The sequence below is a fragment of the Camellia sinensis genome, chromosome 14, assembly GCF_055761805.1.
Source record: "Camellia sinensis isolate YWXY chromosome 14, ASM5576180v1, whole genome shotgun sequence".
Classification (NCBI taxonomy): domain Eukaryota; kingdom Viridiplantae; phylum Streptophyta; class Magnoliopsida; order Ericales; family Theaceae; genus Camellia; species Camellia sinensis.
This window is the reverse complement of record NC_138974.1, coordinates 28694255-28838433: the sequence shown is the minus strand read 5'-3', so window position 1 is coordinate 28838433 and position 144179 is coordinate 28694255. Positions and strand designations below refer to the sequence as shown.

Below are 144179 nucleotides of genomic sequence, written 5' to 3'. Positions count from 1 at the left end.
AGGGCGCTGTCGGGGAAGTGGCAAACATGAAAGAATAGACATCAAAAACTTCTCTGCAAGGCACAATTCGGGTTGGATTCGCATCTAAAACTCATAGCCTCACTGAAATAAAAGATCGAATACAATTACAACTGAAAGGAGCTTTGTCAAACAAGATTGCGAAGAATAAAAACCTAACAAAAAGTTTATATGGCTTCTATCTATTTATTTGATTCACAAACATCTTGTGTTTATAATATTGCAAAATAAAGACATCTGTTAATTAAAGAAACAGACAATATTTAGGTATATGTTATTGTTCATATAATAGAGATTGAAGACCACCTACCATTGTAACTTTGACATTTATTGTTAGACCATATGCCTTATTGCATACCATTTAATTTATCTGAGATTGTACTAATGGATGCAGTATAATACTATCTGATAATATTATTGAAAAGATACTCCTGATGTTATATTTTTGCATACATCTGTTCATGACAGGGACACAGAGCTGAGCTATATAATGCCCGTATTGCCAAATGCTTAGTTGCTTTAAAAGGACGTGAAAAAGGCAGTGTGGATGACCTGAAGAAAGCAGTTAAGTTATTCTTTCTTCGTTCTTGTAAATAAATTTTGGTTATGTTAGGTTTTTATTCTTGGAAATCCTGTTTGACAAAACTCTTTTTAGTTGTAATTGTATTCGATCTTTTATTTCAGTGAGGCTATGAGTTTTAGATGCGAATCAAACCCGAATTGTGCCTTGCAGAGAAGTTTGTGATGTCTATTCTTTCATGTTTGCCACTTTTTTTTCCGCTCGAGCGGCCATTCCTGCGGTCGAGCATAAATCCGCTCGAGCGTCCATTCTTGCGCTCGAGCGGAGATCGCAACCTTTCAGAAATTTCACTCGCTTGCAAAAGTACCGGGAGTTATTTTTTTCCGCTCGAGCGAGGTTGAGGGGCAGCGCCCCCGAAGTAAAAAAGAAAATTACAGTCGAAGTTGTTTGTCCGCTCGAGCGACCATTCTTGTGCTCGAACGGAGATTGCGACCTTTCAGAAATTTCACTCGCCTGCAAAAGCACTAGGAGTTGTTTTTTTCCGCTCGAGCGGCCATTCTTGCGCTTGAGTGTAGATCTGCTCGAGCATCCATTCTTGCGCTCGAGTGAAGATCGAGACCTTTTAGAAATTTCACTCGCTTGCAAAAGTACTGGGATCTTTTCTTTTTTTCCGCTCGAGTAGCCATTCCTGCGCTCGAGCATAGATCCACTCGAGCGTCCATTCTTGCGCTCGAGCGAAGATTGCAACCTTTTAGAAATTTCACTCACCTACAAAAGTACTGGGAGTTATTTTTTTCCGTTCAAGCAGTCATTCCTGTGCTTGAGCAGGGTCAAGGGGCAGCGCCCCTGAAGTAAAAAGCAAAAATGCAGTTGAAGTTGCTTGTCCGCTCGAATGGCCGTTTGTGCGCTCGAGCGAAGAATGTTTGGTTCAAGAAATTTGACCTGGCTGCAAAAGTATTGGGAGTTGGGATTTTATGCTCGAGTGAAATTTCCTGCGCTTGAGTGAGGTTTGCTCCAGCGGTCATTCATGCACTCGAGCGAAGAACGCGATTTAGTTTTCTATAAATATGTGTTTCAGTCAAATTTTAGGGTACAGCTTCTAGATCTTCTTTGAAGGTTCTAGGGTTTTCCTCTGGGGCTATTTTGCTAGTTTTTTTTGATGTTTAATTGAGTATTTAACTCATGGTTTAAGAAGTATACATCAAAGGATTATTTGTTTATTCTATACAAAAGAGAGAGTTGTTCCTCGGTGGATTCCGTGGAATTTGGGCCTGAAGCTTTGGTGGATTCTAGAGTGGCTCATCGTCGTGGATTTGACATTGGTGTTGTGGATTCAACGTTGGGTAAGACGATTATGAGATGAAGACCGTGGTGGAAGAGGCATATAAGGGTCGGTTCAATTCAAGCGTAGATTCGCTAGGTACTTGAGAGTGAACTTGTGTAATTCCTTTTGTCTTCTTAGTGGATTGTTTTGTGGCTTTTGCCCGTGGTTTTTTTATCACAATTGGAGGTGCTCCAATTGTGGTTTTTCACGTTAAAATCATTGTGTCGATTTGTCTTGATTGTTTAATTGGGATTGTTATTTACTTCTTAAAATTGATACATAATCACAAATTAATATCTAGGGGATTTCTAGATTTTTTTCACTTTTAACATAAACTAAGGAAGGGTTCCATAAATAAGAACCTGGCAACCACCTCGAAGTGTTTCCCAAACAAGATACTTCACTTGCTCCCTGCTGATAGTAACATCATTCAAATACTCTCTTGCCAATATAATCTAAAAGGTATGAAGAAATAAAATCAGTAATTAAATGACTCAAAGAGGCTGATTTCTGTGACTTGAACCCACACCACAGCCTGGGAAATATAAAAAGAATGAAAAAGATGTTTTGGCTTACCTATGAATAAGGTAGAGCTACGTATGTATAATGAAACAATATTACAAAATAGGAAACGAAACTATAAAGGCACTAAATTTGTGATTTACACAATCGTGGATTTTATACACATTACTATAATTACAATATTGTTATTTCCTAAATTCAACGCTCCCCCTCAAGCTAGTGTGAAGATATTCAACAAACGTAACTTGCCAATGGATGACTGGAGTAATGATGGCCCTACAGACATGGCGAACATGTCTGCTAACTACTGAGAAGATTATTCACCCAAAAAAAAAACTACTGAGAAGAAGAGACAAAGAATGAACTCACAATACAGTCTGAACCTTTTCTCGAATGAAATGTATATCAACCTCTATATGCGTAGTACGCTCATATAGGACATAATCATAAGACAACATAATAGCAGACTTGTTGTCACAAACAAAGAGGCAGAAGTTGTCTCCTCAAATCCCAACTCTGTCAGAATAGAACGAAATCATAGAATCTCACATGTTCTCTGTGCCATAACCCGATACTCAGCTTTTGCAGAAGACCTAAAAATAACTGTCTGCTTCTTACTTTTCCATGATATAAGATGATCACCATAGAAAATACAAAAGCCATAAATAGAAACGATAGGTGCCCAAGATGCTGATGCCACACCCATAGGTCTTCCTTGGTGGTTGAAAACTTGAAGGAATGAAGTGCCAGCTTATCCACCTGATCCAGAATATAGAGACTATGTTCCACTTTACCACTGTCAATAGTCTTCCTTGTGATAAGGTCATGAAACAAACAATGATCAAGAAAGAAAGTCACACTAATTTAGGTCATGACTAAGATGACTCAATGATAAAAGATCAGAGAAATTAGGAACATGCAAAACAGAAGATAATGGTAGAGAAGGAGTGGCGTGGATTAAACATTTCCTAGAAACAGAAGAAACAGTACCATCAGCAATCCTAACTTTGTCCTGACCTGAAGATGGCTTATATTTTGAGAACAGATCAGAAGACCCAGACATATGATTTGAGGCACCAAAATCAATAATCCAAGGTAAATACATCTGAGATAGAAAAGCATTTGGAGAAGCAGCTAAGTTACTTGAGTGGGCAAAAGACGAGGAGGATGTACCGGATGGAGTAGTAGAAAAGCAACGATCCAATAGGTAGAGCAAAGCATCCTCTAACTCAAAAATATCACCACTAGGAGGAGCAACTGAAGAGGCGTCAGGAGTATCCACTGTATTGGTATGATATGGACGTGGATTAAACCCGCGTCCTCGAGACCGTCTAGAGCGACCCCCACGATTACCAGAACGGTCACCACGACCACCAGAAGGAACCCCATGAAGCTTTCAAAAAGTCTCGGGGGTATGTCTCGACTGGCTACAATAATCACATAACAGTGTATCTTTCTCTGAAGGACTAGGGAAAGTACGAGGCAGACTAGTACCATCCCTAGGAAAAGCAGAAAGTAAGGCTAAGCGCTCTGTAGAGGTAGGTGGCAGCATAGCAGAATGATGACTCTCCTCATTCTGTACATAAGCAAAGGCCTCCTGAAGGGAGAGAAGAACATCCATACTAAGGGCATGACTCCTAACAAGGTCAAACTCTAAGTTGAGACCTTCTAAAAATTTGAAGACCCTTTCCTGTTCAATAAATTCCGGTAACCTACTGAATTAGCTGTGCAAATAGGCTTATAATCCTGTAGATGATCAGGGTGTTTCCAGCCATTGTTAGGAAAAGTGAAGTACTGAAGGATAGTCATCTCCCCTTGTATTGAGTGCTCAATCGAACAGCATAAATCAAAAGTCTATGAGAAATTCCCCTTCGGAGAATAAGTAGTAATCACAGCATCCCAAATATTCTGGGCGGTATCCATAGACAAGTAGTCTTCCCCTATATTAGGTACCATGGAATGAATGAGCCATCTCATAATTAAAGAATTGGTAATCTCCCATTGGTCATAACTAGGATCAGTGATGCCTGGTGCCTTGATCCTCCCATCAACGTAACCCATCTTCCCTCTACTCTTCAAGAAAAGTGTCAGACACTGTGACCAAGCAAGATAATTTTGACCATTAAACAAAGAGGTGGTGATTTTTAGGCTAGGGTTTAGGTTTTCGGATGTAGTATTCATAATGGAACTCTCCCCTCTAGATGGCAGAGAAGTAGTGGGGGATTCACTAGTAAGGTCGGCCATTTATACTCTACAAACCAAATAACAACCTGTACTATCACAAGTACTGGAAGAGGAAATAAAATCAACTGGACCAAGCAATATCAATTATAAACCATTATAGAAGCATACCAATTAGTCAAAGTTAGGTAATGGGACCATATAATGACCCAAAAAATAAATAAACTAAATGAAAAAAAAAACCTCCAATCAAAACAAGGGCTAAACTATTCTCAAATAAGGCAAAACCTTGCTAGACTTAGGAATAGTGGTGCAGATGAACCAATCAAAACATGTAGTGGGTTAAAGAAGCTTCAGAGTGGCCGTTGGCTGAAGTCGAAACAGGCTTGGAACTTTTGGCTTGGGCTGAAAGAGGCCAAGGAGCTTTTGGCTTAAGCTAAACAACAAACATTGATTGTTGACTGGTCTTGGGTGCTCACCAGTGACTATTGCAGGCCCTAGACAAAGCATAGAGTGTCGAAACACAGTGGGCAACAGTTAGGTGGTGATAGGTGAAGTTGAAGAATGAGATGGTAACCCTAAAGCTCTGATACCATGTTTGTTTGAGAGAGAAAAACTTAGGGAATAATTAGACAATCATCCCCTTTTATATTGATAATAGGTAGCTTACAATGGAAGCCTTGGAGGCACAAATAAGGAAATACCAGCTAATAGAATAATAAAGATTCAATAACCAAAGATATTATTCTAACAAGATATTATTCTAACAGTTTCGGAGGGTCTAGGCTGGTTGGGTGGGGCTATCGAGTGAAATAGAGCGTTATACCTACCATGATTTCAAGAACTATGTGAGAGTATTGTGTTAGTTCTAACAACAAAGGTTCAACAAAGAGAGTATACAAATTTCTAGTAGGCATGTAAACATTCAAAAGCTTGAAACATTTATGAGCATTCTGCTCTTATCATAAATATCTCCAGTCAAAGAAAAAAATAATGTAAAAAACTACATAAGAAAGTGATTCATCAAAAATATTTTTTATTAGTGGAAAACAAGACTTCAACTCAAGACATTCATTTCCCTCTTGGAATTTTGATTCTCTTGAAGAATAAAGAAGTTATTAATGAGCACTTGAACAAGTACTACTTCAAAGAAAATGAAAATATGCAATAAAGCCACATAACCTCTTCTTGAAGTAAATTAATAAAGACGTTCATTAAAAAAAATCCAGCACATAATACTTATAGATTAAAGATGATATATGAAAAATAATTTTTTTTATTAACAATGAGAGAACATGAATTTACCTTTGAAACACAAGTAAATCACAGCCTATAGATGCCTCCTGAAAATTTACTTGGATCTACTCCTCTAGTATTTGGATCAAACTTGCTCTTTCTTCAGCTATCATTCAATAAAATAGAACAATCAATAAAATCAAAAAAAATAAAGTACTTAGAACGCAACCTAACAATGCAATCTAAATTATTTATAAGCAACATAAAAATCATGCTATAGATTTCTCATGAAATTTAAGACAATTTTGTGACATTCAGGCTAGGGCTGAGCAAAGGAACTGTAAAATCCACAAACCGAACCAATCCAGTCCAATTCGGTAAATTTGGTTTAGTTTTTTGAATCTGTGGTTCAGTTCTGGTTTGAAAATTTGAGAAACTATCCTCCGCAGATCTGTTTCGGATTGAAGCTCACAGATCTAGGTTGGAATCGATCCGAACTGTATTTTACTTAAATTGTATACATACTGTTAGGTTTTTGAAATTGGCAATGCCATTTACAAAACTCCTTTCAGTTGTAATTTTATTCGATCTTTTATTTTAGTAAGGCCTTGAGTATTTGGATGCAAATCCAATTCGAATTGTGCCTATGCAGAGGAGTTTGTGATCTTAATTCTTTCATGTTTGCCACTTCGCTGACTATGTCAGGGATCGAGCTGCCCGATCAGCTCCCGGGGGCCTAGGGGGCAGCGCCCCATGGCAGGTTCGAGGCAGCATTTGTAACGCCCCCAAAATATTGTTCCAAGGAAAGCTCATAAATACCTAACATTAAGATCATATTCAAATTCAATAACTCTCATTACCATAGTTGTACATAGAGTGTATATGAAATCTCATTTCTAAGAACATCATTAAATCTCTAAGTTTCGTATTCAATACATTCCGGAGATTTACATAGTATTTCCACGTGCAATAATACATTCAACAATCTTAGGATATGAATCTATAGCATGTGGTATAGAATGAAATAAAATGTAATTCTCTCATGGGCTACAAGTTCCAAGGCTTATGCCTGATTACCCAAAAATGATTATCAAACCAATACAAGTAAAACCCTTGGCTTGTCAAAAGAACAATAAAAAAAAAGGAGCCATATGCCCTCAAACATTTCCACGCCTTAAACTTGGCGGAAACACTACATCATTTCCTGCACAAAACCCAGTAGAGCCATCTTAACAAAGTCTATATGTTTTATACAATTTCTTGAGATGAATGCATATGCCATGTCATGCTCATAATGCATTTCTCAATCTTTTGGAAAAACTTGTGCATATTGCAATTTGAAAACACAATAATCCAACAACTTACCAATATATTTTCAAAGGGTGGTAAATACGACTCAGGTAATTCCCCAGGGCTAGTGTCTGCAAATAGACGTATCAAGCACTATCAAATCCTACCTCACTGGCTACTAACCAGAGGGCTTAAGCACCCACATGTGCAAGTTTCTGGTCTTACACCAAGAACACTCAGGCCAACTTAACCAATATCAATCTACACCCTCTATCGGGACTTACCAACGTATTTACCCCAAAACAATTCAAAATATTATTGCTTCACAAAACAATTTACTTTCTCAAAGCAATAGTTTTCAAATTTGCAATTCTAAATCATGATAACCAAATGAAATGGAATGCCAATGCCTCATGTATCACATGCATTAGAATAATTCCAATTTCAATTCTTCCAAACAATCTTCCATTGTGATCAAAATTTACATACCTCTTCACTAGGTAGTTTCATAATAAATCTCTTGAGAGGTAAGTGACAAGACCTTATTACATGCATTTCTCACATGTTAATCAACATTTTGAGTTTTAATCTTTCCAAGACAAATCAATAAAATACTATAAGTAAACTTAAAAAATTCAAACATTTCTTATCCTTCCAAGAAGTTCCTCATAAAATACAAACATGGTAATTCTCCACAAATTATTTACCATAACATTTTATCAAGCTTGGATTTCATAATATCTCAACATTTTTCCAAAATCCCCAATTTCTAGGGTTTTCCAACAAAACTAGGCTTTTTTCATTTTTAAATGATTTTTCAAAGAAAATAACATTCTCTCATAACAATATAGATCATATTCTCAATAGTTTGAAAAGAAAGAGAGTTATTCTTTCAAATATAACATCTAGAGTTCAAGAAACTCAAATTCATGGTTCAAAACTGCAAGATAGGTTCCAAAAAATACATAAACTTGCAATATATATATATACACATAACTGAAAGAAAATCCCTACTTCAAGTTTTGGAGAAAAAGAGAGAAGAAACCCCAAAAATCATTGGTGTTGAAACCTGATCTCCACCACACAAAACGTAGCCCTCGAAGAGTTCTCCAACTTTGATGAAGGGACTAGGATCAAAGCTTTAATGGATTTAAAGAAATCAACGGTTTAATGTAATTGGTAAGAGTAATTGTAGAGAGAAAGAAGAGAAAAGTGTTTTAGAGGGAGAGAGAGATGAGGAAAAAGTGAAGTGGGTGCTTAACCTAATGAAAGAAAAGGACCAGATTTTCGTACCCAGAGCTTTCCTGCATGCGCGCCTTCTTTCGCAGGTGCGGCGCGTACCTGTTCGCACGTGTAGCCCCTTCCCCTACACGTGTGCCTTGTTTCTTGCATGTGCCTCCGCACATGTAATTAAAGCAGTAGCCAAACAATGATGGCAATCCCTCACCGTAAGTGTGGCATTGCCTCCCGCATGTACGGGACCACTTATGCACGTGAAGCACCAGCCTCCGCACGTGTGGTTTTTTCTTTCACACAAAAAAAGCACTAGCAAGACCGCAACACTTCGATTCCAATTTACGCTTTCTGAAATTAGCAAAAATTTTACTCTGGAACAAAATAAGAATGAGAATCTAAGAAAGGTTTTCAAGGACGTGAACCCAAATGGTCGACGAGACCTTAGGTTAATACCTGACACCCCTAACACAAATAAGATAAAGACATTAAAAGAAAACAAGACAGGTTACCTACTTGGGCATCACAGCGCCACGGCGGGGTCGAGGGGCAACGCCTCTAAAGCAAAAAGCAAAAATACAGTCGAAGTTGTTTGACCTTCTCGAGTAGTTATTTGTGCGCTCGAGCTAAGAAAAAGATCATCCAGTATTTTTGCAGAGCGTCTGAACTTCTGAGAAGAAATTTTTACTGCTTGAGCGGTGACAGTTGCGCTCGAGCGGTCAGCCTATATGTTTCACACTGTTTTTAGTTACATTGCTTGAGCGGTCTGCGCTATCCGGTTTTCTATAAAGTGTGTTGTTCGTTGTTTCTAGGCCGTTTATATTTTCAAAGAGGAACAAGATACAAAATTTTTTATATTGGAGGGTGCTTTCTGTGTGTTTCCTTGATGATTTAAGAGTAATTAATGGATCTGTGAACTTTATATTAACATCATCAAGGGTTTGTTTGTTTTGTTTGTTCACAAAAGAGAGTTTTTCTTTGGTGGATTTGTCTTTGATTATTTGATTGAGATTGTTATTTACTGGTTATAATTGATACATAATCACAAATTAATATCTCGGGGATTTTTAGATTTTTCAATTTGTATCAAAGTGGGTTGCTTTATTTTTATTTTTTCAAAACTATTGGAGTGAGATCTTATTTGATTTGTGATAATGGATTCAATTCGTGAGGGGAATTCTATGGTTCGACCACCCCTACTTGAAGGATCTAATTATTCTTTTTGGAAAGCTTGGACAAGAGCATTTTTAAAATCTATTGATGAAAAAGTTTTGGCAATCCATCATGTGTGGGTGAACCGAATAGACTATTACCATTGATGAAGTAACTTTCCCCAAACCAATTGATAAGTGGGACAATTGATTACCAAAATAGTGTCTGGAATAGTAAAGCTATCAATTCTCTCTTTTGCGCCATCACACTAGAAGAGTTTAGTCGTATTTGCAATTGTGAAGTAGCAAAAGAGACTTAGGATATCTTACAAACTATTCATGAGGGCACTCTTTCGATTAAACGCTCAAAACTTCAAAAGCTCAAGTCTAGTTTCGAAAACTTTTCAATGAAAAATGATGAGACCTTTGATGAATTTTATGCGAAGTTGAGTGTCATTATAAATTTCAACTTCAATTTAGGTGAAAAAACACCGGAATCCAAGATCTTGGGAAAATTTTTGAGGTCCTTGCCCAATCAGTTCCAACCAAAAGTTATAGCTATTGAGGAGGCTCAAGATGTTGACAACCTTAAGTTGGATCATTTGGTTGAAAATCTACAAACCTATGAGGCCCATATGACTTTCAAAAACAAACAAAAAGATGATATTGCTTTTAGTAGTGCTCATAGAGTTGGAAAGGATTCTGATGAGAATTATGAGATTGATTCCAAGATTACGGATGCTTTGTAAAGCAATTTAAAAAGTCTTTTCTGAAAAAAATCCTAATCTTTTGGAATCAACTCATAAATCCAAAGGCAAAGATAAGCTCAAAATTGATTCTACAACCAAGAAGAAGAAAGGAAAAATAGAAGGGAACTCTGAAAGAGTCTAGTGCTATAAATGCCAAGGATTTGGTCACTTTGCTCAAGAATGCCCTAATCGTTTGCGGTAAAAGAAAGCATTTGCTATCACTTGGAATGATGAAATAGAGTCGGATATGGATGAAAGTGATGACGAGACTCAAGGCTAATAGGGGAGTCAACAATTTTTTTGCTTTCATGGCGGCTTCCGAAATTGAAGGACAAATAGAGTATTCGAAGAGGTCGGTTAAGAATGTCACTGATGATGAATTCTCAGGGAGTGATGATGAAGAGCTTCAGCAAACTTATGAAAAGTTGTCTAAGGAATCCCTTAACTTATCTAAATTGAATGACAAACTCACTATCAAACTCAAAGCCTATGAAAGTGAGAATGTCAAATTAAAGAAGGAGATTTCCGAGGCTAGGAATGATGCCATCAAGATTTCTAGTGATCGACAAGCTCTTTGTGCAAAACTCTTGACTTGTGAGAGAGAGAGAAATAAGCTATAGCAAATCTATGCAACATATGAAGAAAAGATTAAAACTCTCGAGATATCTCAAGTTGCCTTGGAAGAGCTAGTAATCAAGAAACAGGAAGAGCTCAAGTGTGCTATGGCTACCATTAGACTTTGGAACAAAGGATCAAAGACTTTGGCCAATATCATTGGGTCTCAACAAATGTGTTGTGACAAGAGTGGCATTGGCTTTTGTGGTGTCAAAGAGCAAAAATGGAGTGCATCTACATCTCATGATACTAGAACTCAAGGAAAGGGGGAATAAAAAATTCAACATAAGGATGGACTTCTCAATCTTCCTAGAGTTGGTAAGGACAAAGAAAAGAAGGTACACTATATTTTTATTTGTCATCATTGTGGTATGTATGGTCATATTCGCCCTTATTGTTATGAGTTGCATGGGAGAGTGTCTCATAGAGATGGAAGAAATTTTAATATCTCGTGGGGTAGGAGACACTTCATTGGTTGTAATGAGGTTAAGGGTCATATTAGACCTTGCTATTTTGATTTGCTTGAGATCAAACATGAACAGAGGTTGTGTTTGCCTAGACATATGAATAGGAAGTTGAAAACCAAGTCGAGACGGTCTCCCATTGAAGGGGAAGGGAACCACAACGTCAAGACACCACCCAAGAACCGCAATTCTCACAACTTTGTTCATACTAAAGCGGTTTGAGTAAGAAAACTTGACTTGTGTTAATTTGTTTATTCATTTTAGTTTTTTTCTCCTTTTGTTTTTGGGTTTTTATTTGTTTTTTCTTTTTGAGTCGTTTTGTGTGTGCTTGTTCGTTTTCTGTCTTGCTTTGTTTATATCTATAAAATAAAATAAAAAATAATAAAAAGATTTTCTTAGTATGGTTTTGTAAGCTTGACATTTTTGAGAAGTTCTTGGTACATATTGGAATTGACAAGAATATCCATTATGTGTTAATATATGTGTGCTTTCTGTGGTCATTACTCATTTCGGAGTGTGTGTACTTTGATTAGTATGTCTCATTCTCTACATACTCTTGGATTAGCAAATATCGGACTCTTCTGCATAAGTGATCAGATTTCTCTATGGACTTCTAGCATTGTGACTTTTGCATTTCTAGAGGAATTGACCTATACTAGCATATCATGGGTGATGTTGAATCTCTTAACCACCTTCTATCTTTTTGCATCTCCATGAGGAAAAGGCTACCTCAAAGTCACCAACCAGGCTATCCTTATTGTATCCATGCTTCTCTGGTTCGATTTCCATATTCTTGAGCATGAAAGCCGCCAATGAGTACGCAAAAGAAAGAAAGAAAGAAAACTTAAAAAAAAAAAAAAAATTGATTCATCGATTGAGGGGGAGCCTCCGCATTTTCTCAACAAATACTCCTTGATTCCTATTGGTTTGACTTTCCTAAGTTGTGGTTAGATTCTCTTGTCGGAGGTCCAACTATCAGATTACTACTAGGATTTGAATTTAGTGTTTGTCGAACTCCAAGAGTCACACATACATTTTTATCATGGGATCTATGCTTTTCACATGCTGTATTATATTCTTTCACGAGGAATCTTCTAGAGCTTGTGCACATTGCATTTTCAAGTAATTGTGTTTCTTGGATAATCTTATGTGTTTTAAGGTACAAATCTGAAATTCCTTTCTTGCTCCACCATATTATTTTTGTCTTTTTCTTCTTGTTCATTGTTTTCAGTGCTTGTGGTTCCTTTTAGTGAAGGGGAGTTTGGTTAATCATTGTAAGGTTTTTTGTTTAGCATGAACTTACATTGATTGGTTTGGTAAGAGAGATTGGCATTAGTTGGTTTGCATGTTGTTATCCACTGCTTATTTATTGCTTACTTCTCATAGACTATTAATTTTTACATCATCTTGTCCCTGCTTGTGTGGTTTATGCTCTTGCTTTAGTTGATTGAGCTTCCTTTGACAATTCTTGACAAAAGGGGGGGGGGGGAGAATTTTGAAGGAGAAATTTTGAGTGTCTTTGCATTTTTATCTAGTCATATTTCTATCTCATGCCTCAAGATAATCTTCTCATATGTCTATTGCTTTTTCATATACTCTTGTTACACTAATAGTTGTTTTGCAGATCATGACCTTGAGAAAAAAAGTTTGTTTTTGTTAGCTATAATGGGTTAGGGTGATTAGGATTTCATTTGTTAGGTGTGTTTTGTCACAGAATTGACAAAGGGGAGATTGTTAGGTTTTTGTAATTGGCAATCTCGTTTGAAAAAACTCCTTTCAGTTGTAATTTATTCTATCTTTTATTTCAGTGAGGCCTTAAGTATTGGATGTGAATCCAACACAAATTGTGCCTATGCAGAGGAGTTTGTGATCTTAATTCTTTCATATTTGCCACTTCACTGACTACGTTAAGGATCGAGTTACCCGGTTAGCTCGCAGGGGTCCAGGGGGCAGCGCCCCATAGCGAGTCCGAGGCAGCGTCCTTTGACCCTGTCGTGGCAAAAAAAAGGATCATCTAGTATTTTTGCAGAGCGCCTGAACTTCTGGGAAGAAAGTTTTACCACTCAAGCGGTGAAACTCAAGTGGTCAATTTATATGTTTCGCGCCGCCTTTAGTTACACCGCTTGAGTGGCGAAAAGTGCGCTCGAGTAGTCTGTGCAATCCTGTTTTCTATAGAGTGTGTTGTTCGATGTTTCCAGTGTTTGGGCCATCCAGATTTTCAGAGAGGAACAAGATACAAAGTGTTTTATATTAGAGGGTGCTTTTTGTGTGTTTCCTTGATGATTTAAGAGTGATCAATGGGTTTGTGAACATCATATCAACATCATCAAGGGTTTGTTTGATTTTATTTATTCACAAAAGAGAGAGTTGTTCTTCGGTGGATTCTGGAAAACTTGGGCCTGAACTTTGGTGGATTCCGGTGTGGCTCATCGTCATGGATTCGACATCACCGTTGTGGATTCAACGTTGGGCAAGACAATTCCAAGGTGAAGACGGTGGTGGAAGAGGCACATTGGGGTTGGTTCAATTTGAGTGGGGATTTACTAGGTAATTAAGAGTACACTTGTGTAATTTCTTTTTGCCTTCTTAGTGGATTGTTTTGTGGCTTTGGCTCGTGATTTTTTTTATCACAATTAGAGGCGCTCCAATTGTGGTTTTTGCACATTAAATCGTTGTGTCGATTTATCTTTGATTGTTTGATTGAGCTTGTTATTTACTGGTTATAATTGATACATAATCACAAATCAATATCTCGGAGATTTTTAGATTTTTCACATACCATACACCCTGTGAAACAGTGTTGTTAGTGTTACTATTATTGTTGCTTTTTTTAATTATAGTTTTGTAATTGTTGTTGTCACAAACAAAATGTTTGTTTGATGAGAGTTTTATACATATTGATATGTTTATTTACTAGATATTATCTTTGTTTAAGTTAATGGTGGAACAATATGCATGTTTATGTTATAAAAAATCATGAGCAGATTAATATTGAAATAAAAATGTTATGTGATTTTTCTTTGTGAACATATTATGTGAAACCGTGGTTCCAAACTGAGCTGAACCATGTTTAAATGGATTGGCTCAAATTGATTCCATAATTTAAATGGATGAGTTTGACTTCGATTTTTATGCAACCGTAGGCAACAAATTGGTCTTGGTTTTACCCCAAATCGAACCATGCTCTCCCCTAATTCAGGCCATTTAAAATAGACCAGCATAATTTTTTCACACAAGTCTACCAATCATGACTTGTGATGGAAGAGGAAATCAAGTAATTCAAAAAGAAAAAGAAAACAAAGCACAAACAAAAAGCAAATCTTCCACAAGCATGATCAAATTCAACATCGATTCACTCCACCTAACCACCGTACACCTTAGTTGGCCCAAAACACAACTGAAAATCAGCACAAAGGAAGCAAAAAAATGACGATCTAAATAGAAAAAAACTATTGGAACATTTTCATAATATATGTATATATTAAATACATAATTTAGTTATATAAATTATTATAGAGATGTGACTTTTAGGTTAACCACTAGATTTAAACCAAGAGGGTGTGATATTTTGTAGCACTTTGAGTTTTTCCACTTTTCTCAAGCGAAGGTTGTTCACTCGAGCGGTCTTTTGAATCGTCTAATACTTTGTCTGTAGTCCAAGATTCTTAGAGGTGGTGATGTTCGCTCAAGCGCAAGTTGGTCCTCTCGAGCGGTCTGTTTCTTGTATGGTCCCAGATTCTGGGAGTTTGAGTTCTACGCTCGAGTGGTCTTGTGTCTCTAATGTTCGAGCGCTTGTTTCACCAGTTGAGTTGTCTATTCAGGATGTGATCTTTAAAAAATCACTTTTGGTCAAATCTTTTACACTTTTCTCTCTATCTTCTCTCTCTTTTTTCCATTTTCGAAAATCCTAAACTTTCAAGCTTAGATTTCATCTACATTCACTAAGAATCTCACCCTAGTTTCATATACCAAAATGTAGAGCACTGCAAGAGCTTTCTTTTAATCCAAGTAGAGTGTGTTTTCATCAAAGTTGGATTTTCCGCCTTTCTTCTCTTCTTGCTCGATGGAGGGATTTCTTTGTTTTTCTTCAATAATTTCGTATAGATAGATGGGTCGTATTTTCCTATTGCATAAAACATCACATTAGAAGAGATTTTCTTGAAAAGCATACAGAGGAAAGTTAGGGTTTTGAAATAAAGAAGTTAAACTTATGGTTTGTAGTAGATCATGGAAGTTTTGAGCCATTGGAACATGTTTATGTACTTTAAGGTAAAAAGCCCTAATTTTTATCCAAACCATAGTCTTGAACCTTACTCTAAAGATGAAGTTTGTTTCAATGGGGCCTTAAATCATGAAATTGGGTTGATACTTAAAAGAAATGGGTATGAATATTGGTTGCTAGCTATTGCGGGAAGAACTGTGGTGAAATTAGTTCATATCATGGAAATTGTTAATTACAATTGGCATCATAAACTATAAGAAGTGCATGATATTAGATGTGTTGATGTAATTTGAACAAAGGGAGTTGATATTGAAGCATGCAAATATTGTGAATAATCATATTCATTTATTGAGATGAATTTATATTATTATTATTATTAAATTTTTAAAGGTTTTGTCCTTGGCCATCAGTGGAGGATGGTATTGGTTGATTGTAGAATGAGTAATATGTGTAATGTGTTGTTGGTAATTCCGTAAATTGAAATGATGAATGATGTGAGATATTGATGGATTAAAATGTTGGAAAGAGGGTTCGTTTCCCTCCGACTTGTGACTGTAAACCGTAGTGCTTGATAGAGGTTCTGCCTTCCTTCCGGAGTAGCTCTCGGTAAAGCGTCTGGATTGTTGGGCTATATAGAGGTTTCTTTTTCCTTCCAGCCACTGGTAAAGCGTGGCCCTTGAGATAGGTTCCACATTTCGTTCTGGAGTAGCGCCCGGTAAACTGTGTTGGAATGGCTTGATGAAGTTGATAGTTGGTATGTTGGTGCTCGTTGTTAGTCATGTGATTGTATAGTTTTATGTGAACGTTATGATTTGTAGTTAGAGATTCGAAGTGTGTAATTGGAATACGTCTATCTAGATTTTCCAAAATATTTAGGTGGCCTTTGGCACGAGTCATGGGTTTCCTAGATTTTCTAAAATATTTAGGTGACGACTCTGTATTTGGCAAAGCAGTCCATTTTTGACAATTTGATTCAAAATCGATTTTCCAAAAGATTTGCCGAATTTGGACTCTTTGGTGTTTATCAATTTCATATTACACTTGTGAGATTAGATTCAAAACCGCGGGAGTCCTAACTGTAGGGCTTCTTTTCGAGTTTCTGAAAGGGGGCGCGAAAAAAGGGGAGCTACACCTGCATATAAGTAACTTAAGTGTGTGAACTACATATATTTTTGTCACTTGCTTGGAAGGAAAAGTGCATTTTAATCCCCTGTGCTTTATTTCATATGTGATTTACCCCTTGAAATTTGAAAATGAGCATGTAACCTCCTCATGTCTACCACGTATTTCACACTTGCTGCTTTTTTTATTTATTATTATTTCACACTTGCTGTTAAGTTGGATGGAATGTTTAACGGTGCATTTCAGTTCACAAACTACGTGGGAGTTATGTGGTCATTTCTAAATGTTAGGGGAGTAAACTACACATGGCCCAAACCATAAGGCGTTAAAGTGAAGTTTGTCCTTATTTTAATTTTCATCTTTAAAAGTTCTTTAGTTTTTCATAAAAATTAAGTGGCGACTCTATTGATATGGGATAATGAATTGGTATAACATAGTGTGAAAACGTGCCTTAAACATCAAAAAGGGCATGACGTCCACAATGACTAAAGCTGAATGTGAAAAGATGACACTTTAGTCGTCATGATGATAAAGCAATGTTATATGAACAGCATTGTCACTGAGATAAGATGTCATTGAGATAAGCAATGTCTAATAACCTCGATGTGTGAAAACACACAGTAACAAGTCACTGTAATAGATGACAGGTAACCAGGACCGGCCCTAATATCTTCAGGACCCAAGTAACTAGGGTCAGTCCTAAAATCTGTAGGGCCCAAGCAGTGGTGGTGTTTGGGAAGAATTTTAGTTGGGTTTTTTCTTATTTTTTCCACTAAAAGACAAAAAATTTTGCAAAACCAAAAAAAACACATCCAAACAAAATATCACATCCAACCCCATAATCATTTCACTTTTTCTCTCACAAACATCACATCCAACCACAAAAAAAACCAACTATCTTCCCAAACACAAAATTTTTTCTTCAATAATATTCTACATCTCAAAAAGCCTACATAAAAATCCACTTCCCAAACACCATCAGTGTCTAACAATCCCTTTTATATGTAAACTTGATTTCTGACTAGATATAACTAGAAAAGTGGAGGACATAGTAGCTAATTTGCTTAGAGATTGTAGTGCTCATTTTTATACTTTTCGTTATTCGTTATTCGTTATTCGTTATTCGTTATTCCTTACTCCTTATTCATTCACATCAAAAAAAAAAAAAATTTGTTCATTCTCATCAAGAAAATAAAAAAATTAATCAAGATTGTCTAATATAAACAAACAATATGTACAAAAAAAATTCAAAATTTATATTTAGACAACAATAAAATCATAAATATATATGTATATATATTTACATTTATATTGAAGAGCAACAAAGCAATTTTATTGAAATAAAAGATGAAAACAAGTGGAGGATAAGAAGTCCTCATACAAAAGCAAGAAAACAAAACTAAGAATCGGAGAAGCGACTACTAAACCATATTACAATACACTATTAGGTGACAAACAGCTACCCAATCCTGAATAATCAAAGAAAGGGATATATCCTTGAGGGAGGAGGGGACATACTATTAGATTTTATGGGAACAATCCAATCACATTCCGATCATCAACAAATCTTTCTAAAAGATCTCATCGTCGTTGATTGATAAGGACCTATATTTCCCCTTCAATAGGAACTTGTACTTGACCTTCAATAGTTAGTTTTTCCATAATTGGCAATCTTAGGCACCATCATCTCTTCAACTTGCCTAATGTTGTCACCCTTTGCACATTATACAATTTCCTTTCTCTTCAATGTCATGGGACACGTTCTTGGGGATCCCGCATAATATTTCCCCCAATAAAACACAACATTCATAGCTATCATTAATGCTGTGTTTGGTTGGGAGATTTGAGGAGGGATTTAGAAAGAAAAATGAAAAAGGTAGGTGAAATGAGAATAAAATATGCCTAAATTTCACATAATTTCACATACTTTTTTCCTTTCCCTTTCCAAATCCCCCCCCAAATCCTCTAACCAAACACATGTTTAAAAATCCGAATCACTTGAAGATCCTACCCAAACCTGACTAACCCCACTATAATATGGGCGGTTTTATCAATCAAGCGGTCAGCTGCATTTCAATTTTATAAAAAAAAAAAAATTCAACTTTTAGTCGAATATCGAGCTAAATTGTTAATCATATTATTTAATTTTGATGATGTCTAAAATATTATTTGTAACAATTTGAATTTTTTAATATACATATGTATTTGACCCAAAATATTATCTTTTTAAAAAAATATATATATATATATATATTTGTTAAATATTAGTTAAATAAAAATATTTTTGAAAACTTTACTATTCACTTTTTGAAAATTGAGGCTGATCACTATTCACTTTTTGACCAAATTAAAAATTGATTAATTATATTATTTTGACAAATTTGATATTGATGGGTTGTCTTGTGTTGACAAAATTAATATGGAGTGGTAGAATATATTTAGTTTAAAATCTCTACAACATATACAATATTTTAAAGATGACATACATTTTCAGATCCATCATAAATATCATTTAAAGATATTTTTCTGTATACAAATATTTGATTAGAACATTATATATATATTGCATATAATATAAATAGAATACATCACGTGCGCTATTAAATTTTTTATATTACATTGATTATATCATATTATAATCAAACAAGAAGAAAAAGATGGAGTGATATATATATATATATATATTATAAACTAGATGGAGAAAATTATTTGTTTGTTTGAAAGTTGTGAACTTTGTATTAAATTGTCTACAAAAATGGTGGCTCCATGTTTGAAAAAATAAAAAGAAAAAATCAGTCTTATTTTTTATCTTTTGCTGACTATTCAAAATCAAGGAGTGTGCTTATGTAAGCCATGACATCAAGAGTGTGCTTATGTAAGCCATAACATCAGGAGCGTGCTTATGTAAGCCATGACGTCAGGAGCGTGCTTATGTAAGCCATGACGTCAGCAAGGAGCGTCCAACGAGTATATTTTTGTGTATAAATAGAAGCGTTGGATGTGGAGAAAAATCAAGAACTTGAAGAGAAAATATTTCTGTGAGCTCCAAAATTCTGAGTATTCTGCTCTTTCACTTTCAGATCTAAGTCTAGCTTTTGATCTTACACTTTCATATCTACTCTTTGTGAGAGAATTATTGTAAAGAGGGTTTAAGTACTACTTATTCTTATTCCTTATTTTTGTGAGAGATTTCTGTAAGAGTAAGGCATTTATTGTTGAGTGAGGCTCAATAGATAAGAGTAAGTCCTGTGCCAAATCCACAAGATTGGTGGTGTATTTATTCAATTGATAGTAAAGAAATTCTTAAGGAGGTTCCTTGGGGAGTGGACGTAGGCCTGACGTGCCGAACCACTATAAATCGCAGTGTTTGATTTTCTCTCCCTATCTCTCTTACTTTTATATTGATAATTATTATTCTGTTTGTTTTATTAACTAAAATTCTGAATATTGTGTTAATTTTAATATTGTGAAATTTTTAATAACCCAATTCACCCCTCTCTTGGGTTGCCTATCTGGGATAACAATTGGTATCAGAGCCTAGACTCTAGTTCTTGTGACTTAACCGTCTTAGAGTAGATCATGGCAACCCCTAGTTATTCCTTACCCGAGGGACAAGCATCTAATAGGCCACCTCTATTTAGCGGCACAAATTTTAGCTATTGGAAAACTAGGATGACCATACATATTCAATCTAATGATTATGAATGTTGGAAAATTATTTGTAATGGTCCAAAAATTCCTACCAAAACTATAGATGGACTTAGGGTACCAAAACCTGAAGATGAGTGGGATGAATCAGATACTAGAATGACCCAAATTAATGTCAAAGCTACAAACATGCTGTACTGCGCCTTAGATGCCAACGAGTTCAATAGAATTTCCACATGTAAAACCACTAAAGAAATTTGGGACAAGCTTATAGTGACTCATGAGGGAACCGAACAAGTTAAAGAATCTAGAGTCAGTTTGCTAGTCCATAATTATGAACTTTTTAAAATGAAGCCTGATGAAACTATTCCTCAAATGTTTACTCGTTTTACTGATATTATTAATGGTTTAACTTCTCTTGGCAAAATATATACTAATGCTGAAATTGTAAGAAAAGTGCTTAGGTTATTGCCAAAAAGTTGGGAGACAAAAGTCATTGCCATTACCGAAGCTAAGGATTTATCAAAGCTAAGTCTAGATGAGTTAATGGGATCTCTCTTAACTCATGAGCTCATAATGCAAGAAGGAAAGGAAGAGGAGGACAACAACAAGAAGAAAGGAATATATAGCGATCCCGGGTTTACCCTTGTCGAACAGTGATCGGGACATGTGTCCGTGGATGTTGGTAGTTGTTTATTATCTTGTTTACATCCTTTTTACTTTGTATATTTGAGTTATAGGATGTGTTGGGCAGGTTTGTTACAGGTTGGTTGTGTTTGGGAGCCTAGTGCTGCTGCCCAGATTTTTGGACCTTCGCTCGAGCGAGGAGTTGGTCGCTCGAGCGAGAGTTGAGTTCGTGTCTGGTGGATCGAGCCAGAGTGGCTTCGCTCGAGCGAGCTTTCTTCGCTTGAGCGGTCTGGTTTGTTCTTCGCTCGAGCGAGAGGTCTGTCGCTCGAGTGTGCTTCTGGTTGCAGACCTGAGGGTTTGAGTTGTTAGCTCGAGCGAGCATTCTTTCGCTCGAGCGCACTTCTGAGTTTTTGGCTCGAGCGAGATTTTTCTGTGTCTGGTCGCTCGAGTGACAAAGTCTTCGCTCGAGCGAGCGTGTTTTATATCAGCGAACAGTAGCTTTTTTGAACATCACTTTTTCACTTTCTTTTTTGATCAAACCCTAGATCCGAGACTCTCTCTCTCTAAACTTACACTCTCTCTAAGATTTGATCTCCCTAGAGTGTGAACCTAGCCTAGGGCCTTTGTTAAAAAGATAGAGGGCGTTGAGAGCTTCAACTTAATCTGAAAAAGTTTGGATTTGGAGTACGTTGATCTTCGAGTCTTCATCTCCTTTTTGGCTCAAACTTCGAGGTAGGGATATCTTACTCCTCTCTATGGATTTTGTCTTTAAATTTTAGTATTTTGAGATGTTGGGGTTGGTTTGGTAATTTTGTGAAAGTTTGGGGCTTTTGTGTTATTTTACAAAAGTTGGGATTTTATTCATAATAAACCTAGATGCATGTTTGGCATAGAGAAATGGAATAAATGTTGAATCATTGGTGAAAATGGAACCTAAGGGTTGAAATGTTAATTATGGATAATGACCTAATTACATTGTTTGATTAATTGGGATAATTAATTATGAGAAATGAGGAAATGAAATGTTGATTGAATATCCATTGTGCATTTATTTTTTGTTTAGAAATAACTGCTTTGGGCTATCGGTGGAGGATAGTCGTGATTGTTGTAGACAATGCATGATGATTAGGCAAACGGAAACTAATCAATGGAATGTGTCATGGAACTTGACGGTTGATAGAATACATTAACTGTATGTATTGAGTGATTGTATATAGAACCAATGTGTTTGTATACGTTATGTGTAGAGGAGGAGATGGGGGATGTACTCCGCGGTTTAGGGGAAGATGGGGGATGTACCTCTAAACCGGATAGTGTTGGGAGAAGATAGGGGATGAACTCCGTAGATACAGCTCATATACTTGTCTAGAGAAGTGAAGATAGAGCTCTTATGCTTATCTTTGTGAAGTGTGGATATAGCTTATATGCTTATCTGTGAATGTAGATATTGTTGTTATACATATCTGTTGAGAATGTGGATAGAGTTTATATGCCTATCTATTGAAAAAGGAAAAATGAAAAGTAACTTGGACTCATAAGTCGTATGAGATAAATATGTGATTTATGTGAATGTATCAGTGTTGGTCATCTATCAATTGCTAATCTTTTAGTCATTGTTCATGGTTGGTTTAGTATATTTCTGCTGGGCTGTGGCTCACCCTATATGGGAATATTATTTTCAGGTACAGGTAGCATGCCACCTCCAAGGACATAGCTTGGGAGGCTAGAGGCGGACATACTTTTGTCGTTTTACTTTTTGATGTATTACATGTAAATTCAAGCCAGGGGCTTAATGTGTATGAGTTAGTACTCTTTTGTTGTAACCAAGTGTTAACTTGGAAAGCTGTAAGCCCTTAGGGCATTTGCTTTGTTGTTAACATGTAATACTTATGTAATGGAATTTTGATAAATGGAAGAATGTGGAACTTTTACATATCAATGCATGTCTTATTTGTTGGGTTTAATGTTGTTATTTTGAGGGCGTTACAGAATAGCCTTCAAATCCACCTCGAAATATCAAGAGAATAAGGAAGATGATTCAGATGAGGATGAGGAAATGGCATTCATCACTAGAAAGTTCCAAAGGTTTGTGAGAAAGAAACAAGGCGTACGAAATTTTTCTAGAAAAGACTTCAACAACAGGGATTTTCAAAAAGGAGAAAATTACAAAAAATCTGAAGTAACCTGCTATGAATGCAACAAACCTGGACACTACAAATCAGAATGTCCAGAACTTAAGAAAAAATTCAAGAAGGACAAGAAGAAAGCTATGATTGCAGCATGGGGAGAAGATAGTGATGAAAGCGACACAGAAACCGAAGTTTGCAAAAACGAGGTTGCTAACCTATGTTTAATGGCACTTGGAAATGAAAATGAGGTAAATGACGAATCCTTTACATTTGATGAATTACAATTAGCTTTTGATGAATTACATGCTGAATTTAAGAAACTTAGTTTGAAAAATAATTGTCAAAAGAAAGTAATTTCAAGTTTATCAAAAGAAAATGAATCATTGACTTCCAAGATAAATGTTTTAGAAAATGAAGCCATGAAAATGAAAAAGGAAAATGAGATTTTAACTCAAAAAGAGTCTTCAATTTCTGAAAAACATTTAGTTGTATTGCAAAAAGAAAACGAGTCTTTAAAAAATGAGCAAATTATTTTGAAAGAAAATATTGAAGACTTAAAAACTACTCTTTCAAAGTTCACTCAAGGTAGAGAGACTTTAGATAAAATTCTTAAAAATCAAAACCGTACTTTTGGTAGAGCCGGAATTGGATATAAACCTTTTTCAAAAGTAAAAACTGCCAAAAATGGTTTTGTATATGCATCTTCTAATCACTCTCATCTCACATGTCATTTTTGTGGAACAAAAGGTCATATTTCACCTTCATGTCCTATTAAAAGAAATCCTTTTGCTAAAATAAAAAAGATGTGGGTTCCTAAGGATATCTCAAGGGTGTCAAATTCTAACTTTTATGGACCCAAGAAAAAATGGGTACCAATAGAGAAATCAAATTTTTGTAGGTATGTTTCAAGACAAAATCTAGTAACGATAGATGGTATCTCGACAGTGCATGTTCGAGGCACATGACTGGAAATAAAGCTATGTTCGCCACACTCCAACCAAAGGATGGCGGATATGTGACTTTTGGCGACAATAGCAAGGGTAAAATCATTGGTGTAGGAAGTATTGGTAAAAATCCCTCTCCTATTATTGAAAATGTTTTATTTGTTGAAGGTTTAAAACATAACTTGCTTAGTATTAGTCAATTATGTGATAAAGGTTATAGAGTTATTTTTGAGAAAACTCATTGCACTATTGAAAATACCTTAGAAAATAAAACTTTATTTGTAGGTTATAGACATGAGAATGTATATGTGTTTGATTTACATGATTTATCTTCTCATTTTAACATTAAATGTTTATCTGCTATAAATGATAATGGTTGGCTTTGGCATAGAAGATTAGGAAATGCTCATTTTGATTTAATTTCCAAGCTTTCAAAAAATGAGTTAGCCATAGGTTTACCAAAAATTGTTTTTGAAAAAGATAAACTTTATGATGCATGTCAATTTGGAAAACAAACTAGAATTTCTTTTAAATCCAAAAATATCGTTTCAACTACTAGACCGCTTCAACTCTTGCATATTGATCTATTCGGACCATCTAGAACATTAAGTTTAGGAGGAAAATCTTATGCCCTTGTTTGTGTTGATGATTATACTAAATATACATGGGTATTATTTTTAGCACACAAAAATGAAGCTTTTTATAATTTCTCAAAACTTTGTAAAAGAATTCAAAATGAGAAAAATCTTAATATTTGTAGTAATAGAAGTGACCATGGTAGAGAATTTGAAAATGATGATTTTATTAAGTTTTGTGATGATTTAGGAATAGATCATAATTTCTCAGCCCCTAGGACTCCTCAACAAAATGGTGTGGTTAAAAGAAAAAATAGAATTCTTGAAGAAATGGCTCGTACTATGCTTTGTGAAAATAATTTACCTAAATATTTTTGGGCGGAAGCTGTGAACACTGCATGCTATGTTATAAACCGTGCCATGATTAGACCTATTCTTAAGAAAACTCCTTACGAACTTTGGAAAGGTAGAAAACCTAATATTAGTCACTTGCGTGCTTTTGGTTGTAAATGCTTTGTATTAAATAACAATAAAGATAATTTAGGAAAATTTGATGCTAAATCGGATGAAGCTATATTTCTTGGTTATTCTATGTCTAGTAAAGCTTATAGAGTATTCAATAAAAGAACTCTACTTGTTGAAGAATCTGTGCATGTTGTTTTTGATGAATCTAACGATATTATTTCCAAGAATCTTTTAAGTAATGATATTGTAGAAAATCAACCAAGCATGGAGAGCATTTACAAAAAGGAAAATGAAGAAAATCCATTATGCGAACATGACGAAGAAATGACAATGGAGAAACTTCAAGAAATATATGTTCTTCCAGAAAATGACTCAAATCTACCAAAAGAATGGAAGTATGCTCATGGCCACCCCAAGGACCTCATCATAGGTGATGCGGCGGAAGGTATAAAAACTCGTTCCTCTGTTAGAAATATTTGTGGTAACTTAGCATTTGTTTCACAAATTGAACCAAAATCATTTTTAGAAGCTGAAAATGATGAAAACTGGATTTTAGCAATGCAAGAAGAATTAAATAAATTTGAAAGAAATGAAGTTTGGTTTTTGACCCCTCGACCTAAGGATCATCCCGTTATTGGTACAAAATGGGTTTTTCAAAATAAAATGGACGAATCTGGAGTTGTTACTAGAAATAAAGCTAGATTAGTAGCTCGAGGCTATAATCAAGAAGAGGGAATTGATTTTGATGAAACTTTTGCACCAGTTGCTAGACTTGAAGCTATTAGAATGTTACTTGCTTTTGCATGTTTTAAAGATTTTAAATTATATCAAATGGATGTTAAAAGTGATTTTTTAAATGGGTACATTTCGGAGGAAGTCTATGTTGAACAACCTCCCGGTTTTGAAAATCATAAATACCCGGATCATGTTTTCAAACTTTCAAAAGCCTTATATGGCTTGAAACAAGCTCCTAGAGCATGGTATGAAAGATTGAATAATTTTCTACTTGACAAAGGTTTTTGTAGAGGAAAAATTGATACAACACTTTTTATAAAAATCAAAAAGGAAGATATGCTAATTGTTCAAATTTATGTTGATGATATCATTTTTGGTGCTACTAATGAAAATCTGTGCAAAGAGTTTGCTAAAGACATGCAGGGTGAGTTTGAAATGAGTATGATGGGGGAATTAAATTACTTCCTTGGTCTACAAATTAAACAAACTAATGATGGAATCCATTTAAATCAAACGAAATATATCAAAGATCTACTCAAAAGGTTTGAAATGGAATCATCAAAGCCTGCAACAACTCCAATGAGCACATCGATAAAAATCGACAAAGATGAGCAAGGTAAACCTGTAGATGAAAAGAAATATCGAGGTATGATTGGTTCTTTACTTTATCTTACTGCAAGTAGGCCCGACATAATGTTTAGTGTTTGTATGTGTGCACGTTTTCAATCCGCACCGAAAGAGTCACACATCACCGCAGTCAAACGCATTTTCAGATATCTTGTCGGCACTCAAAATTTGGGATTATGGTATCCTAAGGGAACCACCTTTGAACTTTTTGGTTACTCAGATGCCGACTTTGCGGGATGTAGACTTGACCGAAAAAGCACTAGTGGCACTTGTCATTTTCTTGGACACTCACTCATTTCTTGGTTTTGCAAAAAACAAAACTCAGTGGCTCTGTCAACTGCTGAAGCAGAATACATTGCAGCCGCTGGGTGTTGTGCACAATTGCTTTGGATGAAACAACAACTTCAAGATTTTGGACTTCACTATGATTATATTCCAATAAAATGTGACAACACAAGTGCCATTAACCTTTCAAAAAATCCTATTCAGCACTCACGCACTAAACACATTGAGATAAGGCATCATTTTCTAAGAGATCATATACTCAAAGGTGACATTGAACTCGAATTTGTGCCTACAAATTGTCAATTAACTGACATATTTACCAAGCCTCTAAATGAAGAACAATTTTGTTATATTAGAACAGAACTTGGTATGATGAATACTCCAATATAATGTTTATATTAAAAAATGATTTTTTAATAATTAAATAAAATAAATATTGTAATAATAATTATTATTATAAAAAATAATAACCATAATAATAATATACATATATTTATATATATAATTTCTCTCTCTCTCTCTCTCTCTCTCTCTCTCTCGTTCCGTCTCTATCTCTCACCCACTCTCTCCCTTACTCTCTCTTTTTCTCTTTCTCTTGGTCTCTCGCTTTCCCCTTCTTCCTCATATCCTCAACCGACTCCATCTCCACCCTCACCATAGCCTACAACCAACTCCACCATCCATCATCCACAAAATCATTCATCACTTTCATCACTATCACCATCCACCCAAATCCCTCACCAATCTTCCAAACTCCATCACTTCTCCACCCGAAATCTGCATCACCATCTTCACCGATTCATCAAGTTCCATCATCGATCCATCAAGATCCGTGACTGATCCATCAAGATCCATTGCCGATCTACACAAATTCGCCACCGATCTACCCAATCTTCTCCATTTCTTCCGATCATCAAGGTCATCACCGATCAACATGTTAAAATTCTTGTTGTACTGTGTTATATTTTTTTACTTGTTATATGTGTTCCAAATTCTCTTGGATTTAATAATGGTTGCTTCTACCTTGTCTGAAGAAATTATTTTTATTTTTATTTTCTCCTTTTATGCTAGTGTACTTGGTGTAATTGTTTATGGCCGGATCTTAATGGCTCTTGGTATTATAGATTGGTAATTTGTTTCTTCAAATTTATGTAATTTTTAGTGCATTAATTCAGGGGGAGACTCATATATTTTGAGATTAACAATCATTATAAAAATATATATTTATAAAAAAAAGGGGCGTGTGTATATTCTGTGCATAATTTTAGGGGGAGTATATATACATATATTTTTTTTTACTCCTTATCTGCCATACTCCTTATCTGCACCAACAAACAATTTTTTTTTTTGTGCAAAGACATAATTAATAATAAAAATAAATAAATAAATAAGAAAGAAATGCTCGAAATTTTATTTCAGAAAAAAAAATATTACTCGATTACATATAAATTTTCAGAAGACTTCACAGATTTTTTCTTTTTCACTTCTCTCAACAACTTTTCATGAGCCTCTTTTATATGTCTCTCTTTATTTTCGATTTCTGTGAGTCTTGGCATTATCACCGTTGCATAATAATGCACTGCATTCTCCAACTATGCATTTTTCCTTTTTAGCTCTTTCTTCTCCTTACACATATTCACTGCTTGTTGTTTTAACAAGCACACCTCATCTCTCCATTGCTGATTTTCTTGTACTCTTGCTTGTAATCGTCGCGCCATATTGGAAACTGCAATCATGGCCTGTGTACTAAGAGCCATAGTGTTATTAATAGCATCGAAATCATTTCGATTACCAATAACACTAGAACCCTCGTTTACAGGCATAGCATATGCCTGCGTCACTGGTACTCTCTCATTTGCTTGCATTACAGGTACCTCATGCAGATCCGACTCATTGATAGCCAAGGTAAGGAATGACATGATTACAAAAGAAGCTAAAACAATTTTTTTTTTCTCAAACACTTGATGATTTTGTATCTGATCTGTATCACTTTTTATACACTCCATTGATCCATTACTCGATGCATATCTGCTATATCTGCTCAAATCTTTTGTTTGTTAATATTTCCTGCGCTCGAGATGCTCCAAAATCCCCACAATGATTCCGACAAGACAGACGGCCCATTATTTTATTTTTGGCCATTCAGATTATTGTATCAAATGTGTTTGTTTTTTATCTTCATTTTTATTTTGATGATGTCAAAGGGGGAGAAAAAATATGATTTTGAAAATTCTATGTTGCGGGGTTATCAAAGAAAATTATATGTTGCAGGGTTATCAAATATTTTGTCAATTTTTTTTGTGTCAAATCCATACAAATATTGCCATCATCAAAAAAGGGGAGATTGTTAATCATATTATTTAATTTTGATGATGTCTAAAATATTATTTGTAACAATTTGAATTTTTTAATATACATATGTATTTGACCCAAAATATTATATTTTTAAAAAATATATATATATATATATATATATATATATTTGTTAAATATTAGTTAAATAAAAATATTTTTGAAAACTTTACTATTCACTTTTTGAAAATTGAGGCTGATCACTATTTACTTTTTGACCAAATTAAAAATTGATTAATTATATTATTTTGACAAATTTGATATTGATGGATTGTCTTGTGTTAACAAAATTAATATGGAGTGGTAGAATATATTTAGTTTAAAATCTCTATAACATATACAATATTTTAAAGATGACATACATTTTCAGATCCATCATAAATATCATTTAAAGAGATTTTTCTGTATACAAATATTTGATTAGAACATTATATATATATTGCATATAATATAAATAGAATACATCATGTGCGCTATTAATTTTTTTACATTACATTGATTATATCATATTATAATCAAACAAGAAGAAAAAGATGGAGTTATATATGTATATATATATATATATATTATAAACTAGATGGAGAAAATTATTTATTTGTTTGAAAGTTGTGAACTTTGTATTAAATTGTCTACAAAAATGGTGGCTCCATGTTTGAAAAAATAAAAAGAAAAAACCAGTCTTATTTTTTATCTTTTGCTGACTATTCAAAATCAAGGAGTGTGCTTATGTAAGCGATGACATCAAGAGTGTGCTTATGTAAGCCATGACATCAGGAGCGTGCTTATGTAAGCCATGACGTCAGCAAGGAGCGTCTAACGAGTATATTTTTGTGTATAAATAGAAGTGTTGGATGTGGAGAAAAATCAAGAACTTGAAGAGAAAATATTTCTGTGAGCTCCAAAATTTTGAGTATTCTGCTCTTTCACTTTCAGATCTAAGTCTAGCTTTTGATCTTACACTTTCATATCTACTCTTTGTGAGAGAATTATTGTAAAGAGGGTTTAAGTACTACTTATTCTTATTCCTTATTTTTGTGAGAGATTTTTGTAAGAGTAAGGCATTTATTATTGAGTGAGGCTCAATAGATAAGAGTAAGTCCTGTGCCAAATCCACAAGATTGGTAGTGTATTTATTCAATTGATAGTAAAGAAATTCTCAAGGAGGTTCCTTGGGGAGTGGACGTAGGCCTGACGTGCCAAACCACTATAAATCGCAGTGTTTGATTTTCTCTCCCTATCTCTCTTACTTTTATATTGATAATTATTATTCTGTTTGTTTTTATTAACTAAAATTCTGAATATTGTGTTAATTTTAATATTGTGAAATTTTTAATAACCCAATTCACCCCTCTCTTGGGTTGCCTATCTGGGATAACATAAGTTTTAATGTTTTATAATAAACGAAAATCTAATTTGATCATATAGCTATCGATATCCAATCAACGTGATTTTTTACAGGCAGATAGTACTCGACGAATTCTACATATAAACGATTCAGATTATTGAAACGAAACCAGTGATAGACCCACATAGGCCCAATAGGAGGGAAGCCTCATTCTTAGTGAACTTACCCATAAAAGTTAGAAAAGCATTTTCTAAGGCCTCGTTTGGGAACCTTCCCTTTTAGCTAAAAAGTCAAAGATTCTCTTCTCTCTCTACTTTTTGCACATCTTTTCGTAAAAAGCCAAAAAATTATCCCAAACATACTAGTTTTTTTAACTCATATTTTAGCCAAATAGCCAAAAAATTACTAAATTAGCCTGTTCCCAAACGAGGCCTAAATGTGAACTAACTAAAAGGAGCCTAAAATTCTTTTATCATCCTATAGGTAAATGCCTCAAATGAAATATATTTCTTGAATGGCATTTACAAGTATTCCTTCCCATTGAGCAAAACTTTGACTGAAATTTCTCACTTTACAAGCATTCCTTAACATTGAGCAAACCTTGAATAACAATTTCTCTCTCACACACACTATCACTTTTTATGATTTCTTAAAATATAGCTCACCTATTCTTCTATTTTCAAACCCTAAAATCAATATGTCTAAGATTTGACACACACACACACATAAAAAATCATCAAAGAAGAAGTAGAAGTCAATAATTGGTTTGGTTGTGACATTTTATTGAACTTTGCAAGTATACATAGCAAATGTGTACGATTACACTATCCTAAACATATACGAGCTAAAAAAAAAAAGAAAAGAAAAAGAAAAAAAAAGGAAAGCATCTTAATGAAATTAAATAATTCAAATATTTGAAAACTAGTGTTCCAAAAATAAAGAGAGAGATGGACTTACTTGGTGGTGGTGGGGACATTGACAATGCAAGTCTCTAAGAAGAGAGAAGGGAGTGATGGTTGAGGCCGGAGTGTCAAAAATGGAGGAACATTGATTACGGAGTGAAGAGAATAAAAGGAAAAAAAAACAAAGGGGAGTGTGGGATATATAAAATATGTTATTAAGAAGGTTTTTCATATAAATGACTTGGATAAAACTTTTTTTTTTATTAAAAAGGAACTTTTTAGTAAGGACATTTTTTTATATAAATGAATAAAATTTTATTTTTAAATACGCTTTTAGTCAGGAAAACAAATTAGTAACCACTGATAATTAAATAAAAAAATGTGTTTTTTTAATAATAAAATAATATTATTTTAATACTACAAAAAGGTTAAAAGACTTTGGTAGAAATCACGTTTTTCATTTTTTCTTTTTTTTTTTTTTGAAAAACTTAGTTAAGAATCGCATTTTACCCTAATACTGAAATAAATTAAAAATCTACCCTATTTAAAAAATTAATGACTGATTTATCTTGTACAGGAAAATGCGCCTTCAACACCACACAACCAGCACAGTGCATAGCCCCTCCACCAACATACACTCCCACCCCTTTCCCTATTCTCTACAAATTGAACTTTGATAATTTTTTCTTTTTTTCTTTTTTTTTTTCCGGCTCAAAACTGTTATGAGTGATTGCATTTGCTTGCACATATTTGTTGATATTTCCAACTTAAATAAAGTATTAAGTGATCCTATTTGCACACCACTTTGTCTCAAAACATTCTATTTGTGCCGTTTGAATATTAACTTTTGAATAAAATAAAAATATTCGGATATCAACTATTGAACAAGATTTTTGTTCGAACAATTGAATTTTATTTAGAATTTGAAATTCGAGCATTTTGTTTCTATTTGAAAATTGATATCTAAATGGTGTAAACAATGTGTATTGAAACAAAATATGGTCTAAAATATGAAATGCTGACAGACAGGTCCAAAATTAGTAACTGCAATTTCCATATTTTTAACAAACTGACTGGGAAAAAAAATCGAAGGAAAAATGTTGACACAAAAGATAAGATCCAAGTTCAATTTAAACCTTAATTTTTTTTTTTTGGGTACAACTACTTAAAGCTTTAGTTCACAAAATCAAAACAGAAACACAACCAAATGCTTCAACCCACAAATTGTTGGACAACACAATGTAATACAAATTTTGTCATCTTGTCTTTGTTAATTTTCTAGACTTCCAGACAAACAACACAAACAGTGACCGTATACTAACAACATTTCATACTCTCCGAGAAACCAAAGAAGAAAAGAGGAAAAAAAAAGAAAAAGAAATTATGCCAAGAAAAAGAGACAAAACACAAGTTCTGTTTGGACAAAGTGCTTCCAGGCAGGCCTCTCTGGGAAAAATGCATTCTTTTGTCATTAGGAACGTCCCAACTGAAATTAGTCAAACAGTCAAGGCCACCAATCTTTCTCAATGCGATGAATTCATGTACACATTGCTGGTACATATAACATACTCTTGTCAGTTGCATCCACACATTCATTGTTTCTCTGTACACATTGCCAATCCATACACAGAGCTCCTCCTCTCCCTCTCTCATGTGAATCTATTTTACATTGACCTCTCTTCTTTTTTTCTTTTTTTCTTTCTTTTTTCATTTTTTTTTAAACGTTTCAAAAATGATGTTTTTTCAGTCACTAGAATCCTCACTCTCAAACCTCCATCTATGTGCACACGATCTATTCTTGAAGAGCGGCATGAAGTCCTTGTCCATAAGCTGAACCTCTCACAGAAGCTAAACATGAAATGTAGCTTATTGGCCAAAATAATCATCCAACTAGGCATCAATCAGATGGTTATGATCTGAAATCGCCAAGATTTTTCTGGGAGACCTAGCCAACAGTTATCATGAGAATCTGCTCCGTCGAGTTGTTTTTGAGCCTCTAGGTTGGGTTGGGAATGTCCATGTGATCTCCAGACCTCTCACCATTGCTGCCTATTGCTGCTGCTTTTCTCAAATGGATAATTCTGGGCATCTGTATGCATTTTTGATGAGCTGCCTCCACTGCCTCTCTTTGAGCATTACACATCTCCTCTTCTAGATCATACCGTGACTGCTACAAACAGACAGCAATTGACCAAATTAAAAACACAGTTAAGGACATATATGTATATATTAAGAGGATAGTAATTTGCATATATATAAATATATATCAGCATTAAGAGGATAGCAACTGGTGAAGAATGTGCATGGAAAGGAGTGATCCAAAAGAGTCTAAATATAAACGGATTTTGCTAACATATGCCACATGTTAAGATGCTTAGAAAGATTATACATTATGCATGAAGAATGTGCATGGAAAGGAGTGATCCAAAAGAGTCTAAATATAAACGGATTTTGCTAACATATGCCACATGTTAAGATGCTTAGAAAGATTATACATTATGCATAAAGTGGGTGCGACAAAGAATGTATAATATTTTTCTTTCTTAACATGTGCCCTAAGGACACACGTTAACATGACCCAAGTGGGGTCGGCTACGTAAGTCTTTTTTTGCCATTTTATTCTGCTAAAATTGGGTGGAGTTAGGAGGGTGGATTGGATACAAATCTTATTACTAGTTTTATTTACACAAAACAGCTCCCCAAAATTTAAGTGAATCACAGAAATAGCAAAAACTATAATCTCTGAACACCTGGAGTAAAAATACCGACATGGTGAGTAAGATTATAGGATTCACATAGCTGATAGCAGGCTACCAGCAAGTTTCCCGGCCAATTAAATGAGGGCTTCACCGACATTTCTCTACATGGCAGAAAAGATGTAGAGGATTGTTAATATGTTAGCCACAAAACAAGGTTCTCTTTCCCGCCTCCCCCGCTTCTAAGTTTGTGTGCAACGCATTACTTGAAATGAAATGACTTCATAAACTAAAGGGCATAATTGGCAGTTTGAGACTGCTTCAAGGGGTGTCTATTTACACACCACCTTTCATCTCAAGGCACACCTTTAGTAATTTGATAAATAAGAAATTTGCTCAATACATACCACAATTTTCCATCTTTACCCTTACTCACTCCACACACCACCCACAATCTTCAACCTTCCATATTCCACACCTCCACATCAAAAACACACACAATGTCCCCCTCCATTCTCTGTTTCATTGTCATCCTAGAGGTTTGGAAACCAGTCTAAACCGGTCTCCATTTGTGCTGAAGACGACTTCACTCCATTCTCCTCTGATTCACGACCCCCTCCATTACTTGTATCATCAAAGAAGTCGATGATGATCGTTGTTATCATCACAGTTGGAAACAACTCCACATTGGAGATACAGTACGTGAAAATTCTCATTTGTCTTAGATTTTAGGGTTTTATGTACGTTTTTCCGTTGCCATGCGCATTGTATTTGAAAATTTCATTTTGCAAACCGTTCGACACTAGTCTTTTGAACGTTGACCTTTTGTCCAGTGTGTTTATGTCGAACACTTTTAATATGTTCGACACTAGAAAATCGAACAATTAGAACTTGTTCGATTGTAGATAGTCGAACATGAGTATATTGTTCGAATCTGGATATCCGAACGAATACAAACAGTTTACCACACAACAAGTACACCAAAAAAAAAATATATATATATATATATATTTGAAAAACTAACATTTTCCTTGCTCTATTGTTCCAAATCAATATTGCCAGATGCATCCATCATTCAGTCCAATCAAAATCTTCAATAATACGTATATTTTTGGTTGTTTGTTTAAGGGTTTTTGGTTTTTGTTTCAGGATTTTTTGGTTTTTGAGAGAGAAGATGCGTAAGTAACGTTTGGTGTGTATTGTATTCATTATTGTCTTTTATGGTAATTTTACGTAAAGTGTGTATCATAGCCTTTTGTCCTTTGTGGTCATTTTACATTAGGTTACTATTGTAATAAAAAATAAGCTAATTAATGCCTTGAGATGAAAGGGGGTATGTAAATAGAGGCACCTTGCTTCAAGAGAGCTAAATTTTTGGTACATGAAAGTCAAAAGTGGTAAGCTTTTTTCCTTTCATTCACCTCTTAAGAATAGATGCAAGCAATTGCAACGCTAAGAAGTCAACATACCTCTCATTGTATACATACAGAAAAGTCGCCAAAATATCTAGCAGTATCATGACACAGGTTACGAGACCCGAGAAATTCAGAGAGCTAGGATGGTTAGTGTTGGTCCTACTGGGCAAGCATAGGACACAATCACTGCAGGTGACCTCCATCCTAGAAGAAGAAGACAATCGTTCTCAAGGCAATCTGCAGTATATGTCAATGGCATTAAAACAAATTTAGTAACCAAAATTTTTGTGGAACAATTTCATCAATTTGCAGTATTTGTGGAGACTAAAAAATTATATAAAATTTAAGAAATATATGTACATAGCTAAAATAATTCAACACATTAACGGGATGGCACAACCATCAATCTAATCTTCCTACTTTTTATCTTCTACTTTCAATTCACTCACCTTCCTAAGAGCATCTCCAATGGCGTGCCATTGGAGTTGCTATTGCCAAATTATGGCAACAGTTGATAGAAAGGCACCTCCAATGGTAAGTTTTAGCAGTTGTTATCTTTGGCAAATGCCAAAGCTGCGAAGTCAACTTCAACCAACTATTTCCTCCCTCCCTCCCTCCTCCCCTTTTTCATCATCCTTTCCAAACACAAAAGCAATATTCACCCAAAAATCATACAAATTTCAAACATATCAAATTTCAAAACACAGAATCAAGCTAGAAAATAAACAATTTAAAAATTTAAAACACAGAATCATCAAGTACCAAATTTCCAAACACAGAATCAACAATCAATTTCCTTTCAAAACACAATGATTTAAAAACACAGAATCAATTTAGAAAATCAACAATCACCATCCTTTCAAAACACAAAATCAATTTCCAAATTTCAATTTCAGCAATTTGAAGCAAAAAAAAATTTAAAAAATTAGAAAATCAACAAAGTGAAATCAAAAAACATACTTGACAGAAATAGGTTGATCTTCTTTGTGTTCATTAGGGTTTCAATCTTCTTCGTGATCTTGTCTAACATCGCCGATCCATTCTAGGAGTGAGAGAGAGAGAGAGAGAGAGAGAGAGAGAGAGAAATGAGAGAAAGGGGTGGGGGTAGATGGCGGCGCTTGGGGGAGAGGGAGACTGAGAGTGAGAGGGAGAGGCATAGAGTGAGAGTGAGGGAGAGAGAGAGGAAAGGTTGTCTTTGGCAATTGGGGGTAGACACCGTCACCGATCGAAGAGAGAGAGAGAGGAGAGAGTGAGAGGGATAGAGTGAGAGTGAGAGGGAGATAGAGGTTGCTGTTGGTCTTCGGCGATTGAGGGTCGACACCATCGCCACTCGAACAGAGAGAGGAGAGATGATATCTGAGAATGAGAGAAAGCGGGAGACTGAGAGGGTGAGGGAGGACGAAAAGGTTAGAGAGAGAGTGAGAGGAAGAGGAAAAAGGTTGGATGATTCTACACAAATCATCTCAACCGTTGATGGTTTGTACGTGGACAGTGGTGACGAAAGAAATAGAGCTGTTGTGCTGTGTTTGGTTAATAAAAACCAAAAAAAAAAAAAATGGAAGGTATGAAGCCGTTGTGCTCTGTAGTTAAAAAAAAAAATTTTTTTTTTTGTAATGGTATGAATTTTGGTACAGTGAATTATATTTAATTTTTTTTTTCCTTCAATTTTTTTTCATTTTTTATATTTGTCTAGTCGGGAATAATGTAAATATATAGTTTTTTTTAGAAACAGTTAAAAAAATGTCACTAAAGACAAAAAAGAAATCACTAAAAAAAATCACTAAAAAACCTATATCCAAACAACACCTATAAACTTGGAGGAAAAATTAGTTGAGGTTTGCCAAAATAGTATGTGACCATTGGAGGTGCTCCAATTTGGCAAAATAACACTATTCATTGACAAATTATAGCAATGGCAATGTTATTTTAGCAAACACCATTGGAGATGCTCTAACCAATTGTTCAATTTGTTCATGGCTCAAACTACCTCCCTTATCAATAATGCATGAAAACTTCTCGCAATTACGAGTAGATTTGCCTACTTTCATCAATATTAAAAAGTCATTATCAACAAATTCAACATAGAACTCCATCCCCCTTACATTGCTAATAAACAATACCCTGTCCATCTTTTCGACCTCTACCTCATCGTTGACTGTCATTGAACAAAAGACCCCCATCCTCAAAAGATTAAACATAGCCAGAGAAAGACATGAATCTGTAGACATCGTCGCCTTCTCTTCACACCTCTCAGAAATAGAGCTATCCAAATCTGCTATTTACATCCCAACTACAAGATTCATCTTACCCTTACCATCATTTCCCCCTCAACTTGACTTCATCCCCTCCCTCCTTTAAACAATCAGTCGCACATCTGGACCAGAGCTATGAAGAGAAAGCCCCATACCCTTGTTTGAATCCATTTAATTCCCATACTACACCCACCTAGTTTGTTTCAAAATTGATGTTGATGAAGTAATTTTGGCAATAACCTCATAATCCTATTATTCAAGTGATAACACCACCATAGAGAAAGAGAAAGATTACCAAGTAATTGACATTCTAAAAGAAACATGTGTGATGACGACTATACTGACATGGGGAAGGGTCAATCCTTAGTTGCACGAAGCGGGAGTGGGGGCGGGAGCGGGGGCAGGAGCGGGAGCGGGGAAGCGTGAACCGATAGAAGTTTCTTAGATTGGGAGCGCCTCGGGGAGCGGTAATATATATATATATATATATATATATATTTTTAATAGTTATTTTAAGAATATATTTATTATATAACGGTGAGTTAATAGTTATTTTTAAATATATTTATTATTTTTATCTTAGGTATGATTTTTATTTTTAATTGATATATATTATAAATAAAAAATATAACAAATAAGGAATAATAAAATATGTTAAATAAATAAAAAATAAAATTTGAGTGATTTATTTTATAGATTTTATTTGATTTTTTTTATTATATTTGATTTAATTAGATTTATATTTGTTTTTAGATTTATTATTATATAACAAATTATATTATTTATTATATTTATTATATGTTAAAAATGGGAGGGGACAGAACAGAACACAAATCGACGAGAAACATGTGTGATGACGACTATACTGACATGGGGAAGGGTCAATCCTTAGTTGCATGAAGCGGGAGTGGGGGCGGGAGCGGGGGCAGGAGCGGGAGCGGGGAAGCGTGAACCGATAGAAGTTTCTTAGATTGGGAGCGCCTCGGGGAGCGGTAATATATATATATATATATTTTTTTAATAGTTATTTTAAGAATATATTTATTATATAACGGTGAGTTAATAGTTATTTTTAAATATATTTATTATTTTTATCTTAGGTATGATTTTTATTTTTAATTGATATATATTATAAATAAAAAATATAACAAATAAGGAATAATAAAATATGTTAAATAAATAAAAAATAAAATTTGAGTGATTTATTTTATAGATTTTATTTGATTTTTTTTATTATATTTGATTTAATTAGATTTATATTTGTTTTTAGATTTATTATTATATAACAAATTATATTATTTATTATATTTATTATATGTTAAAAATGGGAGGGGACAGAACAGAACACAAATCGACGAGAGAGAGAGAGAGAAGAAGAAGAAGAAGGTGAGCAGGTCAAAGGCGCAATGGCGAAGGTGATGTCGAGAAGATCAAAGGCGAGAGCAATCAGCAGATCGCGAGAGCAGATCGAAGGCAAAGTCGACGTCGATGTCGAAGGAGAAGGCGACAGCGAGACCAGGTTTCTCTCTCTCTCTCTCTCTCCCTTTTACGATCCCATCTTGGATTGAATCATGTTTCTCTCCACAGAAACGCGATTCTTATACGTTTCTTTCTAGGAAACGCGGAATGGCGATTCTTACTCAGAATTGCCACCTGGTTGCACGATTCCTGCAACTAAGGGTCAATCTACTCCCGAGCACGCTTCACAGCCACTCATTCGTCCTGACCAAATAGTAGAATATATCTCTCAGCAATTCTTTTCTCTGCGAATCAACCCTTCCCAACCAGCCCGCTCAATCGATCTTGTAAAATCGACTAATTCAAAGGGATTAGTCTGGTCCGAAGTTGTCAAAACGAATCGTTTGCTTTATCGAACAAAGTGTTATTAGGGGTCTTGGATTTTCAACCATTACAGTTGGCATCAACCAGCTTTGTGATGCGGACGGATCAATAGATCCCAAAGAAAAGCTTTTGATAATTAGAGGACTGAAAAGGAAATACTTTATTTCAACGTGACATGCTATAATATTTGTAATTGGAGTGGTTTCACGTAGGGGTGTTCACGGGTCGATTCGGGTCGGGTGTACCCTTAGCCCACGAATATATTGATTTAGAAAATTTGCCTCTCTACCGACTGAGAATACATTCAAAATCGACTACAACCCACCATTCGGATTGGCGGTCAGTGAAATACATATGCAACTCAAATCTACTCCCCATTTTCTCTCATGTTGTGATTCAAACATATATAAATAGAAGAGATAGATCTAAGAATATTGAATATGAAAACAGATTAGAGAGTAAAGACTGAACTTCGCCTTAGATCTCAACATCATCATCATTGTTAATTAACACCATTGCCACCAGCAGAGACCAGCAGAGAGAGATTAAGAAAAGAAAAAAGGTTTCAAATGAGAGAAACTATAAATGGTGAGAGATGAATTGAAAAGGCGGGAAGAGATAATGTTTTTTGCAAAGATAAATGCAAGGTTAAGAGGAAGGGAGATAAAAGGGTGAGAGAGAACGAGACTAGAGGGAGGGAGGGAGGGAAATGAGATAAGATGAGATGAGAAGGTTGAAAGACAGGGGGGAGACTAGAGGGTTAGAGAAAGGAATGAAGCTAAAAAAGTAAAAATAAAAGTCTATCTTGGGAAGGGGAAGGGGATAAGACTGTCATTAAAAGCATAGTTGTCAAATCGTGAATTGAATCGTTAATCGAAATGACCTTGTACTGAATCGCGAATAAAAAATGTTATTTCAAATGATGATAATGCGGTCTAATAGGTACAAAGTTAACACAAGTTAACACAGTTTCCCATGTAAGATCACCATATTATATTTTCCCTCTTTCAGATATTGCTTATCAACCATTCTTAATAAAGAAAGTAAACAGAGACACTCTCAATTTTCAAGTAACAATAACTTAACAATGATGTTGATACTTCATAAGCATATATACCTTTAGAAGTAACAATGACCTAATAATAAAGAACTTGCAAAACCATTAGATTTAACTGAGCTCACTCATGTAATATTGAAGTATGTTTATTTTAATAAAATAGCAATAAATGATTTATATTGTAAATTACTTTAACCTCAAACGTCTTTAGAATATACATTATGATTTTTTTAAGAGAATAAATGAGAAGAAATGGTTAAAAACATGTTGGGTTTGACTGAATTGAATGGATCCTATTAAAAGCTTCATGATCTCTAAAATAACAACAAACATGTATATATATTGGTAATTTTCTTACTAAACACTACTATAAATTGTATTATGTCATTTTAACTAAAAAATGGAAGAAAAAAATAATCAAAATATGTCGGACATGATAGTTTCAAGAATTGCATGAGTTTCAAGAATTGCATGAATCCTAAAAAGTGAATGGAATCGTGAATCAATTGTAAATCAGGCGATTTAGTAAAGATTCATTTCCAAAATAGATTCAATTATAGATTCATGTCGATTGTGAATCAAATTGCGAATTATAAGATTCTGATAATAAATATTAAAAGTAATTAGATTAATTGAACAAGGTGATAAGACTTCTTGGTGGGTCAGGTCAGACAGTTTGGATCAGATTTTCGGGTAGTTCGGATCCTTGAACACCCCTAGTTCCACACTAAGCCCGAAACAACAACAGTGGGATGTTGTTTGTAAAAATTTTAAGATACTTCAAAAATGCATGAGAAGAGGTTTGGTGCTTAAACAATCCAATTCTTTTCACATTGTAGGAAATTCAATTGCTATTGGAGATCACGTGGATCAATGTTCAATACCTGGTTAACAATTGATGTTAATTTGGTTACATGAAATGTTGTAACAAGATGAAGTGCAAAATGAGGCAAAGAACAGAGCGATGCCCAATGCAAAATGTGTGATCACAACGGTAGCTTCATTGCTAGAAAAGATGGGGTTTAGAACTAAGGGGCCTATGTAAGTATTTTGCAATAACCAATAATTACAAATAATAAAGTGTTTCATAAGTGAACAAAGCAAATTATAGTTGTCAATTTATTTGAGATATGGTCATGAGAGATATGGTCATGAGATGGTCATGAGGGAGTGGATTAGTACAAGCGATGTTAGGTATGAAGTTCAATTGGAGACGTGTTTGTTGGAAACTTGATATGCATTGTTGGGTCCCTTTCCTAACAGATTAAGCTTCAGGACTAGTGGTGATTTAACATGCTATTAGAGTTCAAGTAATGAGAGATCTTGGGTTCAAGTCTCTTTATTTACATTTGTTTACATTTGTTTCTACGCTTATATTATATTTCTCTACATATTTTACATGTGAGGAAAGGTGTTGGAGAGCTTGATATGCATTGTTTGGCCCTTTCCTAAGTTTTTGGGACTAGTTGTGTACACCAAGGCTATGGGGAAGGTTCATTAATTTATTTGATATGCTCCGGCTGGAGGGGGAATGTTAGTATGAGTATTAAGAATAAGGGTACGTCAGTCCTTTCACTTTAAGTAATAAGATTAAAGTGGTGAGGGCCGCCATTTCTCCTGTTGTCCTTGCCTTATTTCTCGCACTTGTTATTTTGTCCACTTGTATGTCTTACAATCTCTAGAGTTAACTATCTCAACAATATAAGGTTTTATTATGAGTTTCATTTCTAAATTCTCAAGTCTATTTTCTTTATGCTGTGTTTAGATCATGGATTTTGGTAGAAATTTGGATTAGGAGGACACATTCATGCATGCAATTGTTGAAATTTTTACGTGACACCACAGTATAACATAAGATAACAAATTCACATAGTTAATATCATAAACTGAAGGGAAAACTTACAAAATGAGGTACATATTCAAGTGAATTTCCTTTCTCGCTTCTTCCATTATAGAAACCATTGTTCAGCTTGTCTTAACTCATTCACACTGCTCATTCTATCAGATGCACCAGACTGATTGGCCTTATCCTCCACTTGCTTCATGAGAAGAGACACTAGTCTTTGAAGATCCATTGTTGCTTGTTCATAATCTCTAATCATCTCAAACAAAGTGGATGGCCTAGAAATTGCCTGCAAAAGTATGAGCACGATAAACAACTGTTTACAAACAAACTGACGAGCCAAAAAAAGTAAATAACATAATTGTTGCTAAGGCGTCCTCTTGTTGGTCTGTTTATCGTTGTCGTACGAGCATCTAAGAACCATGTTCATGTATGGGACGGATACCTAAGAAGCATGGACATGGACATGTGACACAATAAGGATATGACATGGACACGCCAACACGCTAATTTTTAAAAAAATGCGAAACATGCATGAAATATATAGTTCTATATATTTATTATATGTTATATATATGAATATACCATTATTTTAGAGAATAGGGAATGATTATGATATCATCCCCTATTTATATTAATAAAGTTAATAATTATAAGGTGAACCATAAGGCATAGAATAATTACAAAATAATAATATATTATTATAACACTCTCCTCAAGCTGGTGCGAAGATATCTCTCATACCTAGCTTGCCTAAGATGTCATGAAATGGCTTACTCCCAACTCCCTTAGTGAGGATGTCAGCAAGTTGTTCACCAGACTGCACAAATGGAGTACATATTGTGCCACTAGTGAGCTTCTCCTTAATGAAGTGGCATTCAATCTCAACATGCTTTGTTCTGTCATGTTAAATCGGATTGTGAGCGATATTGATAGCAGCCTTATTATCACAGTATAACCGCATGGAGTCCATCTGACCAATACCTAGATCACTCAACAATAACTTGATCCATAAGAGCTCACACACTTCTTGTGCCATAGCTCTAAACTCAGCTTCTGCACTTGACCTAGCAACCACATTCTGTTTCTTACTCCTTCAAGTAACTAGGTTGCCTCCAACAAAGGTGCAATACCCTAAAGTCGATCTTCTATCAGTCACTGATCCAGTCCAGTCAGTATCTGTATAGGCTTCCACACGAAGATGATCATACTTTGAAAAATAAAGACCCTTACCAGGAGCAGATTTCAAGTACCTCAAAATTCTCATGACAACCTCTAAGTAAATCTGATGAGGAGCATGCATAAACTGGCTAACCACACTGACAGCAACAACAATATCAAGACGGGAGTGAGATAGGTAAATGAGTTTACCCACTAATCACTGATAGCTCTCCCTGTCAACAGCTGCTCCTCCTTCATCATCCCCTAGTTTCTGATTGGGTTCTAGTAGAGTGTCACAGGCCTTGCAACCAAGCATTCTAGTTTCCTTCAACAGATCAAGCACATACTTCTTCTGTGAGATAAACATCCCATCCTTAGAACGAGCAACTTCAATTCCCAGAAAATACTTCAAGCTCTCCAAATCTTTAATTTCAAACTCACTGGCTAAATATTTCATTAACAGAGGAATTTCCCCACCATCATCGCCCGTAAGAACTATGACATCTACATAAACAATGAGTGTTGTAGTCTTACCAAGTGAGGATGTTTCGCAAACAACGTGTGATCTACCTGACTCTGTTTGAAGCCATAGCCTGAGTGAATCTCTCAAACCAAGCCCTTGGACATTGTTTGAGACCATATAATGACTTCTGAAGCCTACATACCTTGCCTTCTGTCTAATGATCCTCAAAACCAGGAGGAATGTCCATATATACCTCTTCTTCAAGGTCACCATGGAGAAAAGCATTCTTTACATCAAATTGACGAAGCGGCCAATCTAACTTGGATTGTCATTATAAGCAGGAGATGGCAGTGGAAGAGCAGAAGTGGTCTCTTGTATCCAGTTAACTTTTTGTTTGTCTTTGTCCCAAACATAAACTTGCTCGTCCCTACCCTTGGTGACATTGGGTTCTGTAGTCCCAATAGGAGGTGGTAGTGCAAGAACAATTGATTCCACCATAGGAATCACAGAAATCACTACACACCAAGGGACCCCCTGAAGGGATGACTGGGACTCAAAGAATGTGACATCCATGGACACAAACCACTTACGAGAAGGAAGGTGTTAACACATATTCTCTTTTTGAGTAGGAGAGTACCCAAGGAAAACACATTTGAGGGAACGAGGGTCCAACACGAGTAGGAGAGTGCTTATAGACAAAACAAACACAACCAAATATTTTGGGAGGAATAAAAAACAAGGACTGGGAACCTAGGAGGACTTGAAAAGGATGTCAACGGTGAGAAAGACGATTAATAAACAGTGAGAACGTCGCCCCAGTAAAATCGAGGCATATTCATAGAAAAACACATGCACCGAACCATGTCAAGAAGATGGCGATTCCTGCGTTCCGCCACTCATTTTGTTGAGGGGTATTGGTGCGAGAGGTCTGATGGATAATGCCATGAGTAGAAAAATATTACCCTAACCCAGAATCTATGTATTCACCCCCATTATCAGAACATAATATTTTGACAGTGGCCCCAAATTGAGTACAAATCATCTTATGAAAATTGCGAAACATAAAGAAAACTTCTCGTCTTTCATGAGATACACCCAAGTAGTATGAGGAAATCATCAATAAATGTAACAAAGCAGTGATGACCTTTCACAAACACAACACGAGATGGACCCCAGACATCAGAATATATTAATGAGAAAGAAACTAACTTTTATTAAAATTAGGAGCAAAAGAAGCTCTGTGTTATTTTCGAAGTCGACAAGACTCGCAAAGAAATTCAGACATATTGTTTTTTAAAACAGATGGAAATAAGTGCTCAAGGAAATAAAAATAAGGATGCCCATGATGCCGATGCCACAGCCATATATCATCGGTGGTAGTAGGACTCGTGTAGAAGAATGAGTAAGCATGTCCAGTTGATCCAGGAAGTAGAGACCATTTTCTGCACTATCACTGCCAATCGTCCTCCTCGTGACAAGGTCCTTAAAAAAACAATGATCAGGAAAAAATGCCACACTCCAATTCAAATCCTCTGTAATACAACTCAAGAATAACAGGTTAACAGAAAAATTGGGAATGTGGAGAATAGAAGAGAGAGGTAAAGTAGGAGTGACATGGACTAAACCTTTCCCAAAAATAGAAGAAATAGTACCATTTACAATCCTAACTTTGTCCTGAGCTGAAGAGGGCTTACAGGCAGAGAAAAGGTCAGAGGCACCAGAATCAATAATCCAGGAAAAAGACGTATGAGACAGGAAAACAGAAGGAGAAGAGGCTAATTTACTTGAGCACGCAAACGACGTGGAAGATGTGCTGAGAGCAGTAGAAGACCGGCGGTCCAGCGAATGACACAGAACATCCTCAAGATCATGAGTAGTCATGCCAAAGAGACCATCAGAAGCCTGGCCAAGGGAAGCAGAAGTAGAATCAAGTGTATCAGTATCACTAGACTGATAAGCCCATGGATAAGAGCCACGTCCTCTAGTCTGGCCTGACTAACCTCCTCTAGAATCAGACTGATCACCCCGACCCCCAAATGGAGTCCCATGAAGCTTCTAACACATCTCACAAGTATGCCGCGGCTTTTTACAGTAATCACAGAAGACAAACTCTTTGGCGGCAGATAGAGGGATGGGAGTCAGGTTGAGGCCATCTCTAGAGGTAGACAGTAATGCTGAGTTGTCGGTAGAGACAGGGACATCACAGCAGACCGGCGACTCCTCATTCTGTACATAGGCAAATGCCTCTTGAAGTGAAGGAAAATTGTCTATACTCAGAACCAGACTCCGAAGCGGATCATACTCCGCATTGAGATCGGCTAGAAACTTGAAGACCCTTTCCTGTGCAATGAACTTCCGATACCCAACTGAATATGCAGTGCAAACAGGCTTATAATCCTGCAGGTGATCAAGGTGTTTCCAGCCATTGGTGAAAATTGTGAAGTACTAAAGAACCGTCTATTCCCTCTGAACAAAGCTCTCAATAGAGTGGCGTAGCTCATTCCTTTTGCGAGAATAGGTGGTAGCCACAACATCCCAAACATCCTGGGCAATCTCCATATAGATAAGTAGCCCTTGCCAATGTCTGGTATCATCGAATGAATAAGCCAACCCATAATCAAAGAGTTGATAATCTCTCATTGGTTATAACCTGGGCCACTTGAGTTGAGTGCCTATATCCTGCCATCTACATACCACAACTTCCCTCTGCTCTTTAAAAAAATAAATGCTTCAGTGAGTTTTCCAAGTTGACAAGACTCACAAAGAAATTTAGACACATTATTATTTTTTAAAATAGATGGAAATAAGTGCTCAAGTAAATAAAAATAAGGATGCCCAAGACGACGATGCCACAGCCATATATTATCGGTGGTAGTTGGACTTGTGTAGAAGAATGAGCAAGCTTGTCCGGTTGATCCAGGAAGTAGAGACCATTTTCTGCACTACCACTGCCAATCGTTCTCCTCGTGACAAGGTCCTGAAAAAGACAATGATCAAAGAAAAAATGCTACTACAATTCAAATCCTTTGTAATACAACTCAAGGATAACAAGTTAATAGAAAAATTGGGAACATGGAGAATAGAAGAGAGAGGTAAAAGTAAAAGTAACATGGACTAAACCTTTCCTAAAAATAAAAGAAATAGTACCATATATAATCCTAACTTTGTCCTGACCTGAAAAGGGCTTACAGGCAGAGAAAAGGTCAGAGGAACCAGACATATAATCTGAGACACCAGAATCAATAATCTAAGGAAAAGACGTATGAGACAACACAACACAAGGAGAAAAGGCTAATTTACCTGAGCAGGCAAACGACGCGTAAGATGTGCTGAGAGCAGTAGAAGACCGGCGGTCCACCAAGTGACGCAAAACATCGTCAAGATCATGAGTAGTCATGCCAGAGAGACCATCAGAAGCCTGGCCAACGGAAGCAGAAGTAGAATCAACTGTATCAACATCACCAGACTGATGAGCCCATGGATAAGAGCCACGTCCTCTAGACTGGCCTGACCGACCTCCTCTAGAACCAGACCGATCACCTCGACCCCCAGATGGAGTCCCATGAAGCTTCTAACACATCTCATGAGTATGCCACGGCTTCTTACAGTAATCACAGAAAACAAACTCTTTGGTGACAAACAGAGGAATGGGAGTCAGGCTAAAGCCATCTCTAGAGGTAGACAGTAATGCTGAGCGATCGGTAGAGATAGGGGACATCACAGCAGATTGGCGACTCTCCTCATTCTGTACATAGGCAAATGCCTCTTGAAGTGAAGGAAAGTTGTCTATACACAAAACCAGACTCCGAAGCGGATCACACTCCACATTAAGATCGGCTAAAAACTTGAAGACCCTTTTCTATGCAATGAACTTCCGATACCCGACTGAATCAGCAGTGCAAACAAGCTTATAGTCCTGCAGGTGATCAAGGTGTTTCCAATCATTGGTGAGGAAGGTGAAGTACTGAAGAACCGTCTACTCCCCCTGAACAAAGCTGTCAATCGAGTGGCGTAACTCATTCCCTTTGCGAGAGAATAGGTGGTAGCCACAGCATCCCAAACATCTTGGGCAGTCTCCATAGATAAGTAGCCTTCGCCAATGTCTGGTACCATCAAATGAATAAGGCAACCCATAATCAGAGAGTTGATAATCTCACATTGGTCATAACCTTGGGCCAGCTGAGTTGGGTGCCTGTATCCTGCCATCTGCATACCACATCTTCCCTCTGCTCTTTAAAAAAATAGTCAAACTTTACAACCACACGAGATAGTTCTGACCATTAAATAGAGGTAGTGATTTTAAGACTAAGGTTGGGGTTATCAGTCATAGTAGTATGTATAAGGAAACTCTCATTCTTAGGTGTCTGAGAAGTAGTGGACACACCGGTGGAATCTGGCATAGATACTATAATACTGAACCCTCAACAAAACTAGTGTCAATCACAAACCCGGAGGGTAGAGGAATACAACACAATGACCATTAAGAAAATTAAGTACTTAAAAACTCGTCAACTTTTTTTTCTTCTTTACTGCAAAATTTATTTATTTATTTTTTTTTAGATTAAAGGGAAAACAAAGCAGAGGTTTAGTTGAAATATAGACCACAACCAAGGGTAACTCAGCGACACATCATCACAAAGAGAGAACCAGAGCGTCCAAGTCGACAAGGATAGATGGAACGACACACCCAGTCAGGGCTGCCTAGGGCTTTCCCAGCCTAGTCGACCACTGCCATCAGGCCTCCTGGCCTTAGCGTCGTCGGCAAGTGACAAGACTGGCTTTGTCGTGGTTATTGACGACTGTGTGGTGGGTACTGTATGGGCGAGGAATTTAGATTTTAGGATTAGGCTCTGATACCATATTATTTTAGAGAAATGATTAGGATATATCCCCTATTTATATTAATGAAGTTCATAATTACAAGGTGAGCCCTAAGGCATAGAATAATTACAAAATAATAACAAAAAATAATAATATATTATTCTAACATATACCATTTAAAGATAATAAAAAATGCAATAGACACTAATTCTTATAAATTTGTACAGTTTTTGTTTTATTATTATATCTTAAATTGTTTTGTTCAAATTTATAATTAGTTTCACATGTCTAATCGATAGACACGCGTGGTTAAGCAATGGACACGTATTCTCCAAGTGTCCAAAGAGTGTCCGGGTCTTTAAAAAAATTTTAAAAATAGAACACGTTTTGAAGAGTGACGGACACGTGTCCTAAGAGTGTCCCAAGAGTGTCGGTGTCCAACACGAACACGACATGGATATGTTACCTTCTTAGAAGTTTCGTGCTTCTTAGACGAACACCTTGGGGCTTGATGAGGTGGTCGCTACTCTCATATCCCGTAGACAGGACTTTGGGAAAGAGAGAGAGTGTTTTGGTAATTTAGCCATAAGGAAAAATCAGTAATGTAACTTATAAGGGCATTTTGGTAAATTTGACAAAATATGAGAGATTGAAATAAATAAATAAATAATTGAGTATTAGCCCAGTGGCTTTGAAAATTACGTCCTGCCACATGAGAGTTATTATCATATTACAATTTTCCCCCTCTATTGGTCAATCATTAGGTCAACTAACATAATCGTAAGATGTCAACAAGTTTATTTTTCAAAGTACCCATTTTGCCCATAACCATGTCTCTTCCTGTTTCTCTCTCTTTACAATTCTCTCTTCCATTAAATCTCACAAGCGATTGCATGGTATTCAAACCCCATCAAAGATCGAGCTCTCGAAACAATGATGATTAAGTGGCGGTCTTGTTGGCTCCATCAATGAACATGTCAAACTTTTGACTAGGCAAGAGGTCTTGATTGTTGGGTTAGGGTTCAGTGATTGTGTATGGATTTGCCGATATGTGGAGAGAGAGAGATGAGGTGGGGACAAACAAAGGGGTGGTGGGATTTGGATTTTTGGTGATGAAGGGAGGAGGTGGGAGATGTCTGTGGTAGTTTGATTTACATGAAATTGAGGGAAATTGATAAAGAAGATATTCTCGATGGCTAATGATAGGAGGAAAAAGGTGGTGGTTGTGGGGGGTAAGAGGGAAAACGTGATGGTGGTGAATTGAGGATGGCTACGGAGGTGGAGGTGGAGGTGGAGGTGGAGGTGGGGGTTGGGAGGGGGAAGGTGACCCTATCGAAAATGTTGTACAAGATGTGGTCCTGCCTATACAGTAACCCAAGCAACAAAATCCAGTATATTATACTTATTTTTCCTTATCTCCAAAATTTTAATTTTTTTGCTGCAATCTGTCCTAATGTCCAATTGGAACTATAAACACAACGCAACTATCCAAATGCTTCAAGGTTATGATTCAATAACCTTTATGATGTAGGATTTAGTAGAGAGGATTTGAAGACTCTGTTAGGGAGAGAGAATTTCAAAATTTTTTATTATTATACATATAAGAGTAAAGGGCATTTTGTCATTTTATAGTCACAATTAAAAAATCTATATTTGTTAGGTTTGTTTGTAATTTACCCATATATATAATATAGAATAAAATAAACAAAGAATCAGCATTTGAAAATTACAAAGTTTTTTAAATAGCCCAATTTGACAAAACTAAAAAAGCAAATTAAGAGACTTTTTTTAATTGCAGGGATCACAAATTACATACAAACGTTTTCGGGAAAATAATTTCACTATCTGGGTAAACTTAGAAAGTCCTAAATACTTTTAGTATAAAGGAAATGAGATGAAAAAAAACAAATTCAAAATTGGATAAGGCTATCAATACCAGAGAGAAACATATAAATCTGAACTGGTCGTCTATTTTTATTAAACTCCCAACTCAAAAGTATGTTACAACCTCGTTAGTGCTGTTGCACAAGACTAAGCTTTTTAAGGCTTTTTGGGTCCTTGACTGAAATAATTGTATTCCATAACCAAGGCGCAATGGTTTTTCTTTGGAACGGCACTTCACCTCACTCACTTGACTTTCTTGCTCAATTTATCATCACCATCTTCAGATGCAGTCGTGGACTCGTCAAATTCCAACTACAAATGATAAACAGAGTTGTAAGCAAAGAATTCAACCAAGTATCAAGCACACAAAAAATCTAAAAACTTGTTGAACAACTACAAGTTTGCTGGCAACAGTTGGAAATATATCGTTTCGAATTAAGTAAACTTTCGGCAATTACGTTTATCGTATGTGAGAGAGAGAGAGAATAAGCAGTGCCCTTCAGTGGAATGCTCTAAAAAGACTCGTGTTCGTTCGGATTATTGCCACGTGAAACAAGTTTAAAAATAGTTATACTCGTTTAATTAGAACAGGTCTTGTACGTGATGTAAAAAATAACCAAACAAGCAAATATAACAATTGCATTCAGCATCTGCAAAAAAATTTGCACCAAATTATATTTTGAATAATCTAGTCATTCATAAAAACATAATCCAAAGAGATGCATTGTACACAACTGTAAAGGCAAACATAACCTAGTTATTTTGAATAATATTTATTCATAAAAATATAATATAAAGAGAATGCATTGCACCAATTTGACAGTGTCGACCAAAGTATTAAGCTTAGCATTTGCTAAGCTCAATTGAGAAAAAGCCAAAATACTTAAAATTATGCTCAATGTTGTAGCCTCTTCCGCAAGTTTCAGCATATCTCTTCTCTTTTTCAATTTTTGACTACCTTTTCTTAGATACTCAAATAGAAATGCAATAACGCCAATCCACGCTGCGCCCACAGTGGTGAGCGCAGCTTAGTGTTTGATGATAGCGTCATCCCCGAGCCAATCTATTTTAGTTTTACAGACAAAGAAAACAATTAAAATAAAAACAGAATTTCTTGAACACATGGAAACGAAACACAAAAAAGATAACCTTTTGCTTTCCGAAAATAAGCAAGCCAACTTTTGTAGAATTTAGCTCCATGACTTACAGGAATTGCAAACAAATGAATAATTTCATCACACATGAAAACTAAAATACAAAAAAGATAACAAAATCAACATTTTGCTTTCCGAAAATAAGCAAGCCTACTTTTGGAGAAATCAACTCCATCACCAATAAGAAATACAAACAAAAGAATAATTTCAACACACATATTGCCTCATGTTTCCTCAAACTTATTACCTAGTTGTATAAGAACTTTCTGACACCTAAGGATGTGAAACAAACACCTATATCAATCAACTTTTACAAAATACTCTCAATAAATACCAGAATCTAGACATTGATTTTAGAACAAGTGCTCGTTAAGGAGTTAGGTAACAAAAGGCATATGATATTACTGATAAATGACCTACATTATGTAATCAATGATCATGTAAAAGTTCTCTAACAGATGAACATCAAGTAATAAGACTATATTGCTTCTTTTTGTCAGCTGCATGTCTGTGAAACAGCTACAACAAAAATGCTGAATGATTGCTAAGAACAAAACCAATATGCTTACATAATTCTCATAGGCCAAACATGAGATTTGATGTATAGCTTCTTATGAAGAATAATCATCACTATCCATGGGAATCAAACATACTATGCAAATTCTCTCGCTAAGATTAACACACAAAGTTAGTACATTGTAGTATGGCAAGATCTGAAGATCATAGAGGAATGAAAAACTGATGGCGGCAACTAGGTCGATGCACATGGGAATAGTGAGCAAAAAATTCAATATGTAATAAGAAGGAATTTTAAAATTTTATAGCACCAACTAATAGGTTCAGTTCATTGCGTCACAGATATCTAATTTGCAATGGCAGATAAAAAAATCCTTGCAAATTGCAACTAGGTGCATTCAACTAAAATGAATAATCATATAGATGTGAAGGGGGAAATGGGAAATATCACCTAAAATGAATAATCAATTACCTTAAGAGCCTCCTTTAGAAGACCCACTTTCTCCAAAGATGGGAGTTTTTGCGTCTTCAAAAACATAACAAAAATGTCAAAGACATTCCAATAGAACGCAAAGATGTTTCAAAGATTCCATCACGCATCTTTCCTCATGTTTTCTCAAACTTATTGCCTAGTTGTATAATAACTTTTTGACATCCAAGAATTTGAAACTAACACCTAAATCAATCAACTTCTACAAAATACTCTCAATAAATACCAGAATCTAGACATTGATTTCAAAACAGGAATTTGTTAATGAGTTAGATAACACAAGGCATACGATATCACTAGTAAAGGACGCACATTCTGTGAGCAATGATCCCGTAGGAGTTCTACAACAGATGGACATTAAGTAAATAAGACTATATTGCTTCTTTTTGCAAGCTGCATGTTTGTGAGATAGCAACAGTAGAAATGCAGAATGATTGCTAAGAACAAAACAAGTATGCTTACAGAATTCTCATAGGCCAAACATGAGATTTGATATATAGCTTCTTATGAAGAATAATCATCATTATCTAAGGGAATCAAACACACTACACAAATTCTCACTAAAACTGACACTTGAAGTTAGTACATTGCAGTATAGAAAGATCTGAAAATCATAGATGAATGAAAAAGTGATGGCGACAACTTGGTCGATCCACATGGAAATAGTGAACAAAAGGTTCAATATGCAACAAGAAGGAATTTTAGAATTTGATAGCACCAATTAAATAAGTTCAGTTCATTGCTTCACACATATCTAATTTGCAATGATAGATAGATTAATCCTTGCAAATTGTAACAAGGCAAGGTGCATTCAATGGCAACTACACTAAAATGTAGAATCATATAGATGTGAAGTGGGAAACGGGAAATATCACCTAAAACGAATAATCAATTACCTTTAAGAGCCTCCTTTAGAAAACTCTCTTTCTCCAAAGTTTTTGCATCTGCAAAAACATAACAAAAATGTAAAAGACATACTGATATAATACAAAGAATTCATCACACATATTGCCTCATGTTTTCTCAAACTTATCACCTAGTTGTATAATAACTTTCTTACACCCAAGGATGTGAAACTAACACCTAGATCAATCAACTTTTACAAAATACCCCCAATAAATACTAGAATCTGGATTGATTTTAGAACACGAGCTCGTTAAGGAGTAAGGTAACACAAGGCATATGAGCTTCCCGAGTCATACTAACATGGCCGCCGAATTGTCTGAATCATTGGTAAAGGACCCACATTATCAGATCATGTAGAAGTTCTACAATGTTTAGAATGATCTAAATAATTGCACTTTTTGGTAGGGAAAAAAAATGTATGTTTGAGATAATTTTTTAACTTTTTACAAAAAAATGTGATACAAAATATTGTAATAGATAGCAAAATTAGATTTTTACCCTTGAAATTGTCATTTTGCAATTTGTTACAAAATTTTATAACACATTTTTCGTAAAAAGTTAAAAAATTATCCCATACATATATCTTTTTTTTTCCACACATTTAGCAAAAAAAAAATCAAAAAGTGCACTTATTTAGATCATCTCAAACATATGTGGGTCCTTTACCAATAATTCAAACGATTCGGCAGCCAAGCTAGTCCGACTCAGGAAGCTCATATGCCATGTGTTACCTAACTCCTGAACAAACTCTTGTTCTAAAATCAAAGTCTAGATTATAGTATTTATTGAAAGTATATTGTAAAAGTTGATTGATCTAAGTGTTAGTTTCACATCCTTGGGTGTTAGAAAGTTATTATATAACTAAGCAATAGGTTTGAGGAAACATGAGGCAATATATGTGATGAAATCTTTGTAAAATATTTGTATTATATTAGTATGTCTTTAAAATTTTTGTAATGTTTTTGCAGATGCAAAAACATCTTCTTTGGAGAAAGAGGGTCTTCTAAAGGAGGCTCTTAAAGGTAATTGATTATTTATTTTAAGTGATATTTCCCATTTCCACTTCACATCAATATGATTATACATTTTTGTGTAGTTGCCATTGAATGCACCTTGTTGCAATTTGCAAGGATTTTTTCTATCAGTCATTGCAAATTAGATATTTGTGAAGCAATGAACTGAACTTATTAGTTGGTACTATCAAATTCTAAAATTCCTTGTTGCTACATATTAAACCTTTTGCTCACTATTTCCATGTTGATCGACCTAGTTACCGCCATCACTTTTTCATTCGTTTATGATCTTAAGATTTTTCCATTCAAGTGTCATTCTTAGTGAGAGAATTTGCATAGTGTGTTTGATTCCCTTAGATAATAATGATTATTCTTCAAAAGAAGCTGTACATCAAATCTCATGTTTGGCCAATGAGAATTCTATAAGCATACTTGTTTTGTTCTTAGCAATCATTCTGCATTTTTTATTGTAGCTATCTCACAAACATGCAGCTTGCAAAAAGAAGCAATATAGTCTTACTTACTTGATGCCCATCTGTTGTAGAACTTCTACATGATCATTGATCACAGAATGTGGTTACTACTGATATCATATGCCTTGTGTTACCTAATTGCTTAACGAATTCCTATTCTGAAATCAATGTCTAGATTCTGGTATTTATTGAGAGTATTTTGTAGAAGTTGATTAATCTAAGAGTTAGTTCTACATCCTTGAATGTCAGAAAGTTATTATACAACTAGGCAACAAGTTTGAGGAAACATGAGGAAAGATGTGATGGAATCTTTGTAACATCTTTGTATTATATCGGTATGTCTTTAACATTTTTGTTATGTTTATGCAGACGCAAAAACTCCATCTTTGGAGAAAGAGGGTCTTCTAAAGGAGGTGATATTTCCCATTTCCCGCTTCACATCTATATGATTATTCATTTTAGTGTAATTGCAATTGAATGCACCTAGTTGCAATTTGCAAGGATTTTTTTATCTGCCATTGCAAATTAGATATCTATGAAACAATGAACTAAACTTATTAGTTGGTGCTATCAAATTCTAAAATACCTTCTTGTTGCATATTGAACTTTTTGCTCACCATTCCCATGTGCATCGACCTAGTTGCCGCCATCAGTTTTTCATTCCTCTATGATCTTCAGATCTTTTCATGCTACAATGTACTAACTTTGAGTGTTAGTCTTAGTGAGAGAATTTGCATAGTATGTTTGATTCCCCTAGATAATAATGATTATTCTTCATAAGAAATTATAAATCAAATCTCATGTTTGGCTTATGAGAATTCTGTAAGCATACCTATTTTGTTCTTAGCAATCATTCTGCATTTCTGTTGTTGCGGTCTCACAGACGTGCAGCTTACAAAAAGAAGCAATATAGTCTTATTTACTTGATGTCCATCTGTTGGAAAACTTCTACATGATAATTGATCACATAATGTGGGTCCTTTACCCGTGATATCATGTCTTGTGTTACGTAACTCCTTAACGAGCACCTGTTCTAAAATCAATGTCTAGATTTTGGTATTTATTGAGAGTATTTTGTAAAAAATTGATTTATCTAAGTGTTAGTTTCACATTCTTGGGTGTCAAAAAGTAATTATACAACTAGGTAATAAGTTTGAAGAAATATGAGACAATATGTGTGATGAAATTATTCCTTTCTTTGTATTTCTTGTAGGTGATGGAGCTGAATTCTACAAAGTTGGCTTGCTTATTTTCGGAAAGCAAAATGTTGATTTTGTAATCTCTTTTGTATTTTAGTTTTCATGTGTGATGAAATTATTCCTTTTTTGTAATTCCTGTAGGCGATGGAGCTGAATTCTACAAAATTTGGCTTGCTTATTTTCGGAAGGCAAAAGGTTGATTTTTTAATCTCTTTCGTATTTTGTTTTTGTTTCATTTCCATGTGTTAAACAAATTCTATTTTTATTTTATTTGTTTTCTTTGTCTATAAAACTAAAATAGATTGGCTTGAAGATAATGGTATCATCAAATGCCAAGCCACGCTGACCACTGTGGGCGCAGCGTGGATTGGCATTATTGCATTTCTATTTGAGTATCTAAGAAAAGATTGTAAAAAATTGGAAAAGAGAAACGATATGCTAAAACTTGAGGAAGAGGCTACAGCGTCGAGCACATTTTTAAGCATTTTGGCTTTTTCCCAATTGAGCTTAGCAAATGTTAAGCTCAATACTTTGGTCGGCACTGTTAAACTGGTACAATGCATTCTCTTTATATTATATTTTTACGCATAACTATTATTCAAAATAACTAGATTATGTTTGCCTTTACAGCTGTGTACAATGCATTCTCTTTGGATTATGTTTTTGTGAATGACTAGATTATTTGAAATATAATTTGGTGCAAATTGTTTTGCAGATACTGAATGCAATTGTTATATTTGTTTGTTTGGTTATCTTTTACATCACGTACAAGACCTATTTTAATTAAACAGGTATAACTATTTTTAAACTTGTTTTACGTGGCAATAATCCAAACAAACACGAGTCTTTTTAAAACATTCCACCGAAGGGCACTGCTTATTCTCTCTCTCTCTCTCTCTCTCTCTAATACGATAAACATAATTGCCGAAAGTTTACTTAATTCAAATCGATGTATTTCCAACCGCTGCCAACAAAGTTTTGAGATGTTTTGTGTGCTTGGTTGAATTCTTTGCTCACAATTGTTTATCATTTGTAGTTGTTGGAATTTGACGAGTCCAAGACTGCATCCGAAGATTGTGATGATAAATCAAGCAAGAATGTGGAGTGAGTGATTTGAAGTGCCGTTACAAAGAAAAACCATTGCGACTTGATTAAGAAATACAGTTATTTTAGTCAGGGATCCAAAAAGCCTTAAAAAGCTCAGTCTTGTGCGACAGCACTAACGAGGTTGTAACAGAGTTTTGAATTGAGAGTTTAATAAAAATAGATGACCAGTTTAAATTTATATGTTTCTCTCTGGTATTGATAGCCTCATCTAATTTTGAACTTGTTATTTTTCATTTCATTTTTTTCCTCCTTTCCTTTGTACTAAAAGTTTTTAGGACTTTCAAAGTATATCCTGATAGTGAAATTATTTTCTCGAAAACGTTTGTATTTAATTTGTGCATCCAGAATTGTAATTAAAAAAAAGTCTATTAATTTGCTTTCTTAGTTTTTCAAATTGGGCTATTTAAAAAACTCTCTTTGTTAATCCTCATTCCACCATATTGCCACTGCCTTTTCCCCTGCCCCAACAACACCAACTACCAAGTCAACGCATCCCTTAACCCCTCCCTACCGCCACCCTTTTACCTCCATTACCCCAACACCAGGTCATTGCATGCCCAAACCCCTACCATTACCCCCAATACCCTTTTACCTCACAATGGTATTTCCTTTCCTCTTACCTCTACGACACTATCATCCCTCTAACCATTTTTTCTCTCCAAGCACAATTGTGACGTCTCCTTTGAACTAGATCACGATTGACAACATTCTGTTTTTTTTCTCTCCATCTCTGTTTTATTTGTTGTTGATTTTTGGGTTTGGTGGTTTGGGTTGAATTGGTGATTGTAATGGATAAGGAATGGTGGTATTGGGGTTGGTTTTAAGGTTTTAATGATGAGGGTTAGGATTTCAACAATAGGGTTTGATTTTGATGGTAATTTCGTGTGATTTGAGTTTCGATATTGTTATATTAGGTTTAGGGATATGATGGTGGTGGTGGTGTTGTGTGGTTTGGTTTGGTTTTCGAGTGATTTGTAAATCGGTCTGATCTAGATCAAATAACATGTTTGGTTTGATTTTCTCAATGCATGGTTCGATCTTAGTTCTAAAAATAGGTGAACCGTACTTTCTGGTTCGGTTTCGTAATTTTATAGTTATGGTTCAAGTTTAGAATCTAACCGGACCGTTTAATTGTTAACACTTTGCCTACAAGTGTGTTCTATAATAGTAGAACTAGTTTTAAATGATTCACCCACCCAAAAAAAAAAAAGTTTTAAATGATCATTTGAACAATTTTGTTTGTAAATGATAATTATACTTCTTGATCTTTGAGCAAATTGTCATTATATTGTGAATGATTTCACAATTCATGACAATCGTAGTTCCAAACTGAACAAAACTTTTTTGTTTTTTTTTGGTTTGGTTCAATTTGATTTTAAGATTTTTCATTGTTTGGTTTGCTTTCAAATTTTATGAAATCATAAATAATGGTTTGATCGTGGTTTACTTCAAAACCAAATTATACTTCTAATTGGTGGGATTTTGATCCACATTATTTGTAATAAATCTAAATGTTTTCTCAATTACACATTATAATCACGTTCTTATATTAAAGAATTTTATAATATGCGTAAAAAATTTTAATTTTATTTCTTTTCATAAAATCGTTTAACATCAATTTTTTGACCATTTATCATATTCACAAGATATTTTTAATATCTAAATACATAGATCTATTTTACTATGGAAAATGGGATAGAAGGTGTGCCGTGCGCAAAGCACAGCAGTTACTGTTGTGCGCTCTTTGAGATTCATTCCAGATCTTACTTTGATAATATGAGTCGTTCACCTTTTATGGTACGTCGAGTAGAATATTCATGCAAAAATTAAGCTGATTGGATATTAGTAAGCCAATGATCAAATCACATTTGTATGAATTTTTGTACTCAAAATCACATCAGCTTTTTTTTTTTCTTTCTTTGTTGCAAATACAAATTTAATTTAATTATGGGGCTACCTATACCCAATCAACTTAATTATGGGGCTACCTCTACTCGATGAACTCTACAAAGTGAATGGTTCATATAATCGAAATAAGATACGAAACAAGCCCCATTGCACACACAACAATGGTAGTTGTGCATGGGGCAGAATAGCCACTCCAAATCCTATCCAATAAACTTGATTATCTACAAGAATATTCTACTTGATGTACCCTAAAGTGAATGGTTTGGATCATTAAGTAAGACCTAGAATGAACCCCAACACATACAGAACGGAGACTATTGTGCTTTGCGCACAACTACCTTCTATCCTGGAAAATGTTAGTAAAATATATTTTCATAATTTGACCTACAATAATGTGACATGTTAGGTGTCAACATTTAATTTGTAATGCACTCAATTATATTATTGTAAATAAATTTCAAAGTCTATAATGTGAATCTCTTGTTGGAATTAGAATTAACTATAATCAATTAAGTCTTATTTTATGGCCATTGTTTCGGCCTTAATTTTGTTTCCTTTTAAATTATTTCCTATCTTGAAAATCTCTATTAGTATATAAACAAGCTAATCTCCATTCTAGACTAAGCCATTCAATTCTACCATTCTTCTTGGTATCAAAGCAAAACCCAGCCACCAACTTCTCTCATTCACTCGATAGCCCCACCTATTACACCAATAGCCTCTCTCTCCTACCCATCTACTTGATACCCTTTATTCTCCTTCTACCCCTAGCCGACAACCACCTTCCTCCCTACATAGCCACTCGGCAGCCCCTTAAAACTACTGCCATCAGTCTTTTAGGTGCCGACTACGACCCCTTTGGCTTGGGTCCAGGGCGGCTGGTCTTCTCAGGTAGTTTTACCCCTTTTTTACCCTTCTAAGGTTCTTGTGTTGATGTGGTAAACATATTTTCTTCATTATTTTTGTTGGTGGGCTATCAGATTGTTCGGTAGCACTTGTTGGATTAGTTACACCGTGTGTCCGGTGTATTCTATGATTTGTGTATCATTCTATATTTTTAACTATACACATCACCTGTTTTTCTAGCCACCATGACAGTCTTCATCTGATGTTTCTACTGTGGTACCAGTTACTTCAGCTATCTCTCTCACATCATACTATTGTTCATTGTACCACGAGGTTGGTACTAAATTAGAAAAATTTCACTGCCTGGAGTCGTTCCCTTAAACTTTATTTATGAAGAAAGGGAAAAGCTCATTAGCTTTCATCTACCACTACTCAGCCAGACGCCACAAATTCTATACGTGGTCAATGGATAACTGCACTATTTTGGGATGGATGTTCAATTCCATGGAGGACCAGATTTATCATACGTTCCTGTATTATGATACCGTTCCTGGTTTATGGCGCACCTTATCTTAGATGTATGCTCGTGCTCATCATGATGTTCGCATCTTGGAGCTCTAACAAGATATTACTCATGCTTCTCAATCTTCTTTGTGTATCTTTGTAGCTGAATTCTTTGGGTATCTTCAAGCACGTTGGGAAGAGTTGGCTCAATATGAGCCTTTGAATAATCTTCCAACCGAAGCAGCTTCTCTTGTGACCAAGCGTCTTGTTCAGCAGCATACATACCAGTTCTTGATGGGTTTAAACTCCAAGCCTCTTCACATTTAGATTTTAAACACATCTCCTCAGCCTTCCCTCTATGAGGCCTTTGCTATTATTGATAATAATGAGCACCGCCGCCGGTTGGTTCAACCTGTTTCTACTCCAGTTCCTGAGCCTCACGTCTCCTCTGATCAGATGGCTCAGTCTAGGTCTCATCGTTCTACTGGGAAGGTTGTCATCATTGTGGAGAACCAGGTCATGTCAAGGTTCACTATTTCAAACTCTATCCTGAGTTGCGACAACTAGGGAGGGTTTGACCTGCCTAGCGGGGACCTGCTCATACCCAATGTAAATGGGGCGGATATTACCCGATCCATTGAAGAGATGGGGCGGGGGCGGGGGCGGGGGCGGGGGCGGGTGTTTTTTCCCCCACCCAAAGCAGGGTCAGGGCAAGGGACGGGGAATGCACTATCCAATTGGAACTCGACCGTATATAAATAATATATATTATATATAAATTAATATATAAAATATTGCATATGTAACAAGTGTAGAAGATTCTGAGACTTTTCATCTACTTATTGGGAGTCTAAAAGACTAAAGACTTTTAAACTATTTATGATAAAAACAAGTCTCAAAATCTCATAATAATAACCTGTAGGTTGTACACGTTGGTAGCTGTTTGGGACTTTTCCTTTTCTTAATAAAATCCTATTAATCTATTATAATTCTTTCTATCTCTCTCTATCCCTCCATATATATCAAACTTTTCACTATTACATTTACTTAGCTCTCTACCTCACAAGAAAGAAACTCATTTTCTTACTCGTACTTTCACTGCTGCTCTGATTTGATTTGTTTATCTACCTCGGGTCAACAATGTACGTAAATCTCTCCATTAATGTATTTTTCTGTCTCTTATATTTTTTTAATTTAATTTTGTATGATTGAGATGTTTTGTTTCTTAAATCTGTATTTTTTAATTTGTAATTCATAGTTCTATTTCTTAGATGTTATCTAATCTGAATGTTTTTATTTCCCCAATTTAATATATTCTAGACATTTAAATACAAGTAACATATACACATATACAGTGATAATAATTTATAATGTTAACAAGTCCTATTTCTTTGTAGATGGAAGATGAGTCTGTCTCAGTCCCCACCATTGGCCACCACAACTCCATCCTTTCAATCTACAGTGTTGATAAATGACACAAATACAAACAAGGGCAGTGTCCCTACTGACAATCCAATTTTAATTTCATCGGAAGATACTAAAAGAAAGACACCATCACCTGTTTGGAATCATTTTATGAAACGGAAAGTTGATGGAAAAGACAAGGAAGAATACAATTATTGTAATAAATTGTTTTTAGGGGATAGCAAACAAGGGACTAGCCATTTGCGTGGTCACTTCAACCGATGTAAAAGGCGAAAGTTTAAAGATATTAGAGATTTGAGGCAATAAATGATGTGGAATATAAACAACTCAAAGAAGGGTAAATTTAAAGAAGCGGCGATATTTGGAAATTGGAATGGTTTCAAAGAGAAATCGATAGGAACCATACATAATCATATTTCTAATATTATTATAGTTTTATTTTATGATTATTTAGATACTGAATCTAAACAGCTCAAAGATGAGTAAATTTAAAGAAGCGGCGATATTTGAAAATTGGAATGATTTCAAAGAGAAATCGATAGGAATCATACATAATCATATTTCTAATATTATTATAGTTTTATTTTATGATTATTTTTATGTTTCTAGGATTTTTATACGAGGGGTATTTTGGTAATTTTATATTTGCCTACATGGGCTATTGGGGTCGCCCATGGGTCGTCTTGTGAGTCAAGTTATTTAATTAGTCTTTGTTTTTTTTCTTATTTAGTTTTAAATTAGTTTTGGAAGTCAAAAATATTTTGGTAGTTTCCTATTTTACTTCTAGTTGGTTTAGGAAGTCTTCTAGTCCTTTATAAAGCCATGTAATGCTTATAATTCAATAGAGTTGATATTTTATACAAAGTTGAGAGCTTTGACCTTTCTTTAGGGTTTATGTGATGCAACCCAACCCTAGGTAAGGGAATCTAGGTGCGATGCCTAGACCTTTTTTCTTCTTTTATGTTAATAGAGTTGATATTTTATACAAAGTTGAGAGTTTTGAAGCTTCTTTAGGGTTTGTGTGATGCAACCCAACCCTAGGTGTGACACCTAAGGGAATCTAGGTGCGATGCCTAGACCTTTTTTCTTCTTTTATGTTTCAATTTGCTATTCTCGGATTACTATTTACAGCCCTCTAAAAGTGCATTTTTCAACCTCAAAACACCATCCAATCACCCTAAAATCAACCCTAATCCCTTCCCCTACCTATTAGCATTCAATTTATTCTTGAAACCACAAATTACTCACTGTTTAGGCCATGAAATAACCTCTGTTTTGAAAATCCAGCGCTGTCCCTATTCGTCCTGCATCAACAAATTTTAATAAAAGAACAAAATAAGCCAAATAGAGAAGTGAGTCTTAACAATTATCATTTCGACCAAGATGTAGCAAGAAGGGATCTTGCTAACACGGTCATCTTACATGAGTACCCTCTTGCAATGGTTGAACACATTGGGTTTAAAAAAAATTCATGATTTCTAGAAGCACCTTAAAGAGGGACATTTTGAAAATTTATGACCAAGAAAAGGAGAAGACTTTGATTAAGGTGGAGAAGAGTTCAAGCAGAATTGCAATCACAACTGGCATGTGAACTTCAAGTAATAAAAAGAGAGGATTCATGGTTGTCACATCACAGCACACTATATTGATGACTCTTGGACTTTGGAAAGTCGAATTATGAGGTAGTTTTTTTTAAGTGAATAATTTTTCTGTCGATAATTTATTGGTTAAATTATGTTGTAATCATTTAATTTAGGATAAATTACAAATACACCGTTTGCTTAAAATATAAATTGCCCCCTGTGGTTTGAAAAATTACAAATGCCTCGTTGTCAGAATTTTTTATTTAACAGAATTAATTAAAAAAGTGAAATTTCTAACTATTCACCTATACAATAATAAAATTATCTGAATTATTAATTAAAATAAAATTTTAACATTATTAAATACTATTAATTAACTTGATGATTTATTAATAAAAGGACCTATTTGTTATGAAATTAAAAACCTTAAGGGATATAATGTAATTTCTAGAACCACAAAGGGTAATTGTAATTTAAGTAAACCTCAGGGAGTGTGTTTGTAATTTACCCTTTAATTTGTTGTTTTAGGTTCATTTATGTACCTTCTCCACATACAAAGGAAGTCCTTTCCGATGTTCTTCTAGATTGCATGTTAGAGTGGAATGTTGATAGGAAGTTATCTACTGTGACTCTAGATAATTGTATTACAAATGATGCCATTATAAAAATTCTATTGGGCAAGCTCCAAGTCAGTTCACTTATTTTAGGAGGATCAATGTTGCATATGCGTTGTGCTGCTCAAATCATTAATTTGATTGTTCAAGATGGTTGACCTGTTATTGGTGAAGGTATTGAGAAGGTTTGTGATAGTGTAGTTTTTTGGACTGCATCACCAAAGAGAAAGCAAAAGTTTGAGGAAACAACAAGACAACTACGTGTCCAATAGAATGATTGGGAGGTAGCTAAAGATATTTGTGGGAGGTTAGACCTATTCTATAATGTGATTGAATTTTTTTCTAGTGCTACCTACCCTACAGTTAACATGTATTTTCCTAAGGTTTGTGAATTGAAAATTGGTTTGTGTATTGAAAATTGCTTTGTGTGAATGGATCAAGTGTCCAAATGAATTGATTAAGAAGATGGCATCCAGTATGCTAGACAAATTTGAAAATGACTGGAATGTGGCTCATGGTATTATGAGTGTTGCTGCTGTTTTGGATCCAAGATATAAGATGAAGTTGTTGGAGTGGTTTTCCCCCACAATTTATGGTGCCTGGTCTTAGGAAGAAATCGACCAGATAAAAGAAATTTGCTATGACTTGCTTGATGAGTATCATTGTAGGAAAATGGATGAAGAAACAAATTATGAAATTTCTTCATCTTGTGTGACTAAGAGCTCTCAATCTAGGATCCAAGACCCGCAGTCCAACTTTGATTTGATTGTTAATAGTAATAATCATAGAAAGAGTAGGAATGTCAAATTGGAGTTGGATCATTACATCGAGGATGGAGTGTTACCAAGAACCTCGGATTTTGATATTTTGTCTTGGTGGAGAACTAATGGTCTCAAGTATCCTACTTTGCAACGCATTGCAAGGGATATTTTGGCTATTCCCATGTCAATAGTTGCTTCAGAATCTGCTTTTAGCACTAGTGGGAGATTGTTGAGTCCACACTGTAGTTGGCTTCATCCAAAGACGTTGGAGGCGTTGATGTGTGCTCAAAATTGGTTATGGAGTGAAATCAAAGGTAAAAAAACTACAATTTATTATTTTATGAAATTCAGATTTTTTTTTTTAAATTTATGGGGTTTAATTTGTTTTATATTATTTGCTTTTGTTTGTAGGTTCTTCGTCTATGCCGAAAGATAGCACAATACAAACAATTCTTGATGATTATGATGATCATGAAGAGGAAAGTGTTGTCACCGAGCTAGAGAAGTAGCAGGGGTTTATTGTTGTTTTGTTTACTCAAAAGGCATTTCATCTTGGTCAATTAGACAGTTTTTAAACTTAGTTTGTAATTTTTGCTACTGCCTTGGTTATTTAACATTTGAGACTTTATGAATTTGAGATGGCATGGATTTAGTTTTTTTTTTTTTTTTTTTAAGTTAATGAACTCTTTGTTTGATATATTATTTATTCTGTTTTTACATAAATAGGTTATTTTACCTATTTTATTTTCAAGTTTTCTTTAACAGGTTCCATATCAAATTTTATGAGTTTTGTTTAATAGGTTCTCTTTTATAATGAGTGAGTTTTATAAATTGGATTTTGTCTTGTGAGCAAAAAAAATTAACTCTCTCTTAAACCACTAATCTTCACTTTTATTCTAGTAGAATGAAGCAACAAGTTTGGTTTACTTAGTCAGGTTAACCAGGGGGGGTTCGGATGCCGAATGTGCGTGGGCAAGAAAAAAAACTCCGCCCCGTAACAAGGACGGGGCGGGGGATGAAGTAGAGGGGGCCGAGGCCGGTATTAACAAATCTAGCAAAAATCCACCCCATGACCATACCTAGTAACAACGTTTCTCCTGTGCTCGTCCATCTGGCTCCTCCCGCACTGCTGCTGTTGTGGAGACCGTCCTGTGTTCTACTACTCTAGAATTGCATCTCCCTCAGAGTTAGATTGGTTAGCTTCTAGCTTAGCTTGATTCTATGATATCTTCCAGACCATCATCCTCTACTATCACTTTGGCTATCGGTACTCCTACTTTCCATGTTCGCTCTGCACATCCTACTTTGGTTCTAGATTCTAAGGCAAATGACCACATGGCGGGTGAGCTTTCCTACCTTTCTTCTCCAGTTCTTGCTACAACCCAAACTGTTTGTCTTGCTGATGGTTCTACTACCTCCGTTCGTCATCGGGTGGTGTTACTCTATCTCCTAATATTACTCTTTCCTTTGTCCTACATGTCCCTAATTTTGCGTAAAATCTTGTCTGTGAGTAGGCTTGCGAAGGCCTTTCATTGTGTTGTCATTTTCTTACCCAATTCTAGCTTGTTATAGGACCTAAGTTCGAAGAAGATTTTTTGTAAGGGATATGAGCGTGACAGTTCATACTACTTCGGAGATCCACCAGATCAGCCGCCTCTTTCTAGTTTTTCCACTTCTATGTTACTTGTGGATTTATCCTACTATGTTTTTTCTTTTAAGATTTTAACATTGTGTCATGCTCGTCTGGGTCATGCAAATTTCTAGTATTTATGTTTATTGTTTCCAAATTTTAATGAAGCTTGTAAGACTCATTAGTTTCAATGTGATGTGTGTGTGTTAGCTAAACATGCACGCACTACTTATATTCCTCGTATGCATCGTGCTTCTTCTGTGTTTGATCTTATTCATTATGATATTTAGGGTCCTTCACATGTTACTGCTTTGTCCAGCCATAAATATTATGTGACCTTTATAGATGACCAACTCGTTGTACTTGGGTTTATCTTGCTAACGTAAATCTAATGCCTTCCCTATGTTTGTTTAGTTTCTTCAAATAGTTAAAACCCAGTTTTACACTGTTGTTCGAAATATCCAATCTTATAATGGTGGGGAATACATCTCTGATATTTTTCGTTCCCATCTTAGCCAGGCTGCTATACTTCAACAACTTACTTGTCCTAATACTCTAGAACAAAATGGGAATGATGAATGAAAAAAACATCAAATTATGTCTGTGATTTGTTGTCTTCTCAAGGGAACAAATGTACCTAAGTTTTACTGGCATAACGCTATTTTTACTGCAATTTATCTTATTAATCGCACTCCTAGTCGTGTCTTACATGGTCTTGACCCTCAAGGCCTTACACCCTACAAGGACTCTTTTTCCTCTCCTACCTCGGGTTTTTGGGTGCACTTGTTCTATTAAGAACCTGAGTCCTATTCGCACTAAGTTAGATGATAAAGCTATTAGATATATCTTGGTAGGGTATTCTACTATATCTAAAGGGTATCGGTGTTATGATCCTAGCACTCGTAGGTACTATCATTCTTGTGATGTGACATTAAGATTCCCTTTTTTGGTACTCACTCTTCTGTGCAGGATTCCTCTTTCTCTCTTGTCCCATTTCTGGCCTCCAATGTTTGGCCTCTTCCCATTTTTCATGGGATTGAAGCTGTCTCTCCCGAGATTGAAGCTGAGGCTCCTCTTCCTTCCTCTCCTCCTCCTCCACCTCCTCTACCTCCATTGCAGGTATATTCTCGTCGTCCTCGTCCCCTGCCAACAACCTCTTCGATACATGGGTCAGCTAATTCTTCCCCTTTGGTTATTGTTCCTCGTCGCAACCCTCCTCACAATAGACATCCTCCTAATCGTTTTGGATATCATAGCAGTACTAATCATCATATTTCCCAATATCTTTATTATAACAGTGTCTCTCTTGCTTATCATTCCTTCCTTGGCAAGCTCAAGTTGGAAACTATTCCTCGTTCTGTATCAGAAACTCTTTCGAATCCCAAGTGGGGATGGCTGCTATGCAAACAGAGATGGCAACTTTGGAACAAAATCAGACCTGGCAGTGTAGCATCTTGGGTTTAAAACTTGACTTGAAAACCACATGTATGGATGCCCTGACGTATTCTCGGGCTTGCAAATTAATGGACCGGGTTGATATTTGATTAGTTAAATTGTCATTACAATTGTTTAACACGTAACACTTTTGTTAAACTTGTTTCGAGCATTTGGGAGAACCAACGAACCTCAAAATTGAATTAGGAGCAAAAGCCTACCCAGGAATGGGCCGCTCGAGCGGTCCTCTCGAGCGGCCAGGAGGACCGCTCGAGCAGTGAATTATTGAGCGCACGAGCAGCAGAAACGGGCGCTCAAGCCACGACCAAGCAAAATGGTCTAAGGTAGGCACTGCTCGAGTGGCCATGCTAAAATGGACTGATGTGGCTACACCTCCACCTAGCATTTTTGAACCACTTTTTAGATATTTCTGAACCTAAAACCCACTCTACACATTACACTCTTAACTCTCTCTCTCTCTCTCTCTATCTTCCTTTACTTTTCTCTCCCATGGTTTTGAGCACGTTATACTCATGTAGAACATCATGATCATGCACACGTGTCAATGCATATTATCCTTTGAAATGTTATCCTACTGGACTATATGTTCACCCTACGTGGCTAAAATCTTTTTCAAGTGTTGGTGGCGTGCCCCGACCTTGATATGAGGCGGTGGAATATATGCGCAAACTAGAAGAACTCTCTTGATTTGTAGGCATTAAGCCATCTTTTGTAGGTCAAGTGCCAATTTTTTATATTTTTTTTAAGGGTTGAACCCTATTGTTGATGTACGCCTAAGGGCACTTTACTTATTTACTATAATACTATTTTGCTTTACATACTGTATATTCACTCCATCTAGATGATGAATATAAGATGCATGTAATTGGACAAATCTCATGAAATGTATGACGTTATAACCATCTATATTAGAGACTTCGTTTTTATTTAAATTATTTTCTTTTCTTTTATTATTTATACTTAAATTTCCGTGGGTCGAATCCTGGAAATCCAGGGTGTAACAAGCAGTTTGTATCTCTTTTCCATCTGGTGAAAAGATTGTTGGCCACAAATGGGTGTTCAATATTAAGTATCTTTGTAGATGGCATTGTGGACCACTACAAAGCACAGCTGGTTGCCAAGGGCTTTACTCAGGTCCCTAGCAAGGATTTTGGGGCTACCTTTGCACCAGTCGCCAAGCTTACCTCTGTTAGGCTCCTTATCTCTCTTGTTGCCTCACATTCTTGGCCTCTACATCAACTGGATGTCAAGAATGCCTTTCTGCATGGGGACTTACTTGAGACTATTTATATGGATTCTCCACCTGGTTTTTGAGCTGAGGGGGAGTATGCAGGGATGGTGTATTGACTGTGCAAGTCCTTATATGGGCTTAAATAGTTTCCTCACGCCTGGTTCAGTCGCTTTAGCTCTATTATTTTATCCACAGGATTTGTTCAGTGCCACTCAGTTCATACTTGATTTATTCACAAGACTTCCACTGGTCAGTGTATTATTTTGCTTGTATATATTGATGATATCATTCTTACAGGTGATGATTCAGTTGGCATGGTTCAAGTAAAGAGAGATTTGAGTCAAGCATTTGACATTAAGGATCTAGGCCCTCTCAAATACTTTCTGGGTATTGAGGTTGCTTGCTCGCATCGGAAGATTTCGTTGTCCCAAAGGAAATATGTTCTTTATCTTCTTCATGACACTGGAATGCTAGGGTGTAAGCCAGTTTTTACTCCTATAGATCCAAACCTCAAGCTTACATTACATTCTGGCGAGTTACTACAGGATTCAGGCATGAATCAACGCTTCCGTTAGCTGTCTCATATAACACTACACCCAACTTAACTTTTGCGGTTAGTGTTCTAAGTCAATTTATGCATACACCTCATACAGAGCATCTTGATATTTATCATATTTTGCGGAATTTGAAGACTTCTCCTGGTTTGGAATTATTTTTCACCACTGGTCATCAATCAGGACTCTTGTTTCACTGATGCAGACTATGCAAGATCTAGAACTAATAGACAGTCTACATCTGGTTTCTACACTTTTTATGGTGATCACCTTATACCATAGAAAAGTAAGAAACATGCTATTGTTTCTAGGTTTTTTGTTGAAGCTGAGTATCAAGCAATGGCACAGGGTACATGTATGTGAAGTTTTATGGCTTCACTCCATTCTTGCAGAGTTAGGATTTATTGAGGGTGTTTCATCTCTTTTGTTTTGTGACAACAAATAAGCTATTATGTTATCCTCTAATTCAATACTTAATGAGCAGACGAAACACATTGAGGTTGACATACATTTCATTCGAGAAAAGGTTCGTACTAGTATTATGAGTCCATCCTTTGTCTATTCTTCTGAGTCCATCCTTCGTCAAGCTGGGTTTGTAGAATGACTTCGCACCAGCTTGAGGGGGGGAGTGCTGGAATTAGAATTAATTAGGTCTTATTATATGGCCATTGTTTAGACCTTGATTTTGTTTCTTTTTATATTATTTCCTATCTTGTAAATCTTTATCAGTATATATACACAAACTAATCTCCATTCTAGACTAAGCCATTCAATTATATTATTCTTCTTCTCCAGCATTTCTCATTTTCTTATGTACTGAGTATTTTTAAAAAGGTATTTGAATATCTACGATTAACGATTTGATATTTATAAAATATCTTTTGATTCACAATCCAATACAGTCAGTTCGATAACCATTTCAGACACAAGCCTCGAAATGCCCTAACCCCACTTTTATACCACTAAACAAACGAGTTCTCATGATATATAAATGAGAAATTCTTTAGTGTGCATCCTCTTAGGGGTACATATCACAAGTTGCGCAATTTCATTACAAAATTTCGTAACATCAGCTACAAAATGCATTATCTCATCACAACTTAGCATAACGAAATGTCCAAAATTTTGTGGTTGATGTTACAAAAGTTTGTGACTTGGTTACTACATTTTTTGTTAAGTCAATTTCAGGGAAGGTTACGCATTTTGTGGTTAATAGTATGAAATTTTGTGATAAAATTATGCCAATTTATGATAGGATGCATATGGTGTGCCCCCCTTATAGGATTTTCCACGTATTAAATATGAGACCTATGGTATATGAAAAACATATATATATATATATGAGACCTATGGTATTAAATCTCCCTTAAAAAAACCAATATATGTTTCTGAATACAGAGCATTAAAATTAGTCATACAACTATACGGACAATATAAATCAAGTTATGCATACTGCAGAACAACGTTGTAAAGATAACACCAAGTCAGAGGTAAAAGATAATAACGAATGTCCCTGACAAAGTGTTATGGTAAAATGAAATTCATTTAACTTATGATACATAGATGGAATGCGGCTCTTATTATTAGTAATTAATGTTGATCACCATTTGATATCTTAGAAACTTGAGCCTATTGCATCTTTTTAGCCAAGTCAAACTGCTTGCTTCATGGAAAAGTATACATTGAAATACTTATCAGTAATATTGTACAAGTATTTGATTATATTATATGATACACAGAAAACTTCATAGGGGGTTCACCCAACTACATGCAAGAGTATATTTAAGTATTCATTTCTCCCAATGAAAATTTTATCATGAATCTTGGGGAAATCATATCCCATTATCATCAAGTACGTTTAGGGGGAAATTGTGTCTTTATACCTCAACTCAATTTTTCGCCACAAATATACAGTGCTTTGAGAAAAATGAAACATTACCACAAAAGCCAATCTGTCACAAGTATCACACAATTCAAGCAAAACAATAAGAACCTATCAATAATTTTTTTTCATAGGGGCCCATAAGCTCACCTAAAATACGAACATAGCACATTTTCTTCTTTTTTTTGGTTGGTCCAACATAATTAAATGGCATTCATACAAATATTACGTATAGTTGTTTTCACAATAACAAAAAAAAAATATTCTATGCAATTTGGATGATAAAAGCAAGGGGCCCCTTGCGGTTTGGCCCTATGTTACCTGGAGTACGGATCATTTCGATACGTGAAACGAGAATGGAAACGTGGTACGCCACATGCTCTAAAATGTGCTACGAAAGGGGTAAACTTATATATATTGCACTTGAGAATTTAAAATACATTTAGAGTAATTTCCTTTTAACTATTAGGCATCCAATAAAATATATATATTCATTTTTGATGTTTTTGTCTTGTCAAAACTTAAGTCACCTTAGATTTTAGTTCATCATATTTGATTTTTTTCCTCCGAAGATGAACATTTAAGGAAATATATTAGAAAAAACTTTTGAAATCACTTCGGATCACTAAATTTACTGTTTTGGAACGAAAGTGTACCATATTTTGGAACATACGTACAAATACATAATTCGCTAGATTATTAGCGTTTTCTAATAGCACATGGCCAACGTGCACATAACCCCCATTGGTTTGTGGACTAAATTGTACAATCAAGCCTGTTAACGGCTTGGGCAAAAAGACTAAAATACCCTTGTACACAAGTAACCTCATATTTTCATCATTTTTTTTTTTTTATTTTGAAGCAAAATTCATGTTAACCCCGTGTGCTTTACTCCATGTGCAATTTACCTTTGACATTTGAAAATGAGCACATAAACTTATGTCCTGGCACCTATTTCACACTTACTATTAATCACAAGGGGTTATGTGATTATTTTCAAATAAGGGTAAGCCACACAAGGGACAAACGGGTTTCAATGAAATTTTCCCTAAAAACAAACCAATTTCGAAAGCTAGCAACAAAAGATCATACGGTTAACACACAAACAAACATGTATAGGCATAGGGAAAAAAGAAAAGTGAAGTGGCAAGAAAAGATTTTATAATTAATAGCAATACAGAAACAAGTAGAAAATGTGTGGTTGTAAGGAGAAAAGGTGAGAGAATAGATCATACAGAGTTGATAACAATAATGGATTCATGAAAGGCTTGGCGTTCCCTCCCACCATCACAGGTGATGAAGAATCCCGGCACTACACTTGTCTGAAAAATTAAAAAGAAATTGGATTTTAGCATCGGAAAATCAAATGCATATATATAGGAATAGAGAGAGAGAGCTGACGTTGAAAGGGAAATATCTTTGCTTCCTCTTTGTGGTGTTCTTATTGGTATTGGTATTGTTGCTGGACTTGGATTTGCTTTCAGAGGCCATTTGAGGGTTCACTGAGTATCTGCTACAGCTACTGCCAAACCAGTTTGTACTGCGAAGAGAGAGAAAGAGTTACAACTTACAAGACTACAGAGGGAACCGAGATTATACAAGGCAATGTTTTGAAAAATGGCCCGGTGAGCCAAATGGAAAAGGGACCGGTCGACGGTTACCTGTTCAACAACGGGATTAAAGTGGTCGAACATGATGTCATAATTACATCATAAAATATATTTAAAATATATATATTAAAGATATAAGTATAAAAATGAAAAAAAAATAATTGAATTCAACAAAATAATAGAATTTCAAATATTATCATGTATTAACTACAGCTACGAGATCATAAATTTATTATCAAAAATAACATCTGGGATGCCGGCGGTTCGACGAAAGAGAGAAAAGGAGAGAGAGAATGCCAGACCTGAGAGGTGACGCCGGCGACCGAAATGCTAGATCTTTGAGATGCTGGATCAGACCTCAGCTCCTCCTCAGATAGACCACCGAAATTGACACATCTGGGATGCCGGCGGTTCGACAATGAGTATGGCGATGGCGACGGCGACTACGGAGAGGTTGAAAAATCTTTGAGAAGCGGCGACGCTGGGGATGAAGAGAGAGAGAGAGAGAGAGATTTCGTCACTTTGACAGCGATCTCGTTGCTGAGATCGACGGCGATCCGAAGGCCTATCGCCGGCGCACAATAGGTCAAAAGCACTAGGGTTGGGATCCAGAAGCACTAGGGTTTCTAGAGAGAGAAACTAGAGGGACTGCGAGTGAGAGCGAGAGTTCTAGGGGAGAGGGCCAATTTGCCTGTCTGGGGCATTTTAAATATTTTAGTCCGACTTTAGGTTGTTTTCTATTTCATTCCCAATATAGAGTGAATCGGGTTATTTCATTCCCAATATAGAGTGAATCGGGTTTATCAAAACCGTTTTCATTAAAACGGCATTGGGAAAGTCGTTTTTGATGAATAAAAAAATAATAAAATTTTTCTTCATAAAAATGATTTTTGTAAAATTGGTTTTATTTAACACTTAATTAATCTTAAGTTTATATAAAATGGTTTTTCTAAAATCGTTCTTATTTTTATTAATTTTTTTTTCAATTTATAAATATTATTTTTCTAAAATAATAATTTGAAAATAAATAGAAAACGGTTTTTGTAAAACCGTTTTTATTTTTAATAAATTTTTTTTTCAATTTATAAATATTGTTTGCCTAGAATAAGAATTTTATCATAAATGGAAAACGGTTTTTGGAAAGCCGTTTCATTTTACACAAAACCCATCTCCTTCTCCCTTTACGAAAGTCGTTTCTTCTTTTCCAGCCCATCTTTTTCTCCTTCACTCAGCTGAACTCCGAAGGGAAGACCGACGACGAAGAGGAAGCAACGAACAACGGCCAACAGTACACCACCGGAAAAACGAGGAACACCTTCATCGAACACCCACATTCAGGTTTGTATCGCATAAATGAAGGTTTTCATTTCAAATTTGGGATTTTAAATTTCGAAATTAGGGCATTGAAAAGTTAGGGCATTAAATTTTGAAATTTGGGGTTTTCATTTCATTGCCGAATCTAGGGCATTGAAAAGTTACAAATTTTGTTATTTGTAGGATATAGTTTACGATTTTCTATATCTCAGTTCACTTTTCTAGGGCATTATACGATTCAGTGTATCTCAGTTCACTTTTGTGGATATTATACGATTTTCTAGGGCATTGAAAACCCTCATCTGTTCACTCTTTTTTTGTTTATCATATAATATCCTTATTTTCCTCTTTTTCAATACACTCTTAGCCACAAGATGTAGTGGAATTTTGAAATATTGAAATCTTGAGACATAATCTTGTGTTTGGAAATGTATTGGGAATATAGGGCAAAATTTTAGAATAAAAATAGGAATAGCAATGAAGTAGAGAGGGATTGGATTTGTGGTGTTCTATTCCTACACCATTCCTAGTTGAGGCAATACTACTGGCCTTGGCTCATTATTAGGATCCGTGGGACATCTCCAATGGAGATGCTGAGCACACTACACACAGATTTATACAAGTATACATACCACACATTTGGCCATAAGCTAATACACCTAAAAAATCAAAATTTTATATATACTAGGGTAATACACCTAAAAAATCAAAATTTTATATATACACCTAAAAAATCAAAATTCTAAAAATCAAAATTTTTAAATGCATAGCCATATGTCTTGTGAGCATAAAATTGAAAATTAGATAAGGTAGTTCATGTCTCATAAAATGAACCCATATATATATATATATGCTAGGCAGGGAGGCCATGGCGTTCCATGGTTTGTGTGCATGTGGTACTCACCCTGATGGGCTTTCAGGATGGTATAGAGTTTGAGTTGGAAGTAGAGAGAGTTTGAATTGAAAATAGCAAGTTCACAAGAAGTAAAGTTCGAATTGGAAGTACGGAGAGTTTACCATTGCTTTGTTAGTTTGGCCAAATGATGCCTTTGACTTCAAATCTTCAATTAATAGTCTAGATATATATACAAATATCAACAATCCAATGGTGTGGAAACTATCTAATTCTTCCATTTTATAACCAAATGATTGCCTATTATATATTTTAATTAATAGTCTACATATGTATAAATTTCAATGATCTAGTAGTATGAAAGCTATCTACATCCTTCCACCACCTTATGATGAATAAATTCTACAATTATCTACCTAATTATAGGGATTTCTACAAAATTTTACATAAATCTAAAATCGAATTCGTAACTCAAATATTTGATAAAATTCCCAAGTTGTGACATTATTCCCTGCTTAATACGACCACATCCTTAACGCAAATTCCTCGTGAAAGCTTTCGATCTTCTCTTCGAATTGATGCAAGAATTTTGCTAACTCGCTAACTCTCAGCTTGTCAATTTCAAGTAGTGCATCTATTTTACTTGGTATTTTTAACACATCATTGGAGTTCGTAGTGATTCCAAACCTTTAAAATATCCAAATTCAACCTTTTAAATCTCCACATTCAAGATGTATTAATAGTATAATTTTCTCTCAATAAATGCAAATTATACAGATAGCATTTTTAAGCAAGAGACTATCTTATTTACAATTGACCCATATAAACACTAGCTTTATAGTCAGTCAGTAAAGAGATGAGACATAAGCAAAAGAGTGGACTCTATGATTTCTTCTTCTTCTTCTTCTTCTTCTTCCCTTAATCCCATTGTCCCACTGTCCACTACGTTGGGATTGATCTCTCAAATTAGTTAGTCAATACGGCCAGATACCAATCCAAATATATATATATATATATATATATATGTATTTTTGAGATCATATTAGTCAATCATTACGGCCGGATACCAATCAAAAAATATATATATTTTTGTAAGTAGGTTGAGGAAAGATTAAAAACAAAGGACAACAATGAGTTGCTTGGAGTTTTTGGTGATTGAACATCACATTGTTGTCCTCGAACCCCCTACGGCCATTGATGGACACTCGGACTTCATAATTTTATGAGACTTTACCTCTTGAATGATCAACATGGAATTAATATGCCAAATGACCGAGGAATGAAGGGGCATATTTTAGAAGATTTAATTTTAATTTATGGATTTGGATTTTAAATTTGTCAATAGAAATGGCAAGAAAAAAAAGAAAAAACAAGATAAAAAAGTCCATAATTCTAAAAGTTTGGGAATAACAAATGCCTTCAAATAATAATATAATAGGTTTGAGAAAACTTCACAACAAACTTCACATATTTTTCCTTGTATTTTAATTGCATTTTTTTAGTACATAAAAAGAAAATTATAAATATGTGCAAGAAAGATCCTCAAAACAAATATAAAAAGAAAAAGCCCACATCTAATAAGGGAATCAAACATTTTTTTGAAGAAAGGAAAATCTTATAATTCAGAGCCTCTAGATATAGAAGTCTGACCCGTTTGGACCAAGCCCTACAATAAGCCCACAATTTTCTTGTATGAGCCCATAGCCTAGCCCAACCCATTACATCGTATGCAATAACAACAGATCTAAATCAAGTTATTCAAGCCTAGATATATGGAAAATGCTACCATATGCACCTGCCACAAAATGTGTAATCCTATTACAAATTGACGTAACAAAAAATGCCGCAACAAAATCATAAACTTTTACATCATGCATAACCTAACTACAAATTGGCATAATAAAAAATATCGTAACTAAGCCAAAAACTTTTACATCATTAACCACAAAATTTTGGACATTTTATTACTAATTTGTAACGAGATTATACATTTTGTTACTGATGTTACACAATTTTATGGTAAAACCATATTTTTGTGATAGAGTGCAACCCTTTAAGGCCAGATATATAGATACTAGGGTAAAATGCCCATGCCTTGCATAGGGTTACAGGTACTATTGTGATAAATTTAAATTTAAGAAATACACACATTCTAATAGAGTATAGAAATTTAAAAAAAAAAAAAAGAGCTTTTATTTTTGTCTTCATCTATTTTTGATTTTTTTTTTAGATTTTAATTGAAAATCTATTTATTTTGATGCACCTAATATAAATATACTTAAAATTTTAATATTTATGAGAAGTCTGAAAAAAAATTCACTAAAAAAAAAAAAAATGAAAAAGTGCTTCTTTTTTCTTCTTTTTATTTTTATTTTTAGTAAGCTTTTTTTTTTTCTTTTTTTCTTTGTTTGTTGTTAATTTTGGCTAGTACTTTGTTCGGTGGTACTGTATGGGTGTGCATATGTGATGTCAAACTTGGGTTATAAATTGATGTTAAAGAAATCAAGTGTTGTTATTAAAATGTGATAATTTTCCCGTCTTCTCTAATAGGACCAAAATTTCGTTTCCGTACGTTCTTTCGGTTAGGTTGGAAATGAAAATAGAATTGGAAACTTTTCAAACTTTTCGAAAACAAGAGAAATAACAAAAGGATTTGAAGGTGTATGAAAATATTTAGGAAAAAAAACAAAAACTTTTATTGATGTTAATAAACTCTCAATAGTTAATTACTTGAACATGTTGAGTGTTATGAATGCTTAGTTGGATAAAGGGGTTTCCCATTTTAAGAAAAATATATTAAAAGAAATTGCGAAATTCTTGTAACAATAGGCATGGAAAAATAAACAATTGGTGCATTGCTCCTTAATGGATTCTAGACTACGAGCACAATTGGTAGCTAATTTGTTATCACAATAAAGTCTCAAAAAATCTTTTTTGGTTGGTCTTAATTCTTGTGGTGATTTTTAGTCAAAAGAAGTTCAAAGGGTCTATGTGTCATTGATTTGCACTTGATCTGACATCTGTTTAACTGGCATTTACTTTACCAAGTTGCAAAGATAACCTCTTTATCAATGTAATTAGCCCAATCAAACAGAGTTAAGAAAACAAATGTTTATTCAACAATCCTCAGAGCTTCTTCTAAACTGAGGTGTTGTAACTCCATGCATGAATTGATTAGCTGTAGCTACATGAATCTATTAGATTAGCGATTGACCCAAAAGCTTAATGTGTTTATGTTTTTAGAAGGCAAGATACTTTTTATTCTTCATGGAAAGTTGGAATTTCAATATTCTATACTATTGTTTCAGATTGAACAATTGTGGGCATGGTAGTTTAGAGTTTGAACTTGTGAACAATTTAGGATTTTCCTGTTGGAAGTTCTTATGTTGTTATGGTATGAAAAATTAGGGCTTGTAAAATTAGGTTCTTATAGTATGAAGAATTAGTTTAGTAGAGTTTTTCTGTATCAAAGGCCTATTGGTTATAATGTCTTACATGGATGGTTCAATACATGAAGATGAAATGAGAAATTATGGTGCGCACAGTGAGGTTATGGGAAGAGTTCTTACAGTATGTACATGCTATTTCATAGAATGTGAAATTAAAAAAAATCAAAGTATGAAAGCAACTACACGCGAAACACATGACGAAAACGGGTTTGATAAACCTGAACAAAATGTCAATTAAAGATATGGAAAAGGTTCTTTCAAAGCATTGAAAACACCCACCCATGAAAGCCCCCAAAAAAAGAGTTTTAATTGAAAAAATTATTTAAAAAAATAATAATAATACCAAAGGGAAAGCATAACAACATAAAACAAAGAGTAAAGGAAAACATAAGCTCGTAAGAAAGGATGAAGAAATCATGACAAATCACAACAAAAAAATTCAAATGTTAATTCTAGATAATTGGAGAAATGATCCCACACATGATTTTTTGTTTAAATGTACAAATAGATAATCCTTCTAAATAATACAAGAAATATAAGTCATGTAGGATGCTATTATATATGGAGCAAATAACTTTCATTTCCATGTTCATGTTGATATGCCACTTAAATATTTTGTAATACCAAAAGACCTATGTCTAAAGGCACTCCTGTGTAATATACATGGTGTTTGCTCTCAAATGTGCTTACTTTATTATTTTGAAATAATTGAGTTACTTTGAATGCAAAGTGTAGGTATGGAAGTTGTGAGCATTATGTTCTATTGGGGTGGAAAGATTTTGCGCAATCGCGATGAATGTGTGTTGTACGACATCGAACCTCAGGGGTTGTATAATGTGCACAAGGGGATAACATTGGCCGAGTTGGAGCCTATGATGGTGCCGAAGGTTGGTACGTATGGGAAAATAATGCGATTAGAGTTTAAATGTAGACTCCCATGTCAGGGGAAGTATAGGTTGCTGCCAATCAAAGATAATGAGACCTTAAGTAATGTCTTAAAGCTCCCACATAAATTAGGCCTGATTATTTTTTGGAAATCTATGTAGAGAAGGAGAGCAATTTTGGTGGCACAGAGATGCCAATTCTGGTGGGTGGGACATTCACTCAAATGTTGACACAATCGCAATCCCCTGACAATACATTTATACAGTCTGCACACATGTTCCCTGAAGATTACCCTTCATTCAATCATTCTCAGAGTTACAATCAATTAAATGCATCACAGAACGTAGATAGTTATTACAGTGCCGGAGTAGGTCCAAGTGCTCCGACAACGTATAATCCGATGGTTCTTACAACCCCATATCCCCACTGGAATAAAGAATGTCCACCGGTTTGTAATGTTCAACGTACACCGGAGACGGCTGTCCAAAATTATGCATACTCTGATGATACAGTGCCATTGTTTGACGAGGTTGGAGTAAGTGATGAAGATTCCGTGGAAGATTTGGATGGCGCATGGGAAGGTGCGGACAATGACTCCGGTGATGATGAAGTTGGAGGGCATCATGATATGCAGGAGGTAGACACAAATGTCCATATCCCTTTCTACCATAATTTGCATTTCGACAATGATGGTTCCATCACTAGCCGTGATGTTGTCGAACGTTGGCAATTGTGGGACTTCGAAACTGCTAATTTGGAGAAAGGAATGATATTTACTGATAAGAAAAGACTAGTGCACACTGTTCAGTTATATAACCTGAAGCGCAATCGAGAATGCAAGGTCATAGAATCCAAAGGAAATAGTTGGGTGGCCGAGTGCAAGCACAACTGCAACTAGAGGGTTTGGGCAACGAAGTTGAAAGACAAATATTTCTTTCAAATTAGAAGGTTTAAAGCGCCGCATCAGTGTGTGTACCCTAGAATGAATAGGGACAATTGCAACCTTAAGTCCGAGGTCATTGCTCATTTCATCAAGGCACAAATTGTGGTAAGTGCCATGCTAGGTACATTATTGTTTTTAGGATTTCATTATGACTGTAATGTATTCAACTATAATGTATATTTGCAGATATCACCAGAATTGCCTCTTGCTACCATAATTGAGGTCGTGAAGGAGAAGTTTCAGTTCACTATATCTGTAGACACCCCATTTTTGACCGACCTTAAGACTCAGACGTCACCGATTGAGCGCTTGGTGATGTTGCATAATGTGCTCGTTCAGAAGTTTTAGAGTCGCGGCCGTAAGCCCTACCTCCGGACTTTCGAACCCTTTTCTGTGCCTTGTCTCGGTTTGCGAACCAGACTCGGTTTTCTCTGTTTCTTTTCCTGAAGGGAGGGAGAGGTCTCGTAGACCATTTCTCAATGTCCGTAGGCTACATTTGGTGGCCGTAGGCCATTTTGCCCATTTCGGAGTCCGGTTCCCGGATTTCGGAGCCGTCAGGCCGTGTGCCTCGGTTCGGGACCGCTTAACCATCTCCTATTGCTCTGATTTTTGGCATACATCTTATTTTCTCCCTTTAAAGGGACACTGGGGGCGGAGAAACCCACTTCGAGGTCGAATACCATTTTCGGTGCTTAACAGCCCATTTTCGGGACCCCGAACTGCGTGTTTTGGCCCCGGAACGTTCGTTTTGCAACGGTTTTCGTTCATTTTTGGCAGGTACCTCTGTTTTATCACAAGGAAGGTCACTGAAGGGTGGGAGGCCAGCAATTGTTGCAGCAACCAGTTATCTCTCCTCCGGGGCCTCCCGGCGCCCGTTTTTGCAACTTCCGGGCTAATGTTGAATACCTTAGGGGTAGTGTTGCCAACTTTCAACCACTTATCTGTGATCTACACATCTGGGAGGCCACTAAAAGTTGGTGGCCGGCCATTAAGGTCACCTGACCCTTTTGACCCCTTTCTTCCGGGCTAATGTTGAACCCCTTGGACCTTTTTTCTTGAACTTTGAACCACATATCTGTGATGTACACACCTGAGAGGCCCCTAAAAGTTCATGGCCGGCCAGTAAGTCAACTTGACCCTTTTGACCCCCTCTTTCCGAGCCATTGTTGAACCCCTTGGGCCCACTTTCTTGAAATTTCAATTACATGGTTGTGTTGTACACACATAGGGCTACCTCCCCAATATCTGGCCGGCCAGAAAAGCTTGTTGACCCTTTTGACCCCTAGCCGGCCGGCTAGGGGGTGTGGCCGGCCGGCCACCTCCAGCCAAAGTGAGAGGCCGGCCGTGTTCTTCTCACTGTACCCTTTCCAGCTGTGGGGCAATATCCCCCAGATATTTTCTGTATCCGGGGGATATTTTGGGAGAGAGTTATGCTCTCCAATTCACCCCCCTTTTACACCCCTTTTCTTGACCTTATAACCAGCTGAGGGTCTCCTTCTTGAGAGTTAGAAAAATTCCTCTCCAAGCACAAACCCTAAACTCCATTGTCATCCTTCTCAATTCTCCAAAAAACCCTAACTTCTTAACCTTCATTCCTTCTACACCACCAAGCTCTACCACCACCATCTCATTTCCAACAGCAAGGGAGGATTCTTGAAGGCTAAAGAAGCTGCAAATCAACCCAAGAAGCAACAAAAGCTTGGATCTTCAAGGGTAAGTTACACTTTGATCCTTTTGACCCTTTTCCTTTATCTATTTCTAAGCCTCATTTCTTTTTGGTTTCAAGCTTCGGCCCTAACTGAAAAGGGCCATATTTTGAGCTCATCTTCACTTCTCATTAAGGGCTCAACCTTGTTTGAGCCCTCCATAATATACTTGCTTCATTGACCATGTTGTATGTCATGATTTTGCATGCTATTTTTGACCCATGAGAAATTTATTTTCGAGCATGTTATAAACTGATATGAGGCATATTTTGAGTCCCTCTTCAACATTGGAGAAGGGCTCAACATTGTTTGGTATTTCCATATGTCACTTGTAGTTATATCCCCTATTTGGCCCCATTTTTGCATAAATTAGTAGCCCTCTTTGCTTCTGTTTTTGGACCTTGGTCCGAACTGAAAGTGGTCTTATTTTGGCCTATACTTCATGATTCATTCACACTTTTTTTCTGTTTGGTGATTATTTTATATACTTCATGTTATAGCACCTTTTGAGCCTTGTTTTGCATCACATTTTTAGCATGTTTGTATACTGATTTGAGGTCTGCCATATACTGTAAATGTTCATATTTTTGGTTCATCTTCAGTGTTATAGAAGGAAATTTTTCAGTTTGGGTTTAGTTTATACCACTTGCTTCATTACCCCTATCTTGGCCCCTATTCTTGTATGCTATTTTCGCCATGCTTATACTTGCTGTTTGGCCATGTTTATAACTGGAAAAGTGCTTATTTTGGGGCTGTCTAGCTTCTGTCTTTGCATTGCATGTCCATGTTGTGCATGTTTGGCATGGCTATAGGCCATTTCGGATGCCTAATGTTGCATTTCGGGACATTTTCTTACATTTCATGTCGTTTCGCTTCATTTCGGGACTGTTTTCCCATATTTTGTTGCTGAAATTTCATGAGCATGCTTGCATATCATTTTTGCCATCTTGCCATGTCATTTTAGCATCGCCTCGGTTTGCGTGCCCGTGTGCACGCATTTCGAGGCACTCCTTTTTTTTATCCGACGGCATCTGATGTGAGTGTGGCTGAGGCTCACTTATGTCGGTATAAGCCCATTTGTCATTTCCATGTCATTTGCATTGCATTTGTCACTGCCTCGGTTTGCGTGCCCGTGTGCACGCATTTCGAGGCACTCCTTTTTTTATCCGACGGCATCTGATGTGAGTGTGGCTGAGGCTCACTTATGTTGGTATAAGCCCATTTGTCATTTCCATGTCATTTGCATTGTATCTGTCATCGCCTCGGTTTGCGTGCCCGTGTGCACGTACTTCGAGGCATCTTATTTTCATCATTCTGTCATCGCCTCGGTTTGCGTGCTTGTGTGCACGTACTTCGAGGCATCTCATTTTCATTGCATTCCGTCATTTTCTCGGTTTGCGTGCCCGAGTGCACGTATTTCGAGGCCTATCATTCCATAGCATTGTGTATGTTAGGATTGTATATTAGTTGCATTTCATGCATATCATGCATATTGCATCATGTCCGGAATAGGAGTTAGCCCGGGCACGGGAAACGAGGTACATTTCGTACTCCGAGTGACGGAATGTGTCTCAATTCCCCAGTCACCGACACTCCGGATTATCCATGATGGAGTTAGGTTTTAGCTGTAGTTTCATGTGCATTCATCCTATATTGAGTGGTGCATTTCGACTCTTCGGCCATCATGCCTCGGTATGCGTGATTGGTGGCACGAGGATCGAAACATGCATATATCTGTGCAAATACATTGCTGTGCCCCTTTCCTGCTCTCTGTTGCAGCAAAATCAGGAATCAGCAATTTTTCGGGATTCGACACGCATTTCGAGGATAACTGCTAAACAGAGGCTAATTGGGGCATTCCGGTGGATTTTCGCGCAAGACGATCCGGACATGCATCATCCATCAGAAGCAAGACAGTCCCTGGCTTGCACGCCAGTTTTATCTGCTTTCTTAGTTAATTCATTAATTAATTAGAAATCTGTAATATTCTTTTATTCGGGACTGTAATATTTGGACTGTATATTTATTCGGACCCTCTGTGCGAGGGCACAACTGTAATAAGTGTGCGTGGGTGTGTTGTATGTCTTCCAACCCCACGTCTTTCTCCCTTTTATTTATCCGCTTATGATGGTTAGATTAGGGCATATTTAAATTAGCATACAGTATGACAGCATGTTTGCATCATTCATCTGTATTGCATGCACCGGGCTCGGCGTATCATACTAACTGCATTGTATTTTCAATTCCAAGTTGAATACATGATAGTTGTAGCATTCCATATGCCATGCTTAGAATAGCCGAGCCTGCTATAGTTGCATTTTGCATGTGTTGCATTAGGCATTTCTGTATACTTAGGATTCATGCATGATTTCTAATATAGTTTCTATTTTGGCTTGGAGTACTCGGTGAGTTTTATGCTTTAGCATCCTTGCATGCGTGTGAGTGAATGCCATGATAGCATGCTTACCATGAGGCTATGTGCTTATCTGATATAACTGCCTGAATGCCTGTGGGTGAAGGTTGGGTTACTTAAATTGGAATAAATCACCAAATGTTTTCAAGCCTACCTGCGGGTAGCAAACCATTTTCAAAAACAAACAAGAAGTGTTTTGTTCCAATCCAGGCGACCTGGTCTATACTTATGTACTGTGTACATCACATAGTAACCTAGGCTAATAAACCGGGTTAAGAACTCACAATGTTTTCAAAAATCGATATCATGGTTAGTAGAGGCCGGTCTTTGACCGGGCGAGCGGGGGTGCTCACGAAGTGACCTTCCCCAATCGTACCCAAGTTCCCGAGCCGAAGCAGCTTTGGTGATGACGGACACGTGGCCTTTTGGCACCGAGTCAGGGTTTCCTAAATTTCCCAAAATAAAATATTTAGGTGGCGACTCTGTATCTGGCAAAGCAGTCCATGTTTGGCACTACTTTTTCAAAAATCAGTTTTCTCAAAAACGATTTGCCAGATTTGGACTCTTTGGTTCAGATTAAGAACCGTGACAAACATTGAGAGTCCGAGCTGTAGCGAGGTCCCCCGCGGGCTTGTTACAGTTTCTGGCGACTCTGCTGGGGAATTAGAGAACTTGACTCAAACTCATGATATCTGTTTTTGACTACACTTGTGTGATTCTTTGCATTGCATTTGCATTGGTGCGCCCAGGACACCGTGTTTGCCATCTGCTATTCCTGAACGGTTTGCCGGAGGCTTGTCTTGTCAAGGCATGACCATAAGGCTGACCGGTTGTGGGCTCTGCCAGTATGGGAACACAAACCCCGGTTTTACCGGGGCACCCTTTTTGACCATTCGACCTAGTGCATATTCGGATCCATAGTGACCATTCTAAATTAGGACAGGTTGCTTACCCGTTTATAGGTTGTTTGAAACCGCTGTGTGCATAGTGAAACCCTAGCTCCTGACAAAATAGGACAGAGAAACCCTACCCCAACATAGGGGTGTTTTGGCTCTCACTTATCTGTTATGTGCTTTAGAGTGCGTCTCTACAGGAATGCATGTATCAGCATATGAGTTTGAGTATCAAGCCTGCGGGCATCAGTTCAGTATTGACAGTATCAGGCCTGCGGGCATCAGATCAGTATACAAGTTTGAGTATCAAGCCTGCGGGCATCAGTTCAGTATTGACAGTATTAGGCCTGCGGGCATCAGCCAGTATTTGAGGATTAGTTATCTGCGGATATCAGATTCTGTGTTAGGGGACAGTGATACAGGGATAATAACCAGTGTTTGAGGACAGTATGTTATTCAGCTTTTTGACTGTGTGCCCGACTGTGTGTCTTGCATTTTATTTTAAGCTGTTGTGCTGTCCGTTTATCTGTTTATTTATTTCCTTTTCGCTTTATTTATCTTTTGCTAGGTCAGTTTTAGCACGATTGCTTCCAACCCAACAGGCATTCCCCAAGCACCTTGGACACGAGGTCGTCGACTCCACCGATCTGAGGATCTAATCGACGGACAGCCAGTGTTCCATTCTCTACCCCCTGTTACAAGAAGGAAACAGAGAAAGCGCAGTGCATCTGAACAGAGAGCACCAGAACAGTGGTATCCCCCATCAGTGGATAGTTGGATTGAGATCCCCATTGAGACAGATCTACCGGTAGTTCAGACAAATCGAAACAATATGACGGCACCGACAGGGGTTGAGGATATGATACGCCAGATGCAGGAAACCATGCGGGCTATGCAACAAGATGCCGTCCGCCGAGATGAACTCGCTAAGCAGTAAGCTGAAATTATGACTCAGCAGGCTGAACTGATTACTAGACTGCAACAACAGAGTACAGCATCTGCTTCACACCAGATTCCTCCTCCAGCAGGAGCCCCATTACTTGAGAAGGCTCCTGTTATTCAGGACGTCCCTCCTAACACCCAGAATACTGTACCGGCTGTCCAAATTCTGCAAGAGGACACAAGTCTTCCAACGGGGCCTGTCCCGCCCCCAATTCCACCACAACTGTCCAAGGTCCACACATCCAATCACCCGGACTCTCCATCCGAGATTGAGGTTGATCAAACAGCTCTGAAATTGAGCAAACTGGAGAAGCTCTTCAAGAAATCCCAAGGGGCTAAGGCTATGCCGGATATCGGAGATGGATATACCGAGGAGGCCGTGACACTCCCCGATAGGTTCAAAATGCCACAAATAGACCGTTTTGACGGGACTGGTGACCCCATGGTTCATATCCGACTGTTTGCGGATGTCTTGCGGCCAATGGGCCTAACACGACAACAGAAGCTCTCACTATTCGGCCGAACCCTGTCGGGTGTGGCCTCCCATTGGTACGCAAGATTATCGGATGAGGTGAAGAAGAATTGGGATGAGATGGCTGAGGCCTTTGTCACACAATATTCATACAACACTCAAATCGAGATCACAACCCGTGATCTGGAGACGACAAGGCAAGAGCCTAAGGAATCTTTCTCGGACTTTGTGATCCGATGGAGGGCCAAGGCGTCGACGATGACTTTAAGGCCTACTGACAGAGATCAAATTCGGATGATTGTGCGCAATCTCCACCCGAAGTTAATGCAAAGAATGATTGTGGTCCCCTTCCCTACTTTCGCAGATTTACATGATATGGGGGTGCAAATAGAAGATGCTATGAGGCAAGGACTGTTTGATCAGGACAGAGAACAACCGAGGAGGACCTTCAATCGCAATAACAATGCAGGCCCGAGCGGCGCTGCAAATACGAGAGCCTCGGAAGTTGGTATGGTCACCACTACTCCCCCTCCCCCTCCAAGACCTATGACTGCCACACCATTCTCCGGCGCGTCCGGAAGTAACTCACAAAACAACCGATTCCAACCACGAGGCCAAAGAACCTTTACTCCACTATATATGCCTCTGACCAAAGTTCTAGGAATACTGATCAGAAAGAATCATTTAAAACCCCTAGAACCAAAGCCATTACCAAATCCACTTCCCCCCTCATATGACCCGTCAAAATACTGTGCATACCACCAACAACACGGTCATGACACCGACCGTTGTTACAGACTGCGTCATGAGATCCAAGATCTTATTGACAAACAGGTGATCGCACCTCCCGACCAACCCAATGTTACGACCAACCCTCTCCCATCACATCACCAAGCTCCTCCTCCCAAAAGAATTAACTTCATCCAGACTGGGGTCGTGTCTTACGATCCTAGCATCTATATTACCCCCACCCATCTACCCAAGCCGGAGGTGCTCCTCCCCGATTGCACTGACCTTTTGTGCATGGTGGACATCCCCAAAACCCAACCGGAACCGGTAATGGTGACCGTCGAAGACAGGGCAGGGCAGATTTTGGGAGAGAATGAGTCTGTTGAATCTGGGACTGGGCAGAGTTTTGCTGAGGGAGCCTATGATCCAAGCAAGTACATCCTACCAACGAGCCGAATTGGGCTAAGTGTAGAATTGCCAGAGACAGGAGAACTATGCATGATCCGGGGGGATGGATCTGGGCTATGGACAGATGAGCCGACAACCGTAGAAGAGGATTTTGCTAACTTGCAATTTCTCGATGATCAGGAGCTGGAAGATGCGTCCATTAACTGGAATGATTATGAGGGATCAGAGGAGGCCACGGGATGGCTCGAAGATCAATCGGATGTAGTGGGGGAAGCCCAATCAGAACAGAGCCCGGCAGGGGCGGAAGTATCAGTTGTGGCCGGAACGGCCGAAAATCAAGTTGTACCGCCGGAGAGCGCCGGTGTTAAGAATTCCGCTCAGGACATGGACATTACGGATGTAGGAACTATTGAACAAACAGCTGTACTGACGCAGTTGGAGCAAGGAAAGTTTGAGGAAACTGAGAGAGCCAGAAAGGCAAAAGGCCCTGAGGGGACCGAAAATGCTGTATGCACAAAGACAAGCAATGCTGCGAGCATATGGACAGAGAGCACTGAGAGTGCAAGTGGACCGGAGCCAGACAGGTGTCTGTTGGCTGCCAGTGGAATGTGGTGGGAAGATGACGATTTGTGTCTTGCCCACACCGATGAAGACTGGGGGAATAACCAGCCGGATGATACTTGGTATCTAGATGAAGTGGACCACATGACAAGAAGTGGGCGATACTTCAAGCCCCCACAAATAGACCAACCCGAGGCATCTGGGAAAGACAGAGAAGCGGAGAAACAGAAGGAGAAGCAGATTGAGGACGAAGCTGTGCTGAAACAGTTAAAAAAGATACAAGCAGACATCTCCATCTGGGGACTGCTAATGGCCTCACGAGTGCACAGAGAAGCTGTCCTATCTGCCATGGACAAGTCGAAACTTTCCATAGACACCACGCCTGAACAGTTGGTTGGGCTGGTTTTTCCGGGAGGAGGCTCCCCGGCATTAACTTTTTCAGACAAGGAGCTACCGCCTGAGGGAGCAAATCATAACAAGCCTCTCTACATCTCTGTGGAATGTAGAGATAAGTGGATACCGGTGGTACTTGTTGATACCGGGTCTGCGATTAATGTCTGCCCGACCAGAACGGCATATGCAATCGGGTTGAAGCCCGTAGATTTCGTCCCAACCACCCAAGTGATCAGAGCATACGATAATACCAGCAGAGAGGTGATGGGGACTGTTAAAATTCAAACTAAGGTTGGTCCAGGACAACATAGTATCGAATTTCATATCTTAGACGTTCCCGCAACCTTTAACTTACTTTTGGGGCGACCGTGGTTGCACCAGGTCAAAGCAGTCTCTTCCACCCTACATCAAATGCTGAAATACCCTCACGGGAAAGGGGTAGCAATCGTTTTTGGAAATTCATCGATCCATCCGCCGCCGGAGGTGTCTACACCCGTCTTGGAGATCGAGCACGGTACGGAGGATGTGTTTTTGTCGGGGTTCACTTTGGCCGAGGCTCAAGTGGTGCAGAATGTCATGGCTGCGAATGAGGGCATGTATGTTAGTGCACAATCCATATACCTCATGAACAAGCTAAAGCATACCCCTGGGATGGGATTAGGGAGAAGCGGCCGGAAAGGCGTTTCAGTATTGGCCGAAGTGCCGCACAACCCCCACGCCTTTGGACTGGGTTATCTGCCCACCAAGGAGGATTGGGTAAGGAAAGGGAAAGAAATGGCCGGAAGGGCCAGAGCAAAGAAAGCCGGGAAACCATTTGATTTAATGCACAGGCCCATCTGGGGTACCCTAAACGGACGTTTCGTCCGGGAGGGGGAAGATTTTCCATTCTGTGGCTTCCCGGAGCCATGGCTGAACGCGAAGGGGGAGCGTGTGCCTGGTTTTGAAATCTTCTTCGACATACAACTATCTGGGGATGACGTTGCCGAAGCGCAGATAGACCCACCAACTGAGTTTGAGCAAGGTGAAACAGTGGATCCTGAGAGTACAGAACTGGAAATGGGGGTAGCACTGGCGAGTCTACTATCAGATCCTCCGATCGGCCAAGAGTGCTTGGGGGATAACTCTTCGGTTTCTGTGATTGGAGATGAAATAGCTGCGGGCTTTCCAGCGCCGATCTTGGATGCATCTATCGCACCTTCTCTCATCTGGCAGTATGAAGAAGGCTTTTTATCTAGCAGTTCCGGGTCAGGTAGTGAGCCGGAATCTGATTCTACCGAATCTTCTGCGTCGGAATCAGATTCCAGCTCGACTGAGTCTGAGTCCGGTATTCCTGGGGGTGATAACCTGGATACCACAGTCCTGTCTAGGTCGTCTTTTTCATTTTCTTTTGAGTCTGTTGTAACAGAGGAATCTGACGGCTTGGAAGTATTTAATGAGAATGATACGGATGTGGTTTCTGAGTATTTCTCTGTGCCTTTGATTTATTGCTTAAATCAGGATTTTCAAAATTTTGATGAAAACAGCGAGGAAGAAATTCCCCCAGTTTTGCAACGATTAATTAATCAAGAGCAGGAAAGATTTGTTAAACCTTTAATGGATGAAATCACTACTGTGAATGTTGGTACTGAGAAGGACCCGCGGCTGGTCCAGATCGGGTCCACGTTGTCTTCAGAGGAGCGCGAGCGTTTAGTCGCTTTATTAAAAGATTTCAAAGAGGTTTTCGCGTGGTCCTACGAAGACATGCCTGGAATCGATCCTGAGATTGTACAGCACCGGATCCCTCTTGATCCAGAGGCCCGCCCTGTCAAACAGAAGCTCAGAAGGATTCGCCCGGACTGGGCCCTCAAGATTAAGGAAGAGGTCACCAAGCAAATTGACGCAGGATTCCTGCTAGTATCTGAATATCCAACTTGGTTGGCCAACATAGTTCCAGTGCCAAAGAAGGACGGCAGGATTCGGGTCTGTGTAGACTTCAGAGATTTGAACAGGGCCAGTCCGAAGGACGACTTCCCCTTGCCGCACATCGACGAATTGGTGGATTTCACGGCAGGACACGCCTTGCTTTCGTTTATGGATGGTTTCTCAGGCTATAATCAGATAGTGATGGCACCCGAAGACTGGGAGAAGACTGCGTTCACTACCCCGTGGGGGACATATTGTTATAGAGTGATGCCATTCGGGTTGAAAAATGCTGGAGCTACGTATCAACGGGCAGCGACTACAATATTGCATGATATGATCCATAAGGAGGTCGAGGTGTATGTGGACGACATGATTGTCAAGTCCAAAGATAGAGAGGGCCACTACACCGCCTTACAAAAATTCTTTCAACGGATCAAAGAGTTTCGGCTGCGACTGAATCCCCAGAAATGCACGTTTGGTGTTACAGCAGGGAAGATGCTAGGGTTTCTGATCACACAAAGGGGCATTGAGGTCGACCCTTCCAAAATCAAGGCCATCTTAGAAATGCCACCACCAAGGACTGAAAAGGAGGTGCGAGGCTTTCTGGGTAAAGTGCAATTCATAAGACGGTTTATTTCTAAATTAACCTTGACTTGTGAACCACTTTTTGGTCTCCTGAAGAAAGGAAAGAAATTCCAGTGGGACGACCGATGTCAAGTAGCTTTTGAGCAGATCAAGGAGTATCTACAGAACCCACCCGTGTTGTCACCGCCAGAGCTGGGGAGACCGTTGATACTGTACCTTTCGGTAACTGAGACTACCATGGGCTGCATGCTCGCGCAGGAGTCAGAAGACAAAGTGGAAAGAGCCATCTACTATCTGAGCAAAAAGATGCTAGATTACGAGACCCGCTATACGCCGCTGGAGAAGGCTTGTTTGGCCTTGGTATGGGCAACTAGGAAGCTGCGGCACTACCTGTTAGCCCACTCAGTAATGTTGGTTTCGCGTTTGGATCCTATCAAATATCTCTTCGAGAAACCAGCACTTACGGGTAGGCTGGCTCGCTGGCTGCTGTTGCTCTCCGAATTTGATTTGAAGTATGTAACGCGCAAGTCAGTAAAAGGGAGAGCGGTAGCGGAGTTCCTTGCCGACCACCCGGTTGAGGGGGATGAAGCGGTTGAGTATCTATTCCCAGATGAAGCCATTCTGCACGTCGAAGATGAAACTTGGACAATGTACTTTGACGGAGCGTCAAACCAGTATGGGTATGGGATAGGGGTGTTGCTGATAGCGCCTGATGATTCCCGTATCCCTTTAGCATTCAAGCTCCGGTTCAAGGTTTCCAACAATGAAGCAGAGTATGAGGCATGTATTGCTGGCCTGGAAGCAGCCCTGGAACTAGGGGCAAAACGGTTGGACGTCATTGGGGACTCGAACCTTGTTGTGTCTCAAGCAAAAGGAGATTGGAAGGTCAAAGAGGAAAGGATGATAATCTACCACCAAGCCTTGGATCAGCTAATTCCTCGGTTTGAGAAGCTAAATTTCACCCACCTCGTAAGAGAGAACAACAGGTTTGCAGATTCATTAGCAACTCTATCTTCTATGATAGACATCCCGTCCGGAGTCCGGATGCGTCCAGTCATTATTGATCAAAAGTTTACACCAGCATACGAGTCGATTTCCGCCATAGATGAGGTTCAAGATGGCAACCCCTGGTATTACGACATCTGGAACTTCTTGGAAAAGGAGACATATCCACTAGGGGCAAATGCCAAAGATAAGAGGGCTGTCAGAAGAATGGCTGCTCAGTTCAATATCTGCGGAGGAAAACTGTACAAAAGGGGTCATCTGGGAATGCATAAGCTCTGTGTAGAAGCTGAAGAGTCAAAACGCCTGATGGAAGCCATCCACGGAGGAGAGTGTGGTGCACACATGAATGGAGTAATGCTGGCCAGAAAGATTCTCAGACAGGGTTACTACTGGTCAACCATGGAGGAGGATTGTATTAGCTTTGTTCGGCGATGCCACAAGTGTCAAATTCATGCAAATCGCATGAACATCCCGCCGTCAAAGCTGTACAACATGACTTCGCCATGGCCTTTTTCAGTCTGGGGAATTGATGTGATCGGAGCTGTTACCCCGAAGGGGTCAAACGGGCATGAGTTTATCCTAGTAGCGATAGATTATTTTACAAAGTGGGTCGAGGCCCAATCATACGCAGTGTTGAAGGCGTCGCATGTCGCAAAGTTCATCAGGAACAACATCATCTGTCGCTACGGGGTGCCAAACGAAATAATTTCAGATAATGGTTCCCACTTCAAGAAAGAAGTGATAAACTTGTTGGAGAAATACAATGTGGCTTTTCATAAGTCATCTACATACAGGCCACAGACCAACGGAGCGGTTGAGGCCGCCAACAAGAATATCAAGCATATACTACAGAAGATGGTGGAAACCTATCGAGATTGGCCAGACAAGCTGCCATTTGCTTTGTGGGGCTACAGGACTTCAATCAGAACTTCTACTGGAGCAACTCCGTATTCATTGGTCTATAGAATGGAGGCTGTTCTACCCATTGAGATTGAGGTCCCATCATTACGAGTATTGGCTGAATGCCAGATAGCCGAAGCAAATTGGCAGCAAAGCAGATTCGAAGAACTCATGCTCTTTGATGAAAGGAGACTGAAAGCACTGTACCACATCCAAGGCTATCAACGCAGAATTGCCCGGGCTTTCAACAAGAAGGTTAAGTCTAGGAATCTGAAAGAAGGAGATTTGGTGCTCAAAGACAACCGAGCTCCCATCCACGACCCAAGGGGCAAGTTCAGACCCAATTGGACTGGTCCTTACATCATCAAGGCTATCTGGTCAGGTGGGGCTGTGGTTCTGATGGATCTAGATGGCTTGGAGTTCTCACAACCGATCAATATGGACAAGTTAAAGAAATACTATCCTTGAGAGGCTCGCTAGGCCGAAAACCCGAAAGGGCGACCTAGGCAAAATTCAGAGCATAAAAAATTAGAAAATATAAAAACTGAGCTCGCAAGGTTGAGAACCCGCAAAGGGCGGCCTTGGCAAAAGTTAGAGCGCAAAAGGAGGGTGAAAATACTCGAGTGAACCCGAGCCTGAACTACGTAAGGCTTGATTCCCATCTTCGGGATACGTAGGCAACTTCGCCTCGAAGTTCAGCCATAAACTCTTCCCCGATCAACTCTGTCCATGTTAATCATCTCAGTCATCTTTATCCATCAGCATTTATCATGATCTCCGGTACAGTGCTGTTCAAACTAGGGGCAACTTTCCGTTGCCGCGACGGTGCAAAGTTATTCAGACAAGGGGCAACTTTCCGTTGCTTTGAAGTACCGCTTTGTTCTTCAGACTAGGGGCAACTTTCCGTTGCCGCGACGATGCAAAGTTACTCAGACAAGGAGCAACTTTCCGTTGCTATGGAGTGCCGCATTGTCCTTCAGACTAGGGGCAACTTTCCAGTTGCAAGGATCTGGGGTTGTGCATCTCAGTGACAGATCTCCGGTGTATCCGATTCTGATCCACATCGAAAATAGTTTTGAAAAGTTTTAATGAAAGTTGACTTTGTTCAAATCAATCTTTTTACGACTAAGACCATTTTTGGACCAAAAGTGGAAAATTTTTAGTATCATAACTTTCAATTTCATTGATTTCAAAGTAGAGTTCTCCTGCTCTTGCATTACAATTGAAGTTGCTTATTTTTGTACATTCATAAAGAAAACTTGAAAATGCTAAATAGGCAATAAATTCGAGTCATAGTTGAATCAAGTATCTCTGTGTCCCCTCCCAGAGCTGGACGGAGCATCTGATGCCAAGCTGGGCCCAACCTGTGCCTCCTCATTGAGCCAATCCACGCACTCATCGGACAAAGTGCAACTGAAAGAAGAAGCGGGGGCCAGGAGCTCCCTAGTCCTCCATGCCGTGGCATATCGGGCAAGCTGTGCACCCCGAATCGGGAAAGCGGCTGGATACTCAATCCCCTCCGGTGGGCAGGTCTGATCATGACCAAACTGACGCAGAAACCGGAATGGAAAATAGAATACACAATGGGTTAGACCAATCAATTGGATCCCAATCAGCCGAGACATACTATAGCTCATTGCCGGGAGGTTGAGCCAAGGACAACGCCAAGCAATGCGGTCTGCGGACAAATTGCACATCCAATCGAACCACCACCTTTCGTCAAGAGCATTGACTAGGCGCTGCCGAAAGAAGTAGCCTCGAGCTGAATAAGCAGGGCAAGAATCCACAACCTGCAATTTATCCATTAACCATACCTAGGGGAGGGATGGAAAATGAGAGAATAAAGAATAGAGAGATGTACGATGAGAGAAAAGTAAGACAAGGGTTTTGTGAGAAAAACCGAGCCTGAGGGCTGAGTGATGTGAGCAAATATATATGTGAGGTCGGATGGGAAACATTACCTGCAGCAGCAGTGGACTCCCGGCGAACCTAGTCGCCTCCCGGCGATAGACAGAATCTAAACCCATCAATGTCTCGGCCAAGGTCATGGCAATACAACTCTTCCCTTCTCTCAAACCTTGGGCGACTTCAATCAGGCGAATGCTAGCCCCGCCAAAACCCGAGGAAAGTAGAAAGTGAGACAACAAACATAAGCAGAGGGCGTGTTGCCGGAAACCCTGCCAATAATGGTTGCTGCGGTCACCAGCGTCGGAAAAACGGTGGATCAAGCCGAGGATGTCCAGCTCTCCACTGCAGATCAGAGATCGAGCGTCATGCGCTATGAGCCCACACATCCGCCCTAAAGCCTGGGCGTGACCAAAACGGAACTGGGGCAAGATCACTTCAGAACACTCAGACTCCATCAAAACTTGAAAATCTTCGAAAGTGGGGCATATCTCTTGACCACCAAAGCTAAAAACATGCGTCACTGGATTCCAGAACCTTGCCGCGGCATGTAGAAAAGGGAGATGTAACGGAGTACGGCTCAGCGTGAATAGTGCATTCAAGCCGAAACCCCGGAAATTCAGCTTTTCCGAGCCATCTAGAGAAGAGATCCAAGATGTGATATTTTCCGCGAGAAATGCCTCCATCTTTGCCTAAAACTAAGATAAAATGAATGTTCCCGAAGTTGAGGCTTTTATAGAAGGAAAAACACTATTCACGGGGACACGTGTCAAAAATCTGGTGGCTGTAGGACTGAATGGCCGGCCAGCTACTTTTTCTGGCTGGCCAGCCATTTACTTTTTCAAAAATGGCCGGCCGACTCCCAAGGATGGCTGGCAATGCTGCGATGTATCTCCTTGACCCTGTTTTACCCTTCAAGGGAGAGTTCCAAGCATTTCCAGGCAACGGGAGAATCAAAGACCTTCATCTCCCTCCATTTCGGATGCGTTCCGATCGTCAGAAGTACACTTTGTGGTTGTTGAGTTTTGCTTATCGAGTTGTTGCATTTTGCTTATCGAGTTGTTTGTCGAGCGGACGTGTTTCGTGTTTTTGAGTCATTGCTCTCTGTTTAAGCAATCTTTGTTACAGTCTTGTTTTATTTACAGTGTTGCATTTTGCTTATCGAGTTGTAAACTTGCTAAAGATTCTGTTATATCTTAGTAAGTTGAGTTGTTTAGTTTGTTGCGTCGGTTCACTACCTGACTTGGTGATTACACAATGCGCATTACCATTCCATTTCATTTTTGTGCAAAGTAAATGATGCGATACGATGCTAAAAGTTCAAAATACAAACCCCTTTCCAAAAGCTATTTCATTTCATCATGCTTTACAACAAACAAAGGCACAAGTTTTAAAAAAAAAAATAAAATAATATAAAACTGCCTAACAATGTGCAAAGTGCTACAAACTACTAGCAAAAAGAAAAATAAAGCAGGAAATAGCAGCATCAAAATCCTCGGGAACAGGAACGAGAAGCACGCCTGGTCCTCTTTTGTGGGACAACCTCCACACCACCATCAGAGTCGGAGCTGTCATCCTCAGGATCCTCCTCAGCCTCGCCTCTGTTCCCCGAGCCAAAACCGGAGCCTCCCTCCTCAACAGATGTCTCGAACTGACGGTCGGTAGCCTCCTCCTCCTCCTCCTCCTCCTCATCAGGCTCCACCTCCACAACATGAGCCCTGCGTCTGCGGACAGGCCCTCCTCGAGCTCCTCGATAAGGCCTAGATGGCCCGGCTCCTCGGGAAGGCCGAGATGACCCCTCCCCCTGATAAGGCCCGGACGGCCCAGCTCCCTGATAAGGCCCAGATGGCCCAGCTCCCCAATGAGGCCCAGGTGGCCTAGTCTGTGGCTGACCAGACCATGAAGGCATCTGAAAACAAAGAGTTCAATTCCAATACATCAGTCCAAATATGTACATCAGATGCAGATACAAGCAAAAGCTACATGAAGTGGGTGTATGTAAATACAGTGTACAAGTGAGGTGTGTGGCAGATGTGTTCTACACAAGTAGTCTATCGATGCAGTGGAAATCAGCATGTCATCAGAAGTATGATAAATACCAGAAAACTGAAGGGTACCTGAATGCCTGCGACGGGCAACTGTGCCTCCCTGCGCAGGACCATGCCCTCGAGTGTGGCTACCAGCCCAACCACCTCCTCTATGTACCCTCGCGATGGCTGCAAAAATGAGTTCGTAATCATCAGTGAACAAATGAGTGTCTAAACATCTGAAATGATGAATGACAAAAGTGGAGCATACCGGCGGTGAGTCCGGATCAATGGCGTATCGATCGCTGGGCATCGGAGGCTCTAGTGGAATCGGAATCGGAGAGCTAGTCCCATACTGCCACGCCATCAACTCAGTAGGCATATCTGGCCATCCCAGATGAGGATGAATCGACGGGGTCGGAGGAAACGGTCTACTCCCACCTCTAGATGTGCCAGCCCTACTAGAAGAAGGGATGTCTGTAGCTCGAGCCTGAGCCTGGTCCGAGGATGACATACCGGCAGGTCTCATCATCGGGATACGAGCTTCTGTCAAAGGAGGCATCAAATATATGTGACGATAGGTGGCGTAGTCCCCCTCCGCAACATATAGCAAAGCATCGCTGCCCAGCATGGCGCCGACTACCTCTGAGAAAGAGAGCCTGTCAGCAGTCCGCATACTAGCTGGAGGTACCGCGGGAACATCCTGAGAAAGATACCCCCGTACCTGGCGCAGAAAACGCTCCCCCAGGAACCAGACTCTGCCAACTGGCCCTTCGAGCAGGACCCTATACCGGGAGATGCCTGACGCTCCGGTATATTGAAGTAGGAGATCATCACCCAGGGGTGCCCAAGGCTGCCAAGTAATCTGCGGATGATAAATGCATAAACCAATCAGAAATCAAGAATATACAGAGCAAGTCAAAGATGAAAATGAAAAGAACTGAAAGTTCTGAAGTACCTCTGAGTGTCGCACAGTGTCGAAGTACTGTCGCAGGCGAACCAGGGTCTCTCGAGGCCTCGCCCGGTGCGGGCCCTCAAATATCAATGAATATGGGGTCACGGGAATCCCCACCACCTCCAGCTCTGGGGTTAACGATGGGAAGTATACATAAGCCCATAGCTGAGAAAAGCAGTGCAGAATATAAGTACGAAATGCTGAGAGCAAAATGCAGACTGTAAAAGTGCGCTGTGTGTGCAATGTACAAGTAATGAAGAGCAGAAATGTAAATCGAGGGGACAGAAAATACCTCCCAAGCTCTCCAGTAGCCACCAAGCAAATCGCCCCGCCCGCGGGAGGTCGCGCTCATGTAAAAGTAGAGGGTAGCCAGGCCAGCGCCACCCCAATCATATCTACTGACCTGTGATAGGTCAACCAGAGCGCTCAACAGGTATAGCCCAATGGTGTTCCCTCTGTCGGCGAACAAGGTAGTCCCGAAGAGGAACATCAGGAAACCACGGGCATACTGCTCTGTCTCCTCGGGAGTCTCGGGCACCATCTCAGCCCGCCGGAAATGGGAGAAGAACCAAGTATATCGGACTCTCCCAGAGACCCTGTCAACAGGTGGGCGAGCCCCCAACAAATACATCCAGGCGGCCTCCCACTCGCCCATATCCTCATCATAGGGGATGGGCCAACCTCCGACATCAAGGCCGGTCAATACGGCAAAGTCAAAAGGGGTCATGGTCATGTCCCCGGTAGCATAGAAATGAAAGGAATTGGTGGTGTCCCACCATCTCTCTACCAAAGCTGCCATCAATGTCCTCCTGGCAGGACAACGTGACAACCCGACGCAAAAGGGCCCGAACCCTGCCGCATCTATCAAATCCCGGACGCCCTCCGGCAGCTCAGCATACCAATCCCGTGCCATGGTGGAGCCGTACCCTCGCACACTACGGGAACCACCCTGCATTCAAAATGAATACATGTGTCAATAATGAGATGAAATGGGCTGTGTGCCAATGAAATGAATGGGCTGTGTGCCAATGAAATGAATGGGCTGTGTGCCAATGAAATGAAATGGGCTGTGTGCCGATCAAGTGAAATAAGCTACATGCGAAATCTATTTGGGCTGCGTGTTCAACTTTCAGTTAAATTGTGGGCTGCGTGTTCACTATCTATCTGGGCTGCGTGTTCAGAAAATTTGAATTTTGGGCTGCGTGTTCAACTTTCAGTTTAATTGTGGGCTGCGTGTTCACTATCTATCTGGGCTGCGTGTTCAGATGATTTGAATTTTGGGCTGCGTGTTCAACTTTCAGTTAAATTGTGGGCTGCGTGTTCACTATCCTATCTGGGCTGCGTGTTCAGAAAATTTGAAATTTGGGCTGCGTGTTCAACTTTCAGTATAATTGTGGGCTGCGTGTTCACTATCTACCTGGGCTGCGTGTTCAGAAAATTTGAATTTTGGGCTGCGTGTTCAACTTTCAGTTTAATTGTGGGCTGCGTGTTCACTATCTATCTGGGCTGCGTGTTCAGAAAATTTGAAATTTGGGCTGCGTGTTCAACTTTCAGTATAATTGTGGGCTGCGTGTTCAGAAAATTTGAATTTTGGGCTGCGTGTTCAACTTTCAGTTTAATTGTGGGCTGCGTGTTCACTATCTACCTGGGCTGCGTGTTCAGATGATTTGAATTTTGGGCTGTGTGTTCAACTTTCAGTATAATTGTGGGCTGCGTATTCACTATCTACCTGGGCTGCGTGTTCAGAAAATTTGAATTTTGGGCTGCGTGTTCAACTTTCAGTTTAATTGTGGGCTGCGTGTTCACTATCTACCTGGGCTGCGTGTTCAGAAAATTTGAATTTTGGGTTGCGTGTTCACCTTTCAGTTTAATTGTGGGCTGCGTGTTCACTATCTACCTGGGCTGCGTGTTCAGATGATTTGAATTTTGGGCTGCGTGTTCAACTTTTAGTTAAATTGTGGGCTGCGTGTTCATTATCTATCTGGGCTGCGTGTTCAGAGAATTTGAATTTTGGGCTGCGTGTTCAACTTTCAGTATAATTGTGGGCTGCGCGTTCACTATCTACCTGGGCTGCGTGTTCAGAAATTTTGAAGTTTGGGCTGCGTGTTCAACTTCCAACTATTGTGGGCTGCGTGTTCACTATCTATCTGGGCTGCGTGTTCAGAAAATTTAAAGTGTGGGCTGTGTGTTCACTTTCGAATTCGGGCTATGTGTTCAACAAATCAGTGTTTGAACCGTGTATTCTAATGTGAGCTGTGTGTTCGCAATTAATCAATGAGCCGAGTGTTCAGAAATTCAAGTGTGGGAACTACATGTTCAAGATGTAAGGAAAGTACTATGTCACAAGCTAGCATGGCAAGGGTGCGAAATGTAAAATACAGAAGATGAGGTAAATACCTCTCGAGCCTCATGAGAGAGATGCTGCTCCGGCTCTCTGAGAAGCAGATCCGTGGGTGCTCTCTCGTCAAAACTGGTAAAATGACGGAAAACGGCACGAGGGAGGACGTGCGCTGCCGGACGGTACCTCCCGGGAATGAAAGGGCGAGTCCTCGGGGGTAAGGTCATGGGATCGAAGTCATCACCGGCACCTGAAAAACCTCCACCATGAGAAGAAGTACCCGCCATTTTCAGGAATCTGCAAAAGGGGAGCAAAAATGAGCAAAATGAGCAAAATTGGAAAAAGTCAACAAAAGTCAACTCTCGGGAAATAAAAAAGTCAACAAAAGTCAACTCCCGAGAAAATATTCTAAATATTAAGATGAACTTACCTCAAGTGGTGAAAATGCAAAGAGAAGCTCCGAAGCCGGAATTTAATCGCTCCAAAGTGTTTAAAACTAAGTGTTTTTACGAAAACAATTTGCGCGAGGCGTTGGAAAACGCGCGTAAAACTCAAAACTGGAGAGAAAAGTGTTGAAAGAGGCAAGAAATGAAGTGAGGTTCGGCTGCCATTTATAGGCCTCAAGCCTTGGTTTGAAAGAGCATCAAAAAGGAGGCAAAAAGACCAAAATGCCCCCGGGAAAAGGGCATGGCCGGCCGGCCCCTATTTCTAGCTGGCCAGCCATCTGCTTTTTGCAGAAATGGCCGGCCAGCCATTAGCTTTTGTGGAAACCGGTTAGACACCCCCCCTTGGGAAGATAAGTGGCCGGCCATGCTCCCCACATGCTCACCTAGCTCTCTGCAAATTTTGAGGAAGATCGGAGTTCCCGGGACCTGAAAAAGTTCAAGAAAAGTACACTTCCGGTCGCGAAATTGCTCCGTCGGGACTTCGGTTTCAAGTTCTGACATGTGTCTCATCATCATTCATCAAAATCAAAGTGTATCCTTTTTGAATGAGTTGTAACCTTTCAAAGAAGCAAATCGGAGGCCGTGATCGAGTTACCTTCGCCGAAACACGCGTTTCCGTACTCGTTGTTTCACGACGAATGAACACCCTGATTCATACTCGTTTTGTACTTTCATGCACATATCTTGCATTCTCATGGGCATACTCACATTGTCATGTACATTTCTTGTTATTTGTATACCTCTGTGTTTGAGCATGCGTTGTCGCGCATGTTCCACTCTTGCATTGCGATGCATACACTCACCGACGCCGCGTGTGTCGAAACTTTCGGAATCGCGTTAAATATTTGTTGTTAGCATATTGTACTTGTTGCAATTTCTCTCTTTTGCAGGCACGATATTGTATGTACGGTTCAATTGAGGCTGGCGCGACCAGACGAATCGCGCAGGTATCGTATCTTCTCCGTGTGAGACATGGCGGAGATTGAATAATCCTCCGCATTCTTAACTGCATGAAATGTAGTTGTTGCTTTGCATTCTTGCTTAAAACTGTTGCATCTATTTGCAAATACTTGCTTCATTACAGCTTGCTGCATTTGCATAATCATTGGGTTACCTTCGGCTTCTTGCATATCATTTGCATTTTGCCCCCTGCCTGCGGGCATGCCTGCGGGCACATCTCTGTCTATCTTGTATGTTTGTCTGAGTCTTCGGCCTTGTCAAAAATAGGTCGTCTCGGGGCTTTGACATTCACTCCCGTCACTTGTGACTTCCGAGTTCTGTCAAAGAGGGGCAACTGTAGACACCCCATTTTTGACCGACCTTAAGACTCAGACGTCACCGATTGAGCGCTTGGTGATGTTGCATAATGTGCTCGTTCAGAAGTTTCAGAGTCGCGGCCGTAAGCCCTACCTCCGGACTTCCGAACCCTTTTCTGTGCCTTGTCTCGGTTTGCGAACCAGACTCGATTTTCTCTGTTTCTTTTCCTGAAGGGAGGGAGAGGTCTCGTAGACCATTTCTCAATGTCCGTAGGCTACATTTGGTGGCCGTAGGCCATTTTGCCCATTTCGGAGTCCGGTTCCCGATTTTCGGAGCCGTCAGGCCGTGTGCCTCGGTTCGGGACCGCTTAACCATCTCCTATTGCTCTGATTTTTGGCATACATCTTATTTTCTCCCTTTTAAGGGACACTGGGGGCGGAGAAACCCACTTCGAGGTCGAATACCATTTTCGGTGCTTAACAGCCCATTTTCGGGACCCCGAACTGCGTGTTTTGGCCCCGGAACGTTCGTTTTGCAACGGTTTTCGTTCATTTTTGGCAGGTACCTCTGTTTTATCACAAGGAAGGTCACTGAAGGGTGGGAGGCCAGCAATTGTTGCAGCAACCAGTTATCTCTCCTCCGGGGCCTCCCGGCGCCCGTTTTTGCAACTTCCGGGCTAATGTTGAATACCTTAGGGGTAGTGTTGCCAACTTTCAACCACTTATCTGTGATCTACACATCTGGGAGGCCACTAAAAGTTGGTGGCCGGCCATTAAGGTCACCTGACCCTTTTGACCCCTTTCTTCCGGGCTAATGTTGAACCCCTTGGACCTTTTTTCTTGAACTTTGAACCACATATCTGTGATGTACACACCTGAGAGGCCCCTAAAAGTTCATGGCCGGCCAGTAAGTCAACTTGACCCTTTTGACCCCCTCTTTCCGAGCCATTGTTGAACCCCTTGGGCCCACTTTCTTGAAATTTCAATTACATGGTTGTGTTGTACACACATAGGGCTACCTCCCCAATATCTGGCCGGCCAGAAAAGCTTGTTGACCCTTTTGACCCCTAGCCGGCCGGCTAGGGGGTGTGGCCGGTCGGCCACCTCCAGCCAAAGTGAGAGGCTGGCCGTGTTCTTCTCACTGTACCCTTTCCAGCTGTGGGGCAATATCCCCCAGATATTTTCTGTATCCGGGGGATATTTTGGGAGAGAGTTATGCTCTCCAATTCACCCCCCTTTTACACCCCTTTTCTTGACCTTATAACCAGCTGAGGGTCTCCTTCTTGAGGGTTAGAAAAATTCCTCTCCAAGCACAAACCCTAAACTCCATTGTCATCCTTCTCAATTCTCCAAAAAACCCTAACTTCTTAACCTTCATTCCTTCTACACCACTAAGCTCTACCACCACCATCTCATTTCCAACAGCAAGGGAGGATTCTTGAAGGCTAAAGAAGCTGCAAATCAACCCAAGAAGCAACAAAAGCTTGGATCTTCAAGGGTAAGTTACACTTTGATCCTTTTGACCCTTTTCCTTTATCTATTTCTAAGCCTCATTTCTTTTTGGTTTCAAGCTTCGGCCCTAACTGAAAAGGGCCATATTTTGAGCTCATCTTCACTTCTCATTAAGGGCTCAACCTTGTTTGAGCCCTCCATAATATACTTGCTTCATTGACCATGTTGTATGTCATGATTTTGCATGCTATTTTTGACCCATGAGAAATTTATTTTCGAGCATGTTATAAACTGATATGAGGCATATTTTGAGTCCCTCTTCAACATTGGAGAAGGGCTCAACATTGTTTGGTATTTCCATATGTCACTTGTAGTTATATCCCCTATTTGGCCCCATTTTTGCATAAATTAGTAGCCCTCTTTGCTTCTGTTTTTGGACCTTGGTCCGAACTGAAAGTGGTCTTATTTTGGCCTATACTTCATGATTCATTCACACTTTTTTTCTGTTTGGTGATTATTTTATATACTTCATGTTATAGCACCTTTTGAGCCTTGTTTTGCATCACATTTTTAGCATGTTTGTATACTGATTTGAGGTCTGCCATATACTGTAAATGTTCATATTTTTGGTTCATCTTCAGTGTTATAGAAGGAAATTTTTCAGTTTGGGTTTAGTTTATACCACTTGCTTCATTACCCCTATCTTGGCCCCTATTCTTGTATGCTATTTTCGCCATGCTTATACTTGCTGTTTGGCCATGTTTATAACTGGAAAAGTGCTTATTTTGGGGCTGTCTAGCTTCTGTCTTTGCATTGCATGTCCATGTTGTGCATGTTTGGCATGGCTATAGGCCATTTCGGATGCCTAATGTTGCATTTCGGGACATTTTCTTACATTTCATGTCGTTTCGCTTCATTTCGGGACTGTTTTCCCATATTTTGTTGCTGAAATTTCATGAGCATGCTTGCATATCATTTTTGCCATCTTGCCATGTCATTTTAGCATCACCTCGGTTTGCGTGCCCGTGTGCACGCATTTCGAGGCACTCCTTTTTTTTATCCGACGGCATCTGATGTGAGTGTGGCTGAGGCTCACTTATGTCGGTATAAGCCCATTTGTCATTTTCATGTCATTTGCATTGCATTTGTCACTGCCTCGGTTTGCGTGCCCGTGTGCACGCATTTCGAGGCACTTCTTTTTTTATCCGACGGCATCTGATGTGAGTGTGGCTGAGGCTCACTTATGTTGGTATAAGCCCATTTGTCATTTCCATGTCATTTGCATTGTATCTGTCATCGCCTCGGTTTGCGTGCCCGTGTGCACGTACTTCGAGGCATCTCATTTTCATCATTCTGTCATCGCCTCGGTTTGCGTGCCTGTGTGCACGTACTTCGAGGCATCTCATTTTCATTACATTCCGTCATTTTCTCGGTTTGCGTGCCCGAGTGCACGTATTTCGAGGCCTATCATTCCATAGCATTGTGTATGTTAGGATTGTATATTAGTTGCATTTCATGCATATCATGCATATTGCATCATGTCCGGAATAGGAGTTAGCCCGGGCACGGGAAACGAGGTACATTTCGTACTCCGAGTGACGGAATGTGTCTCAATTCCCCAGTCACCGACACTCCGGATTATCCATGATGGAGTTAGGTTTTAGCTGTAGTTTCATGTGCATTCATCCTATATTGAGTGGTGCATTTCGACTCTTCGGCCATCATGCCTCGGTATGCGTGATTGGTGGCACGAGGATCGAAACATGCATATATCTGTGCAAATACATTGCTGTGCCCCTTTCCTGCTCTCTATTGCAGCAAAATCAGGAATCAGCAATTTTTCAGGATTCGGCACGCATTTCGAGGATAACTGCTAAACAGAGGCTAATTGGGGCATTCCGGTGGATTTCCGCGCAAGACGATCCGGACATGCATCATCCATCAGAAGCAAGACAGTCCCTGGCTTGCACGCCAGTTTTATCTGCTTTCTTAGTTAATTCATTAATTAATTAGAAATCTGTAATATTCTTTTATTCGGGACTGTAATATTTGGACTGTATATTTATTCGGACCCTCTGTGCGAGGGCACAACTGTAATAAGTGTGCGTGGGTGTGTTGTATGTCTTCCAACCCCACGTCTTTCTCCCTTTTATTTATCCGCTTATGATGGTTAGATTAGGGCATATTTAAATTAGCATACAGTATGACAGCATGTTTGCATCATTCATCTGTATTGCATGCACCGGGCTCGGCGTATCATACTAACTGCATTGTATTTTCAATTCCAAGTTGAATACATGATAGTTGTAGCATTCCATATGCCATGCTTAGAATAGCCGAGCCTGCTATAGTTGCATTTTGCATGTGTTGCATTAGGCATTTCTGTATACTTAGGATTCATGCATGATTTCTAATATAGTTTCTATTTTGGCTTGGAGTACTCGGTGAGTTTTATGCTTTAGCATCCTTGCATGCGTGTGAGTGAATGCCATGATAGCATGCTTACCATGAGGCTATGTGCTTATCTGATATAACTGCCTGAATGCCTGTGGGTGAAGGTTGGGTTACTTAAATTGGAATAAATCACCAAATGTTTTCAAGCCTACCTGCGGGTAGCAAACCATTTTAAAAAACAAACAAGAAGTGTTTTGTTCCAATCCAGGCGACCTGGTCTATACTTATGTACTGTGTACATCACATAGTAACCTAGGCTAATAAACCGGGTTAAGAACTCACAATGTTTTCAAAAATCGATATCATGGTTAGTAGAGGCCGGTCTTTGACCGGGCGAGCGGGGGTGCTCACGAAGTGACCTTCCCCAATCGTACCCAAGTTCCCGAGCCGAAGCAGCTTTGGTGATGACGGACACGTGGCCTTTTGGCACCGAGTCAGGGTTTCCTAAATTTCCCAAAATAAAATATTTAGGTGGCGACTCTGTATCTGGCAAAGCAGTCCATGTTTGGCACTACTTTTTCAAAAATCAGTTTTCTCAAAAACGATTTGCCAGATTTGGACTCTTTGGTTCAGATTAAGAACCGTGACAAACATTGAGAGTCCGAGCTGTAGCGAGGTCCCCCGCGGGCTTGTTACAATATCATATAAGAAAGCGTGGCTTGCAAGGACGAAGGCAATTGCAATGGTGTTTGGTGACTGGGACGAGTCGTACCAAAGGTTGCCTAGATATATGGCTGCATTGCAGGCATTCAATCCAGGCACAGTTGTCATGTGGGACATGATTCCGAATTTGCACTCTACCTCAATCGAAACTGAAATGTACATGAACTATGTGTTCTAGGCATTTAAACCTGCAATAGAAGGCTTCAAGTATTGTCGTCCAGTGATATGCATTGACGGCACACACTTGTACGGGAAATACGAAGGGAAGATTGTTGCGGCCACTGCAATGACTGCTGCGGACAAGATTGTACCTCTTGCCTTTGCCGTTGTTGACAAGGAGATGATTGAGAGTTGGGGTTGGTTCATTACTCTGCTTAGGCAACATGTGTGCCGTGACTGAGAGGGGGTCACATTGATATCTGATCGACACACAACTTTGCTTAGTGTCGTGTCAAGAATTTGGGACAATCCAGCAGTTCAACCAAGAGGGCACCATAGGTATTGTTTGCGTGTCGTATGTAGCAATTTCAATGAAAGATTCGGCAATACAATGGCGAAGGATCTTGTGTGGAGAGCTGGTTCTGCACGACAAGTGCGGAAGTTTAACAAGATTATGGATGACATCTACAAGCTCGAGAAGAATGCTGAACGGTGGTTTAGACGGATGAACCCTATTCATTGGACATTGTGCCATGATGGTGGTTGTCATTGGGACATATTGACGACAAACCATATAGAGGGCTTCAATGGTGTACTGAAAGGTGCACGCAGTGTTCCCATTACAACATCAGTTGAGATAACTTTTTATCGGCTCGTGAAATATTTTGACGAGGGCAGGACCATTGCTGAAAATGCGAGTAATCAGGGTCACTTGTACACGACTAATGTTCAACGATGGATTGACGAGCACCAAGCTAAAGCGAATGTGCATATGTTGGTACCAATTAATAGGTAATTTTTATTGGATGCACCGAATTCACTACACATTAACATTTCGCACTCGTCGATCATTGATGTTAGTCTCTATTTAAACATATATGCATATTAATCCACGTACATACATTTTTCCTGCAGGGGAATAGGGGAATATGAGGTGAGGACAGCACCGCATGGGATGGGGGGTGGTGCTCGTCAAATAGTTAATCTCCGACCACCGAGTTGTTCATGTGGGAAGTACACATTATTTCACTTGCCATGTTCCCACATGCTTGCTGTGACAGCAGACTTGGGCGAGGACCCTTTTCCTTTCGTTGCACCAGAGTATAGGTTGGAAGTCCACAAGCGTGTCTTTGCGTAGAAGTTTAGGCCCATGCTGCACGAGCAATATTGGCCTGACAATGATTACCCAACTTTGCTTGCTATTTCAGCTTGACAACATAAAGTTAAAACAGGTCGTCCTCAACATAGCCGCATCCACAATGAAATGGATACTTCTAGACAAAGTGGATTGCACCATTGTAGTTTGTCTTTGCAAAGAGGGCATGATAAGAGAAAATGTCCAGTGAGAATCCGATCGATTCGACAGTAGTTTTTTGTCTTCTTTACATATTAGTTCCATGCTACTTTCTTTGAATTGGAGTCAATGTAATATTTAATGAATCAGTATTCAGTAAATTGATAATGTATTTACGACTTCAATTACTAATGACATAGATTTGGTCAAATGTGGCAAATCTCTTCAATTGCTTTAGTTGTTGCAAGTGTCCTTTGTGCATTGGATTATGCAGACTTCGGTGCGTTGATGGTCGATTGTGTCCTGACCTCGATGGACACCAGTTTATCTAATGTTAGAAAAATGAAAATATTCATAGAATGAATTGATAATCACCAATATAAATGCAGTTTATATTCAATGTTTTGCCACATTTTGTTATGTGGGAAACTAATTTTTTTTTTATTTTTTATTTTCCAAAATCCATTATGTGGGTGAAGGTCCATTTTATGAATTCAATCATTTCTCGGACATTTACTACGTATTCGTATATGCTTAGTTCTTGTAAAAAGTTTGAGTAATGTATTTCAAATCTACATAAAACCCTCTTCAAACCTTCGTACTTCTTTCCAAAAACATGACAACTCCTTTAAAGTGAAAGCACGTTTTTTCATGTCATACAGGTTGACGTGACAGCACACTGACAATAACTTTAATCACATAGGTACCATGTGAACCTTATCTCCTATGACAATAATGTCAAATGAATTACTAATCACCAATATAAATGCATGTCATATTTAATGCATTGCCACATTTTGTTAGGTCGTGAATTGTTTTTTTAGTTTCCAAAAATTCATTACGTGAGAGAAGACCATTTTATCAAATCAATCATGTGTCTTAAATTTAGTACATATTGGTAAATGCTTAGTTGTTCTAAAAAGTTTTAGTAGTGGATTTGAAATCTACTTAAAGCATGGGTTTTCATGTCATAAAGCTTGACGTGACAACGCGCTGACAATATCTTTAAACTCACAGGTACCATGTGTACCTTATCTCCTATCACAATAATGTGAAATGAATTACTAATCAACAATATAATGCATGTAATATTCAATGCGTAGCCACATTTTCTTAGGTGGTGAACTATTTTTTAGTTATCAATAAATTTTTCCAGGCAACCCTTTGTTTTTGTTTTCCCTAACTTGTTGCAGTTTGTATACCTGTGATATACTGTTAGGTCATATTCTAATTTTGTCAGCATATGTATGTACTATTGTCAAACTTCTTGTTATTGGATATCGATTTCATATATGAAAACTTGTGCAGGTCTATGACTCATTTACCAGAGGAGATCCCATTATTGATTCATCAGCATCAAGTCGATACGATATGGCGTCAGTCGGTATGAATTATTTACTTATAATCGATATTTGAATACTACACAAACATTGTAGTTGTTACATAATATAATGAATGGACTGTAAATGTTAGTCCATGGATCATCCTATTTGGACATTTCAATGGTTTAGACAAATTTTCCCAAGTGTAAACGTTAGTCCATAGAGAGAGAACGAAGAAGATTATATTAAACGGACTGCTAGCTTAACCAAAAAAAAAAAAAAATGGTTAAAAAGTTGATAATCATCAAGTTTAACAATTACCCCAAGTTCACGCTTACGATGAAATAAAGGACTTTCAAATACAATTCCTAAAATAAAAGAAGAAATAAATATCACAAACAAAATTCTTTTTTATAGAGGCTGAATTCATAATTCTATAGCACAAAATAATATTATATAATCATCAAATCAGAAGTCCTAGTTCATCACCCATTACCTACTCAAAAAATTATTAAATAATCCAATTTCAGCGACTCATACTACCCTCGCAGTGTGGAAAACTAGATTTGTCTACTTCCTTACTTGAACATTATTTCAATTGATAAATTTCAATAAAAAATTTTAAAAATAGGTGAAGTTTGCCCTTTCAAAAATAGTTAAGTGTTGTAACAGCGGGAAGCACGCGCTGGTTTTTGGAATTCATAGTACCAACTGTTTTCACACTATTAACCCACATTCATTTTTTCAATTTTTATGAGACGATTTTCAGTATAATTTACATGAATTGTTTGTAGTTTTTTTTTTTTAATTATAATTTCAGAGTTGCGTATTGGCCTATTGGTGCAACTTTTATTTTTAAATAAGTTGAAAAAGTTGATTACCATCACGTTAGAGAAATAATGCTTTCGACGTCTTTTTTATTACTAACCTTTAACTTACAATAAACTATACCAAATAGACACATGAAGGGGTTCGTTTGAGATGTGAGTTGACTTTTTGGCTTTTTAACTTTTTGCCTATTTTAGCTTGGGGCTAAAAAGCCTCACTTGGGATAGGTTTTTTGGCTTTTGTAAAAGAAAAATTGAAATGAATATTGTTTAGATGTACATTTTGTGTTATTGGATTTTTAGCCTATTTTGTCTTTTTGCCATGGCGAACGAAGGACCAGTTGTTCATTCCTTGTCTTCTACCTAGTTAATAAAGTGAGTCAACATTATTTCTTGTAAAATTGTCATCACGTAAGTAGTTGGGAACATTAAATAAATAACACCACATGATACTCTATAATTATCCTTGCTAGCCGGCTAATTATGTAGTACTCTGGGAGAAAAATATGTTGATTCACTTTTGTTAGATAATTAAGAAATAATAAATAATTCACTTAATACGTTATGATTTCTCATTTGTTGATTCATCAGTGAAGCGTTTTGCCCATTCCGAATAACATATGTATGTTTTGCCAATTCTATGTATGTCAGTATGTATGTATTTATAATCTTCACTGTAGGAGCCTTTTATTTCTATGTCATGACACTGGAAATCTGTGTCTGTATGTATTTATCTTTCTACATTTACACCACTTACGCATTATGCACCACTAAAATGTTGGTTATCTCATCCACTGTTTCAGTTAATAGAAGAAGGGTTCATTATGAAAATTCAATTGTCATTTGTACAAGCATTATGTCTCTTACACACAACGTTGTCTTGTGTAGGTGAAAGATTAGCCGAAATTGAAATGCTAACGATCTGATTCGGGCATATGGGACACCGCCTTGGACCATAGAGTCCTACGTTGCCTACTCCGTGCAGGGTTCTATGGGGTGTATCAGATCGGACCTATTCGATTGGACCACCATCTCGTTACAACTCTCGTAGAGAGGTGGCGCATAGAGACGCGCACATTTCATTTTCTTGTTGGAGAGTCCATAGTTACATTACAAGATGTGGCTATTCTATTTTGCCTACCGGTTGACGGACACGCAGTCACTGGAAAAGACCCAGGAAATAAGTTGGATGATTTGATAGCACTATGTGTGGAGTTGTTAGGAGCAGCACCTACACAAGAAGACTTCATAGGATCATTGCTTAAGTTGCAATGGATATCAGAGCATTTCCGTCACCTTCCACATGATGCATCCGATGAGACGGTTCATCATTATGCTCGAGCCTATATTATGTGGCTCATTAGGGGGGTGCTCGTCCCCGATAAGTCACAAAATATAGTGAAGATGATGTTTTTGCCACTACTTAGAGACTTTGACCGTATCCAGGAGTACAGCTGGGGTGGTGCCACATTGGCATGTTTGTACAGGATGTTGTGTCGGGCAACTAAGGCTGATACAAAGGAGATAGCTGGCCCACTTGTGCTGTTACAAGTGAGTTGCAATGACTTGTAGTTTTATCTCATATTCTCAATTGCCATGTTTTCTAAAGTGCCTACTGTAATAAATTAATAATGGCATCATTCATTGTAGGTTTGGGCGTGGGAGAGATTGAGTAGGATCGCCCCTAGTCGGAAGTCGAACATTGTTGCTGGCGAGCGTGCCATAGGGGAGGGTGACCAGCTGTTACCACCTGGCCCGCGAGCTTGTAGGTGGAGGGTTTCCTTCAGCCATGAGGTGATATCGACTAATGTCAGTGTCATCTTCAGGGACCAGTTCGATCGCATGATGGAGGGGGAGGTTTGTAATTTGTTCATGTGAATTTATCCATTTTTTTGTTTGTCAACCTTCGTTGTACAAATAGATCTCTAAATTATTGCATGCTATTGCAGTTCATATGGGAGCCTTATGGGACGGAGGATGACATCATGGCCAGCTTCCCATCGTATTGTACCATTGGTCGAGACATATGGATGGCACAAGTGCCACTTATATGCTTCGATATCATTGACTGGCATCTCCCCGACCGGGTGCTTAGACAATTTGGACGAGTTCAGAGTGTGCCTAATCGCTTTGATGCCCACTTGGCTATGCATTTTAGAGATAGGCGTGGCAACATGGCCATTGATTGGGCAAAGGAATACCAGACATTTATTGGTGAGTAGAACAACTGACGCAACACCATTGTCCATGCTGAGAGGAGCAATGAAGTGCTTACATCTTCGGACTCATACATGTTATGGTTTCACCGTCATACACGTCTAGTACTTAGTAATCCGAGTGACATTACTGCCTTTGGATACCAAGGCGTCGACGGTAGTTTAGAGGGATAGGTAAGTTCTTTATATTCTCCAAAACAACATTTGCTTAAGTTTGTGTATGTTTGTTATTTGGCATTGATGGTTATGTAACACAGCTACCATTACATTACAGGTTCGTAGAGTTGCGAGGGCATATCACATGGCATACACTGCCCATATTACACCCAATGGTAGAGAGGGATTGGATGCCATTACCGAGATACAGGAGTTATTGTACGATGGTTTGCAATAGGCACACCGACGTGACCGACTAGATTTCGGCCACTTTGGCGAGGATCCTTATATGGGGGTAGATATTACAGTGACATCAATGCCGCACCCGAATATGTTATCCACTGAGCCATCGACATCAATGCCATCGACATCAATGCCTCCACCGCATCCTACCACACGTCATGCACATCAATCGGACTATTTCGATATGGAACACTTTGGTGAGGGGCCTTCCATGGGCCTATCCCCTCATGGTCCATCTACAGCAATGCATACACCGCAGACTTCCCCACCTGAATGTACCAATTACACATCCCAATTTGCCCCTCAGGTAGATCCTCTAATGTTTGAACATACTTCCACACACCATGGCCATATATTGGACCCCTCCTGGTCACCACCCCCATATAGGACAGCGGTTGGTACCTCGGTGACTCCCTTAGCACCACTGTCTACTACATGTCTGTCTACTATGATTCCCTCTGCGTCAACATTGACTGCACCCGACCCTTTCACAGTACCATCATCTCCTACCCCACTATCATCTCTTACACCACATATGACCTTCATCTACCATGTTGATCCACTCATTACCCATGACCTTCACATTGACGGAGAGGGGGAGGGCCAGGTCCACGCACCTACCAGAGGGACAGGTAGGGGTAGAGGTTGTGGCGGCCGTCGTGGTGTAAGTAGAGGCCGAGGGCAAGGGCGAGAGCGACGCTAAGCAATAGACCATGACACTAATGCAGCGGATGATGACGTTTCACAGTTTAGTGTCGTATGTGAAGGTGTGCCGGAGGTGGTATCAAATGATTGTACTGCAGCCATTGGTGATGTACAGCCAGCTTCTACAGAAGCGGGCGAGGGAGTCGTACGTGCAGCAGCGCAAGATATACAGAGAGTATATAGTAAGAGACCCAGGAGACAAACCCATGGAAGGGGTTGTGGAACAGGGGGAAAATTAGGACATTAGGAACAACCAACATTGGTAAGTATATTCAAACATTATCTTCAGGTGGTGTTTTCACTTGGATTAGTCTATATTGTTTAAGTTGTGGCTTATTATATAGTTCTGGCTTTTGGCTTATCTTATCTTGTAATTGTGGCTTATTTTATAAGATTCTAGACGTTGCCGCTGCTGCTATTTTGGTTGTTGGTTGCTTGTTGTTTCTTGATTTTGGTTGCTGCCGGCTGTGTATTGCTGCTGCTAACTTCATGCTGTTGTGGATGCGTCGTGATGGTGTTCATACAGTTGGAACATTTACTTTGTTATTATGTTTGAAATAGTTATTGTGATACTATATGTATTTCCTGGACCTAATTTTCGCCTTCCATGTGGGATGTACATGGTTTATTCTGTAAATAGGTCTTGTTTATATTTGGGTGTACTTAGTGTTGGGTTTGTTCTTGCTCCCCATCTGCTTCTGTGCTTACACTACAAGAAATCGCACCTTTGGCGAGCATTTTTGGCGACTATAGTGCTTGCTTTTTGGCGACCTACTTTTAGCATTTTTGGCGACTATAGTGCTTGGGTAGGAAAAATGCTTTTTGCTCGGCAAGGGAAGAAATTTGATTATGATCTAAAACAGGTGAAATTGCTCTCAAATAAAGTTATTCTTGCAGTTAATTTTCAGTGGATATAGTTCTTATTTCTAACAAGACTTTTCTGTGGAAAATTATGATGTCTTTCAGCTTCGCTTTTCTGGTGATCTTCTAATGGAACTGGGTGCTGGGATAGAATTGGCAACTGCAGCTGTGCCACACCTTTTTCTGCCTTTAGCTTGTGTTGCCAATGTAGCAAAGGTTTCACTTCTCTCTCTCTCTCTCTCTCTCTCTCTCTCTCTCTCTCTCTCATCCCATTTTATAAATGTGGTCAATGTGTTGAATTAGCTTTGTAGCTTTACATTTATATTTTATTTCTTGTAGAATGTGGGTGCTGTTACATCAACATCTACTCGCACTCCAATCTACAAAGCCTTTGCTAAAGGAGAAAACATTGGGGATGTTACTGCAAAGGGAGAATGTGTGGGCAATATTGCCGATCTGGTATGAGTCTCCAACTTCTTTTGCAATTTCCAGAAGCTTGTGTTTGCCGTGAGGACGTTGGGAATGAATTTTGGTCACTGCTCAATATCATGAAAATGTTATGAATAGTGGTTAGGATATTGGTACCCTCTGTTTGGAAACCCCACGTGTTATTTTGTTTGAGATGGGGGAAAATGGTAAAATAGGAATGTCCTAGTTACATAAGGATATATATGTTGTTTCCTATCTCTTTTATGTGGTTTCCTTTACTTGACACATATCCTCCAATCCTTTTAAATTCTTGGTGTATAGAAATGTAAATAGTGGATTTGATCTGTGTTTCCTGTTTTCAGGATAGAATTAATAGCATGCAAAACGGGAAAATTGTAGGCTCGTTGACTTCATGTCTTTCAATCGACATATTGACCTTGTGACACTCGTGTTGAGTGTAGATACCATGAGCTAGGTGCTTAAGCCTTTTGAATTGAGTCTTTTAATTTATCTATACCCGAAACCCCAAAATTCTTTTCAAGAGATTGAAATAAATGCATGAGCTATTGTGACCATGCTGCATCCATTGAATTTTATATGAATTTCAATTCCGGAGAAAACATAATCAAGTGCTTGCAAATACAATTGATAATGTGAGGGGCCACTAACTAAGGTTTATAGGACAAATGACATTTATACTAATGCAAATTTGATAGTTATTTGGACATTTACCACACAGGTCACTCTTTATTAGATAGAAGAACTCACCAAGGAGTCTTGGTTATAAAAAATAAGTAAAATTAAAATAATTAAAAGAAGAAAGAAAAGAAATACACAATTAAGAGTAATATTGTCATTCTTTTGTTATTTTGGAGATCATTAAAAAAATTCTTATGTTCCATTTGGATAAAACTTGCAAATGACTAAACAAACAAAAATAAATAGTATTTTTTGCTAAGTTGAGTTTCTATTTACTCTTCACTCTGTTACTACCAAATTCAAAGTGCTTGATCTCTGAGGCAAGCATAAAGGGTACTATACAAAGAAGTGATCTCTACAATTAGTCCAATATGAGCCCCTTATCTTTAAATCTAGGTGCAACAATGTGCCTTGTTTGACATCTTCAAATCTTATCTCCTCCTGTCAAAAGATTATTGTCCAAATATGCTGCCTTTCTTATAAAAGAATCACCAAGGGTGCACAAGCTACACACACACAAATGTTATATCACTGTTTTTTTTTTTTTTTTTTGAAGAAGTAATACACTAGTGGAGCTAATTGAGTTTCTACTTTTGAACTTCTGCGTATTGTGAGAGTAATGACACATTGATGGGCATCACACCTTTTCATGGCAATATGTTATTTCATGTTAAATAAAAGAAAAAACTGAACTACTGCAGCATTATGTTGTGACATTTCTACTTTGGCACTTGATGGTTCTTGGATCAGTGAGCTGAGAATTGGGTATGAATTTTATGGTCTTTTGCAGTGTGCATGATGCACATACTTATGCATTGAACATTTTTACTCAGAGCTAATGTTGCTGAACCCTTGTTTTTTGAAGCTTGGAACTGGGTTGAGCATCATTATAGCAAAAACAAATCCCTCCCTACTCACAACATTTGCCTTCCTTTCCTGTGGATACCTTTATAGCTCCTACCAAGAGGTTGTCTGTTGTATATTAGAAATAATTTTTTGCCCTTTATATACTTTTGTGCCATATGAAACAAAGTGTGTCATTTTTACCTACCAAGTATTCAATTTTTTTGTTTTTGTTTTTGCGCAGGTTAAATCTATTGTGTTGCGTACGCTAAATTAAGACAGGTTAGGACAAGTGCCCCACTTACCTGTGCTGATGGGGTTCTGTTGTTTGATCATCTCACTTAATGATCAAGTCTCATATGCACATAAAATGAAGGCCCTTTTCTGATATCCTGTGGCTTAATTGTGTTGTGTATTTATTTTGCAGGGAGAGTTCCAACACTGGAGGAGGGAAATAGGATGGAAAAAATATTCAGTTTTCCCTGGTCAAAAGAGAGGCCTGTTGTTCTCGGTATGTAGCATGTATATAACAGCACCTGCTGCACATTTTTGGCGAGTAAGATTAAAATTTGTCGGCGTTGGTTCAAGATACTAGTACGAAAATTTATTAGTCAATAAATATTACTTATTGGCGACTAAATTTAAATTTAGTCGCCAAATATTACTTTTGGCGACTAATATTTTCGTCGCTGTTCAGTAATTTCACTATTGCTGGTCTTTTACTATTAATACCATTTTCTCAATTCCAACAGATCGACTTGCAACTCTGTTGGGTTCTCACAGAGAAGCCATTTACTGACTTACATTCGATGCATAAAGAAAGGACCTGTGATAACTGACTCTAAACTGAAGTGGTAGATACAAAAACTTTTACCCCTCTCTCTCCTTTAAATATATATTTTTCTGTTTTTTTGTTTATGCAATAATGTATATATTTGATGAAGTGTGTATAACTATTTGCAACCTAATTTTTGAGTTTTTTTCCTATTGCAAATATTTCCAGGTATGAGAAATCAGGACACCTGATTGGTAGTGAATACGTCTTGCATACTTATGGTCCTATTTATGTTCTTTCTGCAGAAGTGGTAGCATCACTAGCAATTGCTAGAAATAATAGGTCCATCCATAACAATATGTAGTTTATTTTGCATGATCTCTTTATTGTGGTTTATATATACATATATATATATATATATATTATGTTTGTTTGGTATTGTTCTAGTTAGTCATGTTATCACATTGACATTCATTTGGTGAAGTAGGTTGGTTTCTTAGATTTTAGGATGTCTAATTGAATGCTAGATGACATTCTATGGAAGAGTTCACATTCTAAGCTTTGAACAAGGTTTTGTGCTCTTTCTACATGGATTCAAGGTTGAGGCTTACAATTCATTATGGTCATGAGCATCTTTCAAATTCTGGAAATCTATAAGCATATATATTCTGGAAAAGGAGATAACCCGTCGTAATGTAGCCATTCAAACTTTTTCTGCCACATATCTGGTGAGGGACTGAGGGTTTAAAACAGAATGATGTGGAAAATTACAATCTTGTTTACTAGAGTCCATTTAAGTACTTTGTAAACCTACTAGTAGGACATTTGTAGCCCTTGTCTTCTTTTTATTTTTTATTTTTTGCTACAGGAATGCTTGGCCTTCCCAATTATGTGCACTTTTTTATCCTTCCAACTTTTATGGTTTGATATTAATTTTTTAAAGTTGGACAACTTTTTTATTTGCAGCAAATAAAATGTAGTACAGTATATAGTTCCTTAATGCTTACTGTGTTGTTACCTTTCAGGATTATAATTTAATCAGTTTAAATTCATAAATGATGAAAACGCCTTAAACTTAACCGAAAAAGGGCGTTAAGAGGGCAAAACTGCGAAACAGCCCCCGAACCACCATTCGGATGTCACAGCCACCTTCCCCGTGACAAATAGGACCTGTGTCAATAGACAGAATGTAATTAGCACGTGTAGGTTGGGAGTTAGAGCCGAAAACGCCTTAAACTTAACCGAAAAAGGGCGCTAAGAGGGCGAAACTGCGAAACAGCCCCCGAACCACCGTTCGGATGTCACAGCCACCTTCCATGTAACAAATAGGACCTGTGACAACAGATGAAATGTAATTAGCACGTGTATGTTGGGAGTTAGAGCCAACAACGCCTTAAACTTAACCGAAAAAGGGCGTTAAGGGGGCGAAACTGCGAAACAGCCTCCGAACCACCGTTCAGATGTCACAGCCAGCTTTCCCGTGACAAATAGGACCTGTGACAGCAGACAGAATGTAATTAGCACGTGTAGGTTGGGAGTTAGAGCCGAAAATGCATTAAACTTAATCGGAAAAGGGCATTAAGGGTGCGAAAAAACAAAAAGGGCGTTAAGGGTGTGAAAAAGCTAATTGATAAACTCACTTTGTTGCTGTATAATTGATATTGTGTGTTATATCCTCATAAATCGTTATTTGCCTATTGTAGTTGAAATCTTTGAAATAACAATATGTTATGCTAAAAGGAATCATTGACTGATTTTTCTTTATTTAGTCTTGCTATATCAGTTGGTATATTCGTTGTGTTATTCATCTAAATTCAACTGAGTTAGTTATCTAATTTTTTCCATCTCCATAAGCTAAATTACTTGTTAAATAAATTGAACCATATTATGTTTAAACAAAAATCAAGCTCTGCATTTTTTATTACTTACCTCACTAATTTTTGTTGCAGATTGATAATGTTGGCATGGATACAGTGATGTTTTTGGAACAGAAATATGATGTTTACATGGGCACAATTTACATTATATTTTTTGTTTATGGAAAACATGTAAAGCTGATATGCTTTTTTATTAATATTTTTTTTTAGTTTGAATTGTAATTGTTGGTTCGGATAGTATATGTATTTGTTAGATTATACTATGTTTATGTATTCTTATTTTCTTTGATATGTACGGTTAATAGTTAAGTTGTGTATATGGTTGAAAATTGAATGCTACAGGTTGTGGAGAAATATTTTTATTCAATGGTTGAGAATTGAATGAATGAATGGATGGATGAATAATTTTGTATATGCACAGGTTACAGGTGACAGTGAGTATTATTTCTTGTAGTGTTATTTGGTGTTTGAACAAGCATGTCGTGTTTTTCTTAATGGGTTGAGCTTCCTAAAAAAACTCCGAGTTAATGTAGACTTGTATTGGGTTGTTGTTATATAGTTTTTTTTTTCATCTTACTCAAATGGGTGAATATAATATTTTTACTCACCAAACATACAAATAGATTTGTATACATTTTTTTTTTGTTGGGGAGTGCTCTTTCCCTTGCAATTCTTTATTAGTTCATCACTTTCTTTATTGAATTGCAAAGAGTTAATGAATGTTCTGGATTAATGAATAGACTCTCTCAGATATCTTTAATGCTTTGGAATTTTCATGTTTGGTCTATGAATTTTCAATAATTAAATTAAACATTAATTAGAGATTTCCACCATAAATTTATTAGAGATTTCCACCATAAATTTATTTTAGGTTTAAAAATTAATTAAAAGACCCTCCAAATATTTAATTTGCACTTTAGGATTGACCACCAAAATATTTGAGATTGTAATAAGATTATTATTTAATTATTTACTTAATTTTTATATTCGGGTTCTCACAGAACAGGTAGCTTAGTCAAAATTTTTCCTCAATAAAGGCTCCTAAAATAGTGACCTCTACGTAAAGAATTTCAATCTCCATCAGGAAAGAAGAAAGAGTCACCTTCCAATTCGTGGAAGTCCAGTCAAAATGATGAGTGCAGTAAGGAATGGGGGGTTGACAGAAAACTAAACTTGGGGGCTAGACAAACATTACCCAAAAACAAGTGATTGGTCCAGTTGAGGGACTAATAAAGTTCAAACAGACGAACTACCGTCTTCAACAACACAGAGAACAGAACATGTAGCTCAGTCAAAAGCTTTCCTTAACTGGGGCTCCTAAAATAGTGACCTCTACGTAAAGAATTTCAATCTCCATCTGGAAAGAAGAAAGAGTCACCGGACAATTCCTGGAAGTCCAGTCAGAATGATGAGTGTAGTAAGGAATGGGGGTTTGACAGAAAACTAAACTTGGGGGCTGGACAAATGTTACCCAAAAACAAGTGGTTGGTCTAGTTGGGGGACTAATAAAGTTCAGACAGACGAACTACCGCCTTCAACAACACAGAAAACAGAACAGGTAGCTCAGTCGAAAGCTTCCCTTAACTGGGGCTCCTCAAATAGTGACCTCTACGTAAAGAATCTCAATCTTCATCAGGAAAGAAGAAAGAGTCACCGGACAATTCTTGGAAGTCCAGTTAGAATGATGAGTGTAGTAAGGAATGGGGGTTTGATAGAAAACTAAACTTGGGGGCTGGATAAACATTACCCAAAAACAAGTGGTTGATCCAGTTGGGGGACTAATAAAGTTCAGACAGACGAACTACCGCTTTCAACAACACAGAAAATAGAACATGTAGCTCAGTCAAAAGCTTCCCTTAACTGGGGCTCCTCAAATAGTGACCTCTACGTAAAAAATTTCAATCTCCATCAGGAAAGAACAAAGAGTCACCGGACAATTCCTGGAAGTCCAGTCAGAATGATGAGTGTAGTAAGGAATGGGGGGTTGACAGAAAACTAAACTTGGGGGCTGGACAAACATTACCCAAAAACAAGTGGTTGGTCTAGTTAGAGGACTAATAAAGTTCAGACAGACGAACTACCGCCTTCAACAACAGAGAAAACAGAACAGGTAGCTCAGTCAAAAGCTTCCCTTAACTGGGGCTCCTCAAATAGTGACCTCTACGTAAAGAATTTCAATCTCCATCAGGAAAGAAGAAAGAGCCACCTTCAAATTCCTGGAAGTCCAGTTAGAATGATGAGTGTAATAAGGAATGAGGGGTTGACAGAAAACTAAACTTGGGGGCTAGACAAACATTACCCAAAAACAAGTGGTTGGTCCAGTTGGGGGACTAATAAAGTTCAGACAGACGAACTACCGCCTTCAACAACACAGAAAACGGAACATGTAGCTCAGTCAAAAGCTTCCCTTAACTGGGGCTTCTCAAAATAGTGACCTCTACGTAAAGAATTTCAATCTCCATCAAGAAAGAAGAAATAGTCACCTTCCAATTATGAGAAAAATGAAATTTCATATATATTTTGTAAAAAATTGTTAGCCTATCTAACAAACTAGTTCTATTATTTTATAGGACTCTATCTATCTAAACAAACACATAATTTTTTTTCCCTTTTCTTTCACTTTTCTGTATGATTGCATTCACTTTATTTTTTCATGTATTTTCTATTATATCCAAACAAAATGTTGCAGCAATGCGTATTTTTTTTTTCTTAAATCTTCTAAGCAAATGGCAGAGAATTTCTTTTCTTAAATCTTCTAACCAGACGCAAGCAACAGAGAATTGATAGTGATTGAGCGAAATAATGTCTTAAACAATGTTGTATGTTTTGTCGTATCTTTGTTACTAGAGTATAAGACAATGTTGTTGTTCATCTAGCTTACGGATGTATTTCAACAATTTGTTATATGAACCTGAAGTTTATGAAATCATTACATTTATAAGTACACAAATCCATTCATTGAACTATTTGTAGAATTACAAGAACTATTCAAAAACAATTGAAATATCTCCCTTCATTGATAAGTCGTGGATAAGCATTACAAATCCATTACAAGATAAATGGTTTGGTCATTCATCCAAACAATTTCATTCATTATCATCATCATTTGACATCTCAATATCAGATTCATACATAACATCCATGCTCCAGGCGAAGTACTGGTGTGCATCATCCATTAACCCATCTTCGGTACGCTCATTTGCGGTCTTCATTAGTGAGGACCTTTGCAAACGTTGGGTCATGCGATTAACTTCGTCGCGGATACGATGCAATGCCCTTTGCGACAACTGTGGAGTGTCAGTTGGCATACGCATGGCTAACCGGCGAGGAAATTTGATATTAACTTCACGACATAACTGAACGAGAACGTTTGCTCGAGTTATGCGAAATTCCCACTCAGCTCTCATGGTATTGACGGTGGCACGTGAGTAACGCAAAATTGGATTTAATGGGTATTGAAATTCATCTCCATCTACAACCCAATAGCGACCCGTTGCTGAATATAGATCAACCACCGTATATCTCATGATGATATCGCTCGAAATAGCTGTAAAACTTTTGTTATGGTATGATGCGATAGTTATACCATATATACACATGGTAGCTGTATATATGAAATTATCGTAAACAACTATGCATGAAATTATTGTAAACAAATATGCATCAGAGTTGTCACGTCAACTTTTATGACCAGAACAACTATGCATCAACTTGATAGGAGTTGTCACTTCGACTTTTATTTACTGCTCAGTGCATATCTGAAGGTTTTAAGGAAAGTTCAAATCCGCTAGGAAATTTTATTAATTTTGCCGCTTACAAATATAATTCAATTTATTTTGCCTTGACAACATATTTAATTTCATTTTTTATCTTACATATTTCATTTAATTTAATTGAGGAAATTTGACCAATTTAATCTGAAGTTAATTATGTGTTGATTTAAGTCGGTGCCGTTCTTATCTGTAACACTTTCAAGTTCTGTACATCGAAAAACCCATTCATTCTAACTCTACTACAAATTAATCTTCAATACATTCTAACTGTATAATATTTCATCTTCAACGTTTATGAATCTATTTGGGGCTGCATAGGGTGGCTTTTTAAACACAAATGGTCTAATTGTTTTGCTATTTTGTTCTGACACCCCCTCAAAATTTTTATGAATTGCATAATTCACATGGGCACAGTAGATATGGTACGATAATAAATTGTAGCTCGGCGCAGTGATACGTCCAAGATTTCTCAGTGATGCTCGCCAGTGACTTGAACAGACATAATAATTTGGGTGCTTTGTTTTTTCCTCAGATGCTATGTGACTTTGTGCAGCGATGCAGTGATGCATGTGACTTTGTGCAGTGATACAGTGATGCATGTGACTTTGTGCAGTGATGCAATGATGCATGTCACTTTATGCAGTCATGCAGTAATGCATGTGACTTTCTGACTTTGCCATGCTTGTATACTTTGTGACTTTTGTCCTCACATTACGTGATGCATGTGACTTTGTGCAGCGCAACTTACATGCTTTGTTTTTTTCCTCACATTTCAGAATTCATCTAAGTCACATTAATACGACCACATGGCAATAGTGTTGATAAACAATTACGTGATGGACTGAAGGAGTGAAGTGTAATTTACCGAATATAAAAAGAAGCAGAAAATGCAAAGAGGAGAAAATGGGATGACTGTGAAGTTCATTAAGTGAAAATAAGATAAAATATAGGCTGTAAAGTTCCAATCGTGTTTACATATCAGGTGACCATTTTATTATTTTGGTGAAAAAAACAACGATAGTTTTGCAGGTCAAAGTGAGTTGGACGGTTGTGTATTTACTTACACTCTGTTTCATAGTTGTTTATGAACAATATTACTTTAAAACACAGAAAATTAAAGCCGCTGTTTCATTTTATTATTTCATTCATAATTTTTTGAAAACACCAATTTGTACTGAAATCGTCAATTCCAAGTGACTACTTACTGTATTAAAAAAGTAAGCATGAAAAAATAGTTTCATGTGGCGATGAGATAACTCACTGCATTTTGTTTTATTTGAAAATTCACTGCTCGAATATGAAGGGATTGCATTATGATCCTTTGTCCTATAATTATGATTTTATCTGACAACCACGTCCGTGACTACATCACAGGTACACAAAGTCACGGGTACTCAGGATTTGCATGAAATAAATAACATAAAATAATATCACGGGTATCACTTCTTCCATAGTGCCCCATCATGCATTATCGTTACTAGATCATCTCTAGTTAACCCCCACTATGATGTCTATAAATAGCGATACCCCCAGTGTGATGTTTGTTCAAGTCATAACAATAGTAATATATCTACAATTACTTTTATTATTTGTTTGTTTATTTTATGAACAATGTCTTCAAGAGGTGCAGGAAGTTCACGCCGGCAAAGAAATCTGAAAGTGTGGCTGCTACCTCCATTTACTTATGACTACAAGAGCGAAAAGTACTCGAGTCCGAAGGATTATTATGCTGGTATCCGAGCAGAATGGGCGTTCAGGGTAACGAAGCAAGAAGGATTGTTTAATGATCTACATAACTTTGGGGCACTGGTACCTCATCATCATTCATTGACCATGGCTAGACGAAATGTGAGTGACTATGAAAAAGCAGTTAGCAGAATTAAGAAGGAGAACAACAGAATGTTGATGCAGAGATGTCGACATTTCATGCTTCAGCTAGCCACCGAAATGGCAGAAGCAAGCAACAGAGATTTGACAGTGATTGAGCGAAATAATGTCTTAAACAATGAAAAATATCTCTCTGACTACTACATGTCAGATGAGGAATGAGAAATCAAACACCTTTACCTTTCATATATGTTTGTATGTTGTGTCGTATCTTCGTTACTGGAGTGTAAGACAATGTTGTTGGTCATCTAACGTACGGATGTATTTCAAGTATTTGTTTTATGAACCTGAAGTTTATGAAATAACTACATTTATAACTACACATTTATTAGTTCATGACTTTCTTTTTTGAATTGCAATGAGTTAATGAATGTTCTGGATTAATGTATGTTGAATTATGTGAATACTTAAAACACATAAAACATAACAGGTGGCTCGGGGAAAAGCTTCCCTTAACTTGGGCTCGTGAAATAGGGATCCTCTACGTAAAGAATTTCAATCTCCATCAGGAAAGAAGAAAGAGTCGCCTTCCAATTCTTGGACGTCCAGTCAAAATGATGACTCTGGTAAGGAATGGGGGGTTGACAGAAAACTAAACTTGGGGGGCTGGACAAATAAGGTCAAAGCCAAGTGGTTGGTCCAGTTGGGGGACTAAGTTTAAAACCCAATTGGTTTTACTTGATTTGCTTGTCAAAATCACTATTTACAATTAATTATACCCAAACATATTGTTTTCTGCATCTTTTTGAAGAAATTGATGATTCTCTTAGTATAGAATAGCAATCAATGCAAGGGCAAAAATGTAAGAAACTAGACTTGTAACCAGTTCTAATGACGCTGATTTTATATATTTCGGATTTATACCCAAAGAGAACAACACTTCCGAAATTACTATGTAACATAAGTTTTCTAGACAGATTTGAATGCACCAGTTTTCTGGACAAATTTGAATGCACCATGATATTCACAAACATTGGTGGCCAAGTACTCCTACCTAACCCACGTTTCACTCACAAGATCCACTATTATTTTAAAGTTTATTTCAAAAGTTGAGATTGTAAATGTTTCCCAAAATATTACAAATTGAATATTCAAAAATTGATTTTAAAATAATTCCAAATGACAACAAAAATTCAAATAGTCATATTTTTCAATGAAATACAAATAGTTGGTCGTAACAACGAATGATGTATAGCTAAGTGAAACACAACATTGCCTACATAAGCTTCATTTTTTATTACAATGACAATTCAGAAAGTCACATGGCAATAGTGAATTCACTGATTTACCTTACAATGAGCATGTCCTTATTTTGTCCGTATTTGCAGATGGATTGCCAAGTCATGTGGCTTGGTGCACAGGCTTTGGTTTTCTCGATTTTTTGCTCAATTTTTTGATTACAGTGACAACATATCTCTTATTTATAGCGATCCCGGTTGTCCCTTTACTGTTCTGTTGTATTCCGGACTCGTTTTCGTGAAGTTGGTAGTGGTATCTATCTTGTTGTCGTCCTTTAATTCCACTTGATTGAGTTTTAGGATGTTTTGAACAGGGTTGTTACAGGTTGGTTAGGCCTTGGTTTTAGTTCCTTGTTGTTCAGTTTTTAGGCGATCCGCTCGAGCGGGTCTTCTTGCGTTCGAGCGGGTATTGCACACCTCCAGTATTTCGGGTTCCTGCAAAACTTCTGCAGATGTGATTTTTGCGCTCGAGCGGGTTTGTTTACGCTCGAGCGGTGGCGCTCGAGCGGGTTTGTTGGCGCTCGAGCGGGTAGTACTTTCTGGGCATAACTTCTGGGAAGGGGAAATCTACGCTCGAGCAGACTGGTTTTCGCGCTCGAGCAGATGTGCTTTACTCTTGTGTCTTGACGCTCGAGCGGGCCTTATTGCGCTCGAGCGTGTCCAGATTTTTGTTCTTGACGCTCGAGTGTTGTGTTTTCCGCTCGAGCGGGAATGTCGTATAAGAGAGGGCAGCTAGGCATTTTTGAATCACTTTCTACACTTCCTCTCTCTCTCCTACTTTCTAAAAAGATATTTTGAGAGCCTCTCTCTCTAGAAATTCCCTTCTCTCTAGGGTTTGATCTAGTTAGAGTGCTTTCCTTCCCTTTGCCCTTTGTAAAAGTTGTGTTGATCGTCGAGGGCTTCGTTTTGATCCGTGAATCTTAGAGTTTGGAGCATTTTAGTTTTCTACATCTTCTCCTCTTAGGCTCTGAAATTGAGGTAGGGATTCCTACTCACTTTTATGGTCTTTAACATAGATTTTTGGTGATTTTGATTAAGTGTTGAAGTTGGGAAATTTTGGGACTTAGGGTTTCAAAATGTCAAAGAGGGTTTTATTATTTTGATTCTAAAATGAGTATTTTGAGTTTCAAAATAGCGGTATTGATGTTGATTGTTGATATATGGGCCATTGGGTCGATATTGAAAAATGGGGGAAAAAGCCCTAATTCGTTGTGTAAATTAATTGGTATAATTAATTTGGGAAAAATGTTGATATTTGGAATTGAGTTGGAAATAATGAAGTTGACTCATTATATGGTAGAATAGTGGAGTTGGATTTGTTAATCGCCCACTTTTGAAAACAGTGATATTTTATCTGTTGGAGCTTTTATTATCTGTTTAGAAATAACTGCTTGGGCTACTGGTGGAGGGTAGTTTTGATTGTTGTAGACAATGCATGATGATTAGGCAAACTAAAACTAATCAATTGGATATGTCATAGAGTATGACGTTTGATAGAATACATTAATGTTATGTATTGATTGATTGTGTATATGACCTTTGTGTATATATGCATTGTGTGCGTGGGAGGAGATAGGGGATGTATTCCACGGTTTAGGGGAAGATAGGGGATGGACCTCTAAACTGGATGTTGTGTGGGAGGAGATAGGGGATGGACTCCACTGATACAGCTTATATGCTTGTCAGATAATGTGTTGATACAGCTCATATGCTTGTCATTGGAAGTGTTGATACAGCTCATATGCTTGTCATGGGAAGTGTTGATATAGCTAATATGCATATCTGTTGAAATGTGGATATAGCTTGTATGCTTATCTATTAAGATATTGATATAACCTGTGTGTTTATCTATTGTAAAAAAATGGAAAACGTTTAATATGAGTCTTGGTCTCATATAAGTGGTTGGCCAGGTTCTGAGCCATTGATGGAAATTGTGGAATTGATAAGAAATGGAAATGGATTATGAATTGGTTTATGGAAATTGAACACTTATCAATTGCTAATGTCTTAGTCATTGCTCATACTGTGTTTAGCATATCTCTACTGGGCTATGGCTCACCCTATATGGGAATATCATTTTCAGGTACAGGTAGCATGTCACCTCCAAGGACATAGCTTGGGAGGCTAGAGGCGGACACACTTTTGTTGTCTTATTTCTTTTTGATGTATTACATGTAAATTCAAGCCAAGGGCTTAATGTGTAAATGAGTTAGTACTCTTTTATTGTAACCAAGTGTTAACTTGGAAAGCTGTAAGCCCTTAGGGCATTTGCTTTTGTCGTTAACATGTAATACTTTTTGTAATGGAATTCTGATGAATAGAAGAATGTGGAGTTTTTATATAGCAATGCATGTCTATATTGATGGGTTTAATGTTATTATTTTGAGGGCGTGACATTATTGATATATGTGAGATTCTGAATTCAGAAAGTCACATGGCAACAGTGAATTCACTGATTTACCTTACAGTGAGCATGCTCTTATTTTGTTCGTATATGCAGATGGATTGTCAAGTCATGTGACTTGGTGCACAGGCTTTGGTTTGCTCGATTTTTTGATTACAGTGACAACTCATCTCTTATTGATATATGTGAGATTCTCAATTCATGAAGTCACATGACAACAGTGAATTCACTGATTTACCTTACAGTGAGCATGCCCTTATTTTGTCCGTATATGCAGATGGATTGTCAAGTCACGTGACTTGGTGCACAGGCTTTGATTTTCTCTATTTTTTGATCGATTTTTTTATTATAGTGACAACTCATTTCTTATCGATATATGTGGGATTCTCAATTCAGAAAGTCACATGGCAACAGTGAATTCACTGATTTACCTTACAGTGAGCATGTCCATATTTTGTCGGTATGTGCAGATGGATTGTAAAGTCACGTGACTTGGTACACAGTATTTGCCTTACGCTGTTTTTTCATTCTAGTGACAACTCATACCTTGTTCGTATATGTGGGATTGTCATGCAGAAGCATCTTTCTAAAGCCGTTCATAACCAACTATATAAACGACTAAAGGTGAAGACACAACCTTACAACTCATTTCGCCCTACGAAATTATCATTCATTTGTTTTAAAAAATTAGCATGGCTACATGGTTCATGGGAGGGAGTGAGAATCGCAGAGGTGGTAGGAACTTGCAAAGGGGTGACAGTTCACGACGAGGAGGGGGAATAGGAAGTGGCGATGCTGAAGATGAAACACCATTTACTTTGTTAGATGCCTCTTGTGCTTATCATGATAGGTTTGGGAAGCAACATTTTGTCATGCCCAAGTACTATCGAGATCTATGTGGTTTGGTGGAGGATCCATCAGATAATCAAACAGGATATGGTTTAGCAAACGCTAGACTTCTGAAGTGGCCCGCACTATTTATAGAGCGAGTGCAAATGGAAAGATTATGTCAGGAAAATCGACTGAAGGTGCCAAAAGCACGTTCTGTTGAGATCCAAAAGGAAGATCCTGATAATGTTGATCGACTATGTGAAAGACTACAACGTGAGATTTCTCAAATGCGCCGTAGGTTAGCTCGCGATATGCAGCTACACATAGTTAAGAAGGATGCCCAAAAGAACAGAACAAAACCAAATGTTGCGGCTATCAAGGGTATCATGGAGGATCTTGAACTTGTCTCTGACGCTGAGCTTTCGGATTATTCAGACTCTGAGCCACCTGTCGATTTAAGCGCGGATTAGGTATTAATGTCTACACTTCGGCAATATAACAACTTGCATTAATATGTAATGTCTGTGTTAGACTAAGTGTTTCCATAATGAGTTTGTCAGATTGTCTGCCTAATATTTGTCTGTCTAATTGTTATGTTTATGTATTGTGTGTTCAGTTCAGGGTGTCTAGGATGTATGTATTGTGTGTTCAGTTCATGGTGTCCAGAATGTATTTTTGTGGGAGACTTATGTTTGTACTACCTATGTTACTGAAAACTGTTACATTTGCAACTTCAGTTATGTTGTTTTCATGCCTGTATGAGTATTTAGTAAATTAGTGACTTCTTATATTATGTATTAAGTTTTATTACAAAAATGTTGACAAAATTTATTTTAGGAGAAATACACATTCTCTTAACTTGTTCATCTTCTCAATCGTGAGAACCCAATAATGTAACCATTATTCATTGAATATAACAAATAACGTTCTCATTCTTACAAAAAACTACACTACCAATAGCGCTTTCTTAATTTAAAAAAAAAAATTATGTTAAAAGCGTGGTTTTCTTAACTAAAAGTGTGATTTCTAATAGCGCTTTCAATGTTCATCAAATTTTCGGCCCCAAACAGTGAAAGTGTGCTTTGTAATAGCGCTTTAGCCTAATTTGGGAATTCCGTCCAAACTAGGCCTAGTTTGGGAATTAAGATGATAAATTGGCTTAATATGGGAAAAGCCCCGAAATATAGTGCACATTAAAAAAATAAATAAATATTTAAAACATAAAATATTTATTCCCACTCTAGGGTGGGTTTTGTAAACACTTTGAAATTTTGGAAATTTTTGAAAAGTGATTTTGGAATTTTTTTTTCAAAAAATTTGAACTACAAAAAATTTTTAAAAAATTTCTCAAAAATTATATCTTGAGATACAAACCAAACAAGCCCTAGGTTTCAGTTTTCTGAATTAAGTTTTTTGAAAACTAAGTTTTTTGTTTTTAGTGAATATTTTTAAGCATTTTTTTTACTTTTTTAGATGCATTTTACTTAGATGTGTTTAAAAAGTAAAATATTTGTAAAAAAATATTTTCAAAAATTAATAAATACACAAAAATATGAAAAATGTACTGAATTTTTGTTTTTTGTTTTTGATTGTATTTTTGGTATTTAGTGTATTTATGTTAGGTATGTTTAAAAACTTAAAATATTAAAAAATTCAACAAAAACAAAAAAATACAAAAAATAAGAAAATAGAATTTTCTAAAAAATGTTTTAGAAAACTCAAAGCAAGCATTACGTTTTAATTTTTATTTTTATTTGTGCTGTAATTTTCTAAAGAAACCCATCTTTGAATGCATTGAAATTGCTGCTCTCTTACTCATCTTTTGATTCCCAAGTCCAACCTTCCCACATGAGAAAAAATAATTAAAAAAAAAATTTCTAAAACCATTTTTTATTAAAAATATTTTTGGTCAAAAATATTTATGTTGAAAATATAAATTAAAAAAAATTAATGTAAAAACGACTGTTCTAAAACCGTTTTTTATTAAAAATATTTAAGTTGAAAATATAAATTAAAAAAATTAAAAATTAATGTAAAACCGGTTTTACCAAAACCATTTTCTAAAATGACTTTTCTAACAACGTTTTTTATTAAAAATATTTTTGGTCAAAAATATTTAAGTTGAAAATATAAATTAAAAAAATTAAAAATTAATGTAAAACCGGTTTTACCAAAACCATTTTCTAAAACGACTTTTCTAACACCGTTTTTTATTAAAAATATTTTTGGTCAAAAATATTTAAGTTGAAAATATAAATTAAAAAAAATTAAAAATTAATGTACAACCAGTTTTACCAAAACCGTTTTCTAAAATGACTTTTCTAACACCGTTTTTTATTAAAAATATTTTTGGTCAAAAAATATTTCAGTTGAAATATAAATTAAAAAAAATTAAAAATTAATGTAAAACCGGTTTTACCAAAACCGTTTTTAATTAATTTGGAATTAATTAAAAACTTAATTAAAACCGGCTTTTCTAAAGCTGTTTTTTATGTTCAAATTTTATTATTATCTTAATCACAAAACACGGCTTTTCGAAAGTCGTTTTCTAAAAAACGGCATTTCTAAAACCGTTTTACCCTATTATGGGAATAAAGATAAAAACACACCCTAAAGTGGGACTAAAATTTTGAAAATGGTATAGTCAGGGAAATCAGCCAGGGGAGAGGGAGAGGGAGAGAGAGAGGGAGCGAGATGCTGTTTTGGAAAATGTATACAACGTGAGTTGCTATTTCAATAGATTATTTAAGTTGTTGTTTTAGTATATTATTTTAGTTTTTGGTTATTTTAATAGGTTAAAATTTTTGTATTTGAAAAGATAATTATTATGCTTGGTTGCATTTTTTTGAATTTTTTTTTGAAAAAGTGATTTGAAAACTCTTTTTTGAAAAAAAATTCTTGTTTGGTTTTTCAAAAAATACATCGTTACAATTTCAAATTTCCCTCCAAGTTAATGATTGAAACAATTAAAAAAATACAAAAAATTCATATCAAAACATTCTATCAGGTACATTATATATATACATGCTTGGTTTTATGAAAACATAATGTAGCATGTATCCATTTATGGGTATATATCTTATAATTAATTGTATCACTTTTTTATAAAATTTCCACTCATTGCAACTATAGAAAACGTAATTTTTTTTTCTAAATTGGCATTAAAAAATTCATTTCGTATAATCAAATTTTCATAAATGTTATTCACAAAATGAAATCATAAATTTGTATTCACAAAATCGTACACTTGGCAAATTTATGTAAAAAATTTCAATATAACCAAAATTTATTTACAAATTTGCAAAAATGGTAAATTTATACAAATTTCCAAAAAACGTAAATTTATACAAGTTTCCAAAAAAGACAGTGAATTTATGTACAAATTTTCGGAAATCGTAATTTCAGAAAAATGCCAAATTATTTCAAATTGGCATTAAAAAAATGTGAATCGATGTGTAAATTTATTTATGAAATCATAAATTTTTTTACAAATTTACGATTAAAATATCATATATTTATGTTTATTTTTATTTTCAAAATCGTAGAATTTCCATGAAATTTAAATAAATAGTCAAACTGAAAAATAGTTTTGGGTTGTCTGTGTAAATAACAAAAAAAGAAAAATGTACCTATATGTACCATAGGCTAAAGCCTAGGCTATGTAGAGGAGTACATGTAGATTGTACTAAAGCCAAGGCTATTCCCATCACCTGAATAATCAGATCTTACATATTTTTTTTGAAAACATAACTCATTTTTAAGAATAACCAAACAAGTTGTATAAAATTCTCAAAAAACCGTATTCAAAAACCACAACCAAACACGGTGAATAGGATTTTTTTATAGTTAGATGCGATATTTGTGAGAGAAAAAGTGAAATAATTATAAATTTAATGTAATATTTTGTCTTATTAACTATTTTAATTTTGTCTTTTAATATTATTTTAACATAAAAAAGTCAAAAAGCTTTCTTTCAGACACTCTCATATTAGTTTGTAATGATCCGTGTAAGTACGGGTTATTATTGTAAGTAAGGGTTATTATTAGTAATATATTTATATTTTATATTTTAATAATTTTTTAAAAATTAAATTGTAATGACCCGTGTAAGTACGGGATATTGTTAGTAGTATATTTAAGTTTTGTATTTTAATAATTTTTTAAAAATTAAAATATTATTATATAAAATTAAATATAATAAATAAATTATTAAAAATATGATAAAATTATATAATATGATATATATCATTTTTTAATTTGTTATATACCTAATGATATAGATTCTAATTCCAACCATATAATTTTAGGTGAATTTATGAAACTTTAATATTTCTTCTAAATTCATTAAAAAAAAAAATTATGGTGTACAATTTTTCTCAACACATAAATACAAAATAAATACTAAAATAATTTTCTTATCTAAAAAAAATATTAAGATAATTCATTGAACTAATAAAGAAGTAGAATAAAATATATATATATATATATATAAATGACTAATTTTATTAATACATAAATCATACTCGCATAATAAATAACCAATTTTTATTAATAAGTAAATCATTAAGTAAATTACCAATTTTTAATGAAATGAAAAATAATTTTCAGTTAACCATTTGGTTAATAAATAAATCATTAAATCAATTAACAGTTTTTAATAATATGATAAATATTTTTCATTAAACAATTTTGATAATTTATTATTGCATTGAACAATAGGTTTTTGTCCTCCTAAGTATTGTGTGAAATTAAAATTTATAACAAACGATAATTGTAATTTCTAATATTATAGAAATGTATTCATATTTTAAACAAACCATATGGTATATTTGTAATTTGTTAAAAAATAAAATATTTATGTTTCATAATTGGGAAATTCTATTTAGTGCACATATTCTCTTAGTACACACACTTATTAATTTGATTATTAATTAATTTTTTCAATCCACACTCTAAAAGTTACAATTATATCATTCATTAATAACCATTGAACCTCCTTCCAAATTTGTAGACTCACATACAAACCATTCAAGACTACAGTGTAAAGTGAAATGAAATGAAGGCAAAATCCTCTATTAAAGACCCTATTGAACCTCCGTTGAAAACACCATTGAAAACCCTCAAAAATATTATTAAAGATGAGGTATCTTTCTATTTTGTTATTGCATTTACTATTTCCAAATCTCTGTGCACTCCATTGCCATAAAACCCTAGGGCTTTTTATTTTATTTTTTATTTTTTTTCAATTTGGGGATTTTGGCACTAATTTTCCGAAATTATACATTTAATTTAATTTGAAATTTAACTTCTGAATAAAAGTGATTAGTTTGACAAATTTGTTCTGAAAAATAATAAAAAAAACTTTCGACAATTGATGTCCGAATATAATGAAATAATTTGGCAGTTGATGTCCGAATATAATGTAATAATTCGGCACTGGTTGTCCGATTAAAATCTGCAAAAAGAAAGAAAAAAAAATGTACGAAAAAACTAACATTTTCATCACTAATAGAGTATAAACCTAAAGATTAAAACAATATGAGAGTTGTTATGAGAGTATTGTTTTGCAAGCAATAGAAGAGTATAAAGTGTATAGCAAGTAAAGTGATAATAATAGAAAAATTAGAATTTAGTTTTTTTTACTCAAAAAGTGTACATTGAGATTTTTTTTGTTTTAAAAAAATGTGTATAGAAAATATTTTCATATCTATACTATATATATAACCAAATGTAGTTGTTAAGTCGAAAGACTCTAAAATTTGAATCCTAAATTCTCATAATTTTGAAAAAAAAAAAATATTACATGGCACTTCCCTTTATCTCCCTTTCCACTCTTCAAGCCTTCTCACTCCTTCTAATAATACTTATCCCAAAATAATAAAATATTCATCTATATCCATCACTCACAATAATATCTATCTCACTCTTAATCTCAATTTAAAACAAAAAAAGAAAAAGAAAAAAGAAATCGACAACTCCTACAACTTCCACACACACATTTCTCTATTTAGTTTATTCCAGTCATCTTTTATTTTCTCATAATAACTCATCTTCTCCATTGTTACATTTTGCAAGTTTGATTATTTGCAAAAAATCATTACAAGGTCAGTATAATATTATTTTTTACTTTATATGTATTTTTTCAGTGTTTGTTACTTTGTGTGTATATATATTTTTAAATTTTTTTAGTTCATCTGAATATCTTTTCATTTTCTTCATTTTTATGCTCATAATATTATTTCTTACTTTATATGTATTTTTTCGGTGTTTATTACTTTTGTGTATATATATATTTCTTTTTTCCATTATTTTTCAGTTTATCTACATATCTTTTCATCTTCTTCATTATTACATTTCGCACGATTTGGGCTTGCTTACTTTTTAATTTGTAATTTGCTTTTGTTTTTCAATTTAATCAGATTCGAAACGCATCAAGTCTTGAATTTAATTTAATTTACTTTATCTCATGTCTATCACACCATCACACTTGTTAATGGCTTTGCGTAAACTCTCGAAATCAAGAAGATCAACTCTGCATAAAGTTAATCTCACTCTTGCTCCTTCAAGCTCTCTCAAATAAGAGTTCTTCGGATCATCTACAACCAATATGCACCCACTTAACAATACAAACACACACAACAGCTTCAAACCTTAAATACAATTTCTCAATTTTAGAATTTTTGAAAACAAAATTATATTTGGCTTAAAGTGATTGGTACATCTAACAATATTTAATTTTAAAATTTTAATATCTTTAAATTTTATCTTTAAAATTTTAAAATCTTTAAATTTTATCTAAACATATCTAATTTAAAATTTTGGATTTTTTTTTACAATATTAGAAAAAAAATGACTCAAATCTATTAGTGTATTATCTAAATTTTGAATTATTACACATGACATAATATTACTGGATTTAACATTTAAATTTTAAAATTAATTAAAATATTTAACTATATGATTTGTGGAATTCCAATACATTTTTTTCTGAATTTTCCATTTTTTTTCTTAAATTTTTACAAAATTTAAGTTGCTAAGTATTGATTTTTTATTGGCTATCTATAATTTTATCCAAAATTATTGGTTAATGATTGACCACTATTAAATTCTTTTTGGCTATAATGATAACAATTGACTACCATCAATTTAAAAATTTTCTATCAATGTATTTTAAAAAAAAAATTATCATCAAGCATGCAATTTAAAAATTAAATATATTTTATTCTATTACAACTTTATTAAAAAAATAAATTTATTTTGCTACTATTCAAGAAAATATATATGCCTTTATTTCGATATAACAAAAAGGGAAAATTAGTCTAGGGTCCCTCTCCCACTTTTCGTAATAGAAGAGGTCCACAAAATTATTTTTTGATATCGAAGGTCCCTAAACATATCCCCTCTTTGTCTCTCCTTTCGTACCCAATCATTTATAGCAATTTTCTTTGCAGCAGAAATGGCAAACCGACAGTGCTGGGTTATACTCTGATGCTGTCGGCTTTTTGCGCCGGTGGTAGCGCTTGTTTGTGGGTTTGCATCGGTAGTCATGGTGTGTGGGGAAGAAAGATGCAGCGTGTTGGTTTCGGCGTGCAGATCCTGCAGATGAGTTGATTTTTTTGACTTGTCTGCTGGATATTCTCCTTTGTGATGCTAGTACTGGTGTTGGGTATTTTTCGGCGAGTAAGAAAACAAATTCAACAAAACAAAAGCACTAAGTTTGGCAAATTTGATTTTCTGGGTAAACAAACAGAGTGGAGTGGAGTTGATAAATGTATATATATATATATATGATACATACATATATATATACAATATATATATACAATGTTAGCACATATATATATATATCCAGTGTTGAATATAACATCTTCAGGTTCAAAATTTCTCTGAGTGTTGAATATAATGTCTTTTGATTTTCTGGGTTTAGTAGAATTGGAGCTGCTTCTGGAAAAGCAATATTTGGACCCCTACTTGAAGAATATTGGAAAAAGAAGCTTGAGGAAGAGGCAACAGTAGAGGAAGGCTTAAAGTGATCCAGAGAAATTCTTCATTCATTTTCTCTGGAAAAAATTTCTATCCAGAGAAATTTGAATTTTCTTTGGGTTCAACCCAGAGAAATTCATAGCATTAAGTTTAAAGAAAATCTATCACAAACTCATAGAAGAACTATTAATTTGTTTGTGCAGGAAATTGTGATTGAATCAGCAGCAGCAGAACCAAAGACAAATTGATCAAATCAGAGTTTTATAGTTCCAGAGAAATTCTGGACCAGAGAAATTTAAATTTTCTCTGGGTTGAACCCAGAGAAATTCTTTGGAAGTCCAGAATTTCTTTGCTTCCAACTGATGATGGGCAAGATTTTGAGAAGACTTCCCTTTTTCAAAAGCTTGAAGCCCGATTAAAGGAGATGACATTGGAATATTGGTAAGCTTCCATTTGCAAGGTTTTAAGCCTTATCCCAGTGAAAATTATGGAAAGTGAATTTAGATTATTTAATTCCATGAAAGGTCAAACAGAGATGTTTCTGTTCAAACTTCAAATTGAACAATCATTTCATGACATTAAGACAAATGTAGGTGAGTTGCTTGCTGGCTGGGTTAGTTTCTAATGGCTAGATAATATCATAGGCATTTCAATGATTCTTGTTTTTATCAGCAACGATAAATTCAACTGATTTATATTTATATTTTATCAACATTAGAGTACCGAGTAATATTGTGGTAAAACTTTAATCATCATTCATCACTTTATATTGTTCAAAGTATCAAAACTCTATGATTTTGAAAATAAGTATGGAGTTTTGAGTTGGACTGGTTTCATTGTGATGTATTTCTGATTGTTGATACTCTTAGTTTTTCTCTATTCTAGGTATGAGTTTTGTTTTTAGCTCCAGATATCAAGTCAACTCTCATGTTGATTGTTCTCATACTCATCCTGGTGATTATGTGCATGCCACCTCCAAGGCAACGAGCTGTGTTCGTATACCATTGCTGTTGAGAGATTTATCTCTGCAACTCATGTTTTTCATTTTCTCTTTCTTTAGTTTCTAGAACTGCACACCTTATTTTGGCTAGAATGAGAGGTAAATTTTAGACAGAATTGAATTTCTCTGAATTGAAATTTCTCTGGTTTAGACCAGAGAATTTCTCTGGATTAAATTTTCTCTGGTTGAATTTTCTCTGGATCGAATTTTCTCTGGAACTGAAATTTCTCTGGATTGAGGTTGAGGGACCTTAGATATCATGAAAATAGTTAATGTCCTTTATACTATAAAATCATAATATCAGGGACCTTAAAAAAAATACCCCTAACAAAAATTAAATTATCTTCTACTCATACATAATCTCTCATAAATATCTTATCTTTTTAAAAATTTTGATTATCAACAACTGAATTCTCACATTTCTCTCTCTCTCTTTTTTTTTTTTTTTTTTTTAAGGATGCTTATTTTACTTTTATCTTTTTTCAAATTAAATTTGATATCTATCTTTTTACCTATATATTTATATCTATCTATCTATCTATACTATCTATAAAAGCAAATGTAGTGGAAGCTCACAAGCTATCAATTATTTAATCCTAATTTCTCATAATTTTGAGAGATTAAAAAAATGAGGTGGCACTTTTTCCTCTCTCACCCTGTTTTTTCTAGCCAAAATAGAGGAGAGACAAAAATCCACATGAAATATGTAAGAAAAAATATATATTTATCACTTTAGATAAATTAAAAATTTGAAAACTCTCTTATCACCTCTTTCCTTTATCTCAATTAAAGTAACCTCCTTTCACATGACTTCCTCTCTCACATGTCTCTCTTCCCTCCTTATATATAGTTACATTTTTGTTTCAATCTCACACTGCTTCTTATAAAAAAATAAAAATATGACTATATCTCTCTCCCAAAAAACTTGCCCTTAGTTGTCACCATCACCTCCATGGTCATTTCATAAGAAAGTGAGATTGGTATTGCCTAGATGGCCATTGCGTAAGAAAGTTAGAGATTGGTATATATGATACAATAGAGGTTGCCATTGCTTTATTTTTATTTATTTTTTTGGGGGATTTGGTGATAGCCCCCTCACTATCTAATTTGTCTTTCAAAAGGACAAGAATTATATAAGTACTTTCAAAACCCCCTGACATTTTAAAACTTGTTTATTTTACTATATTACCCTCATATCTATCAGCTCTCCTATTAAGCCATCTTCACTATGTATTTCAGAGTAAAATTTTACTTTTATACAGAGTAAAATTTTACTTTAGTTTCAGAGTATAAAATTTTACTTTCATACAGAGTAAAATTTTACACTTTGAAACTAAAAGTAAAATTTTACTCTGAAAAATAAGTAAACTGTGAGACTCTACACAAAAGTAAAATTTTACTCTGGTTCTGTCAAATGAAAAAAACAGAGCAAAATGAAATTAGATCAAAAAAAACAAAAATAAATCAAAAAAAAAAAACAAAATAAATTAATCAACAAATCAATATATCTAATTGAGAAGAAACACTTCTAAAACTCCATCAACAATCACAAATCTCAATGAAAATAATACATGTGTTCAACAACACTCATACACACAAATATATATATATATATATATATATATTCAAAACTCAAATCATCTTCTTTTCCATTGGATTAGATTCCAAATGCAGTAGTGAACAACAACAATGCAACGCATTAGCTTCGTATTACGTTTGGGACGGATCGAATCTCACATACATATCCAAATTACTTTCCTCTTCACTATCCCAAATCCAATTCTACAATCCTCAAATCACCAATCCAGACTCTGTTTAGTGTGATTCCAGAGTCAATGTCCCCTTCTTATGTGCTTGCATTGGCGAACTAGGGTTTCTAGGTCATGAGTTCGTTTACGAGGTCCAATCGGAGGAGACCTACAAATTGATTGCCGAGAAGAACTATGCGAGTCTCACTACTGTTGAGATGTTGCAGAGATTTAACCGGAAGCTCTTCAGACCGCACACGCAGCTCGGTCGTGAACGGCCTCCGCAAAAAACTGAACGATTCGATGAATTGTTTCACAGATATCCGGCAATTAATCACAGCTGAGTACAAAGAGATAGTTGAACGACGATACTACACAGTGACAGGTGAAAAGGCGGATGAATCGACGATCGATCGGTTGATTGCGACGGGAGAGAGTGAGATGTTTTTGCAGAAGGCGATTCAGGAGCAAGGGAGAGGGAGAGTGATGGAGATGACAATGGAGATTCAAGAGAGGCTGTAGAAAGTATAATTTTAAATAATAAATCATAATTTAGTTGAGGGTATAATAGTCTAATAAAATATTTAAATAATAAATTTTGTCCTTTATGCAAGATTTTATAATTATGAGGGGGTTTAAAAAGTATAATTTTTTTCTTAGTCCTTTTAACAATGAAAGGAAGATAAAGGGGGTTTATAGCTAAATTTCCCTATTTTTTAAGCCCCTTTCCAAGTTTTTGAGTTATATGTTTCACTTATTATATAGACAAAACAATTGCTTTACATAGAATTTTTGTGTGTTTGTATTCCATATCAATAAAGCAATCTATCAATTTTTTTTTTCTTTTTTTTGTATATGTTTTTCTTTTTCTTATATTTGAGAAAATTTAGTATTTTACAAGTTACAATAGTGCTGAAGTTCAAACAATATACCTAAGTCACAAGGAGAACAAACAACAATAAATGAGAAGGATAATCGAGAATTACTGGAACGATCAAATAGATGGCTTTTATAGAGGAATTAGAAAGTTTTACTATGAGGAAGAAATTGTAGTTTTGAAGCACATATGGCCAACGAGTCTTAAAACAATATGTCAATAAGAAACTTATCAAAGACTACTATGTAAAGAGGACACTTCTGTTTTTGTTGCCCTTTGCTTTCTTTCCATTTTTGTTTTTTTGTTTTTGTTTTTGTTTTTGTTTTTGTTTTTTTTGTGTGTGTGTGTATAACTAGAATCTTGAATCATAAAAATGGTGTGTATGGGATGGAGAGTTTTTCTATTTGAGTGTTCATGGTTGTTAATTGTATTTCAATTTTTTTTGGCACAATTTTTTCGTAGTCCAATAGATATGAGCACACCATTGTTTTTTCTTTCTTGCTAAAGTTTTAGCTTGAGGTCATGTGTGACAAATGGTTAAAACATTAATCTTAGATGATGATGATAATAATAATAATAATAATAATAATAATAATAATAATAATAATAATAATAATAATAATAATAATAATAACAACTAAGGACGAAATAAGAAAGACAAAATTACTTATATGTGTGATTTTGGTACATATGAAAAAATAAAAATAAAATATTTATAAGATGTTCAGTCCCTTCCTTTCCATTTATCATCTTATATATTATAAGAATGTAGTATGAAACATGAAAGGCCTTCAAACCCTTAATACTAACTCTTCACTTTCTTTCCTACGGGTATTCTCTCAAGTCCCCTTTACTAATTTTCCTAATTTCTATTTTTTTAAATAAATGTTAAAAAAAAAATTTCATATACAAATAGATAAAGTTAACAAATTTGATCTATCTCGCTTCTGTTAAAATCTTTCGTAATTAAAAAATTTGATCCTATATGTTCAGTTAAAATCTTTATTTTATCTCTCAATATCTAATTTTAAATTTTATTTTTTTTAAAGTCTATCTAAACAAATCTAATTTAAAATTTTGATTTTTTTTTATTTTTTTACAAGAGCTTCAAGCATTAAGTAGAAATTTTCAATTTTAAAATTTTTAACAATAAAAAATATATTTGGCATAAAGTGATAAAAAAATTACAAACCCACAAATATTTATAACCATATATATAAATTAAAAATATATATAAACCCATAACAAATATAGATAGATAAATTTATGGCATTCAGTTTATTAGTAATTCTTTTTAGCATATATATGTTTTAGACATTAGGGTTATTGAGAAACATCTTATTTATTGTTAGTATTATTTCATTAGTTAGAAATCAGGTTTATTATTTCAAGAAAAATAGATCAGTTGAATTATAATATCATTTTGTGCATATCTGCTTTTTAAATTATTGTCTTTACTTATGAAATGTAACGCCCTCAAAATAAACCCATAATAACCATAACATTAACATGCATTTATAAAAGAAAACGAATCATTTGAGTTATTCATCAGAGTATTCTTATTGAAAGACATCACATGTAACATCCTGCAACATCAAAATAAATGCCCTAAGGGCTTACATCTTTCCAAGCTAACATTTGGACACAAGAAGGATGAGTACTAACTCTTTTACAAGTTAAGCCCTAGGCTTGAATGTTTACATGAAATCTCAAAAAAATAACAAAATAAAACATATAACTAAAGACAAGTCTTCAAAATCCCAAACATCAAATCCTTCCAGGCTAAGTCCGTGGAGGTAGCTTATCACCTGAACCTGAAAATGATGTTCCCATAAAGGGTGAGCCACAGCCCAGTAGAAAAGTACTAAACCAAATATAAGCATTGAATAAAGCTATAGCATTCAATAGATGGTTAACCAAGATAATCAATTACATCATTTTACAGTCTCATGACAATATTGTCTAAGACACGTTTTACTTTCCAACTTTATCAATATGGCTCAGAACCTGGCCAAACTTACAACAGTGAACTATATATATTATATTCACATTCTTCCAATGTCAACAAACAGATGAGACTCAGGCTCAAATCAAACACTTCATACTTCCAGTTTGATACACATTTTAGTGCTGTATCAAATAAAACACTTCAATATAAATAAGCACACATAAAAGTGATGCTAATGGAGTCCATCCCCTATCTCCTCCCAAACAAAATCCGGTTTAGAGGTCCATCCCCTATCTTCCCCTAAACTGTGGAGTACATCCCCTATCTCCTCCCACACAAAACAATATATATGCAAATGCAATGCTCAATCAATACACGTATTTTCTGTATTAATGCAATAGTCAAAATTAATGACTTAACCAATGTGATTAGTTTCAGTTATTCCTAATCCACATGCAATGTCTACCACAAACACGACTATCCTCCACCGATAGCCCAAAACAGTTATTTCTAGACTGGAAATAAATATATCAACAATTCAATAGGCGAGTGATTTTAATTATCCAACTACACCATTTAATCAATGAATTCCTCAATTTCATGCATTTAACCAATTTCCCCAATTTCCTTAAATTAATTATACAAATTAATTTATTAAT

The 144179-nt window shown here is 36.9% G+C and overlaps 3 protein-coding genes across 26 annotated transcripts; 1 reads left to right on the top strand and 2 right to left on the bottom strand.

The window, feature by feature from the left end:
* Positions 1-32381: 32381 nt before the first annotated feature.
* Positions 32382-74341, bottom strand: LOC114269466 (uncharacterized). 24 transcript variants are annotated; one of them, XR_014351061.1, is made up of 9 exons: positions 73879-74307; positions 73368-73506; positions 73202-73288; positions 63505-63560; positions 47311-48236; positions 43131-46987; positions 42447-42675; positions 35447-35629; positions 32476-33448 (listed from the first exon to the last, which is right to left on the bottom strand). XR_014351061.1 is itself a non-coding variant. In XM_082906457.1 (5 exons), the coding sequence occupies exons 2-4, from the start codon at positions 73455-73457 to the stop codon at positions 42493-42495; spliced, it is 360 nt and encodes a 119-aa protein (XP_082762583.1). In that variant the 5' UTR covers positions 73458-73506; positions 73879-74295; the 3' UTR covers positions 32476-33451; positions 42447-42492. The 24 variants fall into 24 exon arrangements, 2 of the variants coding, with proteins under 2 accessions (XP_082762583.1, XP_082762582.1); XR_014351057.1 differs by lacking the exon at positions 43131-46987 and having other exon boundaries at positions 32382-33451; positions 73879-74300; XR_014351070.1 differs by lacking the exon at positions 35447-35629 and having other exon boundaries at positions 32476-33451; positions 73879-74308.
* A 6767-nt stretch (positions 74342-81108) lies between these two features.
* On the bottom strand, positions 81109-98537 carry LOC145806873 (uncharacterized). The gene is made up of 4 exons (XM_082904712.1): positions 98133-98537; positions 97952-98050; positions 97631-97743; positions 81109-81172 (listed from the first exon to the last, which is right to left on the bottom strand). The coding sequence occupies exons 1-4, from the start codon at positions 98535-98537 to the stop codon at positions 81109-81111; spliced, it is 681 nt and encodes a 226-aa protein (XP_082760838.1).
* A 16315-nt stretch (positions 98538-114852) lies between these two features.
* On the top strand, positions 114853-137997 carry LOC145806872 (uncharacterized). The gene is made up of 7 exons (XM_082904711.1): positions 114853-115210; positions 115314-115424; positions 115548-115667; positions 117607-117701; positions 117932-118033; positions 118183-118296; positions 137892-137997. Exons 1-7 carry the CDS (start codon positions 114896-114898, stop codon positions 137995-137997), a joined length of 963 nt encoding a protein of 320 aa, XP_082760837.1. The 5' UTR covers positions 114853-114895.
* Positions 137998-144179: the final 6182 nt, after the last annotated feature.

Excerpts from the sequence above, each read along its gene's own strand:
- LOC114269466 (XM_082906457.1), bottom strand. The coding sequence starts at position 73,457 with ATGGCCTCTGAAAGCAAATCCAAGTCCAGCAACAATACCAATACCAAT. Across the intron at positions 73,289-73,367 it reads AAAGATATTTCCCTTTCAAC|ACAAGTGTAGTGCCGGGATT; the intron begins GTCAGCTCTCTC and ends TTAATTTTTCAG. Across the intron at positions 42,676-73,201 it reads CCATTATTGTTATCAACTCT|GCAATTTCTAGGCCATCCAC; the intron begins GTATGATCTATT and ends ATACTTTTGCAG.
- LOC145806873 (XM_082904712.1), bottom strand. The coding sequence starts at position 98,537 with ATGCGGACTGCTGACAGGCTCTCTTTCTCAGAGGTAGTCGGCGCCATG. Across the intron at positions 98,051-98,132 it reads TTGATCCGGACTCACCGCCG|CCATCGCGAGGGTACATAGA; the intron begins GTATGCTCCACT and ends TCATTTTTGCAG. Across the intron at positions 81,173-97,630 it reads GGGCCTTATCAGGGGGAGGG|TCATAATGAAATCCTAAAAA; the intron begins GTCATCTCGGCC and ends AATACATTACAG.
- LOC145806872 (XM_082904711.1), top strand. The coding sequence starts at position 114,896 with ATGTTTGAAATAGTTATTGTGATACTATATGTATTTCCTGGACCTAAT. Across the intron at positions 115,211-115,313 it reads TTGATTATGATCTAAAACAG|CTTCGCTTTTCTGGTGATCT; the intron begins GTGAAATTGCTC and ends GATGTCTTTCAG. Across the intron at positions 118,297-137,891 it reads GCAATTGCTAGAAATAATAG|TAGAATTGGAGCTGCTTCTG; the intron begins GTCCATCCATAA and ends TTCTGGGTTTAG.